A 121,896-nucleotide genomic window follows, 5' to 3' on the forward strand; every position below is an offset into this window, starting at 1 on the left:
TGTGTTTAAATCATACCTAACTGTGGTCGCACTCATCATGACCCTGTCAAAGACCTATTTCGGGGTCTGGGTGTGAGTAACACCACCTTTAGCTAGGACCTAACTAACGTGTTGGTAAATCCCTGCGGTAACTACAACGGAGCTCAGTGGATATGTGTTGTTAGTAGGGACCCCTCTTTGCATATCATTAGCCCTAACAGCCACTATAGTTAACACAAAGCCGTCCCCATGCGCTGGAGTGTAGGCCTCAAGGCGAGCGGGTCAGCCTCCCCCCACCCCTTATTCTTAGGCAGCCTATTAGGTCGGGCAGGTAGAGGGTTAAAGTTTGGGGTGATTTAGTTGACGAGAGTGGGAGGGGTCTCTTACCTCATGGCCCCTCCAGAGAAGCAATTTGCCTTCCCTCACTCCCGGTTGTTGAGTTTGCTGTATTTGGCTTTATTTAAATATCTGTACACTTTTTTCAGGTTCTACAGGTTGTTCAAATTGTTTCTCTTTGTCACAGCTGTAGTGGGGTTGACCTGCCAGGCTATGGAGTCCAGGAAGTAAAGTGGTTAGTGGATAAGAGTACTGGACACCCGCTGTTGGGGCTGGTTGGTAATTCTGCTATCAAGTTATGGTAGCAGTGGCATACACAAGCCATGGCTACGACATTGGGATCGGGACTATGGACGAGCTTGCCTGGCAGGGTTGGATAAGGAATGTAATATTGGTGTTAATAAAGCTGTAGCCTTGTTCTTCCAAAAAGTAAGTGTCTGATGTCTTTATTGCTTGGGAGAGAGTGAGGGAGTTAGCTCGTCATGTCCTCTTCGGCAAAAAAGTTCACTTAACACAGTGTTATTGAGCTTTAAAGATACCTGTTAGCACTTAACAACATGTTAATTTAACTTAGTGCATTGTTAAGTCAATAACAGAGCCCTATGGAACTGAGCCAGAGCAGGGAACTGTAGTCACTTGTGATCACCCTTTATCTTGATAGTAGTATTGATCTGATGAGTACAGACAGATGGACATACAGTGACACTGGAGAATAAGGATAGGAGGTAATTGATGCCCAGCAGTTTTGACTAAGGACAATATAAGACTGTTCCCAAATTCTAATTTCCCACCCAGTCACATATACTACATCCACAAACAAATGTCGCTTCACTAGCACTATCTAAGTGCCAATTCCACAAATTAGTGTCTTTCAGTATGCCTGGGCCCTATTTCTGGTCTATGCAGTAAGAGAATTTAGAACAAGTTTCATTACGGAGCACTTTTTTTTAACAGACATTCCAGTGCATAAAGTGTTGCAAATGCTTGGGGAATATCTGTGAAAGTTGACAATTTTGTAACATTTTTGAGTGGACACCGTGCAATATTTGCCAGTTCAATAAACTACTTAAACGATTTAAACATCTCTAAATAGGGTGACCAGATTTTGAAAATGAAAAACCGGGACACATTTTTTTTATTATATATATATATATATATATATATATATATATATATATATATATATATATATATATATAAAACAGTTTATTTATTGTAGTACACCTATACTTTACTACCATTAGAGAGAGAGAGAGAGTGTGTGTGTGTGTGTGTGTGTGTGTGTGTGTGTGTGTGTGTGTGTGTGTGTGTGTGTGTGTGTGTGTGTGTGTGTGTGTGTGTGTGTGTGTGTGTGTGTGTGTGTGTGTGTGTGAGTGTGTGTACACCTCAATAATCGAACAAAAAAAAAACCCAGATGTGAATTATTCTGAACCAGTGTCTGGATGCCCCCTCTTCACAATTTCTAAAAGCAGCAATCCCGCCTGGGATCTTACCTGATCCGCAGTCCCTCAAGTACTATACTGGAGGGGAGGTGTTCCTTACCTGTCTTCCGATGTATACGGCAGTTAAGATAAGACAGAGGGTGAGGGAGACAAGGAGGGAGGGCGAGGGAGGGAGACAGGGATGGAGGGAGACAGGGAGGGAGGGCGAGGGAGGGAGACAGGGAGGGAGGGCGAAGGAGGGAGACAGGGAGGGAGACAGGGAGGGAGGGAGACAGGGAGGGAGACAGGGAGGGAGGGAGAGGGAGGGAGACAGGAAGGGAGGTCGAGTGAGGGAGAAAGACAGGAAGGGAGGACGAGGGAGGGAGACAGACAGGGAGGGAGGGCGAGGGAGGGTGACAGGGCGAGGGAGGGAGACAGGGCGAGGGAGGGAGACAGGGAGGGAGGGCGAGGGAGGGAAACAGGGAGGGAGGGCGAGAGAGGGAGACAGGGAGGGAGGGAGGGAGACAGGGAGGGAGGGAGGGAGGGTGAGACAGGGAGGGTGAGACAGGGAGGGAGACAGGGTGAGACAGGGAGGGAGGGAGACAGGGGGTGAGACAGGGAGGGAGGGAGACGGGGTGAGACAGGGAGGGAGACAGGGTGAGACAGGGAGGGAGACAGGGAGGGAGACATGGTGAGACAGGGTGGGAGGGAAGGAGGGAGACAGGGTGGGAGGGAAGGAGGGAGACAGGGTGGGAGACAGGGTGGGAGGGAAAGAGGGAGACAGTGTGGGAGACAGGGTGGGAGGGAAGGAGGGAGACAGGGTGGGAGACAGGGTGGGAGGGAAGGAGGGAGACAGGGTGGGAGACAGGGTGGGAGACAGGGTGGGAGGGAAGGAGGGAGACAGGGTGGGAGACAGGGTGGGAGGGAAGGAGGGAGACAGGGTGGGGGAGAGAGAGGGAGGGAGAGAGAGGGAGGGAGAGAGACACACACCCACTGACACACACACACACACACACACACACACACTGATACACACACACCCCCACTGATACACACACACACTGATACTGTTACACACACACACTGATACTGTTACACACACACACTGATACTGATACACACACACCCCCACTGATACACCCACACACCCCCCACTGATACACACACACCCACTGATACACACACACACACCCACTGATACACACACACACACCCACTGATACACACACACCCACTGATACACACACACACTGATACACACACTCACGGATACACCCACCCACTGATACACACACACACACACAGATACACACACACACACACAGATACACACACACACACACAGATACACACACACACACACTGATACACATACACACACACACTGATACACACACACACACACACACACACACACTGATACACATACACACACACACACACACACAGATACACACACAGATACACACACACACAGATACACACACACACACACACACTGATACACATACACACACACACACACTGATACACATACACACATACACACACACACACTGATACACATACACACACACACACAAACTGATACACATACACACACACACACACCCCCACACACCGATACACACACTGATACACACACAAATACACCCTGCCTCCCCCTGCACCGCCCGCCAGCCCCTGCACTGCCCACGACCACGCAGCAACCACTGCCCGCCCCCGAGCTCATCTCCCACACCAAGGGGACGGGGGGAAGTGAGCGCCGGGGGGCAAAGCTGTGAGCGCCGTGGGGGCAAAGCTGGGAGCGCCGATGGGCAAAGGTGGGAGCGCCGGGGGGGCAATGGTGGGAGCACCGGGGGGGCAATGGTGGGAGTGCCGGGGGGGCAATAGTGGGAGCACCGGGGGGGCAATAGTGGGAGCGCCGGGGGGGGCAATGCTGGGAGCGCCGGGGGGGGCAATGCTGGGAGCGCCGGGGGGCGCAAAGGTACAAGGTGGTACAAAGGCAGGCGCACCCCCGCTACCACCTCCTATTACCCCCCCCTGGCTGGGACCCGGGACAGAAGGGGGACACTCACCGCGCACAGAGGAGCCGGGAGCGGGAAGACACGTGTGCTCTGCACAAAGCGGAAGTCCCGCCCCCGGCTTCCTCTGACCTGCCTGCAACCAATCCCCTGCGGGCCGGTCGGCATTCTAAGTCCCGCCCCTGGCATCATCATTCATCCAATCCCCTGCGGGCCGGCCGGCATTCTAAGTCCCGCCCCCGGCATTCTCCTTCATTCAGTCCCCCCGGCAGCATTCACACACACATACAAAATACTTACCGGCTGCCGCATTCTCCTCACCGCCGCTGCCCCGCAATACCGGGACCAAAGGACAAAAACCGGGACAAAAACCAGGACGACTTAAAACCGGGACAGGACACAAAAAAACGGGACTGTCCCGGTAAAACCGGTACGAATGGTCACCCTATCTCTAAATCTCCTTCAGAGTGACTAGTGTACCCATCTCCCCTTTGCATCTGTCAGATAGCTACAGAAGCCATCAGATTATGGGGCACAACAGGGTTAAAACCACTGTTCGGTATTATTCACTATACAATAATTGTTCACTGAACAAAAATTATTGCTGAATCAATGATTATAAGATAGCTATTGGACAGCTGGCTCTAAACAGCAATGTTGCAACGGATTAGCCGAGTACATGTACAAAATATAGACAAACTGGGGCTGATCTAATGTCAATTCCAAGTTGTCTACATTACAGGTAGAGCAGTGTAACTTTGCCCTTTTTCGGTCTCTATTTAGAAGTGTATTCCATGTCTACAGGCTTTTCTTTATAACTTCTCCCTATAGAATTGGCAGCAGTGTTCCAGACAAAGGCTTGTTACATATTTTATGGGACTTGCCTGGACTAATCCATTGTGACACTGCATGTACTGCATCTTTCAAATAGATATGAAATAATGTTTCCCTAGGGTTCATTTCTATTTTAAAAGTAATGTGTGGACAGCTCTGAACTTTTAATACTAATCACAGCCAACTACATTACTAAGGCTGAGTCCATACAGACTTCAGCCGTGCGGAGGCGCGTGGAGGCTGAGGGAAAGCGGGTGCTTTCCCTGGCCTTAGTTCGCGCCCCGTCGGGGGGCGGGCCAGTGACGTCACGGAGCTGGTTCGCCCTCATTGGGCGAACCACACATGTGACCCGCCCTGCGCTCCCGTGAGCGCTCAAACTAAAAAAAAATTGTCGGCTACGCTTCCGCACGCCTGCGGAAGCGTGCCTGAGCCCCTGATAAAGCCGCTCTCATTGCAGCTGCAGAGGCTCACTGACAAGCGTCAGCGCGGGTCAGCGGATAAGCGCTGACCATGGACTCAGCCTAATATATAAATAGAACAGATCCTTCGCTCCTACCAATTGGGCTAAAATATACTAGTGACATGTTTACATTTAGAACCTAAGTCTGTGCAACATAGGAGTCATTTGGTTGCATATTTTGATCAAAACATGATTCAGGGCCGCCAACCTCATCAAGGTAAACTCTGTTTAGCAGGCACCTACACGGAATATTGCAATTGAATAGGTTCTCAATGGGATATGGTGTGTTATAGTATACATACAAATATCACATGTGAGCACATTTGCATTCTCTCAGATAGGCCTGCAACCCTGCTCTTCACCATTATCTCCTAGTATAGAGTGATTGCACTGCAGCTAGGGATTCTGGGAAATGACATGCAAATGAGCACACTGTGTCACCTTTTGCTTATCCCTTTTAACATGGACCCTTATTAGCTTATGCCTACCATATAACACAGCTTTTTAGCACAGCCTGGGTTGCAGAAGTGCAGAGCCAGTAACCCTACTCAGAGCTAGCTATTTTGACCTTTTGGGTCTCATCAGTGTGAGGCTGGTTATACCGGTTTTGCAATTTGAAGCTGGGATAGGTATACATAAAACATTCTCATGAGCTTGTCAGCATACTAAGGCAATCACCAATATGTTGCTCCTTTCAGTACTCCATGAATGCAATGGCAGCAAAGTGCATAAAAATGTTTTAAAAACTGCTGAATATTTCAGCTTTATTTTTATTTTTTTACAATGCGATTACATCCATTACTCATTTAATACATCCAATGTACTGAGCGTATCATCGCTGCTGTTCGTTTTTTTTTCTTTGTCTTTGCATCTTAATCCTAACTCTTGACTGATAGTGTCCATATAATTTTGAAGCATCACTGGATGAAGAAAATTGAAAACATGCATCAGTAAACTTCAAAGAACTCTACCGAGCATATGGTAATGTACAGCAGAACGACAACAGGAACAGATGAGTCAAACAAATGTTCTACACCCTAATTGCCTGACAATGGATAGAATCTTGTCAAGTTGATCAGTGGTGAAATTCTGTATTAGCATCAACACAGGGGCACAACCAGAAATTCATATTGGGGGTGCAAAGTTTTTATTTTGTAAACAAATAAATCAATGTGCAGCATATCTGCTATATTAATGTTTATTATTGCACACAAAAGAATTAACTACTATTTCAACTTACAAAACCAAGTCTAGTTTTCTTTTATTTATTTTTTATAGTATCTTAAAAACGTCAACCTCGTCTAGTCTGTATGTTTTTATAAATAAAAAAATAAGAGTGGGCAGGGGTTGCAGGATGGAGAGAGACAGATGGGGTCATGGGTGCAGGAGATGGGGCAATGGGTACAGGAGAGCAGGAATTGTGGGCAGAGAGAGGGACAGTAGCTGCCAATGAGGAGGTAAGTTGATGCAGGAGATGGGTCAGAGAAAGAGCAGTGGGTGCAGGGGAGAGACAGGGGTTGCAAGAGAGGGAGCAATGGGCACACAGAGAGAGAGAGAGAGCAAGGGCGGTGGGTGCACGTCCCACCTCCGAAGGAACGATTGCAGAAGGAGGAGCTCACACAGGAGCCATTCAGTGCAGAGGCTGCCTGCTATGTGCCTCATTCTAGGGGCCCTATACTCAAGGGACTCTGGAACTTGTGGTCCTGCTGCCTTTCTAAGTCGTAGCATTACATTAGGAGCTGGACTACAACTCCCTGTAGGGTTGGCGGGGACCTCCCAAGTGTCGCCCTCCTTCTCTGCCATCCTGCTCAAATATATGAAATTCTTGGCAGGGTACAAATGCACCCATGCACCCCCCCCCCTAAAACTCCCCTTGGTTGCATTACTGCATCAACATATAGTGTGCTGAAATTCTTACTAAAGCCTTACCATGCCTCTGCTTGTTTGGCAATGCTGCTATTGATATATTGGGAATCCGACAGACTATTTCTCTCACTGCTTCAGTAACTGCTCGGTTATTAATGCAAGTGGAGCAAATCTGACACAAAACACCTACATACAACAAAATGCATCATGATATTGATGTTCTTACATAGTGTGCGATATAAATCTTAACTAAACTTCAAAAGGGCTGAGTTTAAAAAAATAAAAGCTCTTGAGATCACTCTGTGATCCGGGGAGACCCCTTAGAAATCCTTGAATGTGCTTTAACAATAAATATTATTCACAGCTTGGAAAAATGTGTGGCTCACTTTGGAAAATGCAGACAACTGATTTGATCGCCGATACAAGAAGACGGCATGACTAAGATGTACATACATTTATTTACCTCCCCCAGTGTTTTGCCTTTAGTGCATTCGACTACTCAATTACTGTACATGGTAATTTATTCTGAGAGAAAAACATGTGCAACTTCGTGATATTAACTATAATTTAACAATTTTGAACAATCTTCTGGTTGTTAGTGTAAAGTGTAATGCTAAAACATCCCATCTGGGCGCATCTTATTCATTTCTTCCATTCATGCACTTAAAAGACTTGAGGAGTTGTTTTGTTGACACTTTCACGCCTCGGTGTACAGTTATGACTGCTTTATGTTTTTGATGTAACACAAGCTGGCAGAGTAGACAGCCTTCTTTACTCTAGAGCCGAGGTTTGCCAGTTCCAGTCTTCAATGGCCACCAATTGGTCAGGTTTTCAGGATATTCCTTCTTCAGCACAGGCGGCTCAATCAGTGGCTCAGTCAAAGACCCCAGACCGTGACCCCGACCTCGCGGCCTTCCGCCTGCCCTGACCTTGTGCTTGTCACCTGGACTCTGCACCTCTGCCGCCTGCCCTGACCTTGTGCTTGTCGTCTGGATTCTGCACCACGGCCACCAGCCCTAACCGCTGCCTGCTTACCGACTACGGATACTCTAACTGGACTCTGTCCCCGGGCTCTGGCCGGTTATTCTGCATTCCTACCTCAGCCCTGCGGGTCCGCTTCCTGATTCGAGACGAGCACCGTCACAATATGAGCCACAATCTTTCAGAGAAAGTGGAAGACATCATTAGAACAAGCTGCATAGAAACCACAGAGCGTTGGGAGTTATGAGGATTCTATGTAAACCAGTGACTCGTGACCAGAGAAGCTGTAATAACCATGTTTTGGGGGTGGAATGAATCCCATTCTTGTTTGGTCCATCCCACAGGTAAGATATTCAGACATATTCATGGTCCATGCTGTCAAATGACCAATTAGGAATGGGAACAGAATAATGGAAACAGAAGGTTAGAAGGTACGAGGCGAACAGTAAACCCCATTCAAAGGTCAGTTACCGGTGCTGGCTAAAAACCTTCAAATGTCATTTGAAATGCTTACACTTGTCTGAGTTTTAAGGCTTAAGTCACCAAATTAAAATATTTTAAACATATTACAGTTACTATTTAAGTTGGTTTTGGCTGTGCACCAGCTATTTCTATTTGGATCTTTCCCTTCATCTATTCGAGCCTGGGAGCACGCCTGGCGGGAGTCGTCGCAGCGGTCGCAAGGAGTTTAATAGTTAGTTCTTCAATATTGTTGTGCTTTAGTTCTACGCCAGTTGTTTTACCTGCTTACCCCTCCATATTATTTATAAAACGTGTTACCAGGAAGTAATACATTGAGAGTTACCTCTCGTTTTCAAGTATGTCCTGGGCACAGAGTTAAGACAAATAATACATGGTTACAAATACAGTTACATAAATGAACAGGGTTATACATTATATACAAGACATTGCATGCACAGTTAAAGATAATATATATATTATGGGCGTATGAATATCTGTTGTGGATTGACAGCGTCGGTAGTTCTGCTCTTGCGGGACACCCATGACTGTCTCACCCCTTTGTGAGTGGGGTTTGGCTTGCATATATACTCACATACCTTCACGAACACACACAGTATGGTTAGAACGCTGGGCTATCTGTTTATGGACTCATATAATCTGCGCTGCTGCTGCATATACTGTATGTGTAAAGATTGAACTGGACTATCATCACTGCATTATTTGTTTGTGTGGTCTTTTGAGCACCGGATTCTGTATTTGCATTAATCCTACTCACCAATTATTTAAGTTGGCTATATGTGGGAATGCGTCTTTAACTGCATCATATAATTTCAGGAGTGCCATATATCATCTACGTTATATATCCATGCTTGCTGCCACCATTCAGTGGCATTTGTTCTGCATCTTCAAATTATGGTCTATCTAGTGCTATGACGTACTTGAAAGTGTGAAGAAACAAGTGCAGCTTCTAATAGTTGCCGGATTTTAATTGAAGGGGCAGCCATGTCTGAAATGCTCAGACACATGTGGAAGGAGTCAAGATTAAGAACATCATCAGGGATTCATAAAGACACTGAAGTAAATGGTTTATGTAGCTTTTTGTTAGGAGTGGCTCAGTGAGTAGAGACACTGACTGGCACTGAGTTTGGAGCAGGGAAGCCTGGTTTAATTCCCGATGTCGGCTCCTTGTGACCTTGGGCAAGTCACTTTATCTCCCTGTGCCCCAGGCACCAAAACATAGATTGTAAGCTCCACAGAGCAGGGAACCCTGCCTGCAAAATGTCTCTGTAAAGCGCTACGTAAAACTAGCAGCGGTATACAAGAACATGCTATTATTATTATTATTATTATTAATGGAATATGATTAAAGGCATGTTATTTCTGGAGAACACACTGTTATCTTTAAAAAAAAAAAACTTGACGCTACTTAAGTCTTGGCATTACTCCCAGCTACACACACAAATTGGGCTTGTGAAGGAGAGTAGAGGAGGGGGAACTACTGTAACACCGGAAATAACACTATGTTATTTAAGTCACCTGGCTTTTCTCTATTGCTACTGCCCTATTTCAGTCTGAATGGGAGTAACGCCTGGCCCTTATGATGACCCTTTGAGTGCCATGGTCGACCATGTGACTGTTGCTCCATCACTGATTACGGAACAGAAGAGGAGGAGTTACCCCACATTCTGCCTGCCATCAGTTCAGATCGCATCCAGGATGCGAACTTCCCTAAGCATTTTTTTGGTGATGTGGCTATTACCTCATGGGGCAGCCAGGGTGCCCAAACCCATCACATAGTAGCTATGTACTAGGGCACTCAAAGGGTTAAATAATGTAGCATTATTTTGGGGTGCTAACAGTAACAGAGCTTTGTGAGCAAGGCTTTCGCCCATAGTGCAAGATACGGAGCGAGCGACATAGCTCGCGCTACAAACAAACGTGTGAATTCCAAAGCGCATGGCCATAGTGAGTGCGAGCTTGCACATGCACATGAGATACAAGGATAGCAAAAGCAGAGGAGACAAACTTGTTTGTTATTGCAGCGACACAGCCTGGTCATGTGACCGGCTAACAGCCAATGAAAATTTAGTAAGCTATTCTGCCTGGATACTGTTCAAATGACTTTGTGTCAGTGGAGCTGTGCTTGCTGTGAAAACAACTCAACCATTGAAAATTTAATTTCTGATGTTTACAAATGTGAACCTTTTATTTAAACCATGACAGAAATATCAATTATAATTTATGGAGAGAAGTTTCTGGTGTATTGTCCATTACTTGTATATAATTGTTAAAATTATTTTGTAGTATACAATGTTTATTTAAATGCATCACACTTTATAAACAATTTTTAACAAGGCATGTGTTCATGCATGACAGTGTGTGTATATATATATATACTTCTGTAAATTATTTTATTATTTGCTAAAGGCGTGTTCTCATGCATGACACTTCCTTGACATGCCCCCTTCCCTCCCCCCCCCACATCATGACCGCGCCCACCCCCTCGCTCGTTTTCCAAAAACCTACAGTCTACACATCGCCAGAGAGGGAAGCATGTGTGAGACAAGTAGCATAGTAGCGCTCACGCTTGCTTTCACTATGGACAAAGCCTAAGGTATTCTTATGCAAGTGTCTCATTTGCATAGAATTTGCATAGCATTTTAACTAACGGCCATTCTAGCTTTTTAAATAAGTTAATGTTAGGTTACTTTCTCTAGTGCGTAACAATACATTAAATGGCATAACAAAACTAAGTGAATCTGGGCCATAATTTGCTATTAATAAGATTCTAATGTGAAATTGCCATACAAAGATTTCAAATGTAAAAAGGCTTGCTCCAAAACTATAATTAATAAGAGTAACTAACAAAAAGAGGCAACTTTTCATAAGGAAGCATCAGGGTTGTTTCCCTGGTTACTTTCTAAAGTGTATCTACTACTGCTCATAAATTGGAAAACAAGGGTTTAATTATAAATCTCTGTCTGTGCAAATGTTGACAGAGCTGTTACAATTAAATAGAAATTAAAAACATCTGGTGAACTAAGAAGCTTTCAAATATTAGACCTGTGTCAATCTTAGGTTATCCCTCCTTGAATACTGACTTTGTATCTTATGTGTAAACACATTATTCTATGCTCTAGGCTACAATTAAACCACTTCTTTTATTGCTGTATTTAACATATGTCACCATGATTGAATTCAATGTTTATTGTGCCTTAGATCATACTTTTAAAGCTTTACACTCTTCTGCCCCTCCTTACATTTCAGCCCTTATTTCTCGCTATGCACCATCCCGACTCTTGCGTTCTGCTCAAGGATGTCTTTTCTCTACCACTTTTGTATATAAAGCCATCTCCTGCCTTAAACCTTTCTCACTGACTGCCCCACACCTCTGGAATGCCCTTCCCTTCAATATCCGACTAGCACCCTCTCTATCCATCTTTAAGACCCACCTTAAAACACACCTGCTTAAGGAAGCATATGCTTAGCCCTGTGACTGATACTGTACTTTACATCTCATTCATAAACCTTGGCCCCTTGCAGACGCACTTACCAAAATGCCTTCCTACTGTCTCTGTACGTTCTTCCTACCTACATATTAGATTGTAAGCTCTTCGGAGCAGGGACTCCTTTTCCTAAATGTTACTTTTATGTCTGAAACGCTTCGTCCCATTATGTGTTATTTGTATTATTTGTTATTTATATAATTGTCACGTGTATTACTGCTGTGAAGCCCTATGTACATTAATGGCGCTATATAATTAAAGACATACATACATACATACAATTAAAAGCAACAATCTCTATTGCACGTAAATACAGTAGAAGTAATTAAAATTGGTTTCACTGTGTCCCGCAGAGACCATGTTTTTTAATCTTGGTTCCCATACTCCGGAAACATAATCATGGATGAGTGAAATAAAAAAATAAAAATGTCACAGGCAATTTTTATATTTGGCAGAATTCCTATTGTATGTGGGAACATAGGAAATCTTCACTTGTAAGTTAACAACCAAAAAATAAATACAAATCTGTACTTAGGGAAGAGATTAATTTCCGCTGCTCACAATCCGTGAAAATAAGGCCCTGGATTGAAACATCTCGAACAACTTTATATAACAATCTTTTTATCAGTGTGAGGCAGACATGCAGATGAGTTAATCAGTTGATCAGGGATGCGTTTGCTACTTTAATTGACAATTTCATGTCAGTTTAGTTTTTGAACCACTTTCTGGCGATAGTTTCCCACAGCCACAGGAGCTAGCAATGCAATTTCAAGTTTCCACAACAGCTCTGAAATAGCACAGCTCCATGATATGAGATCCTTACCAGTACTCGCATGTTTCTATGTGGCAACGGGACACACAGTACAAAGGGATCTAATGTCCCTGTTGTATTGACAATGTTTCTTCTCCTAGCACAGGACTGGCCAACTTCAGTCCTGAAGGGCCACCAACAGGGCAGGATTTAAAGATATCTCTGATGCAGCACAGGTGTCAATCAGTGGCTCAAGACTGAGCCTCTGGTTGAGCACCCTGTGCTGAAGCAGGGATATCCTTAAAACCTGACCTGTTGGTGGCACTTCAGGACTGAAGTTGGCCAGTCCGGTGCTAATAGTTACTGTATATTTCCAACCAGCTCTACAATGGTAATCCCATACATATTTAATCCTTTCCATATTGTCATTTATAATGGTAAAAACCATGTAGCAGAAATAAGACTGACAGACATCGGAAATCCTAACTAGAAACTGCCTCTATCTCTTGTGTTCAGTGCAACTTGTAGTTTAAGAGCATGAACATGTTATTGATTTCCAGCATTCTAGCAGAAACTATATTCTGTTTGACATGCCAGCTATTTTGTAAGGAGAACACTACCTGTCATGTGTGAAATGCAGGCTAGAGTGGAGCGAAAGCACGCTGTTCCGGCACTTATTTTAGCAGCCGGAATAGAGCCACACCCCACTCCCCCACTCCCCACGCTTCTGCTCCCCCCACTCCCCACACCCCCACTCCCAACACTTCTGCTTCCCCTCCCCCGCTTCCCACACCTCCACTCCCCCCACCCCCGCTTCCCATACCTCTGCTCCCCCATCCCACTTCCCCCACCCCCACTCCCCACACCCTCCTCTACTCCCACTCCCGCTTCTCACACCCCTGCTCCCCACACCGCCACTCCCCACAACGCCGCTCCCCTCACTCCTCTGATCCCCACACCTCTGCTCCTCACAGGCTTTACCTGGGGAATATGGGTGCAAAGTCTGTTGGTGCCCAATTCAGCGGGGTGCAAGGGTCTATGCCACTCAAGTGGTCCGAACCCAGAAGTTAAGCCCAACCGGAAGTCAGCTCAATTTCTGGTATTGGCTGCCTTTGTGGGACCCCTCCAGCACCGAGAAAAAGGGGGGAGGAGAGAAGGGGAGAGAGAGATGGCGGGAATAGAGATAATGGAAGGAGTGAGGAGGAGAGAGTGAGAAGGGGACAGAGTGAGAGAGAGAAGGGGGAAGAGTAAGAGAGAGAAGGGGAGAGTGAGAACATGGGGGAGAGAGACCAAGAAAAGAGGGGGAGAGAAAGGTGGGTATGTACTGTGTGGGAGAAGCAGGTGCGGAACTAGGCATGTGAAGGAGAAGCAGGTGAGGAAAGAGGCATCTGAGGGAGAAGCAGGTGAGGAAAGAGGCATGTGAAGGAGAAGCAGGTGAGGAGTATATAGGGAAGAAGCTGAAGAGGTAGGGAACATGTGGTGGAGAAGTTGGAGAGGAGGGGAGCATGTGGTAGAGAAGCTGGAGAGGAGGGAAGCATGTGCGGGAGAAGCAGGCGAGGAGGGGAGCATGTGGCAGAGAAGATGGTGAGGAGGGGAGCATGTGCAGGAGAAGCTAGTGAGGAAGGGAGCATGTGGCAGAGAAGATGGTGAGGAGGAGAATATGTGGGAGAGAAGCTGGTGAGGAAGGGAGCATCTGGGATCCGGACATATTCTGTTTATTGCTCTTACTTTATAGTACTATGAATTGCTGTGTTTACAATGGTGTTGTGGGGGGAAAAGAAAGTTCCTGCACTTTTTGTTTTCTTTACGATTCTAGCCCTGGTGACATATTTTGCAGTTTGCAGCTTTTCCGAACAAACAGAGCTATGTCACAGCAAAGCATGCTCTGTGCAGTGATCTGTTTTGGCAAGCTACAGGGTGGGCTGTGGAGTACGACAATAAGGATATTACTGCAGCTAAATATCCCAAGCAAAGGCCAAGGGGAAGGTAGTAACAGGGACCAGAGGCGTGCTCTGTTTTACAGACATTTCTTAACAACAAAAGTGTATTTCTTGACCCTTTTTCCCTTGAGACCCCAGGCAAGCGACTATAGGATTTTAATATATTAATAAAGCATTAGTATAATCATGTTTGACTTGATAACATCGCAGGCAATCCGTCCAAGAAATGTCTCCCTTCTAAGAGAGAAGTTGAGGGGAGCTTACCTTTAGACACCATTTGTTCCTCTGTCTACTTGGGTGTTATTTCCCATAACTGAAATGATGTGTAGATCACGCTAACTACAATATTTGAAATGAATGGCTGCTTAATTTCACTCATTTCAAGCGAGTCGCTTTTATTTAGAAGACCATCTCATTCCTTTTTTTAATATCTCATAGACTCTTTAACCTTCTGGGTGCCATTTGGCAAAGCTATTTAATGTGTTCTGCACTCCAGGGCCCAGACGTAGTAGCAACGTCACATTCTATCTGCTCCTGGTCCCCTAGGAGAGGTTATGTGATCGGGAAGTGCTGGAGAGACTTTGGCACACTGGAGCACAGCGATTACAGAAGTAATCGGCTGTAGACTGCAAGTTAAAGCAGCGACACTATATTCCCCCCTTTTTTCTTTTTATTCCCTTTATTTTAATATGTAAAGCATGCGACAATGTACAACTCAACATTCTTATCTTATTCTTATCACTGCTGCCTCTGTGATTTTTTTTATGAGCAATTTTTTGGGGACGATTCAGTCTTTTATCACCCACTTATCACAGCTTAGTGAAAAACAGTAGGCATTTTGGGCGATAAGTGCTCGATAAGTGGCTTATGAACGCTTACTGCATAGGCCACTTAATATCTCACGATATTATCGTGACAGTAATGCATTCCACATTTTAACTGCACTTACTGTAAAGAACCCTTTCCTTTGTTGCTGGTGAAATCTCCTTTCCTCCAATCTTAAGGGATGACCTTGTGTCGTTTGTACTGCCCTTGGGATGAATAATAATTTTGAAACTCCTTGCATTGTCCCCAAATATATTTGTATATAGTTATCATATCCCCTTCTTAGACACCTCTTTTCTAATGTAAACAAATCTAATTTAGCTAGCCTCTCCTCATAAATTAGGGTTTTCATCAAGTTTTCAAGCTTTATTGTGTTATTGTAGCATAAAAATCCCACACCAAAACCGAACAAAACAAACTCTAGCAAAACCAGAAGTGAAGTCCCGTGGCGGAAGAAATAGGCGGTTCATTGCTGTGAGAAAGAAGCAAAGCTGGATCGCTCAAAAACAAATGTAAAAAACTTTTATTTGGCCATAGGAAAACAGATAAAAAAGCATGAGATAAATCCACAAGATTAACGCTGACGCGTTTCACGCGTGACAGTGCTTTATCAAAGATGCAGAACTGATTTATTTAAAAAAAACACATATGTAGGATATACTACAGGCCTGCACAACTCGAGGACTGGAGTTGTGCAGGCCTGATATACTTGGTCTGCAGCTTTAAGTTATTCATAAAAAGTAAACACAGATTTGATGTTGTTGGTTATGTTGTTAAGGGAAGCTGCAATGCTGCACATGGTTTCTGTGGCAGCAAAGCTCGCAGGGTATGACCTACAGATAACAATTCCTTTCCTGGGAGAGTTAAGTAAGCTCCTTTTGCAGAGGACCGAAGGATGTTTTCATTACAATTTGAACTCCTGTGTGTGTTGTTGAACATGCATGGATAACTACAATGGCAAAATGGCACCGTTTTACGTGAACCACTCGTGAATTCCATTTTGAGAAGTATCAGCCTTTATGAAAAAGTAAATGAGCCACAGCTCATAATATTTCTTGTCATTCCAATAAAAGGTTTCCCATCCTAAGACTAATTTACTCCTCTTAATATGTCTAATGGTCTAAACAGCTGTCTGTGAGTAGGTTTACTGTCTGCACTTCTGTAACCCAGGCTGTGCTGAAAAGCTGTGCAATGCGGCAGGCATAAGCTTATAGGGGTCCCTGATAAAATGGATGAGAAGTAAAGAGTGACACACTGTGCCCATTTGCATGTAATTACCCAGAATCCCTGTCTTCAGTGGAAGCAGTGTTTGGGAAGCGATAATGGAGAAAGTCAGGGTTGCAGACCTATCTGAGGCTTGCAATTGTACCACAAGAGGTATTTTTATTTACTGTGCCACTGTATGGCGGAGGGTTTTTGTCACTTTTTGTTTTACCCACCATAACTTTTTTAATGTCTCAATATGCCTACTAGAGCTACTACGGTATGTTCTCTTGCTCACATGTATACACATACAGAGAAATGAATATCTCCATATAATTCAGTGGTTCAGTTGGGGTGGGGTAATGAAGATATTATTTACTAGTAGCATACTTACACTCTATGACTCTGTGATTATACAAACAAAACACCAGTGGCAGCGCTTTGCGCGATGCCACGCAGCACAGAAGCAAAATACATTGATCCAATGGAGGTAAACATACCTCGAGCGACGTGCGAGCCGCCTGGAACTGCAGGGCGGCAGACTGGAGAGGAGACAGGGGAATTTGTTCTTGGCAGGCGACGGCCGGGTCACATGAGCGGTTCAGCCAATGAGGGCGAACCGCTCACGGACACGCCTCCGCTACGCCTCCCTGTCTCCTCTGCTTCTCTCCTCTCCTGTTTCCTCTGCCTGTTCAAGATGCCGCTCGGCGGCAGCGTGAGGTTGATGTCACCAGATCGTGCTGCCGCCCAGCGGCATCAGGTATAATCAAAGCCTAATAGAGATTCAAACTTTTTTTAAGTCAATAGATGAAAATCCCCATTCAATACTTTAACCTCTTCAGGGCTGGGTAAGGGCACTGTAATTCCATTTTGTATTCAAATGGTTAAACAGGTTTAATAAGAATTACATCTTGCTGTAAAGATGTCAAAAACTCAAACGCCTTCCTTTCCTCCGCTTGTACCTGCTGCCTCTGCAAAAAAAACAAAACGATCAATATCTTGTGTCTGTCAACTAGAATTCCATAAAAGAATAAAGGAAGCAATGAATTTCTGGTAATTGGTTTCTATTTCTAGGTGAATGTTGCATAAAACATAATTGTTAATCCATTCTATTTCCTCACATTGGGGATTAGTGAAATATTGACTAACCAACAAATATTTGATTGCCAAATGTAATTGTCTCTCTACCGTATTCTTCCAGGTTCGTTTTCTTTACTATATAAATATTAGGTACACCCAAACCTTTATTTTGAAGATTGTGTTAACTACGTTGCAGTTCTATCTATCGTTAATATTGGAGGGGGGGGGGGTTGCCACATTGGGTATTGGAAATGAATTCAACCACTGAAATGTGTTTCTCTGCCCCTACGGAAATGAAATGTATATCTGTTACAATGCATTCACGCCATTAGCTTTCAGCCAAAGATGCTACAGTAACAAACGACTGTTTGCATCAGCCTACGATGTTTTCCCCATTTTGCCGGACACAGTTGTCGGGTTAATATTATGTGTTGCCGATATCTCTTTCACGCACCATCAGATTCTCCCCAGCTTTCAGACTTTAAAAAGCTCCCAGAAGACATACCTTTTTAAGGAAACCAATCTGACATCACTGTCAAGCTGTCAGGATCAGAGCATCAATACTTTCTGCATCTGTTTGCGCTTGTTTTTCCTTATTTGGTATGTTGTTCTGTTTATGTAATTTATGTCACTCTGTACCTCCATTGTACTGCGCTGTGGAATATGTTGGCACTTCATAAATAAAAGATAATAATAATACATTTCATTTTGCTGTGCAAATTTCTTCCTATTATTAAGGTTATTGCTCGACTTTATTTCCAATTGTAGGAAACACATTCTTCAGAGATGTTACACCTGAGCTTCTTAAGATCAAAATAGTCTGTTGTACACAAGCGTTGGGAAGATGAATGTATACAGTAGCAATCACGTATGTAGAAATTTTATATTAGTGCAGTAAAAGGGTCCAGCATGCAAATGATGGGAAAACCGGAAACAAAGAAAGGAAGAAAAAAAAATAGCTGTAATATACTGGAACAAAACGGCACATTTTGGCTTAGAGTTAAAGCACATAAAGAAATACCAATGACACAGTAGAAACATCCAACACCTTAAAATATCTTCTCTGCAGCTTTTTATATACAGTACATTTCCTCTTCTCAAAGCAAGCATCTGCAGGTCGTGAAGTTTCATTCCAACTCCCACAAGACCGGAACAAAAAAAACAACAACTTCTTCCTAGCACAGAATATTGGTTTTGCAAGTGGAATCCGCACAGATATAAAAAAATTTACAAAATTCCTATCTAGCCAGAGTGGTGGTCGCAGTTACAATATTTTTTATAGGGAACTAACTAGACCAGAGACATCTTGAGAGCAGAAGATATTCCCTTTGAAGCCGTATTCCTTCCAACGCCTCCTTTAACAGAGGAATTCATTAATAGTTCAGGAATAACGTGGGCAGAAACGCGAGATGGCGTGTTTCACAGAAAGTAGAAATGTACGTGGGAGAAATAATCTCTATTTTTTATTTTTGTTTTATTAAACAGGTTTTTAAAAATTGTATTAATCATATTTTCACTTCCATTAGAGGGACAAAAAAATATGTATTTAATGTAGGTTGCTCAAAGGGAACGATTTCAATGGATATGCGTAAGTTTTATTATTCTATTGTCATGGTACAGATGTGGCAAAACTTACTGTCCGTGGGAAAAAAAATTGAAAAACCGTGGCCCCACCGTGGCACAAGGACAGAATTTTTTTTATTGATTGAGCCAGCTGTGCTATAACCTTAAAACCTGAACTGTTGGGGGGGTCTTAAGAACTAGAGTTGAGCACCCCTGTCTTACACACTGCACTTCTTCAGTTTCCAGCACAGACGTTAAGTATTTAAAACAATACACTTTATTTTGTACTGTAGCTTTATTGAAACAGATACATAATCGTACATTCATATATTAAACTATTTGATTACAACTGTACAGGCATCACGGGTAATATACAGTAAATGTAGTTAAAACATGAAGCTATAGAGCAACTTTGTAAAAAAAAAAAAACATTTTGAAGCATGAAATTAACCAAAATAATGTTTTCATGGATATGAAAACATGTTTTGCTAAGGTGAAATAATGGATTTTAAAATGTAAGACAAACATAACTTTTCTGTCCCAGCTGTAAAGGACAGCTATCAGAATTACAAACATAACATAGTATAAGGAATTCCTAGCTTGTAAAGTGTTGTCATTCAAACTCACAAGGTTTCTTGTGATAATGGGGGCTTGTTCAGCTCCATGTAGAGTATCTTAATATTTTACAGCTCTCTTGTGCTTATCTCTGGAATATCAGAGCAGGCTGTCCTTCAACAGTTGGCAGAGGCCACGAGTGAGCTAACTAGATGTCTTCCATTTGCTGGTTCTGTTCCAGCTTTTAATGGCCTGTCCAATTGTTCTGATGGATTTTTATCAGGAGGTTAAAAAGTCTTGTTTTATTCCAACTAGCCTTTTCCCTTCTCATCAAACAATGATTTTGAATCCTTGCCCTTCCTACTATGCATTTCATCGCCCGGCTGTCATTCTCAAGGGAAGGAAGGCCCAGCTTTCCAAATCACTTTGCACAGTCTGGACAAGCAAACCAAACAGTGGGGAATATCTTCATGTTTGAGCATAAATATATGTTGCTGGCTGGAAAATGTATTGTAAAAGTGAATGGCAGTGGTTAGACAGTAGCTCAGAGAGCGTATCCTGGGGTATTCAATTCCAGGAACAACAGGACAGGGAAAAAAAGTGGTTTGGGGGTTGAAACACCCTCTCGCCTCCTTTCTGTTTCAAGCTGCCTCGCTGAGAGACTAGATTTCTGACCCTTGAGTTTTCTCCCTCTGGAAGCTGCAAAACAACAACATCTCTGTATCCATTGCATGAACGTGAGCACATACTTTTTATTGTTTGGATTGTGGGGATGGTAAACTAAACTTGAAACCCTGGCGAAGGGAAAATAAAGAATGTCAATATTTGAAGGAGAATATTTCAGTACAAATATATATATATATATATATATATACAGATAGAAGAGAAAGGTTAAAGGCACTTTTATAGAACAAAATTATTTTATCTTTTGTGTGCTTTGGGGGACTAGGTAGAAAAATCCAATGACAAGGCAAATTTGCTGGAAAGCTGCAAAATACACAGGTTCTGTATTGATTCTTTTTGATGGGGGAATAGAATCAAGGTAAAAAAAAACAATATTCTGTACATTTCAAGAACAGAAGTCATCAGAGGGGGTAAGGCAGATCTCATGTTCTGCATGCTATTGGGACACCATTATAAATTACCCTTGATTTTTTTTTACACCAGTTAACAAACAAAAACAATCAAATAAACTGACTCTGTACTACAGAACTAGGAACAATTAAATCCAAATAATCCTTGTATTACACAGGCTAAAGTTAATCCCTTGTACTGTACACACTGTACCTTGTGGAGATATATTCCTTGACTACCAGGTAACACATCAATTACTGGTCCAGAGTGTATTCTCCAACTAATCTGTCCATCGAACACCAGGATATTTGTTTTCTTTTCACCCCTAATGGCAGGCTATCTTTTTTTTCTCCCCGAAATGAGATTGTAAGCTCTTTGGGGCAGGGACTCCTTTTCCTAAATGCTAATTTTATGTCTGAAGCACTTCTTCCCATGATCTGTTATTTGTATTATTTGTTATCTATATGATTGTCACGTGTATTACTGCTATGAAGCGCTACGTACATTATGAACAATGGTTCAAAATACATATATACTGTAGTATGCTACAGAAGCTCTATATTATGAAATTATATATTTCTATGAAGCACAAACTTGATTATATTAGGCCCGTATTCACTAAAGGGTGCTACACTTTAGCCCACCCTAACGCCCGTTCAAATGAATGGGAGCAAAGATGTCCTAAACATTAGCACTATTTAGTGAACATGGGCCGTGTGGACAGAGTATGTGGCCAACATAACGTGTCTCCTCTGTGGCTGCAGGACACACAACAGACGCAGTTTGACCATGTTAACCTAAAAACTTTTCATTATTAAGATTTAGATGACTTTCATAAAGTGCTACCTTCACAAGAGTCTAGCTTAAGGTTTGTATCTTCCCACTTTGTATGTGTACAAAAGCTGATGTACAGCTATTAAACAAAAAAAATACACAATAGAAACCCTGTAACTACCGATAAATGTCACCCAGTAATGTGAAAAGGGTATTCGGCCTTTAAAATGACAGTATGGACTTCAATGTAGTTAAGCAAATATACTGAATAGGGGCCTATATATTTGCCAATAATTCTTTATGTTTTAACTGCATAGTTACATACTGTAGTAGATAAGTTTGAAAAAAGACATATGTCCACCGAGTTCAACCTACGGTAAATTTAAACACCTGAGATACTCATCCTATATATGTATTTACAGTGTTTACAGTAACAGTTATCTTTTTGTTTATACTTGTGTTTTCTGCTCTATACGTTTTAATTCTCACTTTCCACCACCTGTTCTTTATGGAGTTGTGCCTCTTTCCCATCTGTCCTCTCTCCTGCTTGTGCCTTTTTGGCTCAAACCCACTGAACGCCTTTTGAGAAGTTGGTGCACGTGAGCCGACTGGCAGCAAATATTCTTGCTACGAAGATATGCTGGGCGACTCCTTGTTGTATGGTGCATGTAACTTTATGCTTATTATCAACGTTTTGGTGCAACAGCACTGTTAAATAATAATTATTATTATTATTATTATTTCTTGTTCGGAAAGATTCAAAAACTGCAGATAATTTTCCAGTAGACAAAGTCAATTTATTTTTACAAAGTTATTTACAAAATGAGAGTTGATGATACATGTGTTTCTGATGTTAATTCATAGAATAAATTACTCCTTATTCATTCGCATGCTGTTTAGATGTTATTTGCAGTGAGTGTGCTTCCTTGAAGAGAGTCCAGGGGAAAGAGAACAACTTGCTGAGTGTAACTGGTATTTAAGATCCCTATCTCGGCCTATTCCTGCCTCATGTCGAAAGACAAAGACATTTTCAAACTACTGCAGAGTCAAATTTCCTGTTAGGCCCTACAAAACTATACTAAGCCAGTCCCCAACATCTGGTATGAATTAAAAGCCTCACTAGAATTCAACTTTCTTTGTTCCATATAAAATCAAAACCTTAAAACTTTATTCTAATGCAATTGTCTTGACATAAGATCTCATTCATACATTTTAATATAATAAATAGATTTCTAACAAGCACCTTTGTCAAGATAATGGAATCGCACCAGTAAGCCAGCATCGCTGGCATCACCCAAATTATTCTTTGCTAATATTCAGACGTTATCACAATAGAAGTCTGTTGCACCCCCCCCCCCCAAACCAGTCCCCAAATATATTTGAAAAGCGAAGAAAAAGCAGCTCTCCCGTGGTCACCAAAAAGAGAAAATGTATTATAACAAGAACATGATCATGTTATAATAAATATTCTATATTTGAAGACCAGTGGAGTGTCGCTTTTTCTTCGCTTTTTGTATTATTGGTGGTCCTTTGAGTTTGCAGGATAACTTTTGCTGAGCACCTGTAGCATCTCCAACCGGTACTCTGAGTGCACCTTCACCTGGACAACAAATATAGTTATAAAAAATGTTTTACCAGGATGTAATACATTAAGAGTTACCTTTCGTTTACAAGCATGTCCTGGGCACAGAGTTATAACAATACATGGTTACATTAAATGAACAGAGGTTATACAGTCAATTGACAGACATTTCATGGACAGATAGAGATGGAAAATTTGGTACATGGGGATAAAAGTGCTGGTGAGTTTCAGATTGAAATAGAGAAACTTTAACATCACCAAACATCAGCGAATGGCAACAAATGGCTCACTACCTTTGGCTGCCCTTCAGCTGCGCTAAAAAGCTGTCCGCCTTTGGGGCAACACAGATGCACACTGAAGGGGTTCAGATTGAATGCACCTGTGAATTCCAAATCGTTTGTCCTCTTGGCTCATTTGAACATCCATCACCTGTGACCAGCAGTTTGGCCAAGACTGTGATTTTACCCAGTAGAGCCCCTGCTGGCCCTCCCCCATGCTCGTACCCCCCTTACCAGGTCTGAAGCATCAAATGACACCATGGGGACACGTCACAGCACGTGAACCTGCGGCGTCATTTGATGACACGTTTCTACGGCGACACGGCACCAAAGCCGACTGAAACACAGTAAGTGAAGATGCAGAGGCCTCGCTGGACCCCACGTAGGTGCGTAGGAGATAGAGAGGACACTCCTGAGGAAGCCGAATCACTGATTGGCGAAACGCGTAGAGTGGTACCGCCCATTTATGACGTGACTGTGGAGGAGTACGCCCCTGTATACACCGCAGCAGCCGAGCTGGAAGTGATGTCAACATCCGGGGACCGGCGACGGAGCAGCATCTCCTACGCACCTACATGAGATCCAGACGGAGTTTCCATCTCTGTACACACTGCAGTAGCCAGACGGAAGTGACGTCAACACCCAGGGACCAGCGACGGAGCGGTGTCTCCAACGCACCCACGTGGGGTTCAGCCGGAGTTCCCGTCGGAGCTGGTGCGGTGAGAGGCGGTCTATATCTCCCAGTGGTCACACAAAAGCTATTTATAGCTTACATGCTGTTTTTATTTGGCAACACTGTAAGTGTGCACTTTTAGAAGTTTTATAAACTGCTTGTACAATCTGATCTGTGCTATGTGTGTACTCTTTCTTCTTTCTGAGGTCGTATTCCCCAAGTGAAGAAGCTATTCTGCAATACTGATGCCCACAGTCCACCCACTATCATTTCTGCTTGAAAATCATTACCTTCCTGTGAGTAGGCTATACATAGGAGCCAAGATTCACCAGGGAATATTCCCATTTATTGTGTACATCTGCACTTAATATTTTTCTTTTTTGTGTGTTGTTCCCCCCATGTTCCCCTTGGATCGAGAGCAAAAAGAGCATGGGGCACCCACAACTGCCATGCCCCACCCCAAAAAAATCTCCCCAGTTTGCGCACCACTGCTGTAGAGCAAGGGTGGTCAACTCTAGTCCTCAAGTGCCCCCAACAGGTCAGATTTTAAGGATATGTTCAGCTCCAGTACATGTGGCTCAGTCATTTTGACTGTGTCCCCTGTGCTGAAGCAGGGATAATCTTAAAACCAGGCTTGTTGGGGGCACTTGAGGGTTGGAGTTGCCCACCCCTTCTGTAGAGTGTTGCAGAGATTTAGAGCTGGTTGTCAAACAGAATCAAGCACATGCAGTATTAGGCGGACAGTAAGTACAGTAGTTGTCCTAAGTGACCTTCTCTTCTGCATGCAGAAATGAATCAGAGAATAATGGGAAGAAGAAAACAAATCGATGTGTATTTAAGGAGTTAATGTTATGTTTTTTGAAGCATTTCTAGAAAAGGTTTAAAAAGTTTCATTACATTGAACAGGAAATGCAAAATCCAAAAGATCTCCCTGCCCCCTCTTCTAAAGCTGTAAATATGTACTAAACTAGATGGTCAATACAGTAATGAGACTCTAATGGCTTGGGGAAAGTATCTTGCAGAGCTGGTTGTCTTGCTTAATGAATAGGTTAATGCATTTGATTATTATTTTGCACTAGCAATGTTCCTGAGGGCTTTACTATAACCTAGAGACTATTGTGCTTTTACTCCTATATTGTTACAGGACTATACACAAAGTATAAATAATTAACACATTTACTGAACACACTGATGATAAGACAGAGCCGAGAAAAAATACTCAACTTATTACCAGGACTTAAAAAGTTCTGTAATGTAACGTTTTCAAATGTTTTGTCAATATGATTATTATGTTGTTCTAGCATAAATAGAGATGGACTCTTCCCCAGTAGTTGGGGCTTCAATTAGTACGTTTGAACAGAACTTGTCTCGCTCTACGTAAACTATGGACAAGATTTGGAGCGCAACTCCCAGGAGACACACAAGGAATAAAAGAAAAACAGACAAATAGTGCAACCCTGCATGCTGCAGTGTAAACCAGCTAATACTGTAGGCGGGTGATGGATGCACTAACAAAGAGGGTGGGTAAAACAGGCAGGTATTGCACTCAGACTTGGCAATCAGCTCAAGGACTTCTTTTAGATATGAAATCAAACTTCAAGAAAAGTTAAAATGTCTGGAGCCCATTAGTACTAGAGGGCTAAGAGAGGTGCTAGGAGAAGTGCTAGGAGAACGAGAGGCTCAGTGAGTAAAGACACTGACTGGCACTGAGTTTGAAGCAGGGGGGTCCTGGTTCAATTCCCGAATTCCTGGTGTCGGCTCTTTGTGACCTTAGGCAAGTTACTTTATCTCCCTGTGCCCCAGGTACCAAAAACATAGATTGTAAGCTCCACGGGGCAGGGACCTGCGCCTGCAAAATGTCTATGTAAAGCGCTATGTAAAACTAGCAGCGCTAAACAAGAACATGCTATTATTATTATTATCCAGGGAAACAGCTTGCTTGTAAATGTATCAAATGTTCTCGACAATAGTCCTTAGAAACAGTAGAAACACACTAGATGTAGACATATTTTTTTTTTATTGCAACAAAAAAGTACTGTACTTCTTAATACATAGAGCCCACAATCTGTAGTCCTATAATCTATTGTATTGCACATGTTCCTGTACAGCACCCCAAACTCACCTTAGCAAACTAGACACTCTGTACAACTCAATATGCTACATTGTACTACAATGTAACTACAACGCACATCACAGCGAAATGCTCAAAGAACTAGAGTGGCCATCACTTGAGTCTAGATACAAAGTACATTTTTCCTGTCTTGAATTCAAATACTTTCTGAACAAGCTACTCGGCTACCTGAACAAGCTCCTCACCTCTATCACACGCAGCTCTTCTCATCGGAGATCTGACTCGAAAAGACTGCTCACAGTCCCAAGGTTTAACAAGGAATCCGTCCCCTCCTCCTTCTCTTACCGTGCACCTCATAACTGGAACAATCTACCAGAGACTCTCAAAACTGCCTCCAATATAAGTAATTTCAAGACTTCAGCTGTCTCTCATTATAACCTTGTTACAATGTCAGGGCTGGCTTGATGGAGGTGCCATCGGCCCATGCTTACAGAGGCCCCGAGCTCTCCCCCCACCCCAAAAATATAACTGATTGTCGGGGGAGGGCGCGGGGTCTCTGGAACTGTCCCATCATTATAGCTCTGCGACATCAAATGGCGTCACATTGCAATGACAACAGGCTTTCCCATGATGTCATGACGCCATTCGGCATCACGTTGCTATGACAATGTGGTGCCGCGATGTCACGTTGTCATGGCAACGCGATGCATTTTTACGTCACAGAGCCATGATGACGGGATGCCGAGGAGATGCCGGAGAAGGTAAGAGCCGAGGCCCCACACATGTGCCGGCACTTAGCACCGCAAACATCCCAGCCAGTCCTGGTAACTGTTACATAGACCCATAATCATATTATCTCTAACTGTCCATGAAATGTCAGTATAGCCATGGCTGGTCCAGCTATTTGTCTGCCCCTCCTGTCACTTAAGTCCCAGTAGCTACAGGCTGTGACAGGCTATCCTGTGGGGTTTACCCCCTCTCACGCAGTCTCCCTGAGTGGCAAGAGAGGTGGTGTCATGGAGTTTGTGTTGCAGCCAATCTTGGTGCAGACCCTGTGCCCTCCCCTTTTGCATTAGGGAGGATGTTCCAAATTATAGGAGGGAGTTCCCCTCCATCCCTCCTAGGGAGAGGAGAGGAGATGTGAGTCCTCCTCCACCCCTTCTCGGGAGAGGAGCGTGTGTCAAGTCCTCCTCCCCCCTCCTGGGGCTGGGAGAGCAAGATCTGTGTATGGCACAAGGCCTCAACCATTAACTGTTGGCCAGCACCATCCAGGGATCTGAGACCCCTACTCTACTATACGCAACGCTGTTTACCATCTGCAGTGGTTGCTACAAATAAAGTCCTCATTTATATACCCCTGGCTGAGTTGAGGTCTATTAGCCAGAGGTATTGGAGAGAAAGAACTGTCATGGTAGGGACTGCCTGCAGCCTTGCTGTCTGTCGTGTCTGGAGGCGCTGTATCACCATGGAAAGAACATAATGATCACTCTAAGCCTGCCCTGGTACCCACCCCATCGCGAACTCTCCGCTCTCCTGGACTATCCCAGGAATGCACGCACCAAGACATCAGTAGTGGCAGCAACATGTTTCCAGAGAGGGAGGAAACAGGGCTACATCTGTAATGTATAACCTCTGTTCATTTAATTTAATCCTCATATCTCTGTGCCCAGGACATACGGTACTTTAAAATGAGAGGTAACTCTCAATGTCTTACTTCCTGGTAAAACATTTTATAAATAAAATTAAAGAAATAAATTACACAGGTTCAATATACTGTGAGGTCGCTCCCCTGAATGAAGCTAAAATCTTTTCCGGCAATGGGAGTCAACTTCAAAGCCATCATAATTGGAACCATAATGCAGATATTCAGAGTCTGATCATGAAAATCAAGAGATACCTGCAGCTTTGGAAATAGATTCGTATAAATAAATAAATAAATAACTGAGTTCCTATCAGATAAAATAGTTTGTGCATTTTAATAATGAAATTGCCACGGAAAATAATGTACTTTTAGCAAAAAGTCTGGGAAACATATTTGAAATATGTTCTTCGGTAAAAGATCTTCTGTTTTTATCAAGTATAAATTGTACGTATGATTACTGCATTTAACAAAATGAGTTTTTGTGCTTTAAAAACCTTTTGCTTTTCCCAAATCACCATTTGCTTCAAGATAACACATTTTCAAAATATGCAAGCGTGTAGTATTCCAGGTTTTCTAGTCTTCAGTTATAAGAGGATGTGTTATTCTCTGAAAGCCTCAATCATTATTCACTCAGTGGCAATACTGTACATTGCTGCTGGATGTCTTGAGTAAAGAAGATATCTAGTAGCAATGTAGTGCCACTGAGTGAATTATGACTCTGGATTATTAAGTGCGCTTTTTATGAACATTACATTCTTTTTCGCTTAATAATATTAAAATCCCTTGATATATATATATATATATATATATATATATATATATATAAAGCAGGACCTAATATATTATTTCAGCCTGTTACAGATTCATTGTACAGTACTAAATAACTGTTTAGTACCATTTGACAGCATTGAGCAAACTGACTATTAGAGGTGAATCAATCTGATTGGTTTGTCATGGTTTCTAAATGTTATGTTCATTTTGGAATAAGGCTCTTGCTACATAAGTATTACAGTATGTGTTTTCTCCCTTTTAGTGACCATTACCAACAAGAGTTTACAGATAACACAGATTTTTATTAGGAGTATTATAGCAAAAATAGATTTATAACAATGTAAAAATAAATGTTTTGTTTGCAATTCTCATTACAAGTAAAATGAATAGCACGCACTCTCCAAGAACGAACAACACACTAGTAGCAAAACAAAAGCTAGTAGCATAACAAGATAGTAATATCTATAAGAGGAGGACCCTGCTGTTAATGTACAACATTCTATAAGACTCAGGATTGCCGAATTCCTAATATATATAATGGGAAACTAACAGCGACAGCAGGTGAGGAAATTCATGCAGTAGATGGCAGACATTGGTAGGAGTGACTGTGGGTGTGGGAAAGTAGCCAGGAGTCTAAGTTAACGAAAGGCTTAATTTAAGAGGTGAGTTTTAAGGTTAGTCTTAAAGGTGGATTCATTCAATGTGAATTAATCATATTTATTCCAAGGGAAACATTGCCTCTTTCTGAAACTAGTATCTTTTACAAGTTCTAATGACACTAGAAAGTTGGTATGCCCCAGCTCAATGTATGATAGGAAGTAATTTGTTACTATTCCGAACCTTGCTAGAATAAACAAGATTGCACAATTATTCACACAAAATATCTGCATAGTTATATTTTAAAATAACAGTTAGTAGAACTAGCATTTGAAATATTTAACAGACCTTATCATCATAGACCTAACTAATTAGATATTAATATGTATCTCAAAGCTTTATTCCTAATATTGTTGCAGTTCATTTGAGGGTGGTCTTGATTCTACCGAATCCTTGCGACATTAGAGATCTCTGCCTCATCTGCCTCTCATTAAAGGGCAATGAACGCCCCCATTTTTATGTTTGGAAAGTGGCACTTTTTCTTAATCACATTTCCATGTATTCAGTGAAGCCATCGAAATATATTCCAATTGACTGCTGAAGACAGCAAAGTTAATAAAATATGCGACAGGCTCAATAGCTGTCAGGCAACAACAGAACCATTTTACGTATTCAGAAGAGTCTGTTTCCCTAAATCCCTGCAAACTGGGTCACTTTTTTAACAATTTGCACCAAAACTCAACAATCAATCTACGGAGAGGAAAATATTGTATGACAGTCTCAATGGAGTGGAGTCCATATTTAGAATAAATTAGAATCTAATTCAAGTGAAAAAAAATACTTCAAAAAAATATAACGCTATGCAGAAGTTCAATATTATACTGCTTACTGATGGGAAATAGAAGTACTAAACTTAGCGTCCAATAACTACGGTTGGGAGAAAAATGTGAGGTTAAAATAAATAAAAGATCATGTATCTCCAAAATGTGTTGTTAAGTGAAAATACACCACAAGAGAGGCCTGAAAGTGACACACAGAGGGACACCCATATATTATAGAAGTGTAACCGTTAGTGCCACCGGACCTCTGGCATTTTCTGTCATGTGATCGTTTCAACAGCGACTGGAAAGGTTACCCGATCATCCCCTTGAACAGGGGTCGGCGAACTCCAGTCCTCAAGTGCCACCAACAGGTCACGTTTTCAGGATATCCCTGCTTCAGCACAGGTGGCTCAACCAGTGGCTCAGTCAAAGACTGAGCCAATGATTGAGCCACCTGTGCTGAAGCAGGAATAGCCTGAAAGTCTAAGACGAGCCACCTGTGCTGTAGCAGGGATATCCTGTAAACCTAACCTTTTAGTGGCCCTTGATAGCTGGAGTTGCCCACCTCTTCCCTAGAACACAAACATTTGTGCCATTTTTATGTCGTGACTGTACACTACAGGTAACACTCCACATGATGCTTGTGAGGCTGAACCAGGATGGGATTTATACAGCTTTGTAGCAGGACACACAGAACGCACCAGCGGGAAACGGCGCCATTTCAAATCATTCGCTGCGAACAAATAAAGGTCTGGGCAATCAATTGGGCTGTCCAATAACATCTGCTACATCTGTACTGTATGTTGCGCTAACCCAATCATTCCTTAATAAAGAGTGCTATTCAGAACATAGCACTGGACCAATACACATTGGTCAGGAGTTACATTTTCATTGGAATATGAGACATTTTCCTTAGATAGTTATTTTTTATATCTTGTCTAAACTGAATCAAAGCATATTTTGATGACACAATCTGTGGACATATGAATTGAGCTGCAATGTAAGGAGGATAGAATTCTGCACTACATCCAGTTACAAAACCAAAAATATGATTAGATTAAATTAAATCTCAGTAGTGCTTTATTCAGACTTGTATTGGTGCAACGTACTGAAGTTTACTATGGCACAATATAAATAAAGATATGCATACATATCAGAGCCCTATTTCCAAACTGGTTTTGGACCAGCATTGCTTGATACCGTGACCTTTTACATTTGATGATTGTTTGGATCAGGAAGTTGGGTGGAAAAAATAGTAATAGTGATATGATGCACCATTGCTTCCTTAAGAGATCCATGAACATATGTACTTAGAGTCTCGGAGACAGAAAATGATTCCAATATAGAACCATAAAAGAACAAATCCTGCAGCATATAAAAAGCAATTTGCTTTGATTCTGAAGCCCAGATCCACAAAAGGGTGCTAAGCCTTTGCAATCCTTTACTCCTATTCATATAAATGGCCCTAGTTTCCTTTCTTCCCGACCCATAGGAAGCGTTCTTAGTAGAGATTGGTGAATTTTAGGGAGTGGATTTGGATACGCAGTGGATCGGACGGCTCTCTTGGTCCGCGGATATATTTCAAAAAGGACGATTGGCATTTTGCGGATTTGTTTCGTATTATTGTCAATACACTCAGCGGATTCCGCAATCCGTGGACGGATTTGTAGAATCTATTCCGCGGATTCAGAAATCCGTTGGTGGATTCTTAATCTGCCAACGGATTGCTGAATCCACTGATTGGATTCTACAAATCCGTCAACAGGTTTTATCCAATGGCGGATTTTTGATGAATCGATGCGAATTAAAGCCAACCAAATCCATCGGTGGATTTTACACCGTGAAACGGATTTTGCGGTTGGAAATGCAAGAAAATCCAGGAAACAAATTTGGTGAATTCGCCATCTCTATTTCTGAGCCCCTCCGGCTTGTGTTCCCCAGGGCAAGCATACACCTTCACTCAGAAAAGTAGGTTCGGAGTACTGATGCTGTAAGCTGTTTAAATATTTTTCTAGTATCCAGCAGAAATGGGGTGGACAAAAACAGCCAAATGGGTCTAATGTGTTATCAGCTTTATCAATCACAAATGTCCTTTGATGAAAGATAATAGTTAATAAACCTCGAACAATTAAAAAATGCATGGTGAAAAGGTTAAAAGTAAAGGCCAGAACCTCCATCTTGTCTGCCTGAACTTTTTTCTGAACTAAGTGATATATGTACGCAAGAAACAAACTCCAGATAGGCAGAATTGTTGTGTTGGCTGGACACCGGTACTGTGTTTTCTTTGAATCAGCGTGCCCGCAGGTTTTGTTTACAGAATGCAAGGCTAGATGGAAAGTCCCCAGGAAAAGTTGTTATTTAGTAATATGCTAATGTTGTTATGCTTCTAAATTATGCCTCTAATTAACACCTTATTTCTCTGTATAAAAAGTATTGCTTTTCCGTAATAAAGTTGAGATGGAGAATCAGAATCACACTCTCTGTGTCACTTTCTTCATTTTCCGAGCGCTTGTACAGTGCGTCATCAGATCAGATTCCAACAGCCCAAGGAGTGGTTAAGTCTCCCCAGGTAGAGCAACACTGTTTCCAGTCACGGCTGGCTGTCCGAGGTGGTCCCCGGTGTATTATAAGTTTACGAACCTCACACTTGGGTTGGACACATCAGGGACAGGGATAACTGAATCACTGAATAAAAGTCGTTGATTGGGTAAACGTTCAATGTTTTGTAGCAAGCAGGGAAGACTGAGCCTTCAGTTTGAAGACATTTCTATATAATAGACAACTTCAATCAAATTTGCAAACAAGTGTGCCATCAATCAATTTGTTGCAATGCTTTTCCAACCATGATAACTTTATCCCAACACAAAGTCGATTTCTGTGGACTACTGTAGATTATTGAATACTCGTATCTTTGAAATACAGATATATTGTCCGATTTGATGTTTGTTCTACCTATTGCAGTTGAATTCCCTGTATTGTACGGTCTCTTTAGGAAAGCACTGCATAGATTGTTTTGTGCTATGAAATATAAATAAAAATATATATATATACAAATATGTATGCATACAGTATATTGTACATGGTCTTTACTTTTCATTAATAATCCATAAGAAGATGACTCAGTGGAACAATTTTCACTACCAAAATAAGCAACAGAACACTCTCAAAATCAATCTCAAAACAACATCGTATTGTGATATTTCCCTTTCCCTTCCATGTCCATTATTGTTTATATATCTATATATATTGAAAACTTGTGCAGATTGCTCTGTACTATTCAACAAATAGTACACAGTCCTTGGAAAAGAAAAAAAATGTTTTTGTTGGCTGGAATTCAGAGAGGCACTTTGCCTACGTGATTAATGTATGTCCTGAATGACTTTTATGTTCAGAAATCAGTTACTTTACTTAACAGTATTAACAATTTCAAGGTCACTGCCCTGTTGTGTGAACAACATCAAAACAGCACTGAAGGGAGGGAAAAATTATTATGAAAAATATATTCTCTATGCAGTATTCTATTTATCGTCCACACGACCCTTTACATCAGAACACAATTGAGCAGCACTTCTACTAATGATGTATGCGTCATCACTTCTAGCGTCCTGTACTGCACTCAAGAGCAATTCATGCCGTTTTTAATTTTTTAACATAGGATTGAAACAGGGGGTCTCCGGAGATAAACCCCATGTTTATCAGCTCTGGAGACCCCCTACTTCCGAAGACACTTACCTCCATAGGGGGTGCCGGTAGCCACTCCGGCTGAGGTAGCTGGGGTTAAAAGTGTAAAGCTCCTGTGTCACACGGACCAATGGGAGGTCGAAACTAATGATGTCACAGCTTCCTATTGGCCCGCAGGGTGCAGGAGCTTTGAAACTCTGCCATAACGTAAACCCTGCTAGCCGAGCGGAGTGGCAACTGGTACCCCCTATGGAGGTAAGTATCAACAGAATCAGGGGGTCCCCGGAGCTGAAATTATTGGGGTTCATCTCCTGAGACCCACTGCTTCAATCCAATAGAAACAAATGAAAAAAATGTATTTCAATACTTTTAAAAATGTTTATTTTTTTATCATGTTATGATGAATGTGTTAGAGCTGATTTTAAATCTTAATAATTGAAAATGGTCAACCCTGCATTGTGAAGATGGAGGCTGCATGCCTGTGTACAACAAACAACTGCTTTCCACAGGCTCAGTGTCACAAGATTGGCGTAAAGCAGACGTCCCTTTAAAAAGGGAGCTAGATCACAACCAGGGAATTACAGACCTGTAAGCCTGACATCAATAGTGGGGAAGTTACTTGGAGGTTTAGTACAGGATAATATTCAGGAATAACTAAAGGATAACAAAATTATTAGTAATAGTCAGCATGGATTTATGAAGGATAGATCATGCCAAACTAATCTTATTAGTTTCTTTGAGGAGATAAGTAAGAATTTAGAAAAGGGTAATGCAGTTGATGTAGTCTACTTAGATTTTGGAAAGGCTTTTGTTACGGTTCCACACAAGAGGTTAGTATATAAAATAAAGGAAATTGGACTGGGTACAAATATTTGCACCAGGATTGAAAAATGGTTGAAGGGTAGAAAAAAGAGAGTTGTCGTAAATGGAACATTTTGAGGTTGTGCTAAAGTTGTGAGTGGAGTACCTCAAGGATCTGTACTTGGACCCCTGCTTCTTAACTTATTTATTAATGACCTCGAGGCTGGCATAGAGAGCACAGTCTCTATCTTTGCTGATGACACTAAATTGTGTAAGGTAGTAAAATCAGAGCAGGATATAATTTGTCTCAAGAAGGACTTGGATAGACTGGAAACTTGGACAGGTAAACGGCAGATGAGGTGTAATATAATACATGTATGGTAATGCATTTGGAAAATAAGAATGAATAGGTGACTTACAAATTAAATGAGGAAACATTATGTGAATCCTTGATGGAAGAGAATTTAGGAGTGCTTGCAGACAGCAGCTTAAGCAAGAGTGCTCAATGTCATGCAGTAGCTGCAAAGGCAAACAAGATCTTATCTTGAATTAAACTGGGAATGGATGGAAGGGAAGTAAACATAATTATGCTACTCAATAAAGAATTAGTAAGACCACACCTTGAATGTGGAGTACAGTTTTGGGCACCACTCCATAAAAAAAGACATGATAGTACGTCAAAAAGTGCAGATGAGAGTCACCAAATTCATAAAGGGGATGGATAATCTGATTTATGAGGAGAGGCTAGCTAAATTAAATGTGTTTACATTAGAAAAGAGGCATCTAAGTGGGTATATGATAACTATGTAGAAATATATTCAGGGATAATACAAGGAGCTTTCAAAACGAATTATTCACCCCAAGGGCAGTACAAAGGATATGGGGTCATCCCTTAAGGTTGGAGGAAAGGAGATTTCCCCAGCAACATTAAAAGGTTCTTTGCAACAAGGGCAGTTAAAATGTGGAATTCATTACCCATGATGACAATGATGGCAGATACAATAGATATCTTCAAAAAAAAGTTGGACATCTTTTTAGAAAGGAAAGCTATACAGGGATATAACAAATAAGTAAACATGGGAAGGATGTTGATCCAGGGAGTAATCTGATTGTCAATATTTGGAGTCAGGAAGGAATTTATTTTCCCACTTATGAGATATCATTAGATGATATTTCACTGTGTTTTTTTGTCTGCCATCTTCTGGATTAATATAATGTAATTACAAATATATGATAACGTACTGTATCTGTCGTCTAAATTTAGCATAGGTTGAACGTGTATATATATATATATATATATATATATATATATTATATATATATATATATAATATAAATATATATTTATATATATATATATATATTATATATATGTCTATTTCAACCTTACCTACTATTTAACTATGTAACTGCTGCTTCTATTACATGTCTGACTTCTATATGTCCAGCACGGTAGGTTCTCTATACTGGATTCCTGTCAACAGGATTAATTCATGTAAGATTTCATGTATCAAAATCTCAGAGGCAAGAATTTTATACTCAAACAAATACCCATTGTGTATGTGCCCACAGGACAAGGACAAATGAGAATATAATTTATTTGGTGCAAGCTTGGAGAAGGAAGGCCTGAAAAGAGAGTTTAGAGAGGATGGTGATGGGGAGGGAGGTAATATCACAGAATGGACAATGGGAAGCAGGTAGGAAGGCTTGCTCTTAAATAGGAGAAAGAAAAGGTCACCCACACAAATCAGGGCTTTAACCCTGCAACTAACTTGCAGATGTCTCCACTGCTCTTCACCAGCCGCAACAATTGTGTTTGAAACACATTCACATCAGCCAGTGCAACCTCTCAAACATGGTCATACGAACATAGCTTTTTCTTTAGAGCTCATGAACACATGGCTTATATTACTGACACTTTTATACACAATCAGACGGAGGGACTTAGAAAGGTAACAGCCGATATCCCTCTAAATAACACCTTTAAAAGATAGAAATATATATATAATATATTATATTTATAATGTTTCATTTACAAATCGTGAATTATAGCGTCAGACATTGCCATGAATAGTCTCTACATCCACACCTCTATCTACAGAAACCGGTCTCTGTGTCTGTACCTGAGTACGCACAAATCCAACTCCACTGATCAATATATGAGATTTTCCACAGAGACAAATGGACAGTTACTGTTAAGTAATATTGTTGTGTTCATATCAGCTAAAACTTCCCGTGTCCTACTGCTTCATCTACACTATATGGCAGTTGTGTGAAAACTGTGAGGCGTGCCCACAAGATTTTTTTTGGGGGGGGGGTTGGGGGATGCAGCAGTTGCAGAGGCCCTGTGTTCTTCCCCAAGGCATTTAAATTAAATGCGGAGGGACCGCGCGAGGCCTCGCCAACTTCACTTACCGTGATTCAGTCGGCTTTGCGGTATTAAATTACGCTTCAGGTCAGTTAACGGGGGTGCGAGCAGGAGGGGAGAGTCAGCAGGGGGGAACAAGGCAAAAAGTTTGCGCAGCCCTGCTCTATGGCAATGAACAACAAACAAGTAGAGAACATGACTGATGTTAAGGCGTACATGTTCGAAATCATGCTGTGATATCTAATAATAATTTATCTGCCATCTACAGTATACTTAAAAGATGCTTGCATATTTATTTATAGTAATCAGTAATTGGCGGTTGATTACAGTGGTTCCTATGTTGAATAACAATACAAAAATCATTCAGCTGCTGTAGGCCTTAACCACCCCTTTTGAAATTGGTTCACTAATGGAAGGACCACACTACACTTATTACAGTGCCATGTTACGCGATCGTAATGTTACAAAACCACATGCAGCTTTCTGCTTGAGATCAGCACAATTATACACTACATAGATAATATGTACAGTATAATGCGGAATATGCGGAATAATGCGGAATATGTGCACAAGGCCAACAAGACATGCAAAAGCACAATATTGCTCTGACAATCTTCACCAGAATACATCAAACCCAGCTAACTTCTGGAAGGTTGTCAACAATATATTCCAGACTTCTAGCCATCAACAACCAATTAATATCACTAAGGAGGATATTACGCTGACAAACCCCACTGACATTGTGAATACATTCAATGATTATTTTGTGGGGTGTGCTACTAACGTATTAACAAAACGCCACCCAAACAACAAACATAAACCTCCTTCTGAGAGTACCCCTATAGCCCCATCCTCTCCCAACACTGCTCACAATTTTCAATTTGTCCCAGTATCTGAAGAGATTACACAAGCGCTCCTCAAATTAAAACTAAGCAGCCAATGTGAACCTGACTTACTGCAATCTAAGTTCCTTAGACTTCGTGCTCCAGCCATTGTCAAGCCAATTGCTTCCATATTCAACTCTATTCTGTCTGCAGGCCATATCCCTAGGACCTGGAAAACTGCCAGTGTTGTCCCAATCTTCAAAAGTGGGGGCAAAAAACACTGTCTCAAACTACAGGCCAATCTCTCTTTTCCCAATACTATCCAAAGTCATGGAAAAATGTGTTCACTCCCAATTAAGCGATTACTATACCAAGAAAAATTTCCCTAGCCAAATCCAATCTGGCTTTTGCCCCAAACACTCCACGGTAACTACCCTGCTAAAAGTTTGCAATGAAATCCAGTGTGGAATGGAACTGGGAAAACTCACTGGTGCAATATTCCTAGATTTTGCAAAGGCTTTTGATCATGTTATCTTGCTTAACAAACTCCAGAGCTCTGGAATAGGGAAGCATGCTTTAAACTGGTTTCATTCCTACCTATCAGGTAGATCCCAAAATGTGTCTATATCAGGCTCTAACTCTAATCCCTTGGATGGATATCACCTGTACAGGCCCGCAAGGCTCTGTTCTGGGGCCCCTACTCTTCTCAGTGTTCATCAATGATCTTCCTACAGCTTGTAAGGGAGCTTCAATACACATGTGTGCAGATGACACAATCTTATATGCACACAGCCATAGCCTCTCCGACCTTGAACACATACTTCAATCTGACTTTTTGAGACATGAAAATTGGATTTTCCAGAACAAACCCTTTTAAAACACTGACAAGACTGTAAAAATGGTATTTGGGACCAAGGCTAAATTTTTAAAGCTTCCAATGACTGAGCTCCAGATCAGAACCAACGCTAATGCCACCCTAACTCCTGTTACTAGTTTTAAATACTACAGCATATGGTTTGACTCCCATTTAACATTTGGGATGCACATTGATACCCTGACATCCAAAACCAATGCCAAACTTGGTGTACTTTACAGGAACAAATCCTCCCTAAGTCTGCTGGTCAGAAAGCGTATCTCACAGCAGATGCTAATGCCAATTATCGACTATGGAGACATAGTTTACTGCTCGGCACCACAAACCCACCTTAGCAAACTTGATACTCTCTACAATTCAATATGCTGTTTTGTTCTCCATTGCAATTACAACACACATCACTGTGAAATGCTTAAAGAACTAGATTGGTCATCACTCGAGTCTAGGCGCAAAGTTCATATTTCCTGTCTTGCTTTCAAATACTTTCTGGGCAAGCTACCCGTCTATCTGAACAAGCTCCTCACTCCTACCACATGCAGCACTTATCATCTGAGATCTGACTCCAAAAGACTGTTCCTGGTCCCAAAGTTCAGCAAAGTATCCGGCCGCTCTTCCTTCTCGTACCGTGCACCCCAAAACTGGAACAATCTACCGGAGACTCTCACAGCCACCACCAGTCTAAGTTATTTCAACACTAAAACTGTATCACATTTTAATCTGGTCTGTAACTGTTACATACGCCTATAATATATATTATCTCTAACTCTGCATGCAATGTCTTGTATATAATGTATACCCTGTTCATTTATGTAACTATGTATTTGTAACCATGTATTATTTGTCATCTTAACTCTATGCCCAGGACATACTTGAAAACGAGAGGTAACTCTCAATGTATTACTTCCTGGTAAAACATTTTATAATAAGCTGTCGGGTTTTTTTTTCTCCATTATTTCCCCTTTTAGTATGTGCATCAATGCAATCCACACAATGATAAGTAATTAGCTAATTTGCCGATCGATCCGTTCTCCTGTGATCGATCATTGAAGATTCAGCTCAGGGGTTCACTAAATGGCTGTCAGTGCAGCAGAAGAGGACCAAAGATGCAAAGTTCTGTGGGGAAGGTCATGTGACCAGGCAGTCAATAGATACAATTGATGCACTGCTAGAGAGAGGACAGGGCTCAAAATGGGGTGTGCCAGAGTCTGTTTCAGAAGAGGAAGGAAATGTGACTTTGTAAATGGTTTCTATAGATACCAAAAATGCTTGTTACATTATAATACATTAAAAAGGTCATTCAGAGGTTTTTTTTTAAATACTACAAGTATTTTCTCATAGTGCAGAACTGACTTATTAAAAAAAACACACATGAAGGTATTGCTTGGTCTGCTGCTGTAAATGGCATAAGATCAAAAAGGGAAGATATTCAGTGAAATAAAGACTGATCTCTTTTTTTCTTTTTTAACTTCTGGTAGCAATACTCATTCGACTCAATCTGAAATGCATCATTTGCTTGTCCTTACAGGACCTTGGACAGTTCTCTGCTAAAGTCGTATCTTCACAGCAACGTCCAATTGTTTACACGTTGCTCCAGGTCCTATAGGAAGACATTGTTGCTGAAACATTCTGTTGACAAAAATGTAGGATTTTGTCAAAAAATTGGCCTAGTTACATGTTCTGTAAAGCACCAAAAATCCTCACATAATATTTCCAAGCTTGTTGCATTTAATCATCTGTAAATATACAGTATTGTATCCAACAATATCCTTAGGTTCCAGCTTTGCTTGGTATTTAGCTCATTTTTTTGTTAATGATTTTCTCTGGAAAATAATCCAGATTGTAAAAACGTTATCATCGACTGGCTGAGAGCTGGTCCAAAGGGTAATAACTCTGAGAGACCTATTGGGAAAATAAAGAAAATTAAATAATTTTTTTGGAGCGTGTGTCATTATTTATTCTAATCCACAAGATATTTTGTGGTAGAAAAAAATCATGCAAACGATTTCAAGTCATGTAGCACCCCCATGAGGATCAGTTCTGAAGTATTGTGAACTCAATATGAATAAGTGCTGTGTTACATTCAGCGCACTTGAATGAATACATTGTACCTGTATTACAGAATATAAAATGTCACATAGACATATCTGTATTTATCCTAATGAAGGTTCACTTTTTTGCAAATCCTTTAAAAACAGCAGTTCATTTTGGGAGGCGAAGAACATGGGATCTTATCTATTAATAGTTGGAATATCTGTGAATACCAGAATATGAACTTTGAGCACCTTTATCAATCACTGGTGAGCTACAACAAAGACATTGTCAAGAAAAGATGCATATCTGGAAAGAGGGACAATTTGCAGTTATTTACAGTTTGATACATACAGCATATGATAAAGATAGTATATCTCCATTTCTAATATTTGCGCAGCGGACATACAGTAAAATAGTATACAACTTTCAAAGTACAACAAATACTGTACATATCACCTGCGCTCCTTCCTTTGTGAAGTCTGCGGCTGGTAAAAGGATGGGCCTTACATTTATGAAAAACAAAGGACAATTCCTGCGCTCCTACCAATTGGGCTAAAATATATGAGTGACATGGTTACATTTAGAACGCAAGTCTGTGTAAAAAAAAGGAGTAATTTGGTTGCATCTTTTGATCAAAAGATGCAACCAAATGGCACTTACATTTCAAAATACAACATTGAATCATTCTGAAGGTATCATTCAAAATTCCTCAATGGTGACTTTTTGGCTACTAATCTGCCCTACCTAACACATAAACCCTGGTACCAGCGCACACAGTGTTAGGGTTAAATCTATGCCCTTGCTGCTGCTGCAGCAGTAAACAACTCCCTTGAGTGACAGGGGGGTTGGGCCTAAGGCCTGTGTGCTGCCCTGTCAGGGGCTCAGACCTAGGACACTCCCCCTGAGTACAAAAGAGGCTGCAGTTTAAATTTAGTGTTGGTGTGTAAGGATCCGCGCTGCGGGTACACCCGCTTCCAGCACCTCCTTACCTTTGCACCGTGCCGCCCAGGCTCCCCAGCGACATGCCTCACTCCGTGCGGTCCCCTCCACGGCTGCTTCCACACTTCCAGGTCGCGCGCATCACCCCTATGGGCACGTGCGGACCCAGGTTTCAATTTGCTGTCGCCGGGTGCCTGAATCCGCCTCCTCTGACGCGACGCGTGCATCACGCGCTTCCCTGCCCCTGCTCCATCAGGTCTGCCCCCCAGGCCCTTCTCTCCTATCATGCCCTTCCCCGGGCCGTTCCTCCACTCCTCCCCTTGCTCTGACAGGTCCCAGCTACCCAGGTACCTCTCCTCTATCAGGTACTCCCTCGGGCCACTCCTCCGTCCCTCCCCTTGCTCCGATTGGCCCCAGCCTCCCAGACACTTCTCCCCTATCAGGTCCTCCCTCGGGCCACTCCTCCGTTCCTCCCCTTCCTCTGATAGGTCCCAGCCCCCTATTTAGTCTTCCCTCACCATTTCCTCTTTGCTCTGCATAGCTTCTGTACCTTGGTGCTGTCTGTTGTTGCCTGGCCCCTTTTGTCTTTCAGTTCCTATTCCTGTCCCTAGATATACTGCTGACCTCCCTGGATATCGACCTTTGGCTTTGGACTTCTACTGCGCTGCTCTCTGGAACCCTAGGATTTGGCTTTGGACATTACTACTCTGCAGACTTCTATATCCCTTGGACACGGCTTACGGACACTCTACTACGCTGCTCTCTCCACTCCACGACCCCAGGCTTATGGACACTCTACTACGCTGCTCTCTCCATCCCACAACCATTGGCTTATGGACTTTACCTTTCTACGCTGGAACTGGCAAGTACGGTACTTATTCTATTCTGGTTACCAGGACCACCTACGCTACTTCCACACTCCAGCCGTGCCCCCATTTACTGCTAGGTGTGTGGTATTTCTCCTTTCCACCTCAGTCCCAGGGTCTCGTCTGGCTTGTGGGCAGGCCGAGCGTTACATGGTGGAAGTTTGGAGCCAGTGCTCTGTCCACATTCCTTCCCCTCCCTCAGGAGAGTGGGATACTACCCCTTACTCCACCAGGTAGTAAGGGAGCAAAGGATGGACCTTTGGGGCCTCAAGCCCTGGGAGTTGATTCTAGGGACCAGAGAGAGAGAAAAAAGTTTAGATGTTGGTATGCTGATTGAAGAATAAAGAACCATCCTTTGTTTTATACTCCTGCCTGAGACTGCAGTTTATCAGGGGGAGTGCAAGTGGGTTTTCCTGCAGGAACTTCACCCACCTCTGCTGGGGCCTGCTGGAAATGGAGGTGCTGCACCCACTGGGAAGATCCCTAAAGCCTGTCCTGTTCGTCCCCAACTAACACCGGCGGACACTCAGTATCCTGTAAGCCTAGCAGGTGAGCAGCACAACACCAGGTAACAGTGAAATCTCCCAGAGGGTGGGGAAACGTCTGTTACATAGAGATACTTTAAAATTGTGTCTTTAATCCTTAAAAACAGATTTTGTATTTCATTGTACAACTATGAGGACCTCAAAGTACCTGGTCTAGTTTGGTAAGGTACTTCATAAAAGGTCTTAAACCTGTCGAAAGCAGAAAGGCATCAACAGAGTTTTCAGTGTGAATAATTGTCCTCCCATCCGCCCCACATTGTCCGTAGCTATCACAATCCTTTCATTACATATCCTTTCACATGTAGAATCTGAAACAATAGTTTAATCAAATAATGTCAAAAAGGATATAAATAACCCAGCACATTTTGTTTTAATGAGAAACTTTTATCAGCGTTTTCCACATCTGACATTTATTTAATCTAATTGGTTTAATCACAGCGAGGATATTTTACACTAATTCATTTAAAGAGAAAAAAAAAAGTCTGTGCGCTATTGAAGGCCGCCGCACACTTTATCTGGGATATAATTAACAATAACACTCTTGCTAAACATGAATCTGTGCCTTTTTTAAATGTGTCATAACCATTTTTTTTTTAATTATAGTGGATCCACAGACAATGCAACCAAGGTAGTTGGTTCATCGTCTTCACATCCCTAATGAAGCTTACATATGGGTTAACAAAAGGCACATTGTAGTAATTTACTTGTAGGGGGGAAAAAGGCCTAACTTTGATGATCCAGTTCAAAAGATAATGCCATTTTCTCAGCTGTTTTTACTACTGGTTCAGTAGGTAGCCTTGGCCAAGAAGGCACCAGAATAAATTAATTCAAATACATTTTCATGATTTACTTAGATCTCTGTGCAAAAGCAACATGCTCATGGTCATCTCATCAGAAGATTGTCCATGACGGGAAGTTAAAAACTAACGTCGGGATTCACTTGCCTCCCATACGAGTTATTACTAGAGATGGGCACATTTTTCATCTAAATCCGAATCCGACGCACCTTGGCCAGTTCCTTTGAGCCGTGGATTTTCACGGATCAGTCTCAAAAAAGGCTGATTTTTATTGGGGAGGGGGGGAGGGTTCTTATTACTGAAAATCCATTCGACGGATTTGGAATCCGAACCTGCAAACTGAATCCGAATGACATCAAACGGAATTATAATAGGGAGAGGAGGAGAATATAAATAGTGGCGCAGCCTCTGAAAGCAAACACTCTGGATAGCGCTATCCCGGACGTGATGTTGCTGCCAGAGGGACCCGCTGAAGCTTTGTCTATTCAAATATTCTCTACCAATTAGAGCTTCAAAGGGAAGTACCGTGGTCTGCCAGGGACCCATGGGAAGGGACCAGCAGAAGGGGTTGTTATTCCCCGAAACGGTGCCCCCTTTACATTTCAGTTTCTGTGTCCTGCCTGTTTTCTCCTTTTTGGAAACAATTTGATCTTTTTGTTGTTTTTCTGTGTTTGTATTTCCCTTCTTTCCTCCGTTTTTTGTCCTGTTTTCCTTTATTCTTCTATGCATTTTGATTTGATTTGTGTCCAAACTGTATAGGAAAGGATTAGTATTGGCTGTTTTCTTGTTGCATACTATTGCCTATTCATTGTGCCTTATCCCTTGTTTTCGGGTACTACACATTCTAAATGAATATTGTTGGTCCCTTTTGTTAGTGTGCTAGAGACTCCTTCCCTTTTGTTATCTGGCCACTTTGGACTATATGGAATTTGCCCAGACTGTAAAAATGTCTGGTGTTTAAAAAGCACAATTTACAGAGATACACCAGGAAATTATAAATAAGTCTCTAGATACAGTTTCCTTATATTACAGTATCATATAATTTTATATATGGCTCCTTAAAGGTGATACCCTCTTATTAGGCTAATAGTACGGGATAAATAATATTAATATTTTGTCAAATTCAGGCCTTCCTCTCATTGATTTGACAAATTTGCCAACCTTTTTCTTCAATTGGATGCTTGTTTTAGTATCATATGCTATGTTAACTGTTGTGGCTTCTGCATCAGCCAGGAGCCTCATTATAATGACATCACTGACTGATGCTGATTATCCTAATGTATGTTTGAATTCATAACTTCCACAGGTCATTACTGGTCACTATCACGTATCATTGTGACACCTTTATCCTCATACTATCAAGCACAAGCCAATAACCTGCATACATTAAGCACTGGGGTATCTTTCCGCATGACTTGTTACATTAAATGTCATAGCATTGGCTCTCTGAAAAGGCTTTTGCAAAGGCTGTGTTTCTGGTATACGTCTTGTGTTAATGAAGTTGTGATCATTGTACTTCAGGTATCACAGAACCCACCACATGGGAAGATGCTAGATTTATTTCCAGCGGACAACTTTTTTTTCTCTCCAAAAGATTAACTAGGGTTGGGACTGGTCAGAGATGTGTGAATGGCAATTCAGCTTTCTTTTTCATGTTATCAACTAACCATGTTCACTAGTTGGTGCATTATATACACAATCTAAAGAATAAACACAGTATAAGCCTTCTAACAGCTGTAGCTCTGAACAAATGAGTTGTCTTATGTAGCAACAAGTATAGAAATTGCAATAAATGGGAAGCCCTCAGGTATATATCACATTCGTATCTATAGTTGTTTTTATCATTTAGGACAGGGGTCTCAAACCCAGTGCTCAAGTGCCACCATCAGGCTTTGACTAAGCCACTGATTGAGCCACCTTTGCTGAAGCAGGGATATCCATACAAGCTGTCCTGTTGGTGGCCATTGAGGACTGAGTTTGAGACCTCTGATTTAGGATTTGAGCTTTGCAAAGTTACACATGGGCATCACACGGCAAAAAGATCAATATAAAATATCACAGGTTAGACAACACTTGCTACTTCAGTTAATTTGTTTGTTGTGCGGGGGTCTTGCAATGTATTATACACCCCTCTAAAAAAGAAGATTTGATGTGATTAGGGTCATCTAAAGCCCATTACAATGCTTACTTAGGCCCAGATCCACTAAATGGTGCTAAGCTTTAGCACACGTTTATTCTTATGCATATGAGTAGGAGTTGGGACATACTAAATGCTCCCGTTTATGTCTCTGGGCCTTAGATAGTAAGCTCTCAGAGGCGGGAAATATAGTTTCATATCACTTTAATTTCGGTCTTTAAGACTTGAAGCTATTGATGTTCTACACTGATTCTGTCTATACATTTTCTGAACGGTGTAAAGCATTAAATGGGAAGAGATATAAGTAAAGAGTATGGCTCATCTAAAGATGATCCAGGTTAAGGCTAATAAAGTATGCTAGAGTTGAAACCGGTTTCCAAATGAGGTTTATAACACTCTCATCCCACTCAGAAAATCAAACCTCCCCATGGCAGAATGAATGCTGCAGGAAAGGTAAAACTAGGCTTATTATTAGAGATGGGCAAATTTTACTGATGGATTTGGATCCGCAGCAAATCGACCGGTTCCTTTGGTACACGGATTTCCGCGGATCAATCTCAAAAAGGGCGATTTGCATTTTGCGGATTTTTTTATTATTATTACCAATACACTCCGCGGATTCAGCAATCCGGTGGCGGATTTTTAAAAATCCGCTAACACGTTGCTGAATCCACAGATTGGATTCTACAAAACCATCAACGGATTGTATCCAAGGGCGGATTTTGATGAACCCACGTGGATTAAAATTGATGGATTTGGGGGGTTGGTAAATGCGAGAAAAGCCGGGAAACCGATTTGGCCGGATTCTCCCATCTCTAGTCATTACTTATTAGGCGATCTGTCTACACAAAAAACATTCGCTTTACCAACCTTCAATCAATATGTAGCAGTTAGCATCTGTAATACACGATACTCCACCAAAGAGATGCATTAGGAAACACTCCGTGTAGCAAGCACATTGGGATCATTGAAGTTAACGGGCTATAGCATGTAAATTGGCTTCTAAACCTGTTATGGAAAGGCATTGAGACCATGTAAGGATTAGCCTGTTCGGCAGTTTTAGCTATACTAATTTATCTTATCCTGTCAGAGGAGAGGTGTGAGCAGCGCAGAGCTCTGGTAAGGGGCTATGACAGCACTGGGACTGCAGCAACTGGCAACTGTTGCACACTGGAAATATATCAATTGAGTCCAGAACAGGTGGGGAACTTAAGTCAGCTGGCAGCATTTTTCAAACCCACTCCTTTGGATGAATGTGCGGCTACATTGTAGGTTTAAAGCTAGTTGGAGTTCTGATTTACGCCCTGTTACTGGAAAATTAAACATAACTCTTTATATCAGCAGATTTTGTCCCAAAATTGTGAATATGAACACTTGGAAGGAGCTACGCTAAAAGCGATGAGTGATTGCTTTAATTGAGGAGACATTAACCTGCTCAATTATCTAAATTGGAACTGAAAGACACAGGAAATGAAGTTGTGTAAATGGGGGAATTCTATTCAAAGCACTTTATCAAGCTCGCCCTTAAAATACAACACTCATTAATTTCTGCACTCTTCAGCAACTAGGATCACACAGCACAACGCATTGACTACATAACACCTTCATTGCTAAAATAGCAGAGCTGCATGCATCACATATTCCCCCATCACTGAGAGAGTTGAAAAGCCAGTTAAGCATATTCCCTTTAATGGATTATTAGGCAATTTCACTTAAAATCTGATGGGAGTAATTGATCAGGAGACGAAAGGTCATGCAGATAAAAAACCATGCCAACTCGTTTTGCACTGCATCTATTTCTGTAGGTGCAGTGCACCATTTGTTCTGGGGTAATGTCCTTCAAATGTATACAATTGTGCTAAATTATTTGTATCTGAAAAGCACACTAGTTTAATGTATCATTTGACAAACACATATTTTACAGATTGTGCCATGTTTGTGCTCATCACTTCTTACCACTGAGAACTTACAGTAAGACAGGGAACCCCAATGCTACATCCAAAAGGACAAAGCATGTAGTTAAATACTTATCTAAGGAAAAAACAGAAGAGAGAGCGCACGCCCCATGGCATAATAAAGTACATTCATTGATGGGAAGGAAAGGAAGGGGGGAGGGGGGGGGGAAGGAAAGAAAGGGGGGGAAGAAAAGCACTCACAATGAAAGGTTGTGAATATCATTTCACCCATATCAGCCCGATGTCTCCGCAACACCTCCGCAGTTAGAGTCACACTTCATGGGTTCACAGAACCACCAAGGTCCGCTAGAGGGCTGGAAAACACCATGGAATGTCCACAAAACGTCTGCTTGGTGCCTCAGTGCAGTCTCCTAGATGATACAGCCACAGATCTGCTCCGCGTGTGTTCCGACTCAAACACACGCTGCGTGATGACGTAGTGTCACTTGCGTAATGACGCTCCCTGACGCGTTTCGTCGCACACAGGCGACTTTCTCAAAGGGATTGTTCTTCTCTCATAAGTGAGCCAAAGCATTATAAGCTTGCAGACCACATCACAGTGTGCTCTTTTTCTGCCAAACCTAACACTATACTATCTCTGCAAACGTTCTACTTACCTGTCTAATATGAAGAAGAAGTCTTAATAGACAGGCCATCCACAGCTACATCTCAGGATTTGCTATTTACAGGTCGGCTGGGCAAGCTGAGAACTTAGCCTGATTGCACTAAGAGCTGGGTTATCTTCATCATGTCAGCTCATGCACAGAATATTGGTTAATCGGGATGAAAATATTGTTGAATAAAATTGTTACTCCGGATGTTACCACCAGAACATAAAGGTCCAGATAAATTAATCTCCATTGAATTAGGGCAAATAACGTGACGTTACCTAAAACAATAACAGATTACATCTTCCCTTAGGTTACAGCATATCTACAAAATGAATAATATGCAAAAACAGTGGCTGTTGTACTGTATACCCCATCTGCATCACGATATTCTAGCGCAACAATGAGTATTACTTTTAATGGATCAATCCAAGCCAGCAATTATTTTTGCCAAGCTTTTATTGCAGAGGATTGAAGCAGAGGGTCTTCTGAGCTGAACCCTGTTCATTTCAGCTCTGGAGACCCCCTGCTTCCAGAGATACAGACCTCCATAGAAGGTGCCGGTATCCCTCTGCTGTTTAAAGCTCCCACATCTCATGGACCAATAGGAAGCCGCACCGGATGATGTCACGGTTTCCTATTGGCCCTCCGGGCACAGGAGCTTTGAAAGGCGACCATTACGTGATCCCTGCTAGCTGAGCATAGCGGCTACCGGCACCTACTATGGAGGTAAGTATCTACAGAAGCAGGAGGACCCCGGAGCTGAAATTAACAGGGTTACGCTCCGGAGACCCCCGTTTCAATCCTCTGTAAAAAAAAAAATAACGTTGCAAAAAAAAAATGCTGGCTTGACATGATGTTAAAAAGTCTAACAGAGTTTGGTGTATACAGGATGAGCAAAGAATCCACCCAGGAAGTTTTTTTATGGAGTCGGCCATAACTTGCTGTAGATTGCTAAGGGGGGAGAAATGTACACGGACAGTTGGAATGGAAGGACTGGAAACACTAAGAACACAGAAAATAATGCAAAAGGGAGAGAAATCAAGTAAATCAATATATTGAATATGTTATAATAATGTTGTGGAAACAGGAGCAGGTAAGACTGCAGCAGACGGAGTTAACCAATTGAATATCACATGGGTATGCAAGGTGATGTATTGCAGGTCTTTCATTAAAGGTGCTAAACCAGGGCTACTGTAGCCAACTCCAGTCTTCAAGATCTACAGTACCAACTGGTCAGGTTTTCAGCACAAGTGACTCAATAAGTGGCTCAGTCTTCGGCCCCTGTGCTAAACTATGATCAAACTCTTTCTGTTCAATGTGAGAAGTTGTCACTAACAAAATAGCAGAGTCTATATAAGATATTCATATTTCAATATTAAATTTAATTGCACATACCAAAGCTGCTAGACTTAATTAATTCAATAAATGCAAGAGCATGTTTTGTGGACTTGAAAAGGTGTGGGTCGTGTTGAGAAATTGCTGCTCTTCAGTGTATCATTATCAGCAGCTGCATTAAACCGGAAACTATTCTTTGCTCACTGTGTTATGCTAGAACAATTGATTTATCCTTTTTTTTTTTTTTTAATGCGTTTTTTTTTTTAATATCCCTGCTTCAGCACAGGTGGCTCAATCAGTACCTGCTTCAGCACAGGTGTCTCGATTAGTCCCAGCTTCAAAACAGGTGGCTCAACCAGAGGCTCTGATTGAGCCACCTGTGTTGAAGCAGGGATATCCTGAAAACCTGACCTGTTGGGGGAGGGTTGAGAACTGGAGTTGAGAACCCCTGCTATAAATGACTCCTTTCTGCTCTCTTCTCATTAACCTTCTGCAAGCTTCTTCATTTGTCCTTTATCAATATCTTCTGCCATGTTTAATGTCAATGTGAAACATCCATGTGACCTCTTTATTATCTTTTCACCTCCAGGTGATGTATCGTCTAGTCCTTTGATGTATCATAATTGAATCTCCTGCAATTGTTCTATAACTATCTGTGCTATGAATTCAATAAGGAGGGCAGGGATCATTAGCTTCCCTATCATCTCAGAATGTCTAAAGTGCAGATCAGACCTTTCTATCCTGAATGACAACTGATCATGCATAAAATGATTGTTTGACTCATCAAAAAGTTTGTACCTATTTTTTAATAAAATACTCATTTGTAACACCTTCCAGGAAACAAAACAGGTTGCTTATTAATAGAAGAGATCTTTTGACATGCCATATGGTGCCATATTTCCTAAGTGATGCAAAACCATAAGACACCTTCCGGTTGTGGAAGACACCCTACAGACCATTCATTCAAATGGGCTTGAAGGGGTCTCATGGAGTAGCACCACTTACTAATTATGGGCAGTAATCACTAATATTTACACATTCATGTGCAAAAGGAAAACATCACAATGCAAGTAGAACATACGACTGTGCCCATAGCAAGGTTGACACACTGGGGGGTAATTCATTAAGCTGCGAAAGTGTTGCTTTTGCACTACCCCTGAACGAATCTCCCACTGACTTGAATGGGAAATTGTGTGCGGTAGTGCCGAATCGGCATGATTACAGCTTAATTAAGTAACCTAATTAAAGTGCATTTGATGGCAGTATGAATGGAAAGTCATACAGCTGGGCTCTTCCACTGGGTATCCAGAGCGGCCAGATCAGAAAATATTTAGGAGTAGAAAGAACATTGTGATGTCAGTTTGGATACATTTAAGGACCTATACATGATGGCAAAATTTTAAGTATAATAATTTCTAACATCTATACTGTACTATATATATTTACATTAACATTGCTTACAGTGCTTAAAAAAAACACACTTATCTACCATTTCAACTACAATGAAATTGGTAGAAGCAGAAAGTCCAGGGTGCACTTTAAGGTCATCCATGGATCGTACTTTGCCTACGAGAGAGAGTTGAAGAGCCCTGCCTTACATTTACTATGGAACAGTAGTTATTTTTATTTGGCCGGAGGTTACGGTAATATACTGTATGAGCTTGTTTAAAGAAGCATACTGTTTATGCGAATTGGTTCTACAGAACACATGTTCATTTTTGGGATCTTGGCATTTACCCGCTCAGGACTTTCCAAAATACAGGTGGTCCTCCCTTACCGATATCCCAGTTTCCCACGGATGCATTATCCGACGGCGCATAACGCAGTCCGTCGGAACACATTATCCGACGCCGGGCCCGCTTTTCCGATGGTCACCTCCGCCGATTAACGTGGGACAAGCGAATCTGATGGTCCGCTAACCGACGGCGGTTAGTGGGACGCATTCCGTCGGAAAAGCGAGGACCGCCTGTGTAGCTTAATGTATTATTAAATGCTGTAGAAGAATCCCTCGATATGCGGGAAAGACACGTTCCTAAAAAGTTGTCCGTAAAGCAAAATTCCGTATATCGAACCCTATTTTTCCACTGACTTCCATTATCTAACTGGAGATGCTACAGAAAATAATTCAGCCCCAAGACAAAATAAAATCACACTTTAGAATGCAGCAAACCTTTTAAAGCACGTATTTATTGGGAAATCCATAATTCTATGATAAAATATTAATAATAATTGGCAAAATAAAGAGCGTAGGGAAACCAGTTCAGTATGAAAAGCATGCATAAACGACCTAGAGCAGTATGATCTGCGCTAGGACAAATGGCAGACTGCGCATTGTATGATTTCCCCGCCCCCCACCCAAAATATATAAATATATATATATATACAGTTTAGTTTAGAAATTCTGTAAATATGAATTTAACATTCTATATACCAAATCTTTTCCCTAATTTATCAATTCAATTTTTTTATATGTAGGATTGAAGCAGGGGGTCTCTTGAGCTGAACCCCATTAATTATAGCTCAGAGGACCCCCTTCTTCCGTAAATACTTACCTCCGAATTAGGTGCCGGTAGCAGCTCTCCCCGGCTACCAGGGATCACGTAATGGCCGCTGTTCAAAGATTTTACGTCAGGTGGGCCAATAGGAAGCCGTGACATCATCGGTGCAGGTTCCTATTGGCCCATGTGACGCGGGAGCTTTAAACTTTAAAGCCCTACTTACTCAACCGGAGCGACTACCAACGCCTACATCGGAGGCAAGTATCTCTGAAAGCAGGGGGTCACTGAACCTGAAATTAATGCGGTTCCGCCCCAGAGACCCACTGCTTCAATCCTATTTAGAAAAAAAAAATTGCTAAAACATTTGCAGGCTTGGATTGCTAATTTAAACTTAGAATCATAAACAGGGGAAATACATGTAGTTTGAAGGATATTTGACCATTTCATGCTCCTTAATGGTTCCTACTTCCCCAATGAATACAGAAATAAAACGTCTTATAAAATGTTCAAGATTTAAGGTTGGAAGCATTATATCCAACTTTTACATTTTCAGTTAATGAAATGTTAGCTACAATGTGCTCAGCAGGGAGCCTGGCAGCATTTATGCTGCATTTAAATTCTATTTAAAAGTAAATCCCCACTTAGCAAAAAAAAAAAAGAAGAAGAAACAAATCTGTATATTAAAGTTTTAATAATGTAAATGCATTCAGACGCGTAACAATGTATCTACAATTTCCCCTGTTGGTTTAACATTTTAAGATATAGTAAATTTTTTACAGGTTTAGGTTTAAAAAGCTTATTGTAACTCCAGGGAGCACAGAAGTAAATGACACAAAATAAACACTGCTTCATTATGGCTCAAAACTAATCAAGTAAAAAATAATGCATTGATTGGTTCTTCCAAGTTTTGGAGACATTGAAGAGATTCAGAATAGTGTCATATTTAAAGCAGCACTCCAAGCTGCTGTTTATTTTTATTTTTTTCATTTTATTCTTTGCCCTTTAATATGTGCATAAATACAATCCACACAGTGATACGTAATTAGCTAAGTTGCTGACAGAACTGTTCTTCTGAGATCGATCGGCGAACATTGGGCTCGGGGGGTTCACTAAATGGTTGTCAGTGCAGTAGAAGAGGAACAAAGAAGCAAAGGTCTGTGGGGAAGATCATGTGACCAGGCAGTCACAAGATACAATTGGTGCACTGCTAGAGAGAGGGCAGGGCTCAAAAAGGGGTGTGCCCGGGCATGTTTCAGAAGAGGAAGGGGACGTGACTTTGCAAATGGTTGCTATAGAAACAAAAAAAGTGTGTTACATTATAATACTACGTTCAAAATGTCATTCAGAGTTGTTGTTTTAAAGGTGCTACAAGTATTTTCTCATAGTATAGAACACACGTAGGATATTGCTTGGTCTGCAGCTTTAAGAGTTTAATAAGTGTGTGTGTGTGTGTGTGTGTGTGTGTGTGTGTGTGTGTGTGTGTGTGTGTGTGTGTGTGTGTGTGTGTGTGTGTGTGTGTGTGTGTGTGTGTGTGTGTGTGTGTAATAGAACACTGTGATCAGTACAAAGCAGTAAACATAAGTGTAAGGCTACGCTTATAGTGATGTGACGTCAGACTGCGGTCGCTAGAAAAATCAAATTGAGATGACTTCCAGCGATCGCGACCAAGCCGTCGCACCATAGCATTGTGCTTACTATAAGCGCATGCGACGGTGGCAATGCATGTTTTCACGCCATGTCGCATCGCTGTCGCCGGCACTATAAGCGCAGCCTAATTTGCATAGGAATGAACAATTTGGACTGATAATGGTAGGGTTCTCTTTTGGTTAAAAGAACCGAACAAAATCCTGTTTCAATTTTAAATGCGTGAAATGCAAAGCGTTTTAAGCACAGAATAACACGTATATATATTTTAGCATTTTGAAATGTAAAGCTTTCAAAGTATCAGACATACAGTTCACCTAAAAAACAGTATTGGGCTTATCAAAGTTAAATTAAGGTTACATTGACCTTCTGCTTCACAGGGATCCACAAAAGGGAATTTTAACAGTTATCACAGGTCACGCAATTCTAATCCTGTAGTTTTGCAGAATGCATTATTATTACTAGCAAACTGTATAGTTTCTGGTAATAGTCTTTTTCTAGTACTACTAAATTGTTGTGTATTGTATGACCTAGACTGAAATATAATTAAGCCCTATGGGAAAATATAAGCACTTCCTCACACACTCATAGTGCCACTGACCTTCAGATGAAACAAAAATAGCAGTACTTTAAGCTTTGGTGGCCCTCTAGTGGTCATACTTAGGTAATGTGTAAGTGCTTGTGATGTGTTGATTTGACAACTTTAATTATATTTGATCCGTTTATAAATGTAGGATCTGCATTCCAATAATTATAAAGTAACCTAAATAGTCTGACCTTTTATTTTTAAATAACCGAACAATTATTTATGTTCATTGATGCACGCAGGCAAACTTGTTAGCTAAGCAATAGAAGCCTGCAAGCATGCTGTAATGTAATGCTATACCGAATATAATTACATATTATTGGACTAAAATTAATTCGATATAGGACAAGAGAGGTCAGTGAGTATAAACATACAGAAACAAGAATTTCTCAATGCAGGAAAACATCAATCTTTCTGTGAAACGGCAAAAAAACAAAATGCAAAACAGATGTGGCTTATAAGTCAAATTTGTCATAAAGGGAATTTCACACCTTTACATCAGTTTTGTTTTAAATCAATATAAAAAGCTACTTTGATATATTTCTATTCATCTTATGTTGGGCTAGAGAAAAAGAAAGAATGATCCTCATAGTAATTGCCACAGTGAACTTGCTTAACTTCTTCATTGTACTGCTGGATCTCCTAAAATCTTTTCAATACGGGAATTATGCATAGTAGGCGTGTTAGCATATTCTGATTGTTGTAGTGTTGTCATGGCAACCTGGCTGTATTTAAACATAGCTCTAATCCGAGCGAGAGTTATAGCCCCGACAAAATGGTGAGACCTCGAAATGTGTCGGGGCAATTTGTTAGCTGGCTATCTGCATAGTAGAGTCATAGTAGAGATAGTGGGTGGTTCCAGTGCTGTGTGATAATGGAAAGGTTGGCCTGGACTCCGTTGGAGTATGTTCAGGTGAAGAAGGATACCACAAGACCAAGACTGTGTGCAGCATATACAGTACTGCTATCTAGTTCACTCGTATCTACAGATGTAGCAAATCTTACTGTCATCGGGCCACAGTCACGCAACTGCCACCAAAGGATTAAGGCTGCTAGGGGTCCCATTCAGAAGCATGGACCTCCTGTAGCCCCATCATGGCAGACACTGTCCCCGGTGTGGTGGACCTTAGCTTGTATGGCCGCATTTTGACTATCTTCCCTGGTGAAATGCTTGTAAATTACTATACAATGGTGTATACCAGGAGTGGACAACCTTTTTTTCAGGCAGGCCCTTTTTGGGGGGATGGGCACAGTCTTCCCTATTGCACCATAGGACTGCCGTGGCAGGGATGATGGCAGCCTGTGAGGAGAGGGTAGGGCCGGCGACAGCTTTCACAGGGCCCAGGACTACAGTATCCCCCTGGTCTCCCTGTGTTGTAGCCTAGTAAGCCCCTCCAACCCCTGTCTTTCTTTCACCCCCTTTGTCTCTAACTGTCCCTCTATTTCTCCCCCCTTCTTCCCCCTCCTCTCTCTCTCTTCCCCCGTCTCTCTATTGCTCTTACCCGTTTCCCCCTTACCCTCCCTCAATCCCTCCTCCTCTCACCCCTCACAATTCCTCCCACCCTTTACAATCCTCCCCCTCAAATCCTCCTCCTCTCCCCATCCATACATAAATTCTCCCCTCCCCTCCACACAATTCTTCCTCTGCCTCCACCACTCCACACACAAATCTCACCACACCTCATACACAAATCCACACTCCCCCAGCCCCCTCAGCCACCCAGAGAAAACATTTACCTTGTAACGTTGCCCTCGTGATAATCGGTCTCTTCTCACGCCAGCCATGGTGTATAGATTCTCTCTTTCTATTTGTAACTGCTGCATTAGTAAGCTCATTCCGAGTGAGACCCATTTTTGTTAAATCAATAAGTGCTATTGTCATCAGAATATAAAAATGAAGCAATATATTTTTCCTTTGAGCAAAACAGAACTGTATTTTCTTTCACATAAACAACAGTAATATTATACCAAATAAAGACAACAAAAAAATGACAAATTCTTATGTTATACAGTATATATTTAAAGCCCTTCAATACTGGGTGAACTACAAAAGTGTCACTGGGCCCATCAGTACTGGAGTGATTCATTTGAATGTCCTAGAGCCAGCAGTAAGAGCTACCTTTGCTTCTGTTCACTGACTAAAATACTTGATAGGCGAAAAATGGACCATTCTTAGGCTGAGTCCATGGTGACTCAGCCCGTGCGGAGGCGCGCTGAGGTTGAGGGAAAGCGGGTGCTTTCCCTGGCCTTGGTTAGCTCGCGTCCGGGGGCGTGTCGGGGGGCGGGCTAGTGACGTCACGGAGCTGGTTCGCCCTCATTGGGCGAACCGCTCACGTGACCGGCCCTGCGCTCCCATGAGCGCAAAAATTAAAAAATTTTATAAGACACACGCTTCCGCACGCTTGCAAAAGCGTGCGCGAGCCCCTGCTAAAGCCGCTCTCATTGCGGCTGCAGGGGCTCACTGCCGAGCAGCAGCACGCCTCAGCGCCTAAGCGCTGACCATGCCCGAGGCCTTAGTGGCAATAGGTTACTTTACCTTTTTGACTTGAAAATATTAATTGAAGAGCATCATTCAGTTTTCAATGGGGGCTGATCTTGGATCCTAATGGGGATACAACAATGAATGCCCTACAATAAAATGGGTACATATCTTATACAGCCCTGTACAGAATGAAAAAAAGCAGCTCACACACTTTTGCTTTCAATGAATATTTGCTTGTAAGAGATGTGTGCAGAGGTACATGTAATGTAGACCGATTTGGGTGCAATTATATCTTGGCTTTATTGAGCCTATTTCTTTATCCAGGCAAAACATACAAAAACAAGAAAATAACAAACCCCTATCCCTTTGTAATGGCTAATTTACTTCCCCAGACCCAATCTGCAGGACTGGAGGGATATTCCCATTACCAGCCTATCACCCCAAAGTCTCAGGAGGTACCTTAAGCAGGTGGCCCTCCAGGTCAGTCTCTGGAAGGTTACTGGGTCCTGTGTCCAGGAAATATAGGTCTCTGGGTGTCTGGATGTCTTGATCTCAGCACAGCCTTTGTGCTCAAGACAGTGTCTGTGTGCAGGCTTCTCTGCACTCCTGTCAGCCCAAATGTGAGCTAAGGAGCAATCTCTCTCCTGTGTCTCACATGAGGCTTTTTACAGAGCTTTTATAAGTCCAGGTGGAGACTAGTTAATTGAGTGGCTGCAATCAACTGTCTCTCTGCTGGATTCTCAGAGCTCTGATGCTGCTTTATTTAAACAGGGATAAATCCCTGTTACATGGCTCCATCCAGATTCAGAAAGATACTCCTCTTCCCTTATCCATGGCAGGTCTGATAGCTTTCCGAATGAATTGTGGTCATTTGTGGGGCAGTTATTGAGCTCTCTTATGCACTATATCTTTGTAGACATCTGTAAAGTGAAGGTCTTAGATGTCCTTTCCTTTTTGGATGTATGCCCAGATGTGCAGTTCAGAAAAAAAATGTAGACTTAAATCCTTCCAATTTTTTTTTTCTGATAGAGAAGTCAAACTTTTCGCCCCTAGCATCAAACAAAGTTGTCTTTGGGAGAAGATAATTAAATAGATGGATTACAGACTAAATCCTTACACAGCAGATTATGCGTCTAAACATTGTGAATGTGCCACCATCCAGAACTATCTGTATCTTCCCCCCTAACTCCGTAGGCTTTTTGAACGAATGCGTTCTTATTCTGCGTCCTCCTTGATTTAACAGAGTATTATTGTGTTCCCTGGATGTAATGACAATTGTTCTTTTCATTAGTTTCCCCTCTCGGATTCCCAGTGCTCCATAATAGATATATTGTTTCCTTGTCAATGTAAAGTAGATAGAAAGTCTTTCTGCTGTTTAGCAAGTTTGAACTCAAAGACACAGTAGCTTTATGAAAGATTCAGAGTAAAATGGTTTGTGATATATTTAAAATACAATATATTAATATATTGTGAAGATCAGCATGCAGCATGGTGCATACATACAGCAGCGGCAGCTCTTATTCGAGCAAAAGCCGCTGGCTGTATGTGGCTGGGAAGCGGGTAGCCGCGGCGCGTGGCGGCGCACTGTGACATGCGCGCCCGGCTTCCCCGTCTTCCCCAGGCTTCCCCGACACCCCTGGAGATGACATTAAGGTAAGCGGGGGTTCGGGGAAGCAGAGTGGCAGAGCAGAAGGGGTACAGGGGTCCGGAAGCGTGTGTAAATTGCGCGCGATGGAGGAGGGGGGGTGAGTGGGGGAACGCGGCGGCGCGCGTGCATTACTGGCGGCAGCTGGGGCAGATCCCGGCATGCCGCCGGTATTTAGTTCAATAAGATATGTCGTACACGTATTATATAAGTAGCATTAAATGTTATGGTGCGAATATATTGTGGACGATCCTCTATTTTAACTTCTTTTTTTTAAGTGAACTTAGTTTTTTTAATCAAGAATTTACATTGACTTTTTTTAGATTGTGTTTACAAAATTGTCGAAGGATACCAAAAAAAAACCCTCTGGCTTTGTCTTTGGCTCCCTGATCTAGTATCACCTCCCCATCCACAGTCAATAATTTATTTTTTATTAATTACATTAAAGAAAAAACTTCAGCCTAACGTAACACACACAGCTTCAGTATGAAACTAGCTACACCACAAAGCAAAGAAATAACAATTAAGCATCTATTTAGTATCCAAAGAAAGTAACAAGATCCACTTGAATACAAGAAATAGTTTCCTTTACCTGAAAGCCCTTCCAGCACTGATACACATGTATTTACAGCATCGTTACACCGACACATTTCACAAGACAGTATTTTGTCTGAGGTCCTGATGTTGTCCTATAACTGAGACATATAAAAATTTTTATTATTAGTGTAACCCGCCTATGGGATTACCATGGCCTTTTTAGGGTTAGTGGTGCGGACCTATATAGGTAGCAATACTTTTCCTATTACACAGGACTGGAGGTGTCAGTAGATGCTAAGCCCTACCCTGTGTTGCCAGGAGCAAGGATGTCAGAGGAGTATATATAGGGAGAAGGTTCTAGTGGGGAGGTTCCTAGAGGAGTGAGAGTGAAGGAGCCTCAGTATATATTAGTTAAGAAGTATGTTCCTGAATATATAGGGCAGACCAGTCCCCGTTTATTATGTTATAGTTAGGGACAGTGCCCCTTCATATAGGATCCTGAAAGTTGATCAAGGTGAACCCAGGGATCCACAAAAGTGGAGGCATGCATGTCACAGAAGTCCCCATAAGGATGACCCCCAGGGTGCCGCAGGATCAGCTCTAGCAACAGATCCTCACATGCCTCAGTTACAGCCTGTCTAGAAGTGGCAGTTCAGAGACAGAAGGGGGTGTAGAGCCCTGCGCTATAGTGGGATGGCCAAGGCCCGAGAAGGGGTCGCTATTAGCAGAGCATAATGGACGTTATGCAGAAAGGGGACCGGTCAATTAAAGGAATCCAATCAAGTGTCTGCACCTCCCCAAGGTATAAAGTGAGTCACCTGAGGATGCAACCATACAGAGTACATAGAAGCCATATGAAAGCAATGATACCTATACTTACAGAATGTGTGCAAATGGATGAAAGGTGCCCTAGTAAAAGGAGCATAAATAAAGAATGTTGTTTGTACTACACGTTCCTGGCACCCATCATTTCTATCGCTGCTACCTCATTGCCCAGGCGCACAGACCCTGCACCCAGAATAAGGTAAAGCCTTCTGAGTAGCCACTATAGCTCTGCTAAATGTTTACCACCTACCAGCGCTTAATAAATTATTAAAAGTGTAATCCTTTATTAAGAGCTGGTGAGTGGTGCGCATTTAGCAGGGGTAATTTAAAAATGGCGGTGGTGCTCGAGTAATGTAAAAATGAGTCCTGGCGTCGGAGCAGCAGGCGCATGCACGGAGGGGCACGCTCGTACTTTTGAGGACATTTAAAAATAGCAGCAGTGACTGTGGCTTTAAAGATGGCAGCGGTGGCGAATAGTCCCAGCGGTGAGATGGCCTTGCAGTGAGTAGTCCCAGTAGCGACTTGCATGGCGGCGAAGAGCCGGCAGTGATTTGGTCATGGACAAACATTCCATTCCGCTATAGACGCGGATGTAATCTCCTGTGGAGCCGGGCAGGGAGTGTTACATTTAATTGAACCATGTGGGTTGTTTTTTAATTGCTGCTATAGTTTTATTTTTGTTTTCTGTTTGTTAGTTGTATTGCTTATTGGTTTATATACGCCTGGAAAAAAAAGACTCACATCATGCTGCCACCGACTCTGTTCTGGATTATAAAATGTGATGAAGCTTCAAAGCCGAGTGACAATGACATATTCCATTTTACGCCCCCTCTTGAGGCTCGGTATGAGCTGCTGTTTTATGATTGCACTGGATTCTTGCCCATCACCATAAAAAATGATGCACATATTGGTTATTATGAGTTCCTACATTGACAAGCATCTGTCGCGGTGGTATTATGGCTGCAGAAAACCATGCCAGAGGCAAAAGGAGATGTATTTCAAACAAAAATAGGTTAAGTTGAACAGCCCACAAAAGCTGGTGCCAAGTAAAGACCCTCCTGTTTGCTAACAATGCCAAATGTTTTGCCACGCAAGATCACATTTGCATTTAATGTACAAATGTACAGAACCCATTAATCTAGTGACGATTAACCATGTATTACTAAATTCTACATAGGCAGACAAATAACATTGGGATTGGTACCATTGCCTACATAGCTTTGGAGAGAAAGGATAACTTTCGTGGTACTACTGTACATTAGTTATCACAGTGGTCTTTTTATATTATTGTCATCTCCAGACAGAATTTTGTCACAGATATAAACTGGAAACACTTACGCCCCCCTACCGAGATATTATCGTTACTTTCATTTGCTGCAAATGTGAAAATAGAGATGGCAGACCAACATAAATTCATATTGTAACCTTAGTGTCCTAACCTGAAAATACTGAATAGAACAAGACAACAAACCCAAAATAATGCCTGTAAATGGGGATGATGTATCAAACAGGGATGGAACCATTACCGGCGCCTGGTCGTCTAAAATGTCTCCCCTAGCGCAGTGATGGCTACCCCAAAAAATGTGGGCTTCTAAAAATTCAGGCTGACTCATAAGTATTTTATATTTTTGACCACTCCAGTTAATCAAGTCAATTTTGGACCATAATTGATGGCAAATTTCATACTATTTGCCCTTGACTGTGACTTGACCCTTAAACATGAGGTGTCAGTAGTGATCAAATATTAATTCTTCCACCTAAAGAACATAGCTAAGATTAAGCACTTATTTATTTATTTATAAAATATTTTACCAGGAAGTAATACATTGAGAGTTACCTCTCGTTTTCAAGTATGTCCTGGGCACAGAGTAAAACAAATAATACATGGTTACAAATACAGTTACATAAATGAACAGGGTATACATTATATACAAGACATTGCATGCACAGTTAAAGAAAATATATGTTATGGGAGAATGAAACAGTTACAGACCAGGTTAAAATGTGAGACAGGCTTAGATTTGAAAGAACTTAAACTGGTGGTGGATGTGAGAGTCTCTGGTAGGTTGTTCCAGTTTTGGGGTGCACGGTAAGAGAAGGAGGAACGGCCGGATACTTTGTTGAGCCTTGGGACCATGAACAGTCTTTTGGAGTCTGATCTCAGGTGATATGTTCCCCCAGAGGATCTTACAACGCTTGTCCATGCCTTTGAGTCCTCACGCCTGCACTACTGCAATACACTCTACCTGGGTCTTCCGGAAAACGAGCTGCGCTGTCTGCAGCTGGTGCAGAATGCCTCGGCCCGGTTGTTAACTAACGAGACCCGTTCTTGCCACATGACACCAGTTCTATGTTCTCTACACGGGTTCCCTGTAAAATGGTGAATTTATTTAAATACTGGCTTGTTGACATTCAACGCCCTACATGCCCAGGGTCCCAGCTATCTGAAAGAGCTTCTAGTTCCCTACACTCCCATTCGCTCAGTTCAATCTGAAGATGAAGGACTTTTAACAGTTCCCAGAATCTCATTGGCTAAACCCCCTATACTTAATCCCCTACCCAGAACTCCCTACCTTAACCGCTAAATGAACCCCTAAATTAATTTACCTTGGCGAAGCGACCGGCGCCGGAGGGTCCCTCTGCAGCTAAACGTGGCCGGGAGACTTGGATGCGGCAAGACAGCCGCGGCCAGATGACCAATTACGCTCTCCTCGTGATGATTTTGAAGTCTCGCTATCACTCAAACGGTTAAGAGACAGAAATCGGCTGTGCAAAAAAAATATTTTGTAGAGGGAATTAAATGGGAATGTCTATAGAGTAATAGAACAGTGTTATTTGCCAAAAAAGAGACATCAATAAAGCAGGTTCAGTGGAAAGAAAAGCAGAAGTTAGTGTTATCTTATTTAATGTAGTTATCTTTATGTTCTTTTCTTACTTATGTGACCAGAATACTTAACAGAAGCTGAAAGCAACCATTAAATATTTCTTGAAACGGGATTTTGCCATCACAACTTCTCTGAGAATAACTAAACCGGGGGTTTCCCAACTCCAGTCCTCAGGACCCTCCAACAGGTCAGGTTTTCAGGATAGCCCAGGTGGCTCAATTAGAGGTTGTCTTCGAGCCACCTGTGCTGAAGCAGGGACTGATTGAGCAACCTGTGCTGAAGCAGGAACTGATTGAGCCACTGTTTGGGCCACCTGTGCTGAAGCAGCTCTCTGGCTGAGCTGCTGATTGAGCCACCTGTGCTGAAGCAGGGCTATCCTTAAATCCTGCGTTGGGGGACTGGAGTTGAGAACCCACGAATTAAATAATACACTTTAAAGGGCTTTAAATGCATTAATATTAAACACTTCATTTATTGCATGAAATCCCTCTTTTCCAGAAAATGTAGCCACGACAGGTTAATGACAAGATGAAATGTGTAGCGCATAATTGAGGCTGAGATATGAGGCCTCCCATTGCAAGCTGCAGCAAGAACCAGTAGATGCCCAGCAGGAACCCTGTAATATGTGATGCTCAATTTAAGGAATAAAAGAATATGTTTCTTCCTTTGTTCTGGGTATTATAGATGCAAAAAAAAAGAAACATGATGACAAATGAAAGCAATAATGGAAGAAAAGTAACTTTGAGGATAACAGAAATGAGCGAAGGCCACTGTACACTCAGATAACCTTTTTAACAAGTATGTTGCCCTCCGACAAATTATTAGTATAATTACCACTGCTGTCTTATTCCACAGGCAAGAAGCATATTTCAATGACTCTATGTAGCTTCATAGAATGACCTTGCTCTAAATGTGTTGTGTAGTCTGACCATGTGGGCATTGTTTGAAATACAAATGACCGACATGCAGTTGCCAATTGTGTGTAGAGGTTGTCATGGTACAGTATTCTGGTTTGATCGGCTGATAAAGTGCTGGTGTTCCTCAATAACAAAGAAAATAATGGTGTATATAGCGCTAAAAAATGTGTAAATTACGTGATAACAGTGATACTACACTACCAAAAATACATATAACATAGGCTGCCAGGTGACACTAACCCCAAGAAACAGTTAGTAAAAGAACCAAACATATACAAAACAGACCGGCGCCGTAATAGTCCAAAAGGTGAAGCAAAGTCCAATGATGACAGTGTCTCTTTAACTTCTATCTGCAGAAGTACTGGGATGCTCCAAATTTCTTAAAGATGTTACTCCACATATATATCAGGGAGAAAAACAAAGAAAACACATCATAGTGCAACACAGCTGATACTATCAGTTAGAGTATACCAACAAAACACACAAACAAGACAAACACTACATATAACAAGTAAGGCTGACTGAAATAAAAATGAGAATTTATTAACACATATATAAATGAGGCAGATGCGGGATCCGGTGTGTAAAAACCAGAATCCTACTTACAGGACTGCCACAGGTCATACGCAGAGGTTAAGAGTGTATCTTGTCTTTGCTGCTGCTCCGTCGGAACACGTGATACAGCTGTATGCTATCCCTACGCCTGATGCCTAAAGATTCAGATATTTTATTGTGCAGTGTGGCAGAGACTTGGCAGGACGTGGGACACAGATTCTACTTGCAGAGGAAGTTTTTGGTGCTTGTTTGATGCTCCCAGAAAGGCGAATTCGGAGGTAATTGCTGAGAAAGAGAGGGCTCGAGCCCCCGGAAGCCCCGGTGTCGCGGAGAGTGACGCAGTTTCGGTCGCCAAAGGAAGGAACCCCTGGGAGGTCACGTGTTCCGACGGAGCAGCAGCAAAGACAAGATACACTCTTAACCTCTGCGTATAACCTGTGGCAGTCCTGTAAGTAGGATTCTGTTTTTTACACACCGGATCCCGCATCTGCCTCATTTATATGTGTTAATAAATTCTCATTTTTATTTCAGTCAGCCTTACTTGTTATATGTAGTGTTTGTCTTGTTTGTGTGTTTTGTTGGTATACTCTAACTGATAGTACCAGCTGTGTTGCACTATGATGTGTTTTCTTTGTTTTTCTCCCTGATATATATGTGGAGTAACATCTTTAAGAAATTTGGAGCGTCCCAGTACTTCTGCAGATAGAAGTTAAAGAGACATTGTCATCATTGGACTTTGCTTCACCATTTGGACTATTACGGCGCCGGTCTGTATTGTATATGTCTGGTGTTCCTCAATGACATTGTTTATAGAACTGAGATCTTACCTCAGTTGTCTGATCCTATGGCTTATCAGTGACTGTCTTATGATCCCACTATTACATTTTTTTTTAAAAATCATGACCTGATTCTTGTTGGACAGAATAATCTTTGGATTGATGAACAGACTGTTAAATTCCTTACCCAGAACCATTGTAAGGATCCGTGAGTCTCGCTATCCGTGAGTCTGCTTCCTGCTTACATTTGCCCACTTTCGGGTGCCAATCACAGCAGGCGCCCCCTCTCGCCTTGTCCTCATTGGTCCCAGAATGCCTTATATGCTCGGCTGTCCCACTGGTTCATCGGCTGAGCATAAACCTTCCTACGTGCGAAGTGTTCACTGCTGTCTTGCCTCCAGTCTTGTCGTGCTTCCTGATCCTTGCTCCTGACCTTAGCTATTCCTTCGGACTCCGCTCTTCTGTTCTCCTGACCCCGGCTACGTACGACAATCCGCACATCTCCATCCCGACCTCGGCAAAGTACCTCGACGATCCGCTCCTCTCCAATATTGACCTCGGTAAAGTACCACGATGATCCACCTCTCTACAATCCAGACCACGGCTAAGCACCTCCTACGATCCGCTACTCTCCAACACCGACCTCGGCAAGTATTACTGACCATCCAGACCTCTCCTACCCTGACCCGGCTACCTCGACCAATCTACACTCCAGATGCGCCCACGCACCTGTGGGTTGGTGTAATATCAAATCCCCATCTCGGCCTCGCGGTCACGCCTTGTTTGTGGTGAGCACTCCGTTACACACATCCTGTTAGACCAGTGATACAGTACATGTGCTTGCGTGTACTGATTGATCTGTGTGGTTGATTGAAGTGCTGGTTGGTTAAAGTGTGTGCAGTTAGAACCAGAAGGAAAGGGAAGTACTGGGTATACTAGCAGGGGTAGCTGTTTTGGGGGAGTGTGCAGTGGGTTAATCTATTTTTAAAGTGTGCTGTAATTTGAAGCCTGTAACTTTTTTTCCCTTTCTCCTGCCTGAGGTAGAGTGGGTGTGGTTGGTTAATTGGCTGGCCTAACACACCTGCAGTGGGTGGGGTAAATTAATTGATAACCTAACACACCTGGTGGGTGTCCCTATTTAAACAGAGGCTTCTAACGAATCCTGAGCTTGCGTGTACTGATTGATCTGTGTGGTTGATTGAAGTGCTGGTTGGTTAAAATGTGTGCAGTTAGAACCAGAAGCAGTTTGAACAAGGAATAGTTTATTGAAGTACAGTTTACTGTTAGTACTTCTAAACTTCATAGTTGCTAGAATGAGAAGGATTGAAAATGCCACTCAATGCACATCTTGCCACATGTATGTGCACGTGGAGCAGCTGTTCCAAGGAGCATACCGCTGTGAGAAGTGTGAGCAGGTGGTCTCTTTAGAATCAGAGATTGCTGATCTGAAGAGGCAACTTGCAATATTGAGGGACATTGGCAATCTTGAAAGGGAATTAGAGCTCACTGAGCAGGCCCTTGCTTCGACTAGTGGTGCAGATGGTGGCGCTTTTAGTGAGGAGCAGGTAGGTAGCTTAATTGTTGTTAGTGAGGAGCAGGTAGGTAGCTGGGTGACAGTTAGAAGGGGAAGCAGGGGCAATAGGGAGAGGCAGGTCGTTTCTGAGCTGACACATCCCAATAGATTTGCCATGTTGAGTGAAGATAATGGGAATGTTGGGGCAGAAATGGCAAGGCTGGGGGAGACTAATTCCTCTAGCAGCCAGGGGAATAGTTCCCCCAGCACAGTGGGGACTCAGAATGCTCAGATGCAAAGAAAGATTGTGGTGGTAGGGGACTCCATTATTAGGAAGGTAGATAGGGCAATCTGTTTGCGAACAGTTTGTTGTCTCCCGGGTGCTCGGGTTCGGCACATTGCGGATCGGGTAGACAGATTGTTGTGGGGGGGGCTGGGATTGACCCGGCGGTCTTGGTACATGTTGGCACCAATGACAAAGTTAGAGAAAGATGGAGGGTCCTAAAAAATTATTACTGGGATCTAGGCCAAAAGCTTAAGGCAAGGACCTCCAAGGTAGTATTTTCTGAAATACTACCAGTGCCATGCGCTACCGCAGGGACACAGTCAGAGATCAGGGAGGCTAATGCATGGCTAAGAAAGTGGTGTAGGAAGGAGGGGTTTGGGTTTTTAGAGCACTGGGACACCTTTTCTGAGAGGTGCCATCTATATTCTAGGGACGGATTGCACCTCAATGAAGAGGGATCTTCTGTGCTAGGGGGGAGAATGCTAAAAAGGTTGGAGGAGATTTTAAACTAGGAGGGAGGGGGGAGGGGAATGAAACAGATAATGAACTAAATGGAATAGATGAGGATACAAGGTGGTATGGAGGTAGAATGGGGGCAAGTGCAAGTTTGACAAGCAGTGAGATACCCATAGTAAATAGAGATAATACTAGAAAACTTCTAAAGACTAAACCAAGTGGGAGCAGAAAGGAAGGAGCAGATAAGATAATAGTACAGGCTGAAAAAAAAACTTAAATGCATGCTTGCTAATGCAAGAAGCCTGACAGATAAAATGGGGGAGCTTGAATTAATAGCTACAAGGGAGCAGTATGATATCATAGGCATTACTGAAACATGGTGGGATGAAACTCATGACTGGACAGTTAATTTAAAGGGGTATTCTCTTTTTCGGAAGGATCGAACAAATAGAAGGGGAGCTGGAGTATGTCTATATGTTAAACCAGATCTAAAACCTATTATAAGGGATGATGTCTAGGAAGGGAATGATGAAAATGTAGAGACCTTGTGGATAGAAATTAGCAGTGGAGGTAAAAGTATAAAGAAAATGTTTGTGGGAATATGCTATAAATCACCAAATATCTGTGAGATTGAGGAAGCTAAAATACATTTGCAAATGGAGAAGGCATCAAAACTGGGTCATGTTTGCATAATGGGGGATTTTAATTATCCAGACATAGACTGGGGCAATGAGATTAGCGTTACAACAAAAGGAAACAGGTTTTTGGGGGTGCTTAAAGATAATTATATGACCCAAATTATTGAGGAACCAACCAGGAGAGGGGCAGTTCTGGATTTTGTCATATGAAACAATGTAGAAGTAATAACAAATATTCAAGTCCTGGAACATTTGGGTAACAGTGATCCTAACATGGTCTCATTTGAAATAAATTATCAAAAAACAGATTACTTGGTTCAATAAAGACTTTAAACTTTAGAAAGGCAGATTTTAATAAACTGAGGTCTAATCTAGTAGTAATACAATGGGATGATGTTTTTGCAGGGAAAAATGTAGAAGATAAATGGGCAGTCTTTAAAACATTGTTAGAAAAGCACACTTATCAGTGTATACCCTTGGGTAATAAGTATAAAAGAAATAAGTCAAAACCAATGTGGCTAAATAAACAGGTAGGGGAGGAAATGGACAAGAAGAGGAAGGCGTTTAGATTCTTTAAGTCAGAAGGGACAGAGACATCGTATCAGAATTATAAGGAATGTAACAAAAATTGCAAAAGGGCAAATAAATTAGCAAAAATGGATAATGAAAAAAGGATTGCAATAGAAAGTAAGGTCAACCCTAAAAAGTTCTTTAATTACCTTAATAACAAAAAAATGAGAAAAGAAAATATAGGACCCTTTCAGTGTGAGATGGGTAGGCAGATTATTGGAGATAAGGAAAAAGCAGAGGTATTAAACAAATTCTTTGCCTCTGTGTTTACCAGGGAAGAATCAAGTTCAGTAGCGCCACAGGAGGAAGCCACAACCTCCATATTAATGACCAATTGGTTAACTGAGGAAGAAGTTCATAAGCGACTTGAAAAAATTAAAGTAAATAAGGCACCTGGCCCCGATGGCATACATCCAAGAGTTCTCAAGGAGTTACGCTCAGTAATAGCAAAACCATTATATTTAATATTCAAGGACTCCATTTCCACAGGCTCAGTACCACAAGATTGGCGTAAAGCAGATGTGGTGCCTATATTTAAAAAGGGAGCTAGATCACACTCGGGGAATTACAGACCTGTAAGCCTGACTTCAATAGTAGGGAAAATACTTGAAGGTTTAATACGGGATAATATTCAGGAATACCTAATGGAAAACAAAATTATTAGTAATAGTCAGCATGGATTTATGAAGGATAGATCATGCCAAACTAATCTTATTAGTTTCTTTGAGGAGGTAAGTAAGAATTTAGAAAAGGGTAATGCAGTTGATGTAGTCTACTTAGATTTTGGAAAGGCTTTTGTTACAGTTCCACACAAGAGGTTGGTGTACAAAATAAAGGAAATTGGACTGGGTACAAATATATGCACCTGGATTGAAAACTGGTTAAAGGACAGACAACAGAGGGTTGTCATAAATGGAACTTTTGCAGGTTGGCCTAAAGTCGTGAGTGGAGTACCTCAAGGATCGGTACTGGGACCCCTGCTTTTTTATTAATGTTTATTTATTGGTATTGGTATTGGTAATGGTACTTGTTTATTAATGACCTTGAGGTTGGGATCGAGAGCAAAGTCTCCATCTTTGCTGATGATACTAAATTGTGTAAGGTAATAGAATCAGAGCAGGATGTAATTTCTCTTCAGAAGGACTTGGAGAGACTAGAAACGTGGGCAGGTAAATGGCAAATGAGGTTTAATACAGATAAATGTAAGGTTATGCATTTGGGATGCAAGAATAAAAAGGCGACTTACAAATTAAATGGAGATATATTGGGGGAATCCTTGATGGAGAAGGATTTAGGAGTGCTTGTAGACAGCAGGCTTAGCAATAGTGCCCAATGTCATGCAGTAGCTGCAAAGGCAAACAAGATCTTATCTTGCATCAAACGGGCAATGGATGGAAGGGAAGTAAACATAATTATGCCCCTTTACAAAGCATTAGTAAGACCACACCTTGAATATGGAGTACAATTTTGGGCACCAATCCTAAGAAAAGACATTATGGAACTAGAGAGAGTACAGAGAAGAGCCACCAAATTAATAAAGGGGATGGACATTCTAACTTATGAGGAGAGGCTAGCTAAATTAGATTTATTTACATTAGAAAAGAGGCGTCTAAGAGGGGATATGATAACTATATACAAATATATTCAGGGACAATACAAGGAGCTTTCAAAAGAACTATTCATCCCACGGGCACTACAAAGGACTCGGGCCATCCCTTACGGTTGGAGGAAAGGAAATTTCACCAGCAACAAAGGAAAGGGTTCTTTACAGTAAGGGCAGTTAAAATGTGGAATTCATTACCCATGGAGACTGTGATGGCAGATACAATAGATTTGTTCAAAAAAAGGTTGGACATCTTTTTAGATGTGAAATGTATACAGGGATATACCAAATAAGTATACATGGGAAGGATGTTGATCCAGGGATTCATCCGATTGCCAATTCTTTGAGTCAGGAAGGAATTCATTTTTCCCCTTAATGGGGTTTTATGTTTGCCTTCCTCTGGATCAATAAGTAAGTATAGATATAGAATAAAGTATGTGTTGTCTAAATTTAGCATAGGTTGAACTTGATGGACGTACGTCTTTTTTCAACCTCATCTACTATGTAACTATGTAACTATGTAATAAGACACTTGTCAAACCTCCAGGGTGACCTATCTCTGCTCATGGCTCACTGTGCCAGATGCTATCAGTTTGTTGGTTTCTGGTTACAATCACTTGTTACTACTACGGGGATACTTTAACGATACCACAACTTTTTTAAACCAACTTAACATGATCTATTCGGTACCTTGTGATATATTACTTGTCACAAGTCTGTATAATCCCAGTTACTGGAGGACTCTTGGCAGCCAAGAGAGTATTGACTAGGTCTTCAATACACACGCGCCCTTCGATTTAATTTTTTTATTAGAAACAATGAATCTGGTACTTACCAGTAATTATTTCAAATTCAAAGCTATTACCTACAACTCACAGGTACAGCGATGGGGTTCAATAAGGTCCCATCTTTCGCAAAACTTTTTATGGGTATCAGAAGATCTCCCGTGGGGGACGGGATGTAGCGATGCACTGCCCGAGACGAAAAACGATGGGAGCCAGATCGCAATGAAAAATATTTATTTTGCTGTCAGCAACATTTAAAATAGAGATGCAGGAACCTTTAAAGCGTTTTGCTTAATTTTGTGCTTTATCAAAGTGCATCCTGCTCCCATCGTTTTTCGTCTCAGGCACTGAACCGCTACATCCCGTCCACCCCGGGAGATCTTCCGGTACTCTACACGCGAGCAGGGAGTACGACAAACCGGACTTCTTAACAACAAGGTCGTGAGTAATATTTGACTACTTATCTACTCAAGGACTTTTCTTCTATCGTGTATTGATGGTCTTGACGGAACGTGAGTAATACCAGTTCCCTGACTTTCCAGGCATTGTGGTTTCCGTCTTCAAGGACACTGTTGTGATATTATGGATACCACTGCATATATTGATGAAGGAGCGTTATTCACGGGAGGGTTTACAGAGGGGTTCCTAGGGGATGTTTTTCCACCTGGGACCCAGTTTGTGGGTACCTTAATTTGGTATTCACCTGACTGACATGATGATTCTCCTGACTGACATGATGAGGGATTGATTTTTGGGTGTTTTGCAGCACAGCAGTTCCACATCGCTTTTTGGCACTTTGTGTTATTAGTGAGGGTATATATACGGCACTAAGTGTGGTGTACATTATATCTTGATAAAGGTCATAGTGAGGACCAAAATATCTCTGTTCCTGTCCAATAAAGACTTTTATATTTTTGACTTAAGACCAGTTGAGTGCTCGACTTTCCTTTAGCTTGCATCACAAACCCTCCCTGCGCGTGGTTACAACTGAATGGGCACCCGTTGTGGATTACAACAGTACCGTGAGTGCTCCTATTACAAACATTAACTGAGAAATATTGCCACCAGAAAGTACTGTAGGAAGTAGTGATGCTACTTTAAGGTTCATTGCCATGACCTCACATACACGGTGTACAGTTCTGGAGTGAATAATCAATTGAAAGAATCCAAGAAGCGTAAATACAGTATATAGTAAAATGCAAAAGCAGTTATGAATATAGATCAGCGAACCAGTCCAAATCTGTTTCCCAATATTTTCCCGATTTGTTAGACCAAATCCAGGCCTTGATACCCAGGATTGGACAGCCACAGTAAGACACTGGCACATAGATGCACAGCACTTAGTGTGGAGTGTTATAGTCTTAGGCCTCGTTCAGGGTGCAGGCTTCGGAGGGAGGGCGTGCTGACGTGCGTGCGGCCGTGGGATACAATGTATTTAAAGTGAACTGTGGTTGTCAGGGTAGCAGCTGCCCTGTCTCCGAAGTAGGGAGTTGACGCTGGCTACAGTTTCAATAAACAAAAAAATTGTTTTATGAAGCTGCAGCAGCAGCGTCACTGGGACCTCGGCAGCCAATGAAATCATTCTTGAGAATGATTTCAAGACTGCAACTTGGATCCTTAAGCTCCCGTCTGCCCCCTCCCCGCCTCCTGAATTCCTGAAAAAGTCTTCTGGGGAGGATGAACACACATCGCCCAGCAGACTGCCGCCCGCCCTCGCAAACGCCCGCCCTCCAACTCCTGCCTCTGGCACCCTGAATGAGGCCTTATGTAATGTGACTGCATTTAATGGTCCCTCTGTTGAGGATCATGTTGTACCTGTGTATCCTTTCTAACTACTTTATAAATATAGTGGTATTATAAACAGTCCTGCCTCCATTTTGTCTGACACAGCCACGTGTGGGAAACGTACAGAGGACTCAGGCCCCCGCCACAGCAAAAGGTGTTAGTCTGAGGTAAATTAGAGGCATTACACAAACATACTGTGTCCCCAGGAGTCCCTTTAAAACCGGAAGTACCTGTGCCTGCCAGTGTGTGGGAGCTGTGAAGTGCTCCACCGAGTGTGTGTTACTGGTTAATCCTCAAAACCTTCAGCTAATTCAATGACTGATTTTATAAACCATCAGTGAGATACATGAAAATTATTACTTGTAAGTATGTATTGGTATATACAAATGAACCCAAGAAATATATATTTTAGTGGTGAACTGATCTTTAGCACATAATATATTGAATGTATTACATTAGCCTTTATAGGAGCCACTCACATCATTGTAACCGTACATCTTCATTTTTCCATCGGTCTCGTAGCATAATATGGATTTTCATGTTCCCAGTGTTTGGAGGGTCTGGCAGGCCCATATTTACTCTGTGAGGTCTCTGAAGAGGGATTTCCTTACTATTAGGCTCAGACACGTCCCCTGCACCTATCTTTATGTGCATCGTTCTCCCTGTGGTATGGCAGCTGAGCCCCTGCCCCACCTTCAGCTAGCTACAGGCTCAGATAGATCAATGTCTTAATTTAATATATATATAGTACCCCATTGGTGAAAATGATCTCGACAGACAACAATGGCAGGCGCCTTCACACGAGGGCCTCGCTTAAATGTCAGCTTCCCGTATCCCACACGGACAGAATGGTCCCAAATTCAGGGGGAGGGGGTGGAGAGGTTACATGGAGGGTTCCTTATCACCCAAAACCCTGCTCATCTGTCCCACCCATCATGTCCGCTCCTCCATCTCCATAACAACCCGACTGAGCACGTAGGGGGCGTGTCGTCGTCTTGCTCTGTCGTCATTCCGCAGCTCGAGGAAATAAATAACGGCGGCAGTAGCGCGCGCTTCTTCCCTTCCCTGGTTGGGCCCGCCTCCTCCAGGCTCTTTCCCTGGCCGCCCGTTGGTTGCTGACTGTCCGTCTTCGCTTGGCCCCTCCTCCTCAAAGGAGTTTAGAGAGCCGTTTGTGAATGGGGGGGGCGGGGGTGAAGTCGCGGCCTCCGTCACGTGACAGGGGTGGTCTTTTTTAATGTTTACATTGGAGGAGGGGGAATCCTTGCGCCAGACGCGGGCCCCGTTTCGGTTTCATTTCCTGCGGGGGGGAGGAGGTGAGGTGGCCCGTCCTGACAGAGGAGGGAGGGGGAGGCTTCATGCTGCGCTCCGGCCACTGACTAGAGGGAGAAGGAGGGCCGCCTCCCCCCATACACCACCCCCTCTCTCCCCGCGCGCCGGGAGGGGGGGTTAATCCGCTCGGAGTCACCGAGTAACCATGGAGGAGCTGCTGGTGGAGGCGCGGGGCTCCAACGGGGCCTTCTACAAGGTGAGATGGGGGGGCGGCCTTCTACAAGGTGAGGAGGGGGGGGGGCTGCAGAGCACAGGGGGTCACTCCCGGCTGGGAGACGGGTGGGGGCCTGCGTCTGCCTCCCCTCAGCCATCACCCGGCGGGTAATGACTGGCAAACTTCTCCACACACATATATATCCCATCCCCCTCCATTCATAACCCATCCCCTCCATTCAAATCCCATCCCTCCCCCTCCTCCATCACCTCTCGCCTGAGTATCGGAGCCATCTTCCTGCAGTTTTCCACCTGCTGCCAGCAGTCTGCAGCATCCCCGGGCCCAGGCAGGCCCTGTCTTCCTCCACCCAGCCTGCAGCATTCCCTGGCCCAGACAGGCCCTTCCGTCCTCCACCTCCCTGAGTATCAGAGCCATCTTCCTGCAGCTTTCCACCAGCACTCTGCAGCATCCCCTGGCCCAGACAGGCCCTTCCGTCCTCCACCTCCCTGAGTATCAGAGCTATCTTCCTGCAGCTTTCCACCTGCCCCCAGCCTGCAGCATCCCCCGGGCCCAGACAGAGACCTTCCTTCCTCCACCCAGCCCGCAGCAATCCCGGCCCAGACAGGCCCTTACTTTCTCCACTAGCTGGAGACATCTGCTCTGCTCTCCCAATTTATATTTATTTTATTTTTTATTCTTATTTATAAAATGTTTTACCAGGAAGTAATACATTGAGTTACCTCGTTTTCAAGTATGTCCTGGGCATAGAGTTAAGATGACAAATAATACATGATTACAAATACATAGTTACAAGTAGCAGGGTATACATTATATACAAGACATTGCATGCACAGTTAATGATATATATATATATTGTAGGCGTATGTAACAGTTACAGGCCAGATTAAATTATCACTGCTGTGTGTGTATATCTTTATATAGCGCAGGGAATTATTCTGCAATGAAGTGCAACAAGCAAGGGCAGACCATAGGAAAGGAGATCCCTGCCCCGGAGAGCTTACAGGCGGAGACTCCGTATACATTTTTTCTTTAATACAATTCCTCATCCTTCCCCCCTTTTTTTTTTTTTTTTTTTTTTTTTTGTGATTTGTGGTTATGTCCTGCAATCTCTTTACTGGGCAAGGTGATGTGGGGCAAATAGTGGGATCCTTTTGTGGCTTTATTCAGTGTATTGTAACATTTGCTTTCTCCCAGCACTGGTTGGTACTGTTGCTGTAGTTGAGATCTAGAGTAAGGATGAGCATGTTTCTTAGGTTGAATAGGTTTATCTAGTCACACACAACCCTGCTTAATTTTTGTGTTTGTAAAGGAGTGTAAAATGATTGCGTCTTATTTTTTATTTGTTTTGTTGAGGTGGTGAATGGTAATAATCATGTTAAGCTTTGTCCTTCAAAAGATCTACCTATATACTAAAGGTGTGTGTGGTGTGTGGTGGTGGTGAGATATATATATATATATATATATATATATATATATATATATATATATTATTCTTTTTCTTAAGGCAATGTTTCCTTCTCTTGTAGGCATTTGTAAAAGATGTACATGAAGATTCCATAAGTGTTGCTTTCGAAAATAAGTAAGTACCTGATTTATATGAATTGAATCCAGATGTACTAAGAAAAAAAAAACATGTATTTGAATATGTAGTTCCTCCTAGAGCCAAAGTGTACTGTAACATTTCTAATGTGTTGAATGGCTATTTAGCAAAATCCTGCACTTCTATTTTGAAATATTTTTTTTTTACATTTACCTTGCAAATATGGTGAGCTGAAACATGAATGGAAAATAAATACAAAAACACTGTGCTCCTCCCAAATTGACTTGTAATTTATTAGTGAACTTGTACACTTTCATCCTCTTTAACAATAGTAATTTAGTTGCATCTTGTCTTCAAAGAATGATTTAAGTCGGCTAATCCTGTCATGGTAAACGCAATGTAAACTGGTACCTACGGTACACTAAATGTATAATATTTCCTAGGTTTTCATTGAGTGTATGGCTAGTTCCCTTTCTCTAGCTGTACACTTATTTTTACTTGCTCCTACATCATGCAACAGTTAAATACTTGCTTCTTGGCAATAATAAATAATGTTTTTTTATATACTGTAGAACTTTATTCCAGAAAATACTACTTGAAACACTAAGCCTTGTTATCTCGCACTATGACAGCCAGCTGTAATACATTGGTTGTCAAGAAGAACTCTGCTTCTGTCACTTGCCTTTTACACTGATGGTTTTAGCACTGTGTTGTTTACATAATTAAAAAGCTTAAAATCATGCACACATCGACGCCAGTCACTGTTTGAGATGCTTCTTTGTTCTAGCTTAACCGATTACAGTGCAGGTCAGGTGTTAAATATATGTTCATACCTATTGTGCTGGACAACCGTATGATGGGCTTGTGTTTGCAGCTGGCAGCCTGAGCGACAGATCCCATTCCACGATATAAGATTTCCGCCTCCTTCGGGTTGTAATAAAGACATAAATGAAAGTGATGAAGTAGAGGTAAGTTCCTCATTAATTGTTACTTTCAGTGCATGCAACATTCTTGTCCTCTCATGCCTGTAACGTACAAATATCTAAAACGTAGATAATTAATTCTTCTTTTCGTTTATTCTTTTTAGTTTTTGAGGGTGAAAGGCGAAGATGATTTCATGGTAAGTTGTGAGGACTGCTAGTTGGAAGAAAAAAAAGTATTGTTTTCTGAAGATCAAACATGTACCCTTTATAATTGAAAACTATATTGTCCTTGGAAGGTACCCTCTATATTTGTTTTTTTGTTTTCTTTCCGCTTCAATAGTATAATATTAAAGTTGCTAATAGAACGGTTGAAGGGGCAGCCCTTTTTCCAACCAAGTGAACTAATGTCTGTGGCATGTTTAATGTGTTAAGTGGATATCTCTTTGAGGAGGTTACATTTTATTAATATATCTATATTCATACAAGATTAAATAATAAACCATCCCACTGTCACGGGTGGGAAAAATCAGGTGCCTAAAATGTTGTCCCTGGCGCCAGTGCTGCTGCTTTGTGCCCTGTTCTGCTTTGCTAGCGTGACTACGAAGCATGATTGGGCACCATACAACCGGCTGCGGTGGGGACTGGCAGGTCCGTCAGCTCTGTGCCGCTCAGTGTGGGGAGTGGGAAGAGGGAAAGAATTAAGAGCAGGGGATAGGACTAACCGCTTCCGGACTTTCCCCACCCCTGCTTTTAATTTACGACAGTGTTCTAGGGGAGGGGGAATTGTCTTTGTAAACCCCCTCTCAATTCCCCAAGTCCTGTCTGCCCACCAAGTTTAAAAAAAACAAAACATTTTTGTCCACACCTACTTAAAATCTTGAACCACTTTTACTCACGTGCTGAAATACTTGAATGGCCCTTCAGTTGCGCTAAACTGTAAACACTGCTTGTTTGGCTCGAATTCCAGCCCAAAAGATCACGAAGAGCATTGGTTTTCTGAAGTTATTTTGTCTTTGTAATAGCATGTTATCTCTTTGCCACAAGTTGTGCTTTGTTTGTTTTTTTGTTTTTTGTTTTTTGGGGGGGGGGGGGGGTTGCGCTTTGGCAGGAAAAAAAATGCTATTCCTGTTTGACACAGGGAATAGAATAATACAATGCAAATGTATTTGTTGATCATTTAGTAGTAATTGTTAATATGCCTGTTCTTTGTGCATGGATGAATTTTTTTACTTATATTTTAAATCATGTGTAAAGATCCTTGACTTTATTGCACTTCTGACCACAAAGTTAGGGTCTTATAGTGAACACGTAAAAACCATTATCACGAATGTTAAGAATTTCTAAGTGGCAAATATCTACCTTTTGAGAAATGTACCTACACCTGTACATTCTGATGATACATTCTCAAGCCGAACATGGCCAATAAAGTATGTTTAAAAGTAAACCAACCTGGGGTTGGGGTAACACATAATAGTCTAAAAAGGCATCTATATTTAGGATTTTAGTACTCTAGTGTTTGTGGAGATGTAATGTATGTATGTGTTTTGTTACTTGATTAAAAAAAAGTAAGTTTTTTTCATGTGTTTCTGGGGAGGGACAGTGTGCAATGTATTGCAGTCTTGAACCAGACAACACAGGGACTAATGTGTTGATTGTACTACTTGTATAAACCGGATAACTGTTTTGTAACAAATATTTTTACTATTTTTTTTCAGGTTTATTCCAGAGCAAATGAAAAAGAGCCATGTTGCTGGTGGCTTGCTAAAGTCAGAATGATAAAGGGTGAGGTAGGAATATGTCTTTTTTTTTTTTTTTTTTTGTTCAAATGATTATTACATTTTTTTTTTTTTGCACATGAAAATCATAGCTTGTAATGGGAAAGACCAACCCGTGCTTAAGCAGTAAATGAACTAATCCTAATTTTAGCATAATTGACAGAATACTGATTGCGGTTACAGACAAAAGTCCTTACGTTTCTTAAGAAGATGATTTTTTTTTTTTCATTAAATATGTGTATCAGTTTTACGTTATAGAATACGCAGCTTGTGATGCTACATACAACGAGATTGTCACCATAGAACGACTGCGATCCGTGAATCCCAACAAGCCTGCAACAAAAAACACATTTCACAAGGTCAAGTTGGAAGTGCCCGAAGACTTGCAACAAATGTAAGCATGTTTGCTAGTTCATAAAAGCTCATCACAGCCGATGTGCATCTTCTCAGAGGAGCACTGTGTGGTCTCAAATCTATGCCTGTAACTTGTGAAACATGTTAACGGTCGAGGCCGTTTTTGCTACGACCAAGTGACCGACGGCACTTCGCCGTGACTGACTCGCCCCGCCATAGGGACATGTTGGTGCGTCTGCAGCTTTGCCGCTATGGTAAGTGCTGTACCCTAAAACCCACTTATTTTAAAACTAGTACATTTTGGCTTAGAAGCAGCCGCTGGAAGGGGAAGTCCGTCTGCGGCTGAACGCCTATGGTTATTTGGTTGCAGCGAAACGGCCACGAACGAATGTCCCATTCCGCCTGGTATATTGTCCCCTAACCCCCTCAGAGTGGCATGGGCATATGAAAATGGGCAGCATGTGTAAAGCCCGCCTTTTATCAAATAAATGCCACCAAAACACCAACACAAAATACAGCATCGTAAATGTATTTTAGCCTTTGGTTGCTACAGCCTCTTTAGTGCTACCACCACTTGACCGCTTCACTGATGACAAAGCTAAAGGGAAGGAGCCATCCTCCTTCCATTCCTCATCCTCGTATATCGTGCCTTTGGGCTTAAACTTGATTTCCCATACCACGAGCCACCATATATTTATTTATTTTGGACGTGACGTTTACTTCATGAGCACTAGGGAGTGCCAGACCCAACAGCCATAGTAGCTGTGTCTGGGGACACTCATAAGGTTAATAGCTGTTACTTGTGGGTGCCTTTTTGTTGCCAGACTGTGCTATACAGATTGCCAAAACAAAGGCTAGCTGATATTGGTCACTTCGGCAAAAAGGGCAACACGTCATCTGCTGACAGGGACTGATGGAAGTCCGCATAGAGGGTATTTTGAAAGCTCTGGAAGGGCTGTTGCAGAGAATTCGCATTAAATCAAACATTACTGCTTTATTAATTATTGTAAGTACTTTATATTTCGTTCACCTGCATACTACTTTTTTCCTCCAACATTACTTTCCTGTATTTTAAGTTTTTTGTTTCATTTTTCTTTTTGAGCTATGCACAAATTTGTGATCTTCCATTTTAGGTGTGCTAAGGAATCTGCACATAAAGATTTCAAAAAGGCAGTTGGCGCATTTTCAGTAACTTACGATTCAGAAAATTGTCAGCTTGTAATTTTGGTAAGTAATGTGCAAAGTTGAGTCCTTTCTGTGAACTAAGGTGTACAATGAAGGTGCCCCCAAATACAAAATTATTACCTTAGTGGGTAGCTGCTAAGGTAAAGAAGCTTAAATTTGTATTTATTGTGTACGTTAGCAGGGGGTCTCCTGAGCTGAACAAAGTTGATTTTATCAACGGGGACACCCTACTTTCCGAGATACAGGCCCGGTTATGGAGTGCCGGTATCCCTCTGCTTTGTTTAGATCCAACGGTTACGTGGCCCACAGGATTTTAACATGGGGATAAAGGGGCCTGTATTTCGGGAAGTAGGGGGGGGTAGGGGGTCCCCGGACCTGAAATCAATGCGGTTCAGCCCCGGAGACTCCCTGCTACAAATACTGTAGTGTTACAATTTTAATAAAAACCCCCCGCGATCGCCTGAGAGACGCGCAGTTAGTGACTGATTCAGCCTATCTCTTACTGCGCATCGCTTACAGACCCCGATGGGCCTTTACGTCTGCAGCAGAACATCTCGGACCACCACGCGGTATAACGCATGTTTCAACGTGTGAAATGTTCGAATAACGGCCGCTGCATCTGTAGCAACAATGTTGCTAAATAGTCCCTGATTTTCAAGCAGCTAAGGGAATGGGCAAAATAGGCGGACTAAATAGCCCAGGATCGGCCAACCTTTTCTGCAGTAGTGCCAATAATAAATGGGCAAATATTTTTTTGGGGGGGGGGGGGGGCTGTCCTACTGCCCCATACATGCAGTTACAGTTTAACTTAATTGCTAAACGTAATCTAAATGTCAAAAGTAAACAAGGATCATGAAAAGATTCAAGTATTGCAAATCTTTTTTTTTTTTTTTTTTTTTTATTGAGAAGAAACTTGAAATCCTAATAAGTAAATAAAAAGAAGAATCCGATTGAGACATTTTACAATCGGATTTCTGAACTTGCATTTCAGGCAAGTTTCTCAATATTCAGATTGATTTCCAAGATTGAGAACAGAAGCAGACGGCGCCCACATGCGCGTCTGTCAATACAGAGCTCTACTTAACTTTGTTGAAAAATAATTGCCGAAAACATCTGCTCGCAAAACAAATTTATGTTGATAGTCATAAGTTTCCCATGACGTATTATTTAATTTTAAGGTTTTCATTTTGTCCCTTTCCTTCCGGTTTCACGTGAGTCATTCCAAATGCTGTTGCAGGCCAAAGATTCGCCACCCCTGAAATAGACCTGCTCTGCTGTCAGTTTTTTTGGTTTTTCATTATTCTTTAAAACAATTAACTATAGAACCTAAGATTTTAGTAATTAACTAATTATTCTGAACTTGACTTCTTACTCAGAATGTTCCACTGGTTGTTATGATTTGTTTTTGAAATGTCACCTCATGCATAATTAGCATTTGCTGCTTCCTAATTACAAATGAGTGAACTGTTGGTCTATTATGCGAAATATCTTTATGTAGTTAAATGTTTCTAGATCTTCAGAGCGTTAAAAAGAATAGATACTGTAATCTACCTAACCCATTTTCTCTTTAAATATTTTTTTTTTTTAAATGAAGGGCTTAACTATTCCATAATCCTTATTGTCATAGCAACTTAATTTATCATGCTCCATATCTACAGCAAGCAATAGAGACAGTCTCAAGTATCAGTGTATCTGAGTTAAGGATTGGTAATTGTATCAACACGTGTTAGTATCTTATTTGAGAACAGGCAGATATTTGTAACACCAGTGAGTTAGAAAATAAACTTGATTGAAGAGCTCATTGGTGGGGTGTAAAATCTCTGTATATGGAGTTTTAATGAGGCAGCCGCTGTCGTTTTTATTGAAAACTGTGATTTCAATAGTTCCTTTTGATAGGCTGATCCCCCTAGAACATCATATTCATCTCCATATACAAGATAGTATTACTCACGATTCTGGTGTATACAGTACTGTCCTGAGATGCGTGCATCTAGCCAAATAGTGAGAAGAGGGAAATCCAAACGGAGAAAAAAACAGAGCACAGCGTTTCAAAAAATCAGGGGCTAAGCAATTCCAGTGGTTAAAAAATAAGTTTTATTAATGGGCAAACATGGAGGTGTACAGATGCACACTCTGACGCGTTTCGTGCTATAGTAGCGCTTTTTTCAAAGAGTGTCTTATCATTGATATGGTTGTTACAATTTAAATACTTTCCCGAAACCGGAAACAATGTAACGCGCATAGCGTGATGTCTATGGTAATCTGGGGTGAGCCCAGCCGTCGACACTCAGTACACAGTCTGCAGCGACCCCTTGTGGGAGAAGGAATTAATCACATGTCAGAAATACTAAAAACGACAATAACCATAGATCACTCATAGTGAATGTTATAATCTGAAATTAAAAGCAACAACAAATTGAACAAATAAAGGAACCTGCTGAATGGAATGAAAACATGAATATATCTATACCCTGATCATTTTGACCAGAACGACCATGAATCAAGATGACTTGTTAAAAATATCATGACTAATGAAAAAAAAAAATATGTATTCAAACTTAATTGATCAAAATTTGACAAATACATTTTTGAAAAGATGTATGTATATAAATATTTGTTGACTCACTTGACTGACAATATCAATCAACAATATATAATCAAATAATGAAAAACAGATCTACTGTATAATCACATGTCCTCTTGATACTCAAACAATGCATAGACAATTGTTCATTATTGATGAGCAGTAACATAAGAGTTGAAGGAAAAAATTCTACAGAGTATGAGAACTTTTTTATATACATACATACTATCCAGTGAATGCAATAGCTTATTGAATAGCAAATGTTTATTAACATATATAAACAATGTTTCTGACCTTCTTTTGGTATAAACACAAATGAAATAAAGAGCAACTATAGACCCAGCCAAAAACTATATCAGATCAGAATTGTAATTCCTATGAGTGACCATATAAATTATATTCCATATATTGCAGAGAATAACTGAAATCTTTCCCATAGGCATATATCCATTTAATGAACAGGAATATAAGACATACATCATCAAACCTTGCATATAGGTCAAAAAATGACCATAATAGCTATGGTATATGAAGATATTAAGAATCATCAATCGTGTCTATACTAAAATTGTCTATAGAAACAATGGAAGCAGATAGGTTAAGAGCAATTTAATCATTCCAGAAAATGTTTAAGATTCTAGTCCGTATTCATACCTTGTTCTCCATATCGAGTTCTAATATGTGATAGCATGTAAGCCATCTTTTCAGACTAGTCTGTCAAAGTTCTTTCTGTTTGTATTTCCTGCGAATGTTGTGGAAACCGCTTCCCCTTTTTACGCAGTCCATCAATGAAGTTACTTTAAAGCGGGCATCCATGCTGAGTGACATGCATTTCCGAAGTCTTCGTACTAAACTGTCCCTGATGTTGAGAAATGAAGAAGCCAGCAAACAACTTGAAGTATGTTTCTTTTTTGTATCCATTTTTAAGTTTGTTTTATACCCATTATTGGTATTTTAAACATTTTTTATTTATTTTAAAGCATTTATAAGTAGCCTTTTTTTTAATGTAGCATTCTTGGATTACGATATATTTTAGTGGTAATACAGATGTAGCAAGACGTACTGTCCTCTGCCACAATTTACACTACTCTGGTGCGGCTACAGCTCTCACGGCCCAAGGACAGTAAGCTGTCCAGGAGGATTAACTCTGCGGGGTTCCATGCTTCTGAATGAGACCCTGCAGTGTTAATCCTTTTGGGCCATCGGCAGGGAGAGCAATACTGATACCTTCCAGGTGAGCTATGCAGCTATCTGAAGCTGTATCCCCGTCTTTCTGCCTGGTTTCATGTCCCTGCACCGCTGGTAAGATACAGGGCTGTAATTCTTTCCTCCTGGATGTAGATGCAGGTCTACATAATGTGTGGGAGGCAATATTTATCAAGGGGGCTGAACAGTGTTGTCCTGTCCAGCCTCCCCCTCATGATGTAGAGCCCCATATAAAGACATCTACATAATTCAGCGGGATGGAATTGCAGTCCGGCATTTTACCAGCGGGGCCACCGATTCATGCAGAGACAGGGATACGGCTACGCAACTCATCTGGAAGGTGAGTATCGGTATTTTTCTCCCATTCAAGCAAAGGATGAACGCTGCGGGGGCCCATTCAAAAGCACGTGTTCCCATCCCCCTTTCCCCCGCAGCGGTAATCCTTCCGCAAATCTTGTGGCCGCGGGTTGACGTATTTTTTTTCCACGGCCACAAGAACAGTGTCTTGCTACATCTGCATACATGTAGTTCGTCAAAAGGCGCTGCGAGACGAAGATAAAATGTCTTTCAAATTGAAACTTAAGTTAAAATTCCCCGTGACTTTTGAATGTGTTAAAAACATATTTGAATTGTTTTTCATAGTTAAATGAAGGGAAATATTCAGCATATTGTTGATAGCAGAATATATTAGTATTTTACTGGCAACTGCAAGAGCTTACCAGCAAGTAGAAAGTACTCATTTTGTAATCTGAACATTCATATGTCGATAATTGAGATACAATAATAAGTCAACAAGAGTGGCATTAAAGTCTCACAATGTATGATGGGCTCCTTGGGTATACAAAGTATCAGTGGTTTCTCATGCATCGAGACATGTTGACTGAAAAATATTCTATTTTTGTATTTAGAGCTCAAGGCAGCTGGCGTCCAGATTTCATGAGCAGTTTGTTGTGCGAGAAGATCTTATGGGTCTTGCTATTGGTACTCATGGAGCGAACATTCAACAGGCCAGAAAAGTCGTGGGTGTAACTGCAATTGATTTGGATGAAGATACATGCACATTTCATATCTATGGAGAGGTAAGAATTGTAACACTTAGTTTTGGTCTCTGAGCTTTAAATACATGGTCATATTGATACTGAAGCGTTCTATTTTAGGACAAAGATGCTGTAAAGAAAGCCAGAACCTATCTGGAATTTGCTGAAGATGTGATACAAGTTCCTCGAAATTTAGTAGGTATGTCATATTCTTTATCTTCACCTTTTAGCTGTTATAATGCATCATGTGGTTATTGTACATTAGAACAGTGGTGCTCAACTCCAGTCCTCAAAGCACCCCCCCCCCCAACAGGTCAGGTTTTAAGAACCTGACCTGTTAGGGCTGGTTTTGAGAACTGGAGTTGAGCACCATGTGCATTAGAAAACACCTGTGCTAAACTTTAATTTCTATTTCTTAAATGTAAATAGTGTTGTGTATTTTGCCTGTGTGTTGGCTTGGCCAACACCTCTTAATCTACGTGTTTGTCATAGGTAAAGTGATTGGGAAAAATGGAAAGCTTATTCAGGAAATTGTGGATAAATCGGGTGTTGTCAGAGTGAGGATCGAAGCTGAAAATGATAAGAATATTTCTCAAGAGGAGGTATGTTTTAAATGAATCACTTTCTTTGCTGGTGTAATGTTTTTGGCTTTTAAATTAGTCCTGTTTACAACATTGTGTTCCGCACTTCTCTTCTCTTTGATTCCATTGCTCATTTTAATTCAAATGTGATACAGGTAGGCGTTTAAACCCGGGGAGGTTCTATAATTGATGAACGAAAAGGGGCACATAGTACAGGTTTTCTGTAGGACTTTATAAAAACAAAGTCCTGTGAAATTCCAGTGGAAGGTACTTTAAGTGTAATTTATGTGGCTACATCTTCACATTTTAATCTGAGCACAAATGTTTGTTTTTGAACTTTTCTAGGGAATGGTTCCATTCGTGTTTGTGGGGACAAAGGACAGTATAACTAATGCAACTGTTCTTCTGGATTACCATCTTAACTATTTAAAGGTAAAGTCTTGGAAAAATAGTTTCCGTAATACTTTTCTAAAGCGGCAATTTCAGCTGCACTTTTTTCCGAAGCTAAATAGTGCTATTTGTAACTCCGGGGACCTCCTGTTTACAGAGCTACTAATTGGTGTTTCTGTTCCCTCCAGGGAAATCGATATGACTGGCAAGTCATGCGGTTCCCACAAGCCAATGGGAAGCCTCAACATTATTGGTTACGGCTTCCTATTGGGCAGCCATTTAGGGGAGGGCACAATGTAATGCTCATGTAGTCACAATCATGTATCGGGGCTTTTTAGAATGAAAACACACACATTGGAATCCAGGGCATTTTTATCTATTGCAGTGATAACACTAGGCTGTCCCAGTTGCTGCAAAATGGAAATATCATTTATAGGGTTTTTTTTTTTTTTTTTACATGAGCTAATCCATTCATTGTCGGTGCTAGGGGGGCCTACAACACTTCAGAGAGTTGCAAGCTATTGTGCTGCAGGTTCATGTAGTAGGGAATGGGTTAAATATCAACATTTATTTTGCATTTAACCAGGAAGTGGACCAACTACGCTTGGAAAGGTTACAGATAGATGAGCAACTTCGACAAATCGGAGCTAGTTCAAGGCCACCACCAAATCGCCCAGATAAGGAGAAAGGATATATGAGTGAAGACTGCAGCGGCCTGGGACGTGGAAGTAGACCTTACAACAACCGAGGACGCAGCAGCAGACGAGGCACCGGATATGCCTCGGGTACATGTCTATTGGCATATACAAAATGTAGTAACTTGTAGTTCAATCTAATATATCACAAAACTTCTGTTTAGTTAACTATGCTTCATGCATTGGCATAATACTTCTGCAGTCAATACAATTTATTTATAAGAAATGTAATTTATATCGTTATTTCTGCTTGCATATCTACTTCATAACTTAAGACCTATATTTGAAATATTGTTCATAGATACCAGTTGCTATCATAATGGCAAACCATGTCTTGTTAAATAAATCTAAGAAAATAGAAAAGATCGAGGGAAATAACAGTTGTTCTGAAATTTCTCCATAAAAATTACGTTTTGTGGTTCTACATTTTTGGAGCAGGTACAAATTCGGAAGCATCGAATGCTTCAGAAACGGAGTCAGACCACAAAGATGAGCTGAGTGATTGGTCCTTGGCCCCAGCTGAAGAAGATAGAGATAACTATCTCCGGAGAGGTGATGGTCGGAGACGTGGTGGTGGAAGAGGTCAAGGGCTAAGGGGACGAGGAGGCTTCAAGGGTAAATATTCTTCATCTTGTACTAAAATGTATTTTCAAGAGCTCTAAAAGTAAACGCCTAATACCCTGGAACTGGAGAAGTCTGCTCACTTTATTCTTTATGGTAAGTTTGTGTATAGTTATTTTAAAAAGTTATGGCGGGTAAAATAAAGTGTCCAGTGTACAGCAAATAAAAATACCACTTGTGGTGCATTTGTATGTCTCAGACATGCAAATCTTCCCATTATTGCTTAGCAAACAGCGCTTCCACTGCAGACGGGTTCTAGGTAATGATATGCAAATGAGCACAGGGTCCCTCTTTAATTCTTGTCCATTTTAACATGGAGCCCTATGAGCTTATGCCTGCCACATTACACAGCTTTCTCAGCACAGCCTGGGTTCAAGACCTATGGAATACTAGGTGACTTTATCCACTCCATTCCTGCTACATTCATAATGTAATCTTACTGTAATACTACACGGCACTTTTCATTCAGAACCCTTTGTTACATATATGGCGACACAATATGCTTAATATACATTTTTGAGACATAACCAAAAAGGAGGTACATCTCCTTTTTGGTTGTCTCAATAACGATATATATTTTTTTACCACAATTTTTTGACCCTGGCTCCCTTTGCTGTGCGCTGCCGTCCTTGTTTTTCTATTAGCAAATATGGAGACTTTGCTCTCTCTGCCAACCTCAAGGTCATTAATAAATAAGTTAAAAAGCAGCGGTCCCAGAGCCAATCCTTGAGGTACTCCACTCACAACTTTAGCCCAACCTGAAAAGGTTCCATTTACGACAACTCTGTCTATCCTTCAACCAGTTTTCAATTCTTCCCTGGTAAATAGAGGCAAAGAATGTAATACCTCTGCTTTTTCCTTATCTCCAATAATTTGTCTGCCCTTCTGAAAGGGTCCCATATTTGCTATTCTAATTTTTTTGCTAAGGTACTTAATGAACTTCTTAGGGTAGATCTTACTTTCTATTGCAATCCTATTTTCAATTTTTGCTGATTTGATTTCCCTTTTGCAACTTTTGTTACATTTCTTATCATTCTGATATGCCTCTGTCCCTTTTGACTTTAAGAATCTAAACACCTGCCTCTTCTTTTCCATTTCCTCCCCTACCTGTTTATTTATCCACATTGGTTTTGACTTATTTCTTTTATACTTATTACCCAAGGGTATATACTGATAAGTGTGCTTTTCTAACAATGTTTTAAAGACTGTCCATTTATCTTCCACATTTTCCCTGCAAAAACATCATCCCAGTGTATTACTTGTAGATTGTTCCTCAGTTTATTAAAATCTGCCTTTCTAAAAATGATTTTTTTTTTTGTTTGTTTTTTAATTCATGTAACATGGTTTTTTGATCATTTATTTCAAATGAGAACATGTTATGTTATGACCATGACCATGTTATGATCACTGTTTCCTAAATGTTCCCAGACTTAAATTTCTTATTACGTCTTCATTGTTTAGCAGGTCCAGTATTGCCCCTCCCCTGGTGTGCTCCTCAATAATTTAGGTCATGTAATTGTCTTTAAACACCCCCAAACACCTGTTTCTTTTTGTTGTAATGCTAATCTCCTTGCCCCAGTCTGTCTGGATCAATTAAAATCACCCATTATGCAACCATGCCTTCTCCATTTGCAAAAAGCTTCTATCTCAGATATTTGGTGGTTTATAACATATCCCTACAATATATATATATATATATATATATAACAGTGTTCGACAAACCTATACATTTGCTCTCCCCGGGCGAGTGGATTTAACATCGTGGCGAGCTCACGTGGGGTACTAGGTGGCGAGTAGATTTTTTTTTTGTTCGGGGACTACATTTTTTGCTGATTTGTCGACCAATATATATATATATATATATATATATATATATATATATATATATATATATATATATATATATATTCAGTTCTGATCTGAAGTATTGGATAATACTTTACACTTTTTTGTCATTTTAAAATTAAACTCAATGCAATTTTTTAATGATTTATAATATAATGCGCATCCTTTAAGTTCTATAGCAGGCTTTAGCCCACCTCCCCAGCAGTGCAAGATCTTTGCAACACTTTCCTCTTTCTGATAATTTGTTGCCAATATTCCCAGCAGTTTGAGCTGTAAACTGTAACAATAGGTAATGTTACCTGAGTAATATAAGAATAAATTGTAGGTGCTTACTTACACTGACTGAAGGATTGATTTGAAACTGAAAGGCAGCCATTTAGTGAACCCTGGGAAACAGGATTTTGCTGGTCAATCACAGGAAAATCGATCGGCAGCGTAGGTAATTAGTTTTCAATAAAAGTAATCAAATGCTGCATACATTAAAACAATTATATATATATATATATATATATATATATATATATATATTATAAAAAAAAATATTTTAAGCCGCTTAGATTGCATCTTTAAGGAAAATAGTGGTTTGAATGTAATTGACGCTGTGTGTACCGATTTTACTTGCTTAATTTCCATTGCTATTCGTACCCAGAATGGTGCATTGTTCAAAACTGTAACTGAGTTTGAAAGCAGAACAAACACATCCCTTGTTGGCAGCACTATACTTGGACTGCAAATATTGGGATGTTGAAAAGAATGATGTCAAATGATTAGAACTAAAGATGATTGTTTTCATTAACCAGCTTTAAAATTCTTCCAGCAAATGATGACCAACCACGAATGGACAACAGACCGCGCAATTCAAGAGAGACTAAAGCAAGAACATCCGATGGCTCTCTCCAGGTTGTTTATTTTATTTTTAATTTTTTTTAATACAAAGAGACTACTATACTACATCACTGACCAGCGTTTCCCATGCATTTGCAAACCATTGCATTTGAATATATGTTACACTTGTGATAAAGTTTTCTGCTTATTAGCAGATCTAAAAAGCGCAGCCCAAATTATAGACATATTACTCGTTGTAAATAAACACCTCGAATTTCATACCAATGCACCTCAATGCTGTGCCCATGAACCCCGCAGCCGAATCTGTGAGCGGTGGGAAACCGGATTTCTACATGTTACCATGTATAACAAATTGCTGATATACATTTTCATGACCGAAGCCAATTTCTATTTCAGATCCGAATTGACTGCAATAATGAGAGAAGTGTACATACAAAAACATTGCAGAATGCGTCCGTGGAGGGGAATCGGCTGCGTACCGGTAAAGATCGCATTCAAAAGAAGGAGAAGTCCGACACGGCGGACGGGCAGCAAGTGGTGGTTAATGGAGTACTGTAACCTGTACGTGTCTAAAGTAATCATTCCTACACAGTCTAAATCTTATTTCACATTAGAGAGACCTGTTAGGCCAAAGACAAATAGGCGAGACGCTGCAGGGCATGAAACGCGGAAACGGTTCCCGTTAGCCTTATTTTGTTCGTATTGGCTCCAAGCAGTTTTCAAAAGTCAGACATTGGAAACGTATTTGCATTTAAATATCCAAACTTCTGAGGCTTTCAAGTACATATTGCACTTGACTTAAAAGTATTTTTTTGTTTAAAAGAGAGAATAAATGAAACAATACTAAGCTGTGTGTCGGTATACTTGTGTTCGATAGGACCATTTTCAGGCAGCTGGTTAAATAAAAAAAAAATAATTGCTCTACTTTCAGCTTGAAGAGTGAATGCGTTAATCCGGCCCATGTTTCCAATGTACGCGGCGTGTCTTCTGACCACTCACATTTTTGGCCCACTGTACCATACCTTATTGTAGGGTTCGTCAACCCCAGTCCTCAAGCCCTCCCAACAGGTCAGGTTTTCAGGATATACCTGCTGCAGGACAGGTGACTCAGTGAAAGACTGAGCCTCTGATTGAGCCACCTGTACTGAAGCAGGGGCTGATTGAGCCACCTGTGCTAAAGCTGGGATATGCTGAAAACCTGACCTGTTGGAGGGGCTTGAGGAATGGTGTTGAACAGCCCTGCCTTAGTGGGACCTAAGATTTGTGTAACGTGTAATGAATTGTCATTTTCATTGGCAAAAAATAACAAAACTGTTGTATGATCTGTGCCTTTTTTATATCTTGGCAGGTAGGGGTATTATATTTGGATGCAGGAATCGGGAGACGAGTTGGAAATACTAAATGTAAAATATATACGTAGCAATTCTGTCGGACATTAGAACTTTTTAGCTGAATGCATGTTTTCCATAATATTTTACATAAACATCAGCCACGGCTGCAAAAAAAAAACAGTAGAAATTTTTGTTTTGCACTGAAGATTTAGCAATTAATAGTCATGACAGGGACACAAAATGTCTTCATAGACATTAATAGTTAAGGACTTTTTATTTTAAGTTGCGAGAGAATTAAATAGTGTTTTTGTCTGAAAGATAATTGTGTACCATTTACAAAATAGTCTTACATTGGTCCTCCTATTTTTTTTTTTTTTTTTAATACTTTTATTTCAAACTCCCATTTACATTCAACTTTAGTTTTCCACTATTAAGGAAGAGATGGAGCAAATGTTTGCATACAACTGAAGCCCTTAGAGGGTGCAGACATTGGATGGGCTCAATATAATTGAAAAGGATGCTTTTCGGTGCAAGATCTTATTTTAAAAAAGAAAAAAAACACATGTACACTGTAAGTGTTGTCTTATTTCATAGAGCGGAAGGAGTTCAAAATTAAATTCTTTGTTTAGTCCTTATACATTCAACTTACTCCAGAAAAATGTGACATCTCCTGCTTATGCTCTATTTTAATGCTGCAGTTGCTTCTTAAGGGTGTCACCCAGTATGTACAGTACTGTACAGATGGACCCTGCCTCTGTATGTTGTGAGGTGTTTTTTGTTTTTACATTTGCTTTTATTTGTACCATTCCTCCTCTTCCCCCTCTTGCATACAAGTGAATATATAAAACGGCAACAAACTGCACATGATTTAACAAATATGAAATGTCTTAAGTATTGCCAAACACTAATGTTGATTACTAGTTATTTATTTTGGGAATGTATAGTATTTGGAAAAAAAAATTGGTACCTTTCACACATCTGTACGCTGTTTTGGTTTAAAATACTGTAGACAATTAACCAAGGTAGACAAACCTTGCAATGCTCTTGGGGCAATATTCTTTGTACATAATAGCTGCAACACATTGGATTTTATGTTGACATTTGTTTGGTTATAGTGCAATATATTTTGTATGCAAGCAGTTTCAATAAAGTTTGATCTTCCTCTGCTAACTGCTGTGGATTGAATACTTGGAGATCATATTGTTATTCTCTAAAACGGGTGCGCAACTCCAGTCCTCGAGGGCTACCAACAGGTCAGGTTTCCAGGATATCCCTGCTTCAGACTGCCTCTGAGCCACCTGTGCTGAAGCAGGGCCTGACCTGTTGGTCGCCCTTAAGGACTGGAGTTGCCCACCCCTGCTCTAAAGTATAGAAATTGTTTTCACCCTGTAATTATTTGATGGGAAATATTGCATGCTCATACAATAATGGATAATTTTGCAAATGAAGGTACTGCAAATTATCTAGAGTGGTGAAAAGTGACCGCAGAAACCAGCTCTGGAAGCTGCATACTCTGTCCTTTTTTTATAGACGTGTTTTGTGCGGCATTATTCTGTTATTCTAAAAAAAACTCCCACTGTTAGCAATATTATTATTTTTTAATCATCAATGGGAAGTTTTACGATCTTGTTGGCAAAACAAATTTCTGTTTTGTACTAAAGCATTTCTGTTTGTATTTTGGAACCAAACCATTAAAATACATGGTCGAAACAATTCATAATACAGGGATAAATACATTTTGCGTAGTAAATTTGTCAATGACATCAATATTTATATTAATACTGTAGGTCTGGTTTAGCTTTGCCACTTAAATGACTAGCACATTGTTCCTTGATATTGTTTCCAAGATTTGCATTTGTGTTCTAACTGAAATCCATTTATTTTCCCTAATAAATCTAGTGCTGTTATCTTATGTGCAGTAAGACATTGATAATGTTTCTTTTGTTTTACTTAATACCGTGTCGAAGTGGTACTTGAATACAAAAGAATGTGAAGACATGTTTTTCTTTCTTTTCATTCACCTTTTGAACTCCTTCAAATATCGCTTATTGAGCAATGTTAGCCGTATGACAAAAATACTTTTTTACGGATCAAACGTTGAACAAGAGAAAATTCCTATCGAAAAATTAATGTAGGCGTCAAATTCATTGATTCACATTTTAAATAGAAAAGGCTAGTAAGAAAAAATCCAACACCTGCTTACTCCCAATTTTTAAAATCACAAACTCCAGCTTGTTTCAAAACCTAGCCTAAGGTCCTCTTACATGTATCAATAGAAGAAACCGAAGTGTTTGCGAAGGATCTGATTTCTGACGTGGCATAAGCATGATCTTGTGACTGGAGAATAGCACATTCACTGTTTTTTAGTTTGCGTGCAATGCTGACCATTGTCCTTTAATTCCTCAAACATGTCTAAATGTAGTACCATGGGGTTTTTGTTTCATATTTTTTTTAATGATCCAGCCACCACTTTTTGAATTGTGCATGAGACTGTTTTGCTCATAAAACAGCATAAAATATCTTTTGTTGCTGGTTTGGAGGTATATGGTATCAGAAGTGGGTGGAGTGTTTCACAATATGATACAGTATTTTATGCTACTCCATATTGGTGTCCATTGCCAATTTTTTGCATTGGATAGATTTATGTCTACAACAGTTAATAGCACCTCCTATTGCACAGGTGGCCAACTCCAGTCCTCAAGAGCCAGCAGCAGGCCAGGTTTTCAGGGTATCCCTTCTCAATCATTGAGCCACCTGTGGTAAAGCAGGGATACTCTTAACCTGACCTGTTGGTGGGCCTTGAGGACTGGAGTGGACTACCCCTGTTCTACAGTATGCTGCATTCCTTTGCTTCTGAGAGGCGTTAGCAAGACCTATGTTTAATCTCGCCTGCGTTGTCTCATCACTCCCAAAGGACATTCTGACAACATTCACTATGCATTTGATCCCAATATTAAAAATAAACTAAAGGAATTATAGTAATCACACTGATTTTATAGATGACATAAATATAGATTTTAATGATGTTTGTGAGGCAAATAAATTATAATTCAGCTTGAATGGGTCCATGTGAGCGAAGGCGTCTTTTGGTTCTTAATAAAGACTGGAAAGGTAAGTAACATTAAAGCCATTATCAACATTAAATGTTGAGTACATAAGAACTGTTAACAAGGTATCAGGAACATTCAATGATAGCTGTGTTTAAATATTGGCATTATTAAAAATGGAATTGGCGATTTTAATAATTAAAAAAAAAATTTTTAATTTAATTCATAAATTGGTTGGGGTTTTATCAAATTTGTATACACAAAAAATGGTGTTACTCAGCAATTGTGTATGGGTGAGAGATCGCACTTTCTTGTTCTCTGCGTCAAAATGGGTAGCTACTCCCCTTTAACTGCAGTAGGACAGAAAATTATGCAGCAGGTACTGGTATATGAGATCATCCCACTACCTATTCCTGTCCTACATCATTTTCTTTAATAAGACTCGCTAGGATACAATTTATGCAGTTCAATCCGGGGGTGTTGTCACTCACACCTCCCCCCATGAAATTCCAGCATGCATGTTGTCAGTGTTGACTGTCAGCAGGGCAAGTCCACAAAAGTATCCTTGAATGCAAGTGGTGAAATGCAAGGTCCATGTAGGCCAGACAGTGCATGTGTAGCGTGCAACAAGGACACACAGAAGAGGGGCTTAATCCTGAGTGCCCTCGCAGAAATGTAATTGGTAATAGTATATTTCAGAGGCATCGCTGGACTCAGTTCACTTATCGACAAGTTCTTCGTCACTAGAGGTATTAGGTGGCAGACTCCACATCAGAGAACAATTTATGTACCCTGCCTTGAATATTTGGCCAAAATCAAGGTGCTATAATATCCAAAGAGTCAGGAGGAAGAAGTGTGTTCCTTTTGCAAGAGATGAGAGCTAGATATTTTTTTTATTGTGTGAATCCTCAGCAAGACAGGATGCCTTACACGGGTGCTAAGGCCTATCCGGGAGACCTTTGGCATGTCAACCTACATAGAGAGGTGGCCAGAGTAATCACTTTTGTGGCTCATAGGGCAGAGGGTCAACAGAAGAAGGAACTTTTCATAAGATGAGAGCCCTGCAATTTGCCACAGGAGGGAGACTGGCACAGTTTAGAGCTGTGTGGGCTCTGTTAGTAAGAGACAGATGGTTACCTGATGAAATAACCTGAAGAACCCATCTGACGTTCAATCAAACACCACAAGTTTGTAGTGTCAAGGTACCGATATCACGTTTGGAAATATACGCTTTAGACCTTATTATGGGGGACTTATCATAGCATGAAGTGATAAAGGTTTGACGGATTACAAGTCAACCCAGAAAATTAGGGCAGCTGTGTCAAGTCTCAGCGCTGGATTGGATGATATTATTAGAAAAAAAATTGCCTCGCTGCTAAGTGTTGTAAAATGAGCGAGGTTTCATATGAAACAGCTACAGATATGTTTCTTGTGTCAATAGAACAAAGACACAAAAGATCCAGAAAAAATAATATATATATACAGTACATCCAGGAAAAAGTCGAGTTCAGCTGGTGGGAAATCCCACAGAATTTTCAGTTCAAACGTTCTCTGCAAGAAGGCAAATGGATCTGATACTTGTGGCTCCGAATGGGGAGGGGGGATGGGAAGTTGGCCAAAGTCTTACACCGAGCTTCATGCAACCCTAGCACGGTTGCTGGTGGTAATGAATGCTCAAGTATTTTCAAGATCATATACAAGGCAAGAAATAAGCACTGTCAGTAAACATTACAAACAGGACAGTAAAATACATTACAAAGCAAGTGGTGACCAGAAGCAGGAGACCCTTGAAACAACAACAATTGTGTTGTGGACAGAGGAGAACTTGAACAACATCTCGGCTGTTCATATTTCCAGATGCCAAAATCTTGAGTCAAAATATAATTAATCCAGGAGAATGGGAATTGGATGTCGGAATGTTTTGTCACTGATGTTAGCCTAAAGATAGACCTCATGGTGACCTATCTCAACAAAAATGTATGGCGTTTCTGTTCAAGGTATTCTCATTCTTGTGCCAGTGAGATGGATGGCCTCAGCCTCACGTGTAAGTTCAAACTGGCTTTCTTAAGTGAATAGACCAATAAATAAAATTGTCACTACACACCGCACACCGATAACACCAAATTTTTAATTTAGCAACTTTTAGTGAGTCGTGGCCTACATTTGTTAAAAAATACTGCTATTCAGTTTTATGAGACTTTCTATTTTGTAATTATACAATAGCTTTCTGCTTTCATTTGAGGTAAAAATACTATCCACTCACTTTCTTCTTCCAGCAAAGAAATGTCTATGATTTATTACATTTAAAATAAGATGGGGGGGGGGAGAAGCTAAATGACTGATTTTATACCTCAATAATCTGCTTTCCAATGTATTCATTAGTTGCCATGACCACCAGGTGACACAATAAAGTCCACTGCCTAGCAACAAGTACCATATGAAGCATCATAATTGACAGTAAAATAAACACGTACATAGAAATAATAGCAGGTTTGCTATACATCCATATGGTGTATATTTTACAGAATTTACAATAAATGTGTAAGAAAGTAAGATGGCATACCAACATATGTTTAAATATCCCAACTAAAAGATTGCATTTCCTATTGATTTTGAATACCTGAACACAGCTATGATTAATGATAATGTATGATGTGAGACGATTGTTGACATCACCTTTACCTCATACATGTATGTTGGCCACATCTTTAAAAGACAAGATGTCCTACCAGAAGTAGTCATGGGAAGAGGAATGTTGTTGATAATTGTGAAACCCCATTCCAAAGAGGATGCAATACCCAAATGAGATGAGCTCACCGCCTGGATCTTTCTCACCACCTTGTTATTGTTGAGATAATACAGGTCTAAATACCTCTAAAATATTAGGACAAAGTATTCAAAAGATTGAAGTAAGAATTATGTACAGAGAGTGTATTCTGCCAAACTACTAATTGTGGATGACATGTATTTATCTCTAATATCTTGAATATAGCATACGAAAAGTTTTCATTTTTAACCTTAGTGGTATTACAGATGTATCTGCAAACTTGGAGCTTGGAAATCTACGTACCTGTGATGCTTTATCTAAGCCTAAATCAACGTGAGTATTATAAAGGAAAGAAGATGTGGTGGACACTATTTTCTGGTGTGTTGGCCTGTGCTTTAGGGGAACTACAACCCTAGTTATTTAATTTTTGGTAGTAGAACTATTCCTGTTGTTTCCCACCCTAACTCTTCTCTCTTCTTTAAAGGTGGTTTGTGACTTTATGGACCTGCATTTACTGTAATTTGCAGATAAAGTGTTCAATTCTTTTATCCCCAATTCACCCCCTGAAAAAAAAGGGTTTCTGGGGAAATGACAGGAAATAAAGCAAACTTAAAAAAATAAAGTGAACACTTAATTATTATAATTTCTTCTCAAATTATAGCCATTCAATTGATATACATTAGAACCATTACTTGTATTAGAGAAAACACCAGCAATGTCGTTAAATTGTAGTAGTAGGTCTATGGCATCAAAAGAAAAGAAAGAATTACTGTGGGAAGTAGAAAAGGTATTCTTAAAATGTATGTTTCTCTACACTTTAAAGAAGCACTCCTGGTTTGATGTTTTTAAAAATAGGCTTGAAGCAGGGCATTTCCAGAGCGGAACCTAATTAATTTCAGCTCGGGACACCTTGCATTCTGAGATACTTACCTCCTGGGGGTGACGGTAGCAGCTCTGGCCGGGTCTGTTTGGGGCTAGTTGGGGCTATCATAATGGTTGTTTAAATGTCATGTGTCACGAGGGCTAAGGCCGCGTCCAGGGTGATTGCACGCCCGCAAGCAAACCGATGTACCTAAATTGTAGTGTCCATACTGCGCGAGTGCATGTGAGCGTGGGTAGGCGCGATGCGTGCAGAGACAACATTTTTTTGTCTTTGTCGCGCGATGCCCTTGTCACGTGTGTGGTTTAGCCAATGAGAGTGAACCGCTTACACCTCCCCCCGGCACTCGCCAGCCCCTCCCCCCTTCTCCTATCGCGCAACCCTGCAGGCCAGGAATCGCCCCAGCTCCAGCTACATCAAAGCATGACGTCATGGCGCTCGAGAGAGCACGCAATCACCCTGGACGCAGCCTAATAGGAAGCTGTGATGTTATCCTTTGCTGCTTCCTATTGACTGGGACATTTAAACTTGCTGAGCTGCTCCAGCACCCCGTACAGAGGCAAGTATCTCACGGAGCAGCTGGTCCACGGTGCTGAAATTAATGCAGTTCAGCTCCGGAGACTCCCTGCTGCTTCCCACCTAGGGGGGGGGGGGGCGGACATTTTGGACAGCACCTTCTTTGAATATCAGAGATGGCATATTTTCAATTGCAGTGGAAAGGGGCTTGACAAGCAGATTAGAAAAGTAATAGAGAGAACTAGAAATGGTCTATGGCAGTGGTTTTCAACCTTTTTTCTCTTGGGCATCCCTAATCACAGTGCTCAGTTGCTGCGGCCCCCCTACAACAGTAGAGACAGAGACAGACAGAAAGTCAGAGGGGGCAGAGACAGTCGCAGAAAACACACACAGCAGGACAGAACAGATACACACAGGACAGCACCAAGTGTCACCTCTCCTGCCCATCCTGCTTCCTCCTCTACTTGCCCACACTCCCATGCTCCTGACACAACCTCCTGATTGGCTGCTGCTGGGTAATGCAGCCAATCAGGGTGGTTGAAACTACCCAGCCCTCTAGCAACTGCCCTGCTTTCTCCCTGCTCAGGCAGATGGAGGAAGTCCCGCTGCACCCTTTTCATCCGTTCATGGAACCCCAGGGTCCCCAGTAGGAAAACACTGGTCTGTGAGAAATGTTTTCCACATTAGTATTTACTTTTTGGAATGTTAGTGCACTCCCAATAACATGATGATAACCCCTTGTTTAAATATACAATGTTACTTCACAACTGGTTTAACTGCGGTTAACAATTGAAGAGTAGTAATGTTAATAAGAAAGTATCTGTTGGTGTATATTTATATAAATATCCGCAGGGCAGGCCTTAGGCTTTGCCGGGCCCAAATGCAACACGCTGGCAGCGGGGCACCCTGTAGAAAAAAGGGGGGGGGGGCTAACCTAGACCTGCAGCCCTCCTCCAGCAACGTCGTGGGATCAGTCGCGGCGTCATGTCACGTTGCAACGCGGCATCACATTGCCATGGCAATGTGACACCATGTGACTCCGCAACGTTGAGTTGTCATGGCAAAGCGACGCTGCAGGAGGCGGCCCGCTGCGGAGAAGGTAAGAGTGAACACCCTCTTCCCCCCTCACCCCACACACCTGCCGGTCCAGGGGCCTCGTGCTCCCTCCTCCAGCTCTCCGGTCGGGTGAAAGTTGGATTCAAGCACCCACAGTAGGGAGAGGAGGAAGCGCGGGGACCCCGAAGTATTGCTGCGCACCGCCTCTCTGTTTCTCCAGCTTTTATGGATGTGTAAATCATTGTTACTGGGCACAAACGTTTGGTGCAATTAAGACTTCTTGGCTTCTCCTCTTGCGAGCCACCCCTGCATGTTTCATCTTTAGTCACCAGATCAGAGTTGACGGATTGTCACATAACATCACCATTGGGAAAATCTCGCACCCCCCCCAGTTTGCGCACATTTTGGGTTAATGTACAGTACCAAATGATGATATTACATTCTAGCACATATTACAATATTACTAGAATGACGGCAGAATTTTGTTTTGTTGTTAGATTCTGCATCCCCAGCTGAGGTGCCATTCAGTCGAGCAAACGAAGTAACACCCCAAACGTCTGAAATAACTTTTATAAAAACGCTGGTAGATTTCTTCAACCCAAAAAGTATGTTTGAATGTAGTACAAGTTACGTATTGAAATTGATTTTATAGTGTGTTGTGAGAAAAGCATAACAGAGCCTCTTGGTGGATTGTTTTATAAATTAGGATATTTTCATGTTGTGTGTGGCAGAGCAAAGCAGACACATAATAACGCTCCTGTGTATACCATGTTTTTCATTTGCTTCATATACTGTAGACCAGGGGTGGCCAACTGCTGTCCTCAAGGGCCACCAACAGGTCAGGTTTTCAGGCTATCCCTGCTTCAGCATAGGTGGCTCAGTCATTCTGTCAGAATGACTGAGCCACCTATGCTGAAGCAGGGATAGCCTGAAAACCTGACCTGTTGGTGGCCCTTGAGGACAGCAGTTGGCCACCCCTACTGTAGACTTGATCAACAGAATGTTCAGAGTTAAGAATTCTCAATTCCGTCCCCAGCTCCTTATACGGGAGTTAAAGCGCATAGCTTCCAGCTAATCAGCATACTGTATGTATATCTAATGGTACTCTATAAATTAGGGCTGATGGATGTTCTTAGCAAAATATACTTTGCTGACCTAACCTATGTTTATTTTAATTCTGAAAGCTTGTGATGCGAATGGTAAACGAGTTGAAATATGCAGTTTCGGAGAAGAAAAGAACAAGACTATATGTATTAGCCATGGCTGTTGTCATTCTAAAAAAGGGATTGTATGCTACCAACCATTAAAAGACAGTAAGTACAAATAATTTACACACTTTATTTCAATGGGGTGTCCCTACAAGAAATATTAGTGAGAAAAATTTAGGAAAGCCAAACCTACAACTGTTACCATTTGTATTACTTCTTCAAACTAAAGTAATATGCATTTACAAAGTTTGTTCCACTGCTCCCTTTATATAGAAAAAAAATACAAACTGTTAATAATATAATGCACTACAGCATAAAATACTCAGTGTGCCAAATGTTACCTTTCATAAGACTAGTATCATGCTGGTATAAAACCCCCAAACACATACCAACCCCCCACCCCCCAAATACATACCAAACCCTCCCCCCAAATACATACCAAAAAAAACCACACCCCAAATACATACTTCAACCCCCACATCCCCCAAATACATAACTTTCCTAAGACTAGTATCCTGCTGGTATAAAACCCCAAAATACATACCAACCCCCCCCCTATACCCCAAATACATACCAACCCCCCCAACCCCCAAATACATACAACCCCCACCTACCCCCAAATCCATAAAAAAACACCTCCCAAATACATACCAAACCTCTCCAAATACATACAAACCCTCCTACCCCCCAAATACATACCAACCAACCACCTCCCAAATACATACCAAACCACCCCCAAATATATACCAAAATCGCACCCCCCACACCCCACATACATACAAAAAACAAACCCTCAAATACGTACAAACCTCCCTGGTCCCCCAAATACATACGAACCCCACCTCCTACGCCCCAAATAAAAAAAATTAAACCCACCCCCCCCCAAATACATATTGTATAAAAAAAACACCCAGCCCCAAATACATTTAGAAACAAACTCTACCAAATAAATACAAACTTACCTACCTTGTTCATGGTCTCAGACCTCTATTGCCCCAGCTGCCCCCCATTTCTTTGCCCGGTGTGTTACTAGCTTCTTTGTAGGGAAGTGAGCTAGTTGTGTAGTTTGAAGTCTATATTAAAAACATAGAATTTGACAGCAAATAAAAACCACTTGGCACACTTACTCTGCCCATTTACCTATCTGCTGTGAAATCTCAAACTATGTAATCCTTTCCTTTCTTTCATATTTAGGATTTAGCCTTATGTATATCAGCATGTCTGAGTTCTGTTACTGTTCTGTATGTGCCCCTACCCCCTCCGTTGGTATGCTATTCCATCAATCCTCCAGTTATTCTGCCAACTTAAGCTATTAAGGGCTAGATATATTGCAAAGTAGATAAAGGTTCATTGATTAAACTCATATACTATTGTAGGCATTCACTTTGCCATAAGTCAGGGGTGGGCAATTATTTTGGCTGGAGGGCCACTTGACAAGCTTTGGTAAGCTCCACGGGACACATACTTATATAGAATATACATCGAGTCTTTCACCCGCGAAGCTTACCAAAACTCCCCTCCTCACCAGCTTTTTCCTACCTGTATCTTCCATACCCTTTGTCTCGTTGTCACTCTCTGCCTCCCATTCCTTTATCTCCCCCCTTCTCTCCCTCACTCTCCTCCCTTCTTTCTGTCTCACTCTCCTTCTCTCTCGCATCTCTCACTCTCCTCTCCCTCCGCTTCTCCCGCTCCTTCTCTCCTCTCTCTCCCTCCCTTTTCCCCCTCTCCTCTCTCTCTCCCTTCTCCCCTCCCTCACTCCACTCCCTCTCTCTACTTCTCCCTCTCACTTCTCCCCCTCAGTCTCTCTCCTCTCCCTCCCCCTTGTCTCCCTTACTCTCCTTCTCCCTCAGCCCCAGCCTGTGCGGTTGGCGGAGCAGTCAGGGAGCCCGCAAAGTCAACGCGAGCGGCGGAGGAGTGAGGAGTCAGCGCGGGCGGTGGAGGAGGCAGCCGCGCAGCTGGAGCCCACCCAGGCAGTGATTACAGAAGTTGGGCCCCACTTCCGGTCGGGCATGGTGGGCCCCAGCCGCGCTGCTGACTCCATACTCCTCCACCGCCACTCACGCTGCTGCCCGCACCAGAGGTAGAGGTGGGGAAGCGGGTTCCCTAACTATGGTGGGCCAAAGGCAACCGTCCAGCATGCCGGATGTAGCCCGCAGGCTGTACTTTGCCCACCCCTGTAATAAGTCACAACTAATTCCACAGTTGTTTGGAGGCTGGTGGCACCTCCCCCCAGAGCTCACTCCTCCTCCTTCACCTTTTTAACTTGGGAGGTCTTTTCATTTGCTGCAGGAACAGGTCCTATGTTGGTTCTTCCCCTCTTACAGAGGTAAAAGGAAGTGTTCACAGTGTAGTGTAGGACCTGCATTAATTTGGTTATACATTGATGTTGCAATGCAGGCTTATGACGCTTTGGCCAAAGGGTTAACTAAATAACCAAGTATTTATTATTATTATTGAAGTATTTTACTTTATACTTTTTACCATATATGTAGCATTGGGCACCCCTGTCTCTTGTAATTCCACATTCAGCTCAGATTTATTTAACGTAACATTATTCAACCGTTAATATTAACAGAGCTTAGTTCTGTTCATATGATAATGGCTCATATGATAGAGGCTAATTAGCATCTCATTTGAATATCATTTTCACTAATGGCTGTTAATATTAACGCTATGCTTTTAACGTAACGTCAGCATTACATTAATGACTTTAGTGGATACCATGTTACCTTTAACGTTACCGTCACGTGCCCTTAAGGCAGGGGGTGCTCAACTCCAGTCCTCAGAGGCTCAGTCGAAGCAGGGACTGATTGAGCCACCTGTGCTGAAGCTGGGATATCACAAGGAACAAGGTAGATGTGATGCTCTAAAATTGTGACCGGTCCTGTAAGTTGAATATCCAAATGTATAAATCCACAATGGGTTAATCCAAAACACGATGGAGTGCCGCTAATAATATTGATTAGGAACTGGTGCGAATAAGTGTACTAGTGGAGTCGGCTTGACACACACAACTATAACACATAATAGCACCCAACCAGCACAATACTTATAAATGGACAATGTCCGTGGTAGACAGGAATAAAATAAGGCACTGCGGCACTTTACCTGTGCTACCCAAGGGGCACTCTTGTCGTTGGCGGCGTGCAATCCATCCGTTGTAGGTCCAGGAAAATAGAGAGCGTGGATAGAGCACAGCCAGGGATATCCTGTATATTGGGTGCAGGAAAAGAAGAAACAGCCAGGCCACACAAAAATTAAGTATTACTTTTTGTTACTTCTGGAGTAGTCTGGCTGTTTCTTCTTTTCCTGCACGCAATATACAGGATATCCCTGGCTGTGCTTTATCCACGCTCTCTATTTTCCTGAAGCTGGGATATCCTGGAATCCTGACCTGTTAGGAGGTCTTGAGCACTGGATTTGAGAACCCCTGACCTTACAGAGCTCAGTACATTTAGGCCTTACTACTTTACATTGCTCTGTCTCTCTGTTCCCCCATCTTTCCCAGCATCTTTCACACGCTGCACGTAAGCCAGATAATAGCTTATGCATGTAGAGAAAAAAGGAAATCTTAGAAAGTGTATAAGTGACGGGAGAAAGTATTTTTATGCATTCCAAATTTTTATTGTTACGGATTCTTTTAAATATTTCACCTGTACTTTTGCAGCATAAAATAACCAATGGAAAAAAAAATAAAGAGTAACTACTGATCTTCAAGCATATCAACACTTTAGCTCCATCTCATCTTCAAAGATACTTAGGGACTTATTCTACATCCACCAAATTGGCAATTTCCGGGCACATTTTTACATTGAATGCAATGGGGAATTCAATAGTAAAATGTACCAATTGACTGATTCGATGGATATAGAATAAGTATCGTAAGCAATACTACAGTAAGTTGGCAATCGTTTGGTGCTCCTGTTATACATCTGTGAAAATCCTGATTGTGTGCCTAACATAATGGCCGCCTTTCAGTTTCAATCAATCCTTCAGTCAGTGTAACTCAGCAGCTACAATGTATCTTGCTATTACTAAGGTAACATTGACTATTGTTACAGTTTGAAGCTCAAACTGCTGGGAACATTGGCAACAAATGATCACAAATAGGAAAGTGTTGCAAAGATCTTGCACTGCTGGGGAGATGGGCTAAAACCTGCTATAGAAATCAAAGGATGCTTTGAAACTCATTAAAAATGACATTACGAGTTGAATAAAAAAAATGTAGTACGTATTATCTAATACTACAGAACAGATTTATTTAAAAAAAAAAAAAAAAGATTTCACATATTTTGCTGCTTTAAATGCTTATGTAGTTGACATAATGAACTTGTTTCCTCCTTGCTTCATAATTATTTTGCACAATACTTTCTTTATATTGTTGTTCAGACCCCACAATGATAAGACTTTACACTACCACGAGTTAGGTGTTTTTGAAAATCATAGCATATCTTAATGTATTATTGGTTTAACCAACAGATGTTCAGTTTTCAATGCGTATATTTGGAATTGGAATGATTAGCGTTTTTTTGTTCGGTTGTTTTCCTCTGTGTGGCTGTTGGATAATACAGAAAAGGTAAGCCAGTAAAGAGTGTGACATTATTTTTCCGCAGCAGAATATTAGAAATACTGCATACACTGAATCTTATTTCTTACATTAGCAGGGGTCAGCAGTGCATAGACAGATTGGGGGTGATTATGGGTTGCCATCACACATTGGGGCCTATTCACTGAACCTCGATAAAATCAGTGCATTGCGAGCGACTTTGCATTGTTTTATTGCACTCTAAACCATGTGGGTCAAACCGGTATTCACTAAGAAAAAAACAAAAAAAAATTTAAAGTTCTGTTTTTTGTTTGTTTTTTCTAAGTGTTATCACGCTGAAACTGTTTGTTTAAACTGTAGCCTGGAAGAGCTGCAAGGGGACGCTGCATCTCCATGCACGGTTCTTACAGGCCATCGTGCAGTTTAAATATTAATTTTAATACTATTGTGCGGGTGCAGGGGGTCTCCTGAGCTGAACCGCATTGATTTCAGCCTCGGGAACCCACTACCTTCCGAGATACAGGCCCCGGTATGGGGATTTAAATACAGCAGGAGATACCGACACCCCATAACGGGGCCTGTAACTCAGGAAGTAGGGGGTCCTTGAGGCTGAAATCAATGTGGTGAGAGAGAGTGGTTAGGCCTCCCGGGTGGGTAGCAGGAGAGGGGGGGTTAATTACTATAGCAGTTACTAACCACTAAGGTTATTAAGGGTTTAGTGGCCATTAGTGGGTTTTTTATTATTGTAATGTTCCTGCCCGCGGAGGACAGGGAGGAAGACAAGGACAGTCTTCATCCTGGAAGTGGTACAGTAAGTAGAACTTTTATTTACTTTATGCTGGCTGGTTTTATTTTTAATGGGCAAATGCACTATTGTCCATAGGAGAATAGTAATTTTGCCAATTACTGTACTGTATCTGTTGGGGGGCTGGGGGGTTGTATTTATGTATTGCACTGTATATTTTTTTGGGGAATAGTGAAAATCGCTATTAGCCATCTTTGGTTAATATCACTTTTACCCATTCCTGTGTTTGGTACAGGGGGTGGGTGAAGGTGGTAGTTGCCTCGGGTGGGTGTTTAGGCCTTGTGGGTGGATAGCACGGAGGGTTAACCCCTTGATTACCTTAGTGGTTGTAACCGCTAAGGTAAGGAAGGGGTTAGCTTCTACTGCCACCCTCCTGCAAGGCCTAAACACCCACCCTGGTTCAACTACAAGCTTCTCCCACCCCCCTTTATCAACAACTATGCTGTGCCTGCTATTTAACCCTTTCATTACCTTAGCGGTTTTATTTTATTTTTATTTTATTGCACAGGATTGATACTGGGGCTCCCTAGGGGTTGCAAGGGATCCCCGCGGGTCTCCAGGGGTCCCCGCGGGTCTCCGCCGGCCTCCAGTATCAATCATGTGCAGTAAAAATAAAATGCTTTTATGAATCTTGTAATATCTTTAGCACCAGCCTTTAGCTGGTGCCAAAATATTGCAACAATTTAAAGTACGATAAGCTTATCACTGCTTAGTGAATAGCACTTTCTGGCAAAAACAAAACGATTTGGGGCTTTTTTTTGGCTTCTCGTATGGCTTTTTTTTTAAATCTGATTGTTAACGCTCGTTAAAAAGCCGTTACAGCGTGATACTGCACTGTTATCGAAGTTTAGTGAATAGCAAAACAGGCAATATCATGCTTTAAGGGCATTTAACGGGCATTAAGCCACTTATCGAAGTATAGTGAATGAGCCCCATAGTGGCAAGAAGAAGACATTTGAATTTGTAGCTTACACAGTTGGTGTTATGGGAAGTGCCCTTTCTAAGTTCAGGGTCTAAGTCACTCAAATAGTTTCCATCCAAGTGAATGGAAGTTAATGCATCACTAACTGTGTATTACCCACCCTCTTACTATTAAATAGGGAGATAGGTTCAGTTGCAGTTGCAATTTGTATCAAATAATAAATAGCCTTGTTTTGTATTATTATTCACTGGTATATATATATATATATACACATACACACATACACACATACACACATACACACATACACACATACACACATACACACATACACACATACACCAAGACACATTAAAATATGCAGTATTTCTATTAAACTCCAGTAAATATACCTACAGTGGTTTCCATTTTTTTGTCCTTGTGGCAGATTCAAATGTTAAAAACCAGGAAACCTGGTGATCTCTTTATTTAGTGAAGTTTACACCTCAGACCTGTTGGGCTTTTATTGCCTGCAAGGAAAAATTGACACATTACCATGTGACTGACCCCCTTTTCTTTTTCTCTCTGTCCCATGTCCCCAAATAGCAATGAGAGAAAGAAGGGCAAACTAGTTTAATCTAGGAAGACATGAATGTTCATAGTGCCTCTTCCCTTAGGAGATAATAAGGCTTCATACATGGGTCTATTTAATAAAGTGTCCCAGAGGCACAACTCGGGCAAAAAACAGCATCATATTATCAAAGGGAAGGAACCCTATTGAAAGCAACTGAAGTTTTTCCTTTGATAAAGCTTGTAATTCTTTTGCACTGGTTTTGTACAGATTTATAGCTGGGGTTAGTACTGTAAATAACCACCACAATGCCCAAATTGGTGTTTGTAGAATGATGGTGGAGATCACAGATACCTGACATTCTGCTGTTCTTTGTTGCAGCCGCTGGTGTAAGTGTTGTGCCAAACAACCTAAAGAGATTAAAGAAATGAAGCGAAAACAAAAAGAAAAAACCAACATTGGCAGTGCTATTATAGATTTGCTGGCATTGGATGCTGAAAGAAAATTAGCAGAGAAAGAAGGTAGAGTTTATTTTTTGGCCATTAAATCAGTAAATATTAACAAATAGAAAAAAAATACCCACAGCACTCAGACCAAACAAAAACAGGTATTCACGAGGGACATTCAAAGAGAATCCTCTCATTTCTAGTGATTAAACAATGTACGCAAGGTAGTACTAAAAGACAGTGGTCCCCATTCCCACGCTAATGGAGGAACCCAGCAATATGGGAAAGAGGGGGACAACAGGGGACGCATAATCACATAAAGGCAACACAAGCACTGATTCAACGCCAATGCTGCAAAAATGAACCGAAGCAGCTAATGACAAACAGTGTCCAAGTGTGAGACGGCTTGCGTAGCAGGCACGTCATAATAATTGTTTGTTCTTGTATAGCGCTGCTAATTGTACGTAGCGCTTTACAGAGACATTTTGCAGACAGAGTCCCTGCCCCGTGGAGCTTACATTTAATGTTTTTGGTACCTGAGGCACAGGGAGATAAAGTGACTTGCCCAAGGTCACAGGGAGCTAACACTGGGAATTGAACCAGGTTCCCCTGCTACAAGCGCAGTGCCAAGCAGTGTCTTTACTCACTGAGCCACTCCTCCCACTTTGGCCCTTTTACAGACCTGTTCCCATCAAGAGTATCTTCATAGGAACACGGGGTCCAGGTGATTGTACGGACCTGAAGAAGGGCAGCAGTGCCTGGTGCGTAGCCCTCCTTACACTTGGACACTGTTTCTCAGTAGCTACCATCAGCAACTCTGGTTCATATGGCATTGGTTCATTTTTGCAGCATTGGCGTTGGATCAGTGCTTGTGTTGTCTTTATGTGGTTATGCATCCCCTGTTTTCCCCCCTCTTTCCCATATTTATGGGTTCTTCCATTAGTGTGGGAATGGGAGCCACAGCCACTGCCTTTAGTATACTACACTGCGTACATTGTTTAATCATTGGTTGGTACTTACCATTACAATTAGAAGATTCTCTTTGACCATCACTCGTGAATATCAGTTTTTTTGTCTGTGCTTTGGGTATTTTATCTATTTGTGTACTCTGAGGATTTAGGGAGATCCTCTTACACGCGTGCACCATTTCGAAATTTAAATGAAGACTTTAGTGGTGCTGACTGGCTTTCTATTTTAGTAAATATTAACCTTCTAGTGCCTACCAGTAGAGATGTGCAAATTATTCACAGACATTTGTCTTATCTGGGAATATGGTGTTTATTCGCAAATATACATGGCTCCATCTCCAATGGAGCACACTCGCCTTTTAAAAATAAATAAACATTTGCATGAGCACAAATATGTGTGCAATTGCGCCTGCGCGAAGGTGCGAATGTCTGCATTACTGTTACATATGCCTATAATATACATCTTCTCTAACTGTGCATGCAATGTCTTGTATATAATGTATACCTTGTTCATTTATGTAACTGTATTTGTAACCATGTATTATTTGTCATATTAACTATGCCCAGGACATACTTGAAAACGAGAGGTCACTCTCAATGTATTACTTCCTGGTAAAACATTTTATACATAAATAAATTAATTAGGGGCCATTTGTGTAGCCATTTGCAATCGAATCATATAAAACAAATAGACTATCAAATATTCATTTTAACACTGGCCGATCGAATGCTATGACTTTCGAAAAAAGGGAAGGGAATACGGCGAAGGAATTCAGTACATTCGCTCCAATTTTTCCGTGCGAATAGTCGACCGCGAATCGGATTTTGACAACATTATTTGCAGATCAAATTATGAGACATTTGCCCATCTCTACGTACCAGCAACAGAAATAATAATAATAATAAATCAATCAATGATATGAAATGAAAGATTTCACCTTTAATGTAATCTACGTGTCGTTTGTGGAACTGTTTCAGTTTAGCAGCATTTGATAATATTCAAACATGAAGAAAAGATCTTGAAGATTTCAATAAGATACTAAAAGTTGGTGCTTAACCCTTTGATTAATGCACTCAGAATCATTCTTGGGTGTTTAACAGTAGCCACTGTAGTAGCCAATGGGACTATATATGATACACCTTTAAACTATCCTGTTTTATAACACAGTGGCTGATTTTACAGTATATTTGCTGAAATGGGTGATTAGGCCATTTTCAGCTGAAATGCCCCATTTAAATCAACATATACAGTAGAATCAGCTCCGTCTTCGCTGTTTTAGTTTAACACGTCCACTATTCCCCCCATTAAAATATGCAACTGATTGGCTTGCAAACTAGAATTAGGTAGAGAAAGCGACATTGACCAAGTCAATTAGTTAAAGTTGCCTGCATGAGTTTATATTTCCCATGTTTTTCTATCTCTTCATGCACACATTTGGCACTCTACATACTCTACATCAGGCTTGCACAACATACGGCCCGCGCCTGGCCTCTCTGTGCAGCCCGCGATGACTCCGGCCGGGCGCCAGTTAATTAAATAAATAAAAAAGTTAAAAAAATGTTTTAAAAAATGGCGATGATTCATATCCCCCCTCCCTCCCTCCCTCCCTCCCCTCTCCCTCCTTCCCTCCCTCCCTCCCCTCTCCCTCCTTCCCTCCCCTCTCCCTCCTTCCCTCCCCTCTCCCTCCTTCCCTCCCCTCTCCCTCCATCCCCTCTCCCTCCCTCCCCTCTCCCTCCCAATTTTTTTGTGGTAGGTGCGCTATTGGTTCGGGGGGGTGGGGGGGAAGGGGCACTGCTCCTTTCATTTGTCCCGGGCCCCATGATTTCTGTTGGCGGCCCTGTGGGGGATGTGAGGTGCAGGGGGCGAGAGGGTAATGGGTGATGTGAGGTGCAGGGGGGAGAGGGTAATGAGTGATGTGAGGTGCAGGGGGGGAGGGTGATGGGTGATGGGAGGTGCAGGGGGGGAGAGGGTGATGGGTGATGTGAGGTGCAGGGGGGAGGGTGATGAGTGATGGGAGGTGCAGGGGGTGATTGGAGGTGCAGGGGGGGTGATTGGAGGTGCAAGGGGTGTGATTTGAGGTGCAGGGGGGGTCATTGGAGGTGCAAGGGGGGTGATTTGAGTTGCATGGGTGGTGATTTGAGGTGTATGGGTGGTGATTTGAGGTGTATGGGGGTGATTTGAGGTGTATGGGGGGTGATTTGAGGTGCATGGGGGGTGATTTGAGGTGCAAGGGGGGTGATTTGAGGTGCAAGGGGGGAGAGTGTTGTGAGGTGCAAAGGGGGAGAGTGATGTGAGGTGCAAGGGGGGAGAGTGATGTGAGGTGCAAGTGGGGAGAGTGATGTGAGGTGCAAGGGGGGAGAGTGATGTGAGGTGCAAGGGGGAGAGGGATGTGAGGTGCAAGGGGGGAGAGTTATGTGAGGTGCAAGGGGGGAGAGCGATGTGAGGTGCAAGGGGGGAGAGGGATGCGAGGTGCAGGGGGGTTTGATGTGTGTGCTGTGAAGGGGGGTATTGTGTGTTTTTTATGTGGAGGGGGAGTATTATGTGTGTGGGTGAGTGGGAGAGATGGGGTATGAGAGATAGATGGGGAGTATCGCAAAGGTTGATAGTGAGGGGTTCTGGGGGAGATAGGAGGATGATGATGAAGGGTGCTGGGGGAGATATGAGGATGATGATGAGGGGTGCTGGGGGAGATGAGGATGATGATGAGGTGCTGGAGGAGAGATGATGATGATGATGGTGATGATGATAATTTTACCCGTGCAGCCCAATTTTTTTTTCCTTGGAGCAGTTCGGCCCTTCTCACTTTACGAGTTGTGCAGGCCTGCTCTACATACAGACTTAAAGAAGCAATACAGGTTTTCTTTACAAAAATGAATTAATAAACAATTTAAAAAAAAATTATTGCAGGATTGAAGCAGGAGCTCAACCCATTATTTCAGTTCCGGGAAGCCCTGCTTCTAGAGATACTTACTAGCGTAGGGGGTCCCGGTAGCACTGCAGAGTTTAAAGGTCCAGGTCACATGGGCCAATAGGAAGCCACACCAGATGAAATCACGGTTTACTATTGGCCCGTGTGACGCAGGACATGTAAGCCGCCATTAGATTAAGGAACACAGTTTCTCTGCCTTCAGAGATTCCGGCCTTGCTACAGAGGTAAGTATTTCTGGAAGCAGGGGGTCCGCGGAGCTGAAATTAGTGGGGTTCAGCTCTGGAGACTCCCGGCTTCAAACCTGTCATATAAAAAAATGAATATATATTAAATTAACCCATATTGCTGCGTTAAAGCAGGATAAGGGATTTATATAACATTGCTCCAGAGTCATCACAGCACGATCTGCTGAAATCCGCTTGCATCGGCAATATCTGCCATTAAAGTCAGGGGCAGATATCATCCATTCGGGGTGCGATGCAGTGGATCGAGCTTTGGTGACTCCGGGACATTATCCTCGATAAAAGTATTCTGCCCCTCATTTTGAGTGTGGCCATACTCAAAGGTAATCCCAGAACACCGAAAGAGAGACGGTTGCATGAATACAAATTTATGAAACTATTTGGGACACTGACCCGTGGCCTAAACCGAGACCACAGTTTCATGAGCCACTACACAAGAGAACTCTCTTGCCATGAGTGCAAAAGGCCATGTCTACAAATACTGCGCTATATGAATGCACACACACCTGTCTCTTACACATACAAATTTACAATGTAATTCTATCCCTATATACCAATAGGGACCACATGGTATCCACAAACATTTATAATAATGCAACACTCTCTTACATTTCAAACACCCACAAACACCATTGGTATACACTCCCCCTCCACACACACCTTTTGTAAAGCGCTGTATACACTGTGGGTGCTTCAAAAATGTATATTTACACACATACACACATACACACATACACATAAACACTCTTACATCACAAACATTCAGGGACTATTTAACACCTAAAATCATAAATTGCATACTGCACAGGGGGGAGGGATAGGTTTCATCCACAGATAACATTCCAGGCTGTTTTATAGTAAAACGTTTCTTGCTTTATCCATTGTAACATCGCCCGAAGAAGACATCAGTGTATCTCGAAAGCTCACACAAATAAAAGCATTTTGTTAGCCACAGAGCGGTATTGAGTATACGATTTTGATTATATATATATATATCTAGTGCATAGTGCATATGAGGCAACGCTCGCAGAACAGACCAGTAACTTGCCTGGGTGCACTGATAGAGAATTGATAATCAAAATAAAGTTGAAATAGACACAGGTACTTAGAATTAATAAAAGTGTTTATTTAACACATCAACAGAAAGGTCCTGAAATATGACCGGGACGTTGATGTGAGTTAAATAAATCCTTGTATTCATTCTAAGCACCTGTGAGTGCCTATTTCCATTATATATATATTTATTTTTCTTTCGCCTTATTTTTTAACGGGGGGTTTCTGGAGCCGAGCTTCCTCACACCAAGCTACGTGGGACACCCGAAGCAAGAGGGAATTTGAAATATCCTTTCAAGAATTCTTGTTAAGGAATAGCAGTATGGCCGCTGGAATCAGCCTCACCCTGGCTACCAACAGGAAGCTGTGACATCATCGTGAGATGACAGTACAGCTTCTGATTGGGTGACCCCCGCAGCCATCTTTGTTTGTCATTATAAGTACTGGCAAATGTAAAATAGGAAATGTCTTGGCAATCATAGGTTCCACAGAGCCTTGCGTTTCAGAGGGACCCCTGGGTCATATAAGTCCTATTTGTCATTTACATAACTCTGTGCCTCCATTGTACCACGCTGTGGATTATGTTGGTGGTTTCAAATAAACAATAATATAAGGTAAATTAAAAAATACTTCATCTTGGTGGGGGGAGGGGGGTGGTGGAGGGATTTTTGCTTTAACACACAACATTTGTTTGTATCATAGATACCGAAGCTGCAACTACTGATGAAGACGATAAATGGGGGAAAAAAAAAAAATCACGAATCAGACGGTTTTGACAATTACATTTGACTTTTACGTGATTAAAAATATTTCTTTTTGCATATGTACGTATTAGTATTATCATGGGTTATTTAGTGTAGTAGAACGTTATTTGCCACAGATCTTAATTAGTTACGCAGTTATTAGTATTACAGAAGTTTAGTTCTAGACGATTTCCCCCCATGGTGAAGAGGAAACCTGTGTTTTCAATGGATTGCATATCAATGCATTTCAGGCCCATCAAGCAGTGAAAATTAGCATTAGGACCATCATTAAAGAATTTGTAGTGTCCTATAAAAATGTATTACACATGTACTGCAAATGTAAAGTAAACCCATGAGAGAACTAAAGCCACTGGAAATATTTTATATCCAATGAACACAGTATTAGAAAAGCTTCTAATGCTGAATATTAAAATAGTTTCACTGATACCTGCAAGAAGATGAGTCTCTTCTACGGTTCAGGCTAGGGGTCTCAAACTCAGTCCTCAAGGGCCACCAACAGGCCAGGTTTTATCAACATCCCTGCTTCAGCACAGGTGTTTCAATCTGACTGAGTCACTGATTGAGCCACCTGTGCTGAAGCAGGGATATCCATAAAACCTGGCCTGTTGGTGGTCCTTGAGGACTGAGTTTGAGACCCCCCGGTATCGTCGAACTAAACAGCTTTTAACTTGAAAGAAATGTATTCATTCATTTCTATGTTTATATGCTGGCTAAGAAATAAACGTGAATTCATATAGACTCGCAATGCACTCACAACATTATTTGGCTGAGATGAACCATTGTATTTTTTACTTTTCCAAAAATGTACGGTATTTACATTAATACTAACACTATGGGGGTTATTCATGAAACTAGGCGATTGTGACTCGCACACAAACTCCCAGTGATGACAGAGGGAGTGTGCGTGAGATAGTGCCCGCATTGTTTTGCATCATACGATATACACAATAAAGGAATAATTATGTGTAACCCTGTTCCCCCCCCCCCCCCAGTCTCTACGGGAGTGTGAGGGGTGCATGGGGGCTAATTACATGCGGTGTGGTGCGTACCTGTGAGGAACAGGAGGGCCTGAGCTTCCCGCGGTGTTGTGGGGGAGCCAGGACCGGGCTTCGGGGGTGTTAGCCTCCATGATATCTTAGTGGTGCAGCGCCTCCATCTTCTATACTCCCAGGGTAATGGGACAGGACCGGTATAGAAGAACCCCTCAGATCCCAGGGTTATACTCTCCAAATCACACACAGTCTTTACGGATGCAGAACAGTCTCTTTATTTGACAGAGCAACAATATCCCAACAATAAGGCTTCCAGCAGCCGCAATACAATCGCCAGGGCGAGGTACAACCCACCTCCCACGACTTTCTCCTCCCCTTCCCTCCAAGTCACTCTGCCGACAGGATGGTCTGAGCTAGGGCTGCAATACCCCGTGGTCCATCCCCGAGGTTAGCCTCGAGGTGGGTCTTGAATTCTCTCCCCATCACCCCTGGCAGCGGGGTGAGGGCATTGGTCCACCAGTCTATACTTCTACCAGCTCTACTGTTAGACGCTTATCGGTTTGGTTCCTCTCGCTCTCATCTGGCACACTGCGCCGGGGAGCCCGTAGCCTCCTGATACTCCTCGGACCGTTCCGCAGGATTCGTGGCTCACGGCATAATAATCAGCAGCTCTAGACTCTCGATATCACTGCTCACTCGAACTCTTCCTAAACTACTCTCTCTTTTGAAGAACCATCAACAAGAGAGGAACACAGCACACAGCAAGGACGAAGAACAACTCTACTCCCCGGAGTGGGCTGCTAAATATAGAGCTAGCCCCTCCCCTCCTGGTGTCAGCAGAACCTCCCTCTTGCTCACGCCTGCAGCAGAGTCCAGGCCTGCGTCTACCACTCAGGTTAGGGCTATGAAGGGGGAAAACCCATAATGATTACTGGCGCCTGATCTTAACAGGACTTACCGCAGTAGAAGGAAGATAGGTATAGCCTGAGCTGTTTACAGGGGGCTACATATGTGATACTGTATTGCGCTAAATTTCTTCCCAAGTGTCCTAAGGCTGCAGCCAGGCGCGCTTGCGCTGCACCCTACTCGGCCGGGCAATTCGTGGCCGGCTAGGTGCGCACAAGAGGGGCGTGGCCATCATTGGGCGAACCGCTCACGTGACGTGCGAGCGGCAAACTCAAATTTGCTTGCTTGGCAAGCAGGTAAGCGCTGCGCAAGCTGGCCACACACATTGCCGCAGACATGAGCGCGCCCGCTCAGCGCCACCCTGGCCTAGGCCTTAGTGTCTCTTGAATTCACCTTCACTCTGAAAGTAAAGTTAATACAAACAGTTGAAATAATGGATGACTTTCTTCACTTATTTCTTATCATGTATCCAGCACTCGGGTTAATATCCCTAAATGAGACATTGTCTTGTATATGATAAGTTTACCATGCTATGTGGTGTTCCTTCCCACCCCTTACAATCTATGTTTTTGGTGCTTGAGGCACAGGGAGATAAAGTGACTTGCCAAGATCTCGACGCCCTTTGAATTGAACCAGGTGTCATTACTTACTGAGCCGCTCCTTCTCTCTATTGTTGCAGTTCGTTTTCAGCTCAACCTGCCAGGAATATTGACAACAAATGATCACAAACAAGAAATTGTGACAAAGATCTTGCACTGCTGGGGACGTCAGCTAAATCATGGTATAGAAATCAAAGGGTGCTTTAAAACTCATTAAAAATGGCATTAAGAGTTGAACAAAAAAAATTAAAAAAACAGTCACTATTATCTAATACTACAGAACTGATTTATTTTTTAAAAATTAAATAGAAAGAAAAACATGTAAGATTTCCCATGTTTTGCTGTCACTTTTTTACCCACCATAACTTATTTAAGATATAAAAGTAAAATAACTTGGTTGTCGATATCCACCAGGTGGCAGTAAATTACCTGCTTTTGTTGAATTTTTATGTTTGCTTTTGTTATTTATACATCCCATATTTAAGCAGATTAAAAAAAATTTAAAAAAAAGGAATAAACTCTTGATTGGAATGTATATAGATAGTTAATCACATACTGTCTCATATTTAAATGTTGGTCATACATTAGTATACTGAACTTCCTATAACATACTGATGGAGCGGCTCAGTGAGTTAAGGCAGCAACTGATAACAGTGATACTGAGTTACAAGCAGGGGAGCCTGGTTCAATTCCTGGTGTCAGCTCCTAGTGACATCAAGCAAGTTATCTTATTTTCCTATGCCTCAGGCACCACAAACATAGATTGTAAACTCATCTGTGTTTAGTAAAAAGTATGTATGTATGTCATTGTGAAATAAAAGATATTGTTATGCATGTAACTAATTAGAGTATTGAGTTTGACTTTGTTCAATATCTCCAAATTAGCATTACAAAATTGCTTGCAACAAAAGGTCCCTTTTCACTGGAATTTTGCACAATGGCATTATATAAAGGCTCACGTGATCTTGCATATTGACTTTTAATACTTAGCAAAAAAACATTGCAAAGCTTTCCCTTTTTTTAGCAATTTTTTTGTAAAAAAAAAAAAACCAGCTAGATACTTTACTAGATATTACCATCATTCATTGATACACAGAGGGGATGCTTGGGATGAATGCAGTGCCACATGTATTATTGGTATTATCATTTATTTATAACACGTCAACATATTCCGTAGCGCTGTAACACTCCCACACTAAGGTTGGAGAACGAAAAAAATATTAAGTAATAAACACACATTGTTACAGTAGGTAAGGAGGGCCCTGCCCCAAGGAGCTTACAAGCTATAAAGAAGGACAAGGGGAAACATACGGAACTGGGGGACAAGAAGGTTAGTGTGATTCGGATAGCTGTGTGTTACTTGAAGGAGTTGGCGATGGAGAAGTAAGTGGGAGAGAGATAGAGCTGTGAGAGCAGGTAGTGTGTGAGGGAGTTACATAGTTGCATAGTTACATGGTAGATGAGGTTGAAAAAAGACTTCCGTCCATCAAGTTCAACCTATGCTAAATTTAGACAACAGATACTTTATCCTATATCTATACTTATTGATCCAGAGGAAGGCAAACAAAAAACCCCATTAAGGGGAAAAATTAATTCCTCCCTGACTCCAAGAATTGGCAATCGGATTAATCCCTGGATCAACATCCTTCCCATGTATACTTATTTGGTATATCCCTGTATACCTTTCCCATCTAAAAAGATGTCCAACCTTTTTTTGAACAAATCTATTGTATCTGCCATCACAGTCTCCATGGGTAATGAATTCCACATTTTAACTGCCCTTACTGTAAAGAACCCTTTCCTTTGTTGCTGGTGAAATTTCCTTTCCTCCAACCTTAAGGGATGGCCCGAGTCCTTTGTACTGCCCGTGGGATGAATAGTTCTTTTGAAAGCTCCTTGTATTGTCCCTGAATATATTTGTATATAGTTATCATATCCCCTCTTAGACGCCTCTTTTCTAATGTAAATAAATCTAATTGGGCACTATTGCTAAGCCTGCTGTCTACAAGCACTCCTAAATCCTTCTCCATCAAGGATTCCCCCAATATATCTCCATTTAATTTGTAAGTCGCCTTTTTATTCTTGTATCCCAAATGCATAACCTTACATTTATCTGTATTAAACCTCATCTGCCATTTACCTGCCCACATTTCCAGTCTCTCCAAGTTCTTCTGAAGAGAAATTACATCCGGCTCTGATTACCTTACACAATTTAGTATCATCAGCAAAGATGGAGACTTTGCTCTCGATCCCAAACTCAAGGTCATTAATAAACAAGTTAAAAAGCAGGGGTCCCAGTACCGATCCCTGAGGTACTCCACTCACGACTTTAGCCCAACCTGAAAAAGTTCCATTTATGACAACCCTCTGTTGTCTGTCCTTTAACCAGTTTTCAATCCAGGTGCATATATTATTACTGAGTCCAACTTTCTTTATTTTGTACACCAACCTCTTGTGTGAAACCGTATCAAAAGCCTTTGCAAAATCTAAGTAGACCACATCAACTGCATTACCCTGGTCTAAATTCCTACTTACCTCCTCAAAGAAACAAATAAGGTTAGTTTGGCAAGATCTATCCTTCATAAATCCATGCTGACTATTACTAATAATTTTGTTTTCCATTAGGTATTCCTGAATATTATCCCGTATTAAACCTTCAAGTAGTTTCCCTACTATTGAAGTCAGGCTTACAGGTCTGTAATTTCCCGGTTGTGATCTAGCTCCCATTTTAAATATAGGCACCACATCTGCTTTACGCCAATCTTGTGGTACTGAGCCTGTGGAAATGGAGTCCTTGAATATTAAATATAATGGTTTTGCTATTACTGAGTTTAACTCCTTGAGAACTCTTGGATGTATGCCATCGGGGCCAGGTGCCTTATTAACTTTAATTTTTTCAAGTCGCTTATGAACTTCTTCCTTAGTTAACCAATTGTTCATTAATATGGAGGTTGCGGCTTCCTCCTGCGGCACTACTATTGAACTTGATTCTTCCCTGGTAAACACAGAGGCAAAGAATTTGTTTAATACCTCAGCTTTTTCCTTATCTCCAATAATCTGCCTACCCATCTCACACTGAAAGGGTCCTATATTTTCTTTTCTCATTTTTTTGTTATTAATGCACTTAAAGAATTTTTTAGGGTTGACCTTACTTTCTATTGCAATCCTTTTTTCATTATCCATTTTTGCTAATTTGATTGCCCTTTTGCAATTTTTGTTACATTCCTTATAATTCTGATACGATGTCTCTGTTCCTTCTGACTTTAAGAATCTAAACGCCTTCCTCTTCTTGTCCATTTCCTCCCCTACCTGTTTATTTAGCCACATTGGTTTTGACTTATTTCTTTTATACGTATTACCCAATGGTATACACTGATAAGTGTGCTTTTCTAACAATGTCTGCCTTTCCAAAGTTGAAGGTCTTTGTTGAACCCAAGTAATCTGTTTTTTGATCATTTATTTCAAATGAGACCATGTTATGATCACTGTTACCCAAATGTTCCAGGACTTGAATATTTGTTATTACTTCTACATTGTTTGATATGACCAAATCCAGAATTGCCCCTCTCCTGGTTGGTTCCTCAATAGGAAGTTGGTGCTGGGGAAGCAGTAAGTGGGAGTGTGCGGAGGTAGAGCTGTGAGAGCAGGTAATGTGTGAGGGAGTTTGTGCTGGGGAAGCAGTAAGTGGGAGTGTGCGGAGGTAGAGCTGTGAGAGCAGGTAATTTGTGAGGGAGTTGGTGTTGGGGAAGCAGTAAGTGGGAGTGTGCGAGAGTAGAGCTGTGAGAGCAGGTAATGTGTGAGGGAGTTGGTGTTGGGGAAGCAGTAAGTGGGAGTGTGCGGAGGGAGAGCTATGAGAGCAGGTAATGTGTGAGGGAGTTGGTGTTGGGGAAGCAGTAAGTGGGAGTGGCGGAGGGAGAGCTGAGTAACCAGGTAATGTGTAAAGATGGACACAGTCCCTGCAAGCTCTAACCCCAGATCCCACCATATCATATATATTTGTGTCCAAAGGAAGGCTGCTGAGCATGGCCAAATGCATTCAACAAAAGACAGAAATACCCAATACTACATCCAATGTCACAAAATACCTAGTTAATAACTTCAATGTTAGTATTCTCATGAGTAAGGGTCATTAAGTTAAATCCTTTGGCCAAAGCGTTATAAGCCTACAGCCACATCACAGCATGACCAGTATGCAGGTCCTAACACTACCTGTGAAAATTCTCATTTACCTCTGCAGGAGGGAGAATGGTCTTAGTGGACCTGTTCTGCACAGGTACATTGAAAAACCTGCTACTTAAAAAGTGGAGAGGGGTAAGCTTAACCCCAGGGAGGAGCGGCCACCAACCTCCAACCAACTGATACCGGTTGAAAATTAAAATGAATAATAATTAATAATGAATAGTTATAAGATGAGGCTTATAACGCTTTAGCCATAGGGTTTAACTAAATTATCCTTACTCATGAGAACACTAATATTGAAGTATTTAACAATGTATTTTGTCACATTTGGATGTAGCATTGGGTATTTTTGTCTTTTGTTGTATAAATGTGTGAAGATAGAAATGCTTCAATATGCATCTGAAATACTTTACCCAACCCATTAATCAAGCAGCTGCACCAGCAGCGAACGGCAGCAAACTGCGACACCCTTTGGCTGCCCTTCGGCTGCTGCCTTTGGGGCGACTTATGAGCCAGAGAGCCTTTGGTAGATATGAAAAAACATCAGCATTGCAGCACACAGTATCTCAAGTCAGACTTGCAGGGGGCGTCATGTATTAGAACAACCTTTACAAAACTATTCACTAAGAATAACCAGGCTCTGAGTGTCACTTTCTTATTAAACTAGGAGAACTTGTGAGTTGTCAACTGAAAAAACCTGTGAAGTTTTGCAACATTTTTTTTTGTAACAATAACAACCTATCAAGCTCCCGCAAAACCAAAACATTTATTTTAGAACCAAAACACCAGTGAAAATGGCGATCCTTACTATTCACTGAATGTCGCAAAGGGCCTGCAGGTTGGGGTGATCGCGACCACAATTATTTGCAGAGATTTGCTGAGAATGTTGCTTTTCTTGACGCGGATATTCGTGGCTTGGTTTCAAAAGAGGACATTCGCCTACCGTGTGTCACGGTTGTGCTCGCCACAAACCAGGGTCGGACCGCGAGGCTGAGGTGGGGTTGTAAAAGCACCGACCTTAGACCGCGCAGGCTGATCCGGATTGCGAAGTTCGTAGTCATACGTAGCAGGATCAGGATTGGAGAAGACAGCATCATCGTTGTACAAGCCAGGGTCAGAACAGGAGATGTCAGAATAAACATTGTCCAAGCAGGCGTTTGGCAACAGGGAGTCAGGAAAGCCCCGCTTCAGCTTAGGAGCGCGGGGGTGGCCTCTGCGCGTGCGGCGACCATGGCCCATGGTACTGGTCTCAAGAGGTGGAAGACAGACCAGATTTACACACCG

At 41.6% G+C, this 121,896-nt stretch overlaps 2 protein-coding genes and 1 long non-coding RNA gene across 6 annotated transcripts; 2 read left to right on the forward strand and 1 right to left on the reverse strand.

Moving 5' to 3' along the window:
* Positions 1-60,253: 60,253 nt before the first annotated feature.
* On the reverse strand, positions 60,254-74,341 carry LOC142467506 (uncharacterized). Its single transcript, XR_012788410.1, has 3 exons — positions 73,299-74,341; positions 62,658-62,816; positions 60,254-62,420 (listed from the first exon to the last, which is right to left on the reverse strand). It is a non-coding gene; the product is annotated as an uncharacterized LOC142467506 (long non-coding RNA).
* On the forward strand, positions 73,903-93,169 carry FMR1 (fragile X messenger ribonucleoprotein 1). 4 transcript variants are annotated; one of them, XM_075573277.1, is made up of 16 exons: positions 73,903-74,344; positions 75,850-75,902; positions 76,738-76,831; positions 76,951-76,983; positions 78,502-78,573; positions 78,807-78,955; positions 80,049-80,142; positions 83,466-83,582; positions 84,799-84,969; positions 85,048-85,126; positions 85,420-85,529; positions 85,854-85,940; positions 86,485-86,683; positions 87,029-87,208; positions 89,877-89,959; positions 90,302-93,169. In XM_075573277.1, exons 1-16 carry the CDS (start codon positions 74,294-74,296, stop codon positions 90,461-90,463), a joined length of 1,734 nt encoding a protein of 577 aa, XP_075429392.1. In that variant the 5' UTR covers positions 73,903-74,293; the 3' UTR covers positions 90,464-93,169. The 4 variants fall into 4 exon arrangements, with proteins under 4 accessions (XP_075429392.1, XP_075429393.1, XP_075429395.1 ...); XM_075573278.1 differs by having other exon boundaries at positions 73,907-74,344; positions 87,032-87,208; XM_075573280.1 differs by lacking the exon at positions 73,903-74,344 and adding an exon at positions 74,354-74,372.
* On the forward strand, positions 90,461-113,993 carry LOC142467505 (uncharacterized). Its single transcript, XM_075573281.1, has 7 exons — positions 90,461-90,466; positions 97,306-97,383; positions 100,000-100,107; positions 100,687-100,815; positions 105,190-105,286; positions 107,915-108,054; positions 113,875-113,993. Exons 2-7 carry the CDS (start codon positions 97,317-97,319, stop codon positions 113,946-113,948), a joined length of 615 nt encoding a protein of 204 aa, XP_075429396.1. The 5' UTR covers positions 90,461-90,466; positions 97,306-97,316; the 3' UTR covers positions 113,949-113,993.
* Positions 113,994-121,896: the final 7,903 nt, after the last annotated feature.

The sequence above is a fragment of the Ascaphus truei genome, chromosome 16 (assembly GCF_040206685.1).
Source record: "Ascaphus truei isolate aAscTru1 chromosome 16, aAscTru1.hap1, whole genome shotgun sequence".
Taxonomy (NCBI): domain Eukaryota; kingdom Metazoa; phylum Chordata; class Amphibia; order Anura; family Ascaphidae; genus Ascaphus; species Ascaphus truei.

What these genes read in the sequence shown, in the direction of transcription:
- FMR1 (XM_075573277.1), top strand. Translation starts at nt 74,294, where the DNA reads ATGGAGGAGCTGCTGGTGGAGGCGCGGGGCTCCAACGGGGCCTTCTAC. An exon ending in AGAATATTTCTCAAGAGGAG is followed by an intron (nt 85,530 to 85,853) that starts GTATGTTTTAAA and finishes GAACTTTTCTAG; the next exon opens with GGAATGGTTCCATTCGTGTT. An exon ending in GGGACGAGGAGGCTTCAAGG is followed by an intron (nt 87,209 to 89,876) that starts GTAAATATTCTT and finishes AAATTCTTCCAG; the next exon opens with CAAATGATGACCAACCACGA.
- LOC142467505 (XM_075573281.1), top strand. Translation starts at nt 97,317, where the DNA reads ATGTATCTGCAAACTTGGAGCTTGGAAATCTACGTACCTGTGATGCTT. An exon ending in TTATCTAAGCCTAAATCAAC is followed by an intron (nt 97,384 to 99,999) that starts GTGAGTATTATA and finishes TTTTGTTGTTAG; the next exon opens with ATTCTGCATCCCCAGCTGAG. An exon ending in AAAATTAGCAGAGAAAGAAG is followed by an intron (nt 108,055 to 113,874) that starts GTAGAGTTTATT and finishes TTTGTATCATAG; the next exon opens with ATACCGAAGCTGCAACTACT.